Source organism: Pygocentrus nattereri, chromosome 2, assembly GCF_015220715.1.
Source record: "Pygocentrus nattereri isolate fPygNat1 chromosome 2, fPygNat1.pri, whole genome shotgun sequence".
Lineage (NCBI taxonomy): Eukaryota > Metazoa > Chordata > Actinopteri > Characiformes > Serrasalmidae > Pygocentrus > Pygocentrus nattereri.
In genome coordinates this window covers 51,071,900-51,196,793 of record NC_051212.1, presented here as the reverse complement: position 1 = coordinate 51,196,793, position 124,894 = coordinate 51,071,900, and the positions used below count along the sequence as shown (strand labels likewise).

General features: G+C 42.8%; 2 protein-coding genes across 4 annotated transcripts; one reads left to right on the top strand and one right to left on the bottom strand.

The window, feature by feature from the left end:
• Positions 1–19,754: 19,754 nt before the first annotated feature.
• On the top strand, positions 19,755–76,013 carry ephb3a (eph receptor B3a). Its single transcript, XM_017714663.2, has 16 exons — positions 19,755–20,096; positions 29,219–29,283; positions 34,228–34,512; positions 36,109–36,496; positions 43,700–43,855; positions 49,424–49,759; positions 51,168–51,292; positions 51,662–51,818; positions 52,212–52,320; positions 56,860–56,912; positions 58,361–58,483; positions 61,257–61,504; positions 63,824–64,039; positions 66,504–66,653; positions 68,750–68,943; positions 74,534–76,013. Exons 1-16 carry the CDS (start codon positions 20,033–20,035, stop codon positions 74,637–74,639), a joined length of 2,775 nt encoding a protein of 924 aa, XP_017570152.1. The 5' UTR covers positions 19,755–20,032; the 3' UTR covers positions 74,640–76,013.
• A 21,137-nt stretch (positions 76,014–97,150) lies between these two features.
• mfsd8l2 (major facilitator superfamily domain containing 8-like 2) lies at positions 97,151–120,816 on the bottom strand. 3 transcript variants are annotated; one of them, XM_017714637.2, is made up of 13 exons: positions 120,656–120,816; positions 120,292–120,434; positions 114,292–114,477; positions 113,094–113,156; positions 112,827–112,946; positions 111,797–111,876; positions 110,884–111,160; positions 109,068–109,141; positions 107,120–107,333; positions 101,883–102,005; positions 101,629–101,759; positions 100,311–100,428; positions 97,151–97,546 (listed from the first exon to the last, which is right to left on the bottom strand). In XM_017714637.2, the coding sequence occupies exons 2-12, from the start codon at positions 120,365–120,367 to the stop codon at positions 100,348–100,350; spliced, it is 1,425 nt and encodes a 474-aa protein (XP_017570126.1). In that variant the 5' UTR covers positions 120,368–120,434; positions 120,656–120,816; the 3' UTR covers positions 97,151–97,546; positions 100,311–100,347. The 3 variants fall into 3 exon arrangements, with proteins under 3 accessions (XP_017570126.1, XP_017570127.1, XP_037401856.1); XM_017714638.2 differs by lacking the exons at positions 120,292–120,434; positions 120,656–120,816 and having other exon boundaries at positions 114,274–114,410; XM_037545959.1 differs by lacking the exons at positions 120,292–120,434; positions 120,656–120,816 and having other exon boundaries at positions 114,278–114,379.
• Positions 120,817–124,894: the final 4,078 nt, after the last annotated feature.

Here is a 124,894-nt window from a genome sequence, read left to right as displayed (position 1 = left end):
GCAGTCTGGGTTAAAACACTTCATAACTAAGGCATGAGTGCAAAACTGCTAGAGGCTGCATGTATACAAATATGTTGGTTGTTGTGATGTCACAAAAACAATCATTCACAAAGAGCTTGAGTTCCACATATGGATTGCATGGACTGAGGGGTGAATGGTAAGTTATGCTCTGCATAAAACTCATTTATTTAATGAAAGCAAGGACGATTCAGGCTTCCGCAGTATGGGCCCTTTAAGCTCCAGGTTATGATGCACAAATGAGTTCATCCATCCATCCATCCATCCTCCACCGCTTATCCGAATCCGTGTCGCGGGGGCAGCAGCCTAAGCAAAGAGGCCCAGGCTTCCCTCTCCTCCGCCACGTCCTCCAGCTCTTCCGGAGGGATGCCGAGGCATACACATCCCAAGACAGTCGAGAGATATAATCCCTCCAACGTGTCCTGGGTCTTCCCCAGGGTCTCCTCCCCATCAGACATGTCTGGAATACCTCCCTAGGGAGGCGTCCAGAGGCCATCCTCACCAGATGCCCGAACCACCTCAGCTGGCTTCTCTCAACGTGGAGGAGCAGTGGCTCTACTCCCAGCCTCTCCCGAATCGCCGAGCTTCTCACCCCATCTCTAAGGGAGAGCCCGATGACCCTGCGGAGAAAGCTCATTTCAGGCGCTTGTATCCGTGATCTCGTTCTTGCGGTCACTACCCAAAGCTCGTGAGAGTCGGAACGTACTGCAGAAACCGCACCAATCCGCCTGTCAACCTCTCGCTCCATCCTTCCTTCACTCATGAACAAAATCCCAAGATATTTAAACTCCGCCACTTGGGGCAAGAATTCACTCCCTACCTGGACAGAGCATTCCACCCTTTTCTGACTGAGGACCATAGTCTCAGATTTAGAGGGGCTGATTTTCATCCCAGCCGGATGAAATCTCAGATACAAGAGTTCATATTCTATTAAAAGTAATATGCAATACGGTCACAGGATCATTTCAGCTTCTACGTTTAAAACTCACTGCAAACTTCACATACACTAACTGATCTGTCCTAAAGTGGTTTTGCCAGATTCTGGTTGGAGCTCATGGCCACTAGATGTCTACGTTGTACAGGGATTTGCCAGCACTGCCAGTCCACCAGTTGTGGGCAATTAAGTTATGGTGTATTTATGGTGATTGGCCTTATTATAGGTCTGTAGGTTTCACTGATCCATAGAAAATTACCTGTAGAGGTCAAAATCTGTGGATGGGTGCAGCGATGTAGGCCACAGCCTACTTACTCAGGCCAGAGCATAGTATACATTATGAGTGGTTCCTAATACGCAGCCTAGTTTAAAGGGCCCATATCAGGGAAAAACTTCCTCACTCTTTTCAAATAGAATAGTTTGACGTAGTGTGTAATTTTTGTTCACATTCCAGTCTGTTTGTTCCATGTATGGAAACTAAATTGCAAAAACAACTGATTTTTAATTCTGTGTTTTTGTGATGTCACAAAAACCACCACATTTCTATGTATCCATCTATTCAGCCTACACCCTTTGACACTGAATTCAGAACTGTTTCTTCTTTCCGGACTGCTTTTTGAATGAGCCAGAATCAGCCTGCGTGGTGGTTGTGATGTCACAACCATGACCACGTTTACATCTACTTACTATCTTAGCCACCCATTCAGGAGTGTTGTTACCGCTGAAAATCCATGGCTGTGGTTATCGCAGTGGATGATTAAATGTTGTGCTGTTGGGAAGCAAATGTGGCTGATTTGGTGCCACTGTCTCTGAGAATAGCCAATCAGAACAGAGGTAATTTACATGGATCAGTCTTAAAGGGCCTGTGTCCTCCATTTTTCTTGTATTTCATTTGTTCACCTGAGGGCCCCTTATGATGATTGTGTGGATTTATGTACCAAAAATGGTTGTTATTCATTTTCATGTGTCCATTTTCTAATTGGTCTTTATCCTAATAGAAGTAAACAACCTGTTTTTGTTTCTTCGCCTTTAAGAAGGATATATGTAGGAGCTCTGTTCTGATTGGCTACTGTGTATTGTGCCTCATTTAGGAAGCAGTAAGTGCTGAAACACTCCCTATAACCTGGCAGAATAGGCGGTAAATGCAAATGCTTTGGTTTTTGTGACATCACAAACACAACAAATGGAAAATGGGCTGTTTTCGCAGCTCGGTTTATGGAATAGGGAGTGAGTCGTATGTCTTTAAATCTTTAACGGTGTTTACACAGTCGATTAAATGACTTTATTTCAGAAAAAGTGAGGGCAGTTTGTTTTTCCGTGATATGGGTCCTTTAAATGCAAAAGAAAAACGGCCTGAGATCGGGAAACAGTCGTGAGAAAATGAGCCATGACTGTTTTTGGTAAATAAAACCACACAAAAGTCCCACGTCGTCTTCAGGGGGAAGAGTCAGAGAATTCCTAACCAAGCAGGACGCTGGCGGAGAGAAAGCATCTGCTCAGAGCAGCTGTGGACGTGAAAGCACCAGACAGCCAGGCCGAGCGGTCACTGCTACAGGGGTGCCCAAATATGGCCGTTAGAGCAGCCTTTACGTGGGAGGAATCTTTCATCTAGTCACATAATTTTCCCATCGCAGGCGGCTGAAAATTGCCTCCAGGCTTGAGCCTTCTCCTGCTGACCCTCCGATGTTGTCTGATTGCCCCCTAACACACCTTGATGTGCCTCGGATGAGGAGGAACGACTTTTACGACGCACTTACACGCATCCGGGCGCTACTGCTTTCGCATTCTCTGCAGAGTGCGGAGGAGGGCAGGTCGTCCATTTGGGTTGCGGCCATTGTGGGCATTAGTAGTAGGGCTAATGGAGAGAGGTGTTGCCAAACAGGCAAATCTGTGACACGTAATTCATTAAAGCTAATACACAAGCCTCGGAGAAGGCGGCCCGCTAATTCACTCCAGCTTCCAGAGACGCCCGGCTGGAGGTGTCGCTCTTTGGACGGGTGGAGGTTGAACCCATGTAAAGGATATAGTTAACCTTGTATGTGCTGACACTGCCTGCGGAGCAAACCTGTGAGATTTAGCCAAGCTTCCATCTCTCAGTTGGAGAATTGCTGTAACGTTACCATCACCAAAATCAGGGTTTCAGCCCCTGGGCCACGATGCACCCTCTGGTGGTCCTCAGGCCTATAGATGAGAGCACTGGTCTTGAGAGGACCGGTGATGGCATTAAGGGGAATCTTTTAGCCACTGTGGGTCAAATCACAGCCCAGATGAGATTAGATAAGGGACCGTCATCGTCTTTTACCGCTCGTCCTTCTGGGCCGCAGTGGGGTGCTGGAGCCTATCCCAGCTGTCACTGGGCGGAAGGCAGGAAGGGTACACCCTGGACAGGTCGCCAGGCCATCACACGGTAGACACACATACACATCATCTTCAAGGTAATTCAGTTGGTACTTTGTCATTCAAATAAATGAAAAATAATTGGCTTAGTAAGAAGAAAGATCGATAAAAAGACCTGTAAAAATGCAGCAAAGCAGCCAGTCTTGTTTTTTGCCTCGCCGACATTTCACTCGTCCACTCGTGAGAAACAAGTGTAAAATGGGTTGCAGACACATTTCACTTAATTTGCCATAATCATTCTTGATTTATGGTACTAGGTGAACCTGCGTCAACCTAATCTGATAGTTTATGTCCTCTGTTACACGTCACATATTGCTCTGCTGAAAATTTCCAACTATAGCAGCCCAAATTTCAGTAATGCATTCAAACAGAAAAGCATGCAGGCACGTTTGACAAATGATAATAGATCACAGGGACAAAGAGGTCACTGCTGTGTTCTCCTCAATCAGTATCCAGTTAATGAATGTACAGAATGCAGAGCTGAATCAAGGCAGGTTGCTTGGTCAATGTTGTTTTTATTATTAATATCGTTTTTCAACTGTACTATTATTATTATTATTATTCCCCATGGGCCTTTATGCTTTCTTGCGATAAATAGGTAGGCCTTGAGGTGGAAAAGGTTGAGAACCCCTGACCTAAATAACTTCGATAACTTCACCAAACTCACTAGCACACTAGAAAGCGCTGATGCTGGTTGGGCTGTTTGATTCTAGAAATTTGAGAGCCGACTTCCATGGGATGTGACTCGAAGGAGTGGATTCCAAGTGTCAGTTCCACACAACAATTTCTATTCCAAAACATGAAGATACAGAGAAGGACATCTGGCAAATAACGTGAATGCAAACGACACTAGTAAGAAATATGGTTCTTCAAGAGATCTTTAGAGAAGGAATAGGTCTTATATAAGGCAATGGACACTCAAAGAACCCTTTGCATGATTAAAGGGTTTTTTGCATAGGTTCTTCAGATTGATGGAGAACATGCTAAAGATGGTTCTATATAGCACCGAAAAGGGTTCTTCTATTGTTACAATGTCAAGCTTGTTTCGGTACGATATGGAAACATGTGGTGGACCACATCTGTGGTTTGTTCTGGCCCAATACACGGCTGGGTCTTCGGCCCAGATCTGGCCCACGCACTGTAAAGTGAGTAGAACTAAAGGATATGGCCCAATTTGACTCCAATCTGGCCCAACTACATTGTTGGTCCACGTTGGTGAAGTAACAGATCTGGCTGTCGGCGCTTTCCTCTGAGCGCGTTCGGCTGTCACATGACGTTGCGTGAGCGGCAGTTCGAAAAGAACCGGTGGCAGGTTTCACAGGACTCGGAGGAAGCCTGTGCTGCCTTCACCCTCCTAGCATTGGTAGTATTGTGTGATTGGGGGAGTCCGAAGTAGCGGGTGGACCTGGAAACGACTAAATTGGGCAGAAAATCGGGTAAAAAAACCAAAATAAAACTGGCAAATACTCAGTAGGTTGCTACTCAAAATTTTGTACAGTGTCAATTTTCTTCATTGTCGACTTTGAACATTTACAGTTTTACCTGTGAGAAGTTGAACCTGTGATCTACGTCAATATTTGACGGTGTCAGGTATTTTCACCACAAGTTGACCCTCGCCCCTGTAGCGGTGTGGCTAAACATGTTTTATTTAGCTAGACGGCTAATTCAGCTAGCTGACATGGACCCTCAATGAACTCCTTTACGTACTTCATTCTGAATTGTGACCATTACAAACCATTTGTAGTCTGACAGCTGCTTTATCAGTCATTTATCCAACAGTGCTGTACAACAAATTCAGTAGCAACGGAAGCAGACAGTGGAGTTAACTTTCATAAACATGGTTTTCTTATTATTCACACTGACCGTCGTTCAAGGCGAAGGGAGATCTTTTAGCCACTGTGGGTTAAAGCACAAGCCAGTCAGTTGAGCGTTAGATGAGGGGCAGTTGTCCTCTTCACTTGGTAAATTGTTTTCTGCTCAGTGAGTGATGTGGAAACATGCTGGCTTGTCTTATCTTTCGGCTATCGTAGTTCGCCTAGACACATGACTCCTCAGTCACGTCTGTGGCACAGTAAAGCACTTGTGTAGTATATAAGCCGAGTAAATGGGGGCAGTCGTGGGCTGGAGCTTAGGGAACTGTCCCTGTGACCAGAAGGTCGCTGGTTCAATCCTTAGCACCAACAGTCCATGACTGGGGTGTCCTTGAGCAAGACACCTAACCCCCAATTGCTTGCTGGGTGCTGTGGATAGGGCTGCCCACTGCTCTGGGCAAGTGTGTATGTGTCTTCACTAGTGTGTGTATGTTGTGTTTCACTTCATGGATGGGTCAAATGCAGAGGTGGGATTAAAAAAGTATCACTTAACTTAAAAGAAATTACAGAGACGGCTATTTCTAGCTATAAGTGATATAAACCGTTGTTTAGGTTCCCTAAGCCAGCAGGGGGCCCCGGATACACTGCAAGAAATGGTATCATGTCAAGTGAAATGATCTTAAATCCAGTCAAAATGTCTAATATTTCCAATTTTGAGATGATCAACCAATATAGTGAGATAATTTTAGTAAAATACTGTCTAGAAATTAGATAAATAATCTTACATTAAGCTCACGATAATCTCATATAAAATGTATTAAATGCTATTAATTACTAATAATTGCTGATGGAAAGGTTGCTAGGCTAAACGCTAAGATTAACTTGTACCGTGGAAAAAAATATACTAAGTAGTATACTAAGAAATTCATTTACCCTGTGCCGTGCATCTAACGTTAAACTGCTAGCTCTAGCATTAGCTCACCTATTGATTTATTGATTGATATAGATTTCTCTTCCATTTTGAATGACAGAGTCAGTTTATTTTTTACCAAATAAAATCAGGTCTGCTTCGCTTGTGCCATTGACCAGCCCTGTTGGAAAGCTGCCTGACAGTCCCGAATGTAAACAGTACCTATATATATATATATATATATATAAATAGTTTGGTTCCATGTTCACTGGCTACATCACCTCTACACTGATGAGCTTCAACCTTTTATGCGGGATTATCTGTGTATATACTTGTATACATACCTATATATGTATATATCGCGCATGCGAGTTTAAACTTTTGACAGCGTCAACTATTTTCGCCTCACCCGGGACCCCCTCGGCCTTGGGAAACACGCACTCCACTTTCCGAGGGAAGCTCGGATTTCAAGCCTGAGCCAGATGTGGGTCATGGCAAAGTCGGCCAAGCGCCTCTGAATGAACGGCAGCCAGGATGCATGGGAAAAAAAGCCCTTGAAAAAGTCCCCAAACAAATTACACCTAAACAACTGGGGGGAAATTGGAGGAGTCACTGGGCCCCTGTCATTGCTGCCGATCAGGTTTCATATTCACACATGGAAGTCATGACGGCAATTGCACGGTGTGTTTTCGTGCGCGGGGGGCTCCCGATATCACATGTCCAGTGGATGTTCCCCGTTTGAGTCCGCGCTGTGATGAAGCCCATTTTTGCTTCCCATGATGCTTTGTGCTGACTCTCTCAGCCTCTGCTTTTCATTTACTCTGCTTTCTGAACTGGTTTCTCCCCAGGGAGCGCAAGGCCAAGTGGTGCCAGACCCAGCACGGCATTTGATTTACAGCTTTGACTGAACGGGAAAGTCCTTCGTGATAACTGCCTCGGTGCCTTGGACACAGTCAGTCTGGGAAAAGGCGGCGTGTAAAACCTCAGGCAGAGCAAAAGCTGAGACGCTAGAAGAAGTCATGAAAGCCGGCAGTTGTCGGAAAATCTAATTTACACAAACGTAGTCGATCGGCTGAGACATGTTTGGTGCCTGAGGCTTCTTTAGATTTGTGCTGGAGCTTTGAGGCTAATGTAGCTAACAAGTAATGGAAGCGATAGACTGGCATGTGATGTTTCGGACACTGTTATCTGTAAAAACAGACACTAATACAAACAAATTCAGGCTTTAAGTAGTGCTGGGTGATTCTGATTAAATTCCCAACATCACAGCGTATTCCCAACACGTCACAGTATCTGGTTACAGTTAGGCCTGCATTAATAAAGTTCAGGAAGCTGCCTGGGTGTGTAAAGTTGCAAGCCAGCCTGTTTTGTTTTCATTAGACTGTTTTATTCTGTTTTTTTCTTCATCTCACTTTTTTGTTTTTACTCCAAAGGGAACCTTACATGGTATTGTAAATGTCAACAGGACACAAGACACATTTCCATAAAGGAAACTTACAGCTTTTCAATTCCAAAAACAATCTGAAAGCACCCCACAAATGACGTTCCCTATATGTCTGTGTCTATCAGTTTGTAGACATCTGCTCATCCATTCTATCTTCTGAAATCATAGAGTGTTTGTCCCCATTTGCTGTAGGTACAGCCTCTTTTGAGAAGCTTTACACTAGATGTTGGAACATCACTGTGAAGATTTGATTGCATTGAGCCACAGGAGCATTAGTGAGGTGTGCGACTGATGTTGGATGATTGGATATGGTTTAGATATATGTCACTCCAACTCTACCAAAATTCAACTCTACCAAAGAAATTTGATGGCGCTCCATCATTCCAGTAAACACAGTTCCTCAGCTAGAGGGGTATGAATCTGCCCAGCATTGGCCTCTAGTTGATGCTTTGTATTGGGGCTGGTGGCCAGGGATTGGTAATCCAAATGTTAAGAAGAGCCACTTTGTTCCTTCAACAAAAATCTAATAATCTTGGGAGACACAACATTTTATGTCCATTTTATTGAAGTAACATTTTACCGTCTTCGCTGTAAATGTGTCTCAGTGTGTGCTGATGTCCTAGTATAGGCTAAAAATATAATATAAACGAAACTTACTTTGCTCTTACTTACTTTAAGCATCAGCTCAGCCATAGCTGCTTTTCTCACATCTCCAGCAGGAAACGTTTCCTCAAAAGTGTAATAGTTTTTTGCGAAATGTCTCTCAAGGTTTGACTTTTAACAGGGCTGAAGTCGCTTCTCATTCACCAGCTTCTTATTTGAATTGTTCCGTTCCACTTTAAATGAAACCAGAAGCGCTAGAATGTAACTGTGGCACCATTTAAGGTGGAACAGGAGAATTTGAACAAGAAACATCAGCTTTACGAATATTTAGTGTTTGACAGTTTCTGATTCCAGATTAAACGGATCAAAAAAACAGATGGAGTGATCATAAAAGTCTTTTCATCTCCAAAATATCAATGTTCGTCTTACATCTTACATCTGGGGTAGTGGTTGGTGTAGTGTTGTGGGTAACATCTCTACCTTCCACACTGTAGACTGGGGTTCAATCCTCACCTGGGTAAACACCCTACACTGTACCAATAAGAGTCCTTGGGCAAGACTCCTAACACCACCTTCGCCTACCTGTGTAAAACCATCAAATTGTAAGTCACTCTGGATAAAAGCATCAGCCAAATACCATAAATGTAAATCTTTCTTTTTGCTGTTTCATTAGCTACTAGCTAGGCAAGACTGTTGTCTGCATTGCTATGGTGACTAGTAGTCTGTGTGCCAACCTTCAGAGTGCCCTGTTCTTTGTTCTGGCTTGCATTTGGACAACAAGAAGTAGTCAGTCTAGGGTCTGTGCACCAAAACTTCAACCTCAAAAACAAACTGCCGCACCAAACAAGTCTTGGCGGATGGACTACAGCTGTGATTGAGGGAAATTCTTTTGCCAAACTATCGTTTTAACACTAACAGTGGCAGAACGGATCCAAACAAATTGACCAGTTGCTACTCTTGGAATTGCTTTGTCTACAGGCTGTAGTGCATTCTATGAATGAGCTCTAGGAGCAAAGTGATGTTTATTTTTGAAACGCCCTGCTCTGGCTCTTTTGTTATTCCCGCAATCTGAAAAGAAAAGTAATTGCTTTTGAGGAGGAATTATTAGCTCTGACAGTTATTGGTTGGCTGACGTATGATTCTCTTACTTCGCTAATTAAAGCAGGGAAAATCCTTACGTTTTGTAGCGCATGGAAACAAATGATATCGATAATGGAGGATCATGCCAGCTGAAATACAATAAAGGCCCTATATATAAATACACATGATCTCAATAAGCATGAGAATGTTCATCAGTCACAACAGAGACCCAGCTGGGTTTATTTGTTTCTTATGCGCTGCAGCACAGTAAAGGAACGTATAGATATAACATCGAGGACACAAAGAAAACATGAAAAATAGACGTATTACAGATGCATATTGCATTCAAAGCACAGGTTTCTGCTGTACGGCTTTGTGGTGGGCCAGCAAAAGCACACCTGATGATCATCAAGGCTGAAATGAGATGAATCAGGTGTATATTTTGCAGGGATGCATGGAAATTGGGTCGTGTTGGTGGGGGATACTCGAGGACCGGAGCTGAAAATCACTTTTTTAGAGTAAAAAAAAAGCTGGAGGTAAGCAGAAATTTGCCCTCAACACCAGAAAACACTGAAAACGACAAAATACAGCGAAACGTGAGAACCGTGACAGTAAGCATGACCTCTGCTAAAGCCTCCATCTGGTGGAAATGTAATGACACTTCTTTTTAGGCTTTGATATATCCTCTTTAAATGCAACTGAAGTCAATTTACAAGAACAGGGATATTAATAGGAAACTGCACTATGGGGATATTAACCAGAAACTACTAGGCGACCACTGCAGTCCATATCGCTCCCTGGGTTAAAAGCACACCAAGTAATGAATCTTTTTTAATGGCTTGCGTATTAGCGGGTAATTATGTGTCACTTGAGTGGCCACATGACTTCCCAACTAGAAGTAATTTCCATTTGAACCCAACCAAGGAAAAGAAGATATCTAAGGAAGGAATACAGTCAGGAACGCTAACACTGCTAACAGTGAATGAACTGAATAGTGGGTATCTATGAGATCTATGAGAGTGAGGCCAAGGTAACTGATGGTTAGAGGACAGCAGGACACATCGTCCTCTTGGTAAAACTATTTCGAAGCATATAAAGAAATGTAGTGATGTTATAGCTGCAGTTTGGGGGGGAGGAACATGTCTGAAACCCCTCCTTATTCCAGTCTAATGCCCTATAAATTCACATCCTGCCTTCCAGTCCCATGACGAAAGGTTCGCAATCTCCACCGCCGCCCCATCAGTCCTAAAACAGCTATCGGGGGGTATGGCCTTCAAGATACAGGCAGAAGCTGCCCAGAACTCCAGCCCGAGTTCTGAGAGTCAATCGGCCTTCACTCATACTACCACCACCATGCTGAAGGCACGGTCTGAACTCACAAACTCACATTGAGATCTAGTCAGGCTAAAGTACAGCCTCCATACAGGGGGGTTAGATTTAACTAAACTAACTAAACCTCTCAAAGGATGAATACATACATTGACCAGACACTTAAACCTTGTTTCTACACTTATCGTCCACTTTATCAGCTCCACTGACCATATAGGAGCACTTTGTAGTTCTACAGTTGGAGACCATAGTCCATTTTTTTCTCTGCATACTTTGTTACCCTGTTCTTCAATGCTCAGGACCACCACAGAGGAGGTATTATTCTGGTTCAAGCGTCATAGAATTCTATTGAAATATTTGCGTTTTGCCTCATTTTATAAGACTTTCTAGTGCCTGCTAATACTAGTTAGCTGACAAGCTAATACTAGCTAATACTAGTAAGTTGGAACACTTGCACTCACACATCTTTCAGCCTGGGTTGTTCATGGTAGGTCCTGGTTTCAGGCTGTTTGTATAAAAATATTATTCTTGCACAAATACTTTAGCAAAATCCCAAAATCCCTACATTGTTAGCCATGGTAGCATATTTGGAGCTGCTCCTTTAATAAGCCTGTGAAGCAGTGCTAGACTTCTTGTGTAGCTGTGCAACCATCTAAGCCCCCACAATTCTAGTACATTCCGTTCATTTCCATCAGCGCTCCTTCACATTGTGTCAAAACAAAATGCAGTTTTAAGACAGAAGACAGATTTCAGTCCAATTCCATTTCCACCGCCTGGATTTTTTAAAGCAGCATTCCGCATTCCGATGGAAACCCTAACCAGAAATGAAATATTGATCACAAAACAACAAATCAGACCAAAACCGAGCAGAACTCTTACACAGAGCCCACCACACTGTGGATTAATGAAAAACACAGCGAGTGTAAAAGAAAAAAAAAAAGTGTTAAAATACAATCCAAACATAATTTCCTCCCCACCGGGGCCCTCTTAATCAATGCTACGGCCAAGCGCGCGGAGAGGGAGAGTGCTTTCCAAATGGAAAATGAATTCTGAGTCAGCCCACTGGAGATTAAAAGGGTGGAGAGGATGAATAATGGTGGGAGACCATGGAGGGAAAAGCAGCGAGGAAAAAAAAATTGTGGCGACTCATCAATATTCCCAACAGAGAACGTCTCGCGTGAAATACTGCAGCTGAAACAAGCCGCTAATGGAAATGTTTTCCGTTCATTTTGGTTCCCTCTCGATTGTGGGTACACGTCTCCAGAGGGTTAATGTTGGGGAGGCACCGTCCGTCTGCCAGCGAAAGGCCTTGGCGTAGATTATAACTTTATGTAAATGAGCATAAAGTGGTCAAAACACAATATTAGCTCAGAGTGCTTGCAGTGCCGGGCCCAAATGATAGAAAACTGAATTTTGTCTTTCCTCATTTTTCATAAAAGACTTTCAAAAGTTACAAAACTGTTCCTACAGTCTATATGTGAGAGCTCAATTTGATTCACCACTGTGAACATAGTTCCATCAGAGAACTCGTAGAGAGGAGACTCACCACTCTGTAGTGTCTTCTGGGTTTCTCAGACACTAGAGGGCGCTCCCGAGCGAGTCCAAAATGAATGGGTTGATATGGAGCACTTGAGCGAAATCATAGTTCATAACTGCGTGAACATTGCGTGAAGGAAACATATAGGTCACTTTTTTTTCCTTTTTTGGTGAAATACATCCTTCTACTTTTTTAAAATTAAAGGAAAGATCTGGGCGAGTGATTAGAACCTCTTTTGGTTGTTTAACTCCATTTACTTCCGTTCATTCAGGGCTCTGTCATTTTGCTGTCCTGTTTTTGATATAACAAGGGAAATAGGAAGAGGCCAGGCTCCTCATGTGACTATCCATTCAGCCAACAGCAGTTTAGCTGTTCACGTCGAAGCGATAGGGAGTGTTGTTTACTGCAGACAGTCTGTAGCAGAGAACCAGACATCCACCCCCTAAAAGCTCCCTCACAGACCCTTTTTACATGAAATGATTATGAATTTGCTGTTTCATATCTTAGACATTGTCTTATGAGAGATATGAGAGAAATTTGGTGTATAAATATGTTTCATTCATTCTTGCTGGATGATGGGTGTTAAGAAGCAAAATAAAATAAAATAAATCACTATTTTACCTTCATCAGTTTTCCATATAAAAACTCAGAAGACACGTTTAGGTTCACTGGTTGTTCTGGATAGTAAATAAACTGGCTACATTTGTGAAATTCCCTGTTCCTGGCTGTTAGGAAGCAGATGGAATTGGATGTTTTTCTAACATTGCAGAGGAAATTTACATACATCAGCCTTAAAAGCACTGTCACCAAAATTGAACAGAAGGTTTTCATTCAAGGGATAAAGAGAGACTAAAAGGCTTATGATAAAATGAATTGCATTATGTGTAATATATGTACATTCTACTGCGCTGTTATCCACATTAAGTGGCGTTCGGTGAAAAAAAGTCACGGAAAAAATATAGAACACTAGGAATTCCATCAATTTTTTAAAACATCTTCAGTCTAATTTAATGGTTAAGATGTAAACAAAGTCATTCAGAGTGGTTTGGTGTGAAATTCTCTGCTCTAGAGGAACTTACAGTCAGAACTGTTCACAGTGGTGGTGATAGGAACCAGACGTCCACCTCTAAAAACTCCCAGAAGGAGAAGCGGCTTAGAAGATAGTCCCCACTTATTTTTTTCAAATATACCACTGTTTTACCGTCATCAATATTACACATATAAACTTTCACACCAAACCCAGTCTTAATGACCGTTTACATCTCAATGATTTAATTATGCAGAAACTTTGAAAAAGTGGTGGAATTCCCCTTCAAGTCTGTTTGTCTTGTTCCTTGTAAATAAAGGTTGGAGTTTCCTCTCAGAGCAAGCAAAACAGTGCTGGGATATTTCGATATTCTGTATAATGGCCAAAGCGTGTCAAAGTGGCACGGCCTGCTGACTCCTAGAACAACAAACGGATCAATGGTAAACGATGGAGCGGATATCCATGGAGCGCAGCCATGGATAGCCTCGTCAAACGGCGTGTCGAAAATGACACTGACCTTCTGGAACTGTGAACACTGCTCTGCACTTTTTCCGAGGGCAGTCAATGCTCCTGTGACCTGTGGGCCGCCAGCCGCAGCGTTAAAGCCGAGAGCCGTTTTCATCGCCTCGCTGCTCCGCTCCACATATGGGCCGGGTGGTTCACATATTTCAACCATGTCTTGAAGGCTGGCCACATGGGGGGAATACTTTATCCACTGCTGTCAGCTTACTGTATTGAGCCAGAGCCCGGCCCTGAAGCACACTCTCTTTCTCTCATCCCTCTCTTCCTCTTCTCTATTCCCTGGCCAGACTCTGCCAGTGGCTAAGTGTCCACACACTACTAAACAAGGTCCTGTCGAGATGTGCTGCTGGGAACAGATGTGCAAGATTTTGTTCTAGAGTTGGGTACTTTTGTGCATTTGTGTGGGCGAATCAGTGCAATGCAGTAAAACTCATATTAGAGTATATAAAGAGCTTATATTATTAGCATAGCATTAGCCTCAGTAGCATTGGTAGCATCAGGAGATATTTCTGAGGAGACTGGATATAAACCAGACATGGTGCAGAAAAAGGGAGAACGTCAAAAGCGAAAAAAGCTTGAGCTACAAAAAGGAGTAAAGGACATAGGGAAAATGAGACTCCTAGCAACCACCTGGAAGACCTGGTAGGCCGCCAACACTGTCCACATTAGACAAACAGCACTGAAAGCTTTGATCTCTGAGAGAGACATACATGACAGTTTTACAACCTCTCTGCATCTCTTAATATGACTGTTTTAGTCACTGCACCATTAAGACTCAGATATGCAAATGAGCTTTCTTCTGATTGGCTGCCTTGTCTTGTGCCTCATGCAGAAACCAGTCCTTAGAACTTTAGCGTTAGTGGGTGCAGCTAAACTGCTGTATGCTGAATAGGCGGACGTATGTAAATGCTCTGGTTTTTGTGACATCACAACTAATTCAAGACTGTTTTGCAGCGGATTCCATATATGCACCGTATGGAGTGGACAGTGAATGGGATTTTTTCAGTTTAGCAGTGGAAGCACATGGAAGTCTTTTATTTTGGAAAAAAAAAATCTAGGAAAATGTCCTGTAAATGAAATAAATGAAGGATGGGCTCTGAGGTTTGTTGTGAACCTTGCTGGGGAACTGTTATAACAGCCTGTAGCCCATAGGTCCTTCTTTGCAATTTAATTGTATGCTTTTGTGACATCACAGAAACTAATTCAAATCAGTCTGCTTTGCAGCTTAGTTTCCATATGGGCTATTTTGGAAGTTTAGGAGTGGAAGTACATGGAAGTCTTTTATTTTGAAAAAAAAGGAAAGTTTTCCATAAAACAGGCCCTTTAATGTCTTTTGGCTAGAAATGAAATAAACGAAGGACGGCCTCTGAGTTTTGACATCAACCTTGCTGTAAAAATATAACAAGTCTATAGCCCATAGTTTATTCAGCGCAGTGTCTTAGATGTATGCCTTTTGTGACATCACAGAAGAAATTAATTCAAAATAGACTTTTTGTTTCCAGCTTAGTTTCCGTATACGGACTGTATGGAGTGGACAGTGAAGTGAATGGGCTATGGAAGGTTAGCAGTGGAAGCACGTGGAAGTCTTTTATTTTGAAAAAAAGGGGGGGAAATTTTCATGATATGGGCCCTTTAATGGCCATTCTGGCTGGAAATTAAATAAACAAAGGATGGCCTCTGAGCTTTGATGTCAATCTTGCTGTAGAAATGTTATAACAATAGCCTGTAGCTCACAGGTTCTTCAGTGCAATTTAACAAGCGCATGTTTGCTGTGGCGAGCAGGATTTGAGGATGTTTACTGTGATAAAGATTATAGTCGATGTGTGACTGAAAGACCAAAATCAATACAGCATTGAACTGAAAGGAGCTCCTATATCTGCCTTATGCTTACCACACCAGCTCAAAGCCTGGAATGTCTGCGTCCTACGTACTAACAGTATTAACTGTAGCGCGTTGAAACAAGTTTAACTGTGAATCTTCTGTTTGTGAAGCTGCTACATGATGTATCCATGGCTATGACACGCTACACAGGTACACACAGCATGTTTCAGCATGTTTGGTGTTGTATTACCGCCGTAGGCCGCTATTCGTCTGGTGGGTCTCATTGTATGCGTTGGACACTCTTTGTGTGATGCGTCTTCTGCATATAGTAGCATGTAATTTGCTGCATTGTCAGTTGCTATTCACAAGATGTTTACTTCTTAGCACCTCGGAGACCAGCGGGATGAGACTTTTGCTGCATGTGTACATCTGTACTGTACAAAGACAAACTGAAGTCTGTTTTTTCATACTTTGCAAATTCAAGCAAGACATTTTGAGATGACAATAACACATTGAGTTACATTTCATCTGAGAATCCTTGTGTGCATCCAGGGTTGGGATGTGAAGGAATGCAAGTATTGGGAATATGTACATTCACCGGCCACTTTATTAGGTACACCTTGCTAGTGAAAGGTTGGACCCCCTTTTTCCTTCAGAACTGCCTTAATTCTTCATACTTTCAAGAAGATGTTGTAAACGTTCCTCAGAGATTTTGGTTGGTTATTCGAGTTCCTGTTGCCTTTCTATCATCTGGAACCAGTCTGCCCATTCTCCTCTGACCTCTCACATCAACAAGGCATTTTCGTCCACATAGCTGACCGCTCACTGGATATTTCCTCTTTTTCGGCCCGTTCTCTGTAAACCCTAGAGATGGTTGTGTGTGAAAATCCCAGTAGATCAGCAGTTTCTGAAATACTCAGACCAGCCCGTCTGGCACCAACAACCACGCCACGTTCAAAGTCCCTTAAATCCCCTTTCTTCCCCGTTCTGATGCTCGGTCTGCACTTCAGCAAGTCGTCTTGACCACCTCTACATGCCTAATTGCATTGAGCTGCAGCCGTGTGATTGGCTGATTAGCTATTTGTGTTAACAAGCAACTGAACAGGTCTACCTAATAAAGTGGCCGGTGAGTGTATTTTCAACATCAATATTTGTTTATTAACAATTTTAAAATCAATATGTGTACAAGACAGACATCTAATTTCCTGCTAAAGCCTGATAAATCAATGTGATCAGTTATTAATCTCAGTGTTACTGAGCTCTGCTAAAGTCTGAGTAGACTGATAAATCAATGTGATCAGTTATTAATCTCAGTGTTACTGAGCTCTGCTAAAGCCTGAGTAGACTGATAAATCAATGTGATCGGTAATTAATCTCAGTGTTACTGAGCTCTGCTAAAGTCTGAGTAGACTGATAAATCAATGTGATCAGTTATTAATCTCAGCGTTACTGAGCTCTGCTAAAGCCTGAGTAGACTGATAAATCAATGTGATCAGTTATTAATCTCAGCGTTACTGAGCTCTGCTAAAGCCTGAGTAGACTGATAAATCAATGTGATCGGTTATTAATCTCAGTGTTACTGAGCTCTGCTAAAGCCTGAGTAGACTGATAAATCAATGTGATGATCAGTTATTAATCTCAGCGTTACTGAGCTCTGCTAAAGCCTGAGTAGACTGATAAATCAATGTGATCAGTTATTAATCTCAGTGTTACTGAGCTCTGCTAAAGCCTGAGTAAACTGATAAATCAATGTGATCAGTTATTAATCTCAGTGTTACTGAGCTCTGCTAAAGTCTGAGTAGACTGATAAATCAATGTGATCAGTTATTAATCTCAGTGTTACTGAGCTCTGCTAAAGCCTGAGTAGACTGATAAATCAATGTGATCGGTTATTAATCTCAGTGTTACTGAGCTCTGCTAAAGCCTGAGTAGACTGATAAATCAATGTGATCAGTTATTAATCTCAGCGTTACTGAGCTCTGCTAAAGTCTGAGTAGACTGATAAATCAATGTGATCAGTTATTAATCTCAGCGTTACTGAGCTCTGCTAAAGCCTGAGTAGACTGATAAATCAATGTGATCAGTTATTAATCTCAGTGTTACTGAGCTCTGCTAAAGTCTGAGTAGACTGATAAATCAATGTGATCGGTTATTAATCTCAGTGTTACTGAGCTCTGCTAAAGCCTGAATAGACTGATAAATCAATGTGATCAGTTATTAATCTCAGTGTTACTGAGCTCTGCTAAAGCCTGAGTAGACTGATAAATCAATGTGATCGGTTATTAATCTCAGTGTTACTGAGCTCTGCTAAAGCCTGAGTAGACTGATAAATCAATGTGATCAGTTATTAATCTCAGGGCTACTGAGCTCTGCTAAAGTCTGAGTAGACTGATAAATCAATGTGATCGGTTATTAATCTCAGTGTTACTGAGCTCTGCTAAAGCCTGAGTAGACTGATAAATCAATGTGATCAGTTATTAATCTCAGTGTTACTGAGCTCTGCTAAAGCCTGAGTAGACTGATAAATCAATGTGATCAGTTATTAATCTCAGTGTAATCTCTCTTCATTCTTCATCTCGATGCCTATTAAAAGGCAAAACCATCCTAATGGTTCTACGAATCTTTTTTTCAGCAGAGTGGACAGTAAATAAACTGAGTCCTGGTTCTTGTCCTCTCCACTGTAAAGGAATCTGAGTTGGTCAGTTTCTCAGGAGCAGAACGTTCCACATCAAATCACTCTGAATGACTTTGTCGACATCGCAACAATCAAATTATGCCGAAATTCCCCTTTCAGACAGTTCTTGATGGTTGAGGTGAGTGGGATTATGATTTTCTAGCTGAAACCTCTTTTCTCATCCAGTCTTAGACATCCTGTGGTAAAATCACAGTACTTAAAGGGGAATTTCACCCATTTTTCCAAATTTCTAAATAATCCAGTCTTTGAGATGTAAGCAAGCATTCAGAGTGGGTTTGGTGTGAAATGGTTCGTCGTAGTGACTCTGATGTCTTGACAGCAGTGGTGATAGGAGGCAGGGGTCGCCATGACTACAACATAGATCTAGCCATTTTATTGACCATCTAAAACCCGCAGTGACTCCACACGAGTCTTCAGAGCTTTTTACGTTGACGGTAAAATCGTCATAAATCTGAAAACAGTACATTTTCTTTGGGGACTAAAATGAATAGACTCAAACACATCTGAAGTCAAAACTACTGTAAAACAGAGTCTCAGGTGTGAGGCAGTGAAGTCATAACCATTTCATCTAATGACTCCCTGTGAGGGAGCTTTTAGAGGTGGACGTCTGGTTCTCATCACCACCGCTGTGAACAGTTCTGACTCGGCAAGTGTCTCTAGAACGGAAACCTTCCACGCCAAACCGCTCTGAGCGATTATGCACATCTGAGCCAGTGAAATGTGTGGAGTTTTTGAAAAGTTGGTGGAGTTCCCCTTTAAGTAGGCCCAATAGTAAGTAAAAATGACCTCCTCCAGAGACACGGCCAGTCCTTCACAGCGTACAAACAGAAAACAGCCTGAAGGGGGAGCTGTGGGACAAAGCTTGCAGTGCAGAGCCCACTGCCACCCCCTCCCCCCTGCTTCACTCCGTGGCCGAGTTTTTATTATGCCTACAGTGGAGAAAAATAAATAGGAGGATAATCAGAAGTGAAAAAAATGGAAAGAGGTCTTTTGATCAGGCCATTAAAGATGAATCTTGTGTGCTGTGTGCATTTTCTACCGCAGGGGGATGCAGAGGAGGAGGAGGAGGAAAAGGAGGAGGAGGGTGGGAAATATTTCATACAGCAGGATTTCTCTCTTTAGGATTAGGATAAGGCCAGAAAATTAGGCCTGTCCAATAGAAACAGTCCCACGCCTCTAATCCTATTGGACGGGTCTGAACTTCTCGGGCCAACTTCGTGCAATCCCACCCCGGAGGGTGGGGAGGGGGGTGATCGGGGGTCGGGGGTGGGGGGTTGTTGTTGATTGCCCCCTGGTTTCACCCCCTTTTCGCCGCTTCTCGCAATTCTCCTCTGTCTATGTGCGGTCGCAGGGAAGCAACAGCTGCTTGAGCGGCGAAGCTTATTCATTCCTTTTCACGCCCGTCTTCGCGAATGTCCCGCCCATCACGCGATATGATTGGCTGGTAGCGTCCTAACTAGTGCGCTGCGATTGGACACGGAGCGCTGCGCTCACGGGCTAAGCGGGGCCCGCGCTACGATTGGCTAGCCGTTCGTCCTGTCAGCCAATCCTAGTGCTTGTGGGGCGGGGCTTGCGCGAATGCGGGTGGAGGGAAAAAAATGACTCTTTGTATTACGCGAGGATTTCATACAGCAGTCCAGCAGCGACAACATGACTGGCTGACGGCGGCGGCGGCGGCGGCTGCGGTGGACGGACACTTTCTCCGCGGCGCGAACTCCCGGATCGTGGGAATGGAAAGGCAATGTAGTGGAGATGGATGCGAGTTAATAAAAGCTGAGATTTAACTGTTTCTTGTTTTTTTCCGCTGAGCCGCCAGTCCGTAGTGAAAGTGCTGGATCCAGCAAAGTGAGCTTGTTGGCTGAGATTTCGCCCAAACTGCTCTTCATGTTGCAAAGCCGAGGCTCATGACGATGGATTATTTGCTGTTTTTATACAGCCTCCTGGTCCCTGTGGTCTCTGCAGTGGAAGGTAGGGCTTTGTGCAGCTCTATTTCTGTTGTATTCACTGTTCTGTGGGTAGGTTTCCCAGCCTGGATCCCTTTTCTACAGAAAAAAAGAGCCACAATTTGGAGTCCAGGACTTTACACACAGCACATTAGGGCTGTTTTCAGCTGGATAATATGCTTGCATGTCCAGATACACGCTGAAGTGCTTAGAAACTTGGATCCAGCTCGTACAGTCACTCCTCTCATTGTGTTGGAATGTGTTGTTTTTTGCCACAGCAGGCGAAGAACCCACAAAATGACACCCTGAAGGTGATAAATGTGACTTTTTACCACCATAATAGACCTGTTAGGGTGCTCATCACTCCAGGGGTTTGCTTAATTATCCGATACGATGGAAATATCCCTGTTTTACCTCTGGGAATGTCAATGCCGAGCTCCGGTTTGGATTAAAAAAAAAAAAACTGGTGGCCTGCTGTGAAATATGAACTTAAAAACGATGGTTCTTTAGGTTCTTTAGAACCATGGCTTCTTTCCGTGCTTGTATGTTCTCTGCACGGTGGAACGGTTCTTCAGATTGATGGAGAATGTGGTTCGGCTTCCTTATAGAACCTTTTTGGAAGTGGTTCTGTGTAGCACCAAGCAATCACCATGCAAAGAACATTATGCATTTTGGAGATAATGGTGCTAAATAGAGCCATTGCTTTTTCTAAAGAACCTCTGAAGAGCCTTCTTTTATGAGTGTGTGCCTATGTAGCGCCAAAGAAGGTTCTGCTGTTGTTACGATGTCAAGCCTGTAACAATAGAAGAACCCTTTCCGGTGATCCAGAAAGGTTCTAAGTAGCATCGTTCTCCATCAATTTGAAGAGCCATCCAAGCATGGAAAAGGTTCTATGTAGAACTCCTTCACTAAAGAACCCATGAAGAGTGTATTTTTTGTCCAGTGTGGCAGATTTGCAGCCCTGGACGCTGGTCCGTCCAGTGTTGGTGCTGTTACATTGGCGTCGCACCTCCTCACCTGCCTGCCCCCTCCGAATCAGTGAAACGCAGATGGTCAGTCCAGCACGTCCATGTATGTTCAGTGGTAACCCTGCAGGTATTATCATACATGTTGAGTGTGTGACCAGTGGGTCGGGCATGACGGCTGCCGCAAGCCAGTTCTCAAGAACTTGGCCACCCATGCCATGTTGAATTTCAAAGCAGGGATTGTGACACACAGTTAGCCCCCTCGAGCCTTTCATGTCAGCCCGAGTGTGACGGTCACCGCGTCCACTGCAGGTGTTAATTGGCCATGTCTGTTCAGCTGACCGTCAGCCTGACGGAAAGAGAGGAGCAGGGGGTCAGTGTCGAAGAGACGACACCTTTTATGTTGAGAAACAAGGTCTCACCTGCAAGAAAGACAACAAGCTGCTAAAAGACGCCGGCCGCTGACCCCTGCCATGACCTTTGGTGGAGGTGTCGGGGCTGGATGACAGTAAAGTTCACGCTGGAGTGAGAGCCGGCACCTCGACTTCCTCTGCTAGGGCTGAGGCTTTTATGGTAGAGACTGTATTACTTAAGTACTGCCCAGAGGTGTCCAGTGTGACGATACTGTATCGATATCGCTGTGCATTTTCATACCTCGATACACTGTATGCCTTTATGATCATATCATCCAAACTTAAACATCCCTAATTAGGCCCGTTTAAGTGCAGTGCAGTATGTCAAACGGTGATGAAAATACTGTGAAAATGTCTATAAAATTGGCAAAAGCCCATTCATTTACATACTACAGCATCAGTGAGCCAATAAGCATGCTTTTCTCCAAACTCTAGGCTCCTGATTGGCTGTCTAAATTGCATTTTATGTGTGTTATCAATGTCTCGATTACTTGACCTGTAACTTTTCCCATGTCCAGCACCTCTAAGCCACGCCCACTTTCTGTTATACTATCAGAAATTGTATCGTTCAGGAATCGGTATCAAAATCAGAAGTATGGGCGTTGGTATCGGAACATTCTGAGCGATATCCAGCCCGAGTCACATCCCTTTAATCCTTTAGACATTCTTATTATTCATTATTAATCTTTTCTAATCTAATCTCAAAGGCTTAGTATCAACAAAACAGCACCACGATATGCCTTGCAGTACATTAACATGCATTGCTGGCATGGATTATTCTTTAATATGACATTGTTTACTTTTGTTGGATTACATATAGAGCGAGTCAGAATAATACCTTTAATCCCCTTTGGGATTAGTGTTGCTGTGTGACATCACATGAGATTATATATGATACTGTATAAGTCCATTATGCATATTTCATTTCCATCCACCCAGTTCATTGCCTTGTGTGGATCTGAAGGACCATCCCCACAATCCCCGCTTGAAATGCGTTTACGGTTTGACCACTGATTGCATGAAAATCCTGGACCCACAGGAACACTCGTCTGGAGCTGTGATTGGTCAGGCCCCTGTAGTACAGTAAACAGCATCGTGATTGGTTAGAGGGCTCGTTGGAATGTTGCAGCCTTCCATGACATCAGCATCACGAAGGCCCGTATCGCAATAGCAGTTATCAAACATTATATGGTGCACCCCTGGTAATTATTCAGTATTCTGTAAATCCTGTGAGGCTAATACGCAAGGTACGGCCGTGTGCAAAAGTTTTGGCACCCTCGGACGAATTCCGTGTTTTGTTGATTTTTTTGCACAGTTACTGTTTGTTTGCTAAATTTAACACGCTGGGGAAAATAAAACACAGGCTGCCCAAAAGTCCTGGAAGAATTTATAGTTTGTATATTTTTTACTGGTATGTTAAACTCGGCGAATAGAACAGTAGTTGAGTGTGTTAAGTGTTACCTTACTTTCACTGGACATGTCATTGCTGCCGATTAACTGTGATAAAAATCGTGATTAATGAATGAAGTGCCTTTTTTTGTTTATGGTATGCAACAAGCACAAGTCTGAGGTGGCCAAAATGGCCAATTAGATAGCTTGCTTCCTAGTGGGGCCGGGCAGTATGACAATACGTATCGTTATCGTGAGCATATTGTGGATAATATCACTACTTAAACGCTTCGCAACTACTCAGTTGATTTAATTGGTTCTGTTTAATTGAACTTAGAGCAGCTCAGTGTGTCAAACGTTGAGTACAAATCATTGCATTCATAGTGTTTTTAAACATGGCACTACGTTTTTTGTTTCAACTTATTAGATGTTAGAAAAAAATAAATATTGTGACTAGATCTGCAACAATTAATCGATTAGTTGTCAACTATTAAATTAATCGGCAACTTCTTTGGTAACCAATTACTTAAAATACGGTGTGAGTGTTTAAGTTAAGTGGCCCTTATTAGTCCCACAACGGGGAAATTTCACCTCAGCATTTAACCCATCCGTGAAGGGAGAGACCGGTGAGCACACACACAGCAGGGGGCAGTATGCACACTTGCCCAGAACGGTGGGCAGCCCTATCCACAGCGCCCGGGGAGCAGTTGGGGGGTTAGGTGTCTTGCTCAAGGACACCTCAGTCATGTGCTGTCAGCTCTGGGGATCAAACCGGCAACCTTCCGGGCACAGGGCCGGTTCCCTAACCTCCAGCCTGCAACTGCCCCAATTTCTTTTCAAGAAAAAGCATAATAATTCTGATCGACATTTTTGACCATTTTCTGACATTTTATAGACCGAACAACTAATTGATTAATCGAGAAATAAATCAACAGATTTATCGACAATGGAAATAATCATTAGTTGCAGCCCTAATCGTGACGTATCGTATATTATAAAAGGTATCGTTCTTATTGCAGTATTGCTGTATCGCCCACCTCTACAACCAAGCTACATTTAATTAGTGACACTGAGGAAGCGATACATTATTACTGGACACACACAGAATCACACGTAGAGTCAAGCAAAATGTATAATTTTTTTCTTGAGAGTGAAAAAGAGAAGCACCTATAATACACAAATAAAGGAACATTATTCATGCTGCCCTACATCAAGTTTGAATTAAGTCTATTTTTCTATTCATAACATCCAAGATGTGTCTTCACAGGTGTCAAGCGGTTTATCCATATATATATATATATATATATTTATTTATTTTTTTATTATTTTTTTTTTTAATCAATTTTGGAGGTTGAGATATGGAAATCTAGTCTTATATAGTTTGACCCATAGACTTTGGCCAGTAAACATCATTCATTCTGCCATGTACGGATTAGTTTTACAGTTTTTTTTATCTTTCTTGTTTTATGAAAGCTGGTTTTGTGCGCATTTGCTCATGTTTCTCAAGGCTTCTCAGACCACAGTACATATGTTTATACTATTTTATACCCCTGAACATTGTTATGAACACTAAATTCCTTGTACAGGTGTGTTGGGAGCTTGATTTGAGTAAAACCGTGGAGCATCTGGTGGGCTCTGAGGACCGTGTTGAGAACTACCACGTTAGAAGATGCTTAACTTTGGTGCTTGGGCCCCTAAAAAGAGAAGTAAAGGAGGTGCCTCTTTCCTTTGTCTTGCTTGGCAGTGATGAATTCTCCCGTTTCTCAGTGTCGTGTTTAGAATGAACACATGCATATGCAGCTTTATCCTGCAGCCTAGCCGCGGCTCGCTCATCTCCATTCGGCCTGACGCTCGCCTTGGCTCACGCTGGCTCAATTCCTCATCAGTTCCAGTGTCGGTGTCAGAGCTCAATCGATGCTGGACGCGCTCGCGTGAGTCAGAGGGCCGGCCTCTCACGCAGGCTTCCTAACAGAGCACATTAGTTATACATCCGCTGGAGGTCAAGTGGCCGCAGCCCGCCTGAAGAAAAAACAGTGTGAAAACCGCACCCTCGGTCCCTCGAGTCAACTCGGCCCATCTGTCAGACGCTTCTGAGTGGAGGGGACGTCTGAAAATGAGCCGTGTGGTTCTGTTTAGAGTGGATATGGCAAAAATACAGCACTGTGCACAAGTCAGAGACCACCCTGCATTTATTTAACGTCCAGTTAAGTGTGTCCACCCTTCCATTCTTTGGAAAGAAATCTGCTGGGATGTTTCTCCACACCGCAAGTTCAGGCTTTGAAGCTGGTCGATGATTTTCTGAAGTAATCAAACACATTCAGTGGTGTTGAGGCCTGGACTCTGGGGTGGTCAGTCCACCGGTTGTTCCTGAACAGCTACACATCCTTTCAGACCCATAGCGCTGAGTCGTCTTCTCACAGTGGAAGGATGGACAGAAACACCTGTGGATGTTTTCAGATCTGAAGCAGCTTGATTTTCTCCTCTCTCAGAGATGATGCTGTTTATCTGATGGGTGCAGTTTCAGTGTCTGTCAGGTCTTCCAGGTGGTTGTTAGGAGCCACATTTTCTCTGCAGCTCTTAGTCATTTTTTGAACTCCAGTTCCGGAAACTCCTTTTGACTTTCTTCTTCCTGCAACTTTTATCTTTTATCTAATCACCTCAGAAGTCTCCCCTGAAAAATAGCATGTACTTAATGGCTGTTCTGATATTAAATAAACAAAGAATGCTCTCTGGCTTTTGCACAGTATTGTTTATCATTAGGATAATTCAGGGTATTTTCACGACACACCATATGTGTATTCATTTATCTGAGGTTTAATAATTCAGAATAGAGGAAAACGACCATCATAGAAATAATAGAGAAAAAGTCATAAACATTGCTGTTCCTGCTTTTCCCTTTACCATATCTTATACTGATGGTTAAACCTCATTCTCTGCTGTTATCGTTTGCTGACCGGTGTGGACCACAGGAGGACTGGTTCCCCTTTTGAGTCTTGATTCCTCTCAAGGTTTCTTCCTCTTGCTCTTAGGGAGTTGCCACTGGCGACGCTCATAGGGGCTTGGATTTCTTTCCTTTAAAGCTGCTTTATGACAATGTCTGTTGTAAAAAGCGGTACATAAATTAACTTTGACTTGACTTGACCAGTAATAGTAGCACCACTAAAAAATTGCAGTGGCATTCTTTTTATACCAGTGTTTGACTTTCTGCACAGCGTATAGGTATCAGTGGGTATCAGCATCACTCCACTATCGTTAGATAGGTGTGCTCTCACTGGACAAGTCAATTATGGTAGTTGCTTTGGCAGTTTGTGTAGCTGGTGTTGGTCTTTAACAGTATGTAGCAGTGATTTAATAGTAGACTTACCTTCATGCAACAACATTACAGTGTGCAGAAGATTTATTATTGGCACAGATATAGATATGCATAAGTATATAGGTATCAACGGGTATCGGTATCGTTTGAAAAGCCAGATCGATGAAGTTTCAGTATCAGTATCAGCCCAGAGCAAGAGCTAACAAAGGTCCAGTTGGTCAAGTTTTTTAGCCCCTATCTGCTGTCCTAACAGGGGCCAGTTCACCAGCAGGATGGATATTGGCTAAGATACATTGAACCCATGATCAAACTAACCCCCCCCCAAATTCTGACATCACATTAACCAGGCCACTGTTGGCCCTCTGTGGGTGAACTGTTGTGACCTGAGGTTGGGCTGCTAGTGAGCAACGAGGGGTAAAAGAGGAGGGGCGAGAACTCCCTGCCGTAAAAGAACAGTTCACACCCGCCCAAAAAGGCGGCCACTCCAAGATAAAACCCACCACAGCTTTCTTCTAAACCACCACCACAAAAAAAGTCTTTATATGAAAATGAAGGCGAGGAAAATCCAAGCTCCTTTGCAAAAAAGGGTCAAGATCCATAAAGGCGTATTATGACGCAGCTCGGCATAATTTATCGCGATAATGATGAAACATCACCCGCTCACCCACCCCTAGCTTTTGGCCGGGTGATGCTTTTTCTAGGTTACAGTCGGCCTAATTACACTCTCTTTATCTGCTTGTTAGAAAGGCTCCTACACTCACTCATGCATTAATAACCTCATATATGAATAATAAATGCTGTTACATTGTTTAGCTTGCTTCTGTTAGCATGAGCTTAGCTTCTTGTGCGTCTTCTCCATCAGTGCTACATGGGACCGGCAGGAAAAACGCGTAGGAAGCGGGCCGATCGAGGACCCGTCCGCGACCAGCGGCGGAGGCAAAAAGGCCGGGAAGCAGCCGTCGCACCGTGCTCTCCGGCGCCGGGGTGAAATCGCGCAGTGCCTGGAGAAAAGTGCGAGCACAGTCATAAGGAATTGATCAAAGCATCAAAGCAACTTCCCTCTAATTATATGAATATTTCACATAGCGAGATGCTCTTAAAGTCACCCACCGCCTCGCTCCCTCTCTGTAATTTACACAGCAATAGATGGGAGCTGTATGATGCGCATAAACAATGTCGGTGGGCGCTGGCGCGAGTGGGTGCGCGACTGCGGCTGCCTCTACTGTATGTTTTTCCCGGGTGCTAATCGGCCAAGTTGACGTCCTGCTCTGAATATTTCATGGCCGCGCTCGCGGATGTGCGCGTCACATTAATTTGAAGTCGCGAGCGCTCGGCCTCGTCGAACAGCAACTCGACAAAGTGAATAAAACATTAGCATGCAAGCTGCCCTCGTGCTGTGCTAGCACTCGTCGTTTTGCTCCGTTGATTGGGGCAAATGTAGAGGACAGTAAACGCCTGGGGGTGCCAAGAAAGGCTAAAATATGGCTTGTTTACCCCTAAAGGAGCGAAACAAGGCCTCGCTCCATGGGCCGCCGCTGAGGAAGACGGGTAAATCCGCTTCCGAAGTCGGTGTCATTCCGTAATCTGTGTAATGACTGCACTAGCAACTCTGAATCTAAGCTGGTTTGCTTTATGGGGGAAAAAGGGGATTTTTGAACATTTCTGCTGTGCTACGCAAAACGTTTCCAAAGCCAATACACGTTTCCTCTGAATGGCGAATGAATTCCAAGTTAAAGTGTTGGAATATGAACATCGCTACTTGCTATGAACTCAATTGACATGAAATATGGTGGTTAAGTTGCTTTGGAAGTTTTGGGCTACAGTTTGTGTAGCTGGTGTTCGCATTGACGTGTATTTAGCAGTGATTTAACAGTAGACTCACTTTCATACGATGGCATTTCAGAGTTAGCTTGCTGTTAGCACGGATTGAGCAGCACTCATGTTTCACACAGCTAAAGTCATGATTTAAAACACAAAAGATCGTCTGTGTTGATTAAGTTGTTACATATTTTATGTATTATGGTTGTGACCAAGATCCTCTAAACCTTCATGCTCTATAATTACCTCAGTTTAGCCTTCTTGCTAAGCTAACGTTAGCCTCGAATGCTAATGAGGATATATATATATATATATATATATATATATATGTGTATATATTAGTATATATTACAGCTTCATACACCAAAACACTGGTTTACCTGCTCAAATATGACTGTTTATTTCCTAAATTTACCCCAGTGAGCCAGAATTGCTGGTGGTTTAGCCTTCTTGCTGTGCTAATGTTAGCCTTGAGTGTTAATGGGGATATTGAAGTAGCCTAAGCTAATGGTTTCATGCACAGAAACACAGGTGTATCTGCTCAAACATGAGTCTTTGTTCTCTAATATTGCCTGTGGTGGTTTAGCCTTCTCACTAAATTACCTTTAGCCTCAGCTTTAAACAAGGATATAGTTAAAGGCAGCTTACGCTAACAGTGCCGCACTCAAAAAACACGGATATATTTGCTCAGATTTGAGTCTTAATTTTCCGAACGTGTGTCAGTGAACCGCCGTAACCTGTGTGGTTGCGTTTAAAGCTGTTTAGGCCTCCTTGATAAGCTCAGTAGTTTTTAAACGCTAGCATTAAGCTGCGCAGACGCTATTTGACTCGGGTGGGACGTGAGGGCTGAGGTAATGGATAGCTCAGGTACTCGTGCTGCCATGAAGGAGGAACAGCTTCTGGTGGTTTAGCGTTTAGAGCAAATTCAGGCTGCTTCTAATGGCTGTCAGCCGCACTTGGGGCTCGGGTGGGCGCTAGCCCCGTGATGCCTCTCATTAGCATATGTTAGGATACTGGACTTTCCTAAAGACTATAGAAATGTCCAGCTTAGACCTGGAGTTGCTAATATGGTCAGGACAGTGACTACAGGCTGACGACACAGGTCTGTGAAGGCGCCTGCAATGTGGCACATGCTGATTAGCACTGGGCTCAGGCTTTGGGTGGGTTTTCCTTAAAAACAATGATGTTTCCTCATGTTTGGCCGTGAAAATGTCGTTTTGAGGCTTCACTGATTGTCTTTGTCTTGCAGAGACACTTATGGACAGCAAGTGGGCCACAACCGAGCTGGCCTGGACCACCTATCCAGAAAGCGGGGTGAGTAGGCCTTTGTGTGTCTGTGCCGTACTGTGTCTACACCCACATTTGCGCTCATGCCTTCCTCCCGAAAAAAAAAAAAAAAAAAAAACAAGACAAATGAAAACAGCCGGTTCTGATGAACGGTTTTCTCCTTGAGGCAGCTTCCATTTCTGAAAACGTTTCTTTCCTCCCTTCCGTATCCACTTTATTTTACCTGTATGGCCGGCGCGGAAATTAACCACCGCAAATTTTGACCTTAAGCTTGACAGACCACCCTTCCCACCCCCTCAGCAGCAGCGGCGGCGGCAGCAGCCCTGCTCCTGTAGTAACGATTCGTCTTTGGAATGTACAAGCGGAGTCAGTCAATGGAAACGATGGGGTTGCCATGGCAACAATCTTAAGCAGGCCTGCTCCTCTCTGCCGGCTGGTGCTCGATGTCTGGCATCTCGAAAGCCATACATCATCATAAGTAATGTGCTCCGGCGCAACCCGAGATAAACACATGCTTCCCGCCGTGCCGCGCCGCTTCTTAATTGTGTCGTGCGAAGTTCTTCGACCCAAATGTCACCTTGGAAAACGCATCGTATTTACCCAAACAGCTGACAGAGGAATGCCTTCAGGCAGCGCAAGGTCTGGTCCAAGCCTTGGGTACAAGTTGTAGCTCTTACAATAGTTTTAACCTTTAAAAGTCAAGATTGCATATTTACATAATAATTACATAGTAAGGACATAATAATTACATTAAGGTGCATTTTATGTTCAATAATAACAGATTTGAATGTGTATTTTTCACTTTTTCTGGGTTTTTTTTGTGTCAAACAATGGCAAACACATAACAGAAAGATGTTTTTTCTCTCTTTATTTCTCAAAGCAAATATGGGATCGATTGAAACTTTTGCTGTCTGCTAGTTTTAAAGAGCTTTGGATGAGAAAGAAAAACTTACTACAAGTGGAAAATGTTTAGTTATGGTACTTAATGTTGGAAGGCAGTCGAGTATTATTGAAATTTTGCTGAATTACATTTCCAAGAGAAAAAACATACTTTTTACCTTATTTTTTTACCGTATTTATAACTTCGTAGTACTCATTACAAAACTCCAAAGCCAGGAGATGATCTTCCTCTTCCCTGTTGCCATTGAGTTGAATGCCTGTCTGTTTGAGTTTACTGTATTTTTCTGATGCATATCATTTTAAAACGAAACATCTGGCAACTGTGCTAATTTGTCTTTTGGAAACTCAGAAATTTCGGGTTTTGTTTTTGTTCTGGAATGATACTTCCTTGTATTCCTATCTGGAACTTCAGAGTACTCCAACGTACTCAAAAATCCAGGTTTATTCACTTTCTCTTTCTTATTGTCAGCGCATTGAATTCCTGTGCATTTCAGTTTATCTTTGTTTATTTCAAATCTCCATCCAAACATCACTGTTGATGAAACATCCAAAAGCTGTCCTAATTTGTCACGTGGAAACATCGGAATTTCGGCCCATGAAACGTTTTGCCTGAAAATGGTCAGAAGTTTTTCATTTTTGGGCTGAAAGAGGGATAAAGGCCAAACAAAACAAGAGTGAAGCATCAAAATCGAACGCTTAGCCAATCAGTGAAGCGATAATGAAAATAAAGCGCGGTGACTTGTTATTCAGGACGCTTCCTTCGCTCTGCTGCACTGATCAGACCCATTCGAACAGTTTGAGCCGCAGTAGATCAACAGTGAATCAGCCGCTTGTAACTGTTTCGCGCTTTCTGTGAAGAAGACATTCACGATCTCGGTCAATGCCGAGTATCAAGAGAGGATAGAATGGCCAAGAACGTCTCCGCTACAGGGTTTAATACCCCTTAAAAACACGACTTCCTGCTCGATAGGCTGAACACAGCAAAGCAACAGCAGCTAAGCGTCACTACCAACATGTTAATGCCATGTAGTTTCATGAACTTAGGGAAAAAATTACAAACGACGGAACTAAAATGAAATGCCTACTCGGACGCGTTATTATATTATAACACAGAAAGCGTTTTAATGTAATTAATATGTACTTACTACTTACGTACTATGTAATTACTATGTAATTATTATGTATCTATGCAAATTCGCCTTTATTTATTTAACCTCAATATTTCCACAAAAAATAATGGAACTGTTGCCAAACTTTGACAACAGAGATACGCTTACACTCAAATAGTGGCCTCCACTTTTACTTAAGCAAGACTTTGACAGTCATCCTTTCACTATGCATAGTATAATTAGTACACTAGATTAAATATGATTTCTTTACACTTTTTCCACCTCTGCATACTGTCATTATCACTCGCAGTAACTGCGGCTTCTAAGGCTCGAGGATGAGGAGGTCCAGAGCCTGCGAGGGAGGGGGCGTCTAATCCTTACTGGTTAGAGACAACATGAAGTGCCTGATTGAAGAGGGAAGATTAAAGAAGTTCTACATGAAGTGAAGGAAATGCTTGATAGAGCCAGGATGATTAGTGTATCACGATTTGCCGAATGACCTACATTCGGAGCCCTTATCTTCCTCGGCTCATACGTGAAATAACTCTCAAGTCTGCATTGATGATCCGGAGATCGACAACTTTCAGAGCACCTTTGAGCTCAGTCAGGTCTACTGGCAGGTTAATTCAGCTGGGCTCTTCCTAAAGAGGCAGTCAAAAGTTTGGACACGCCTTTTTTATGTTTTTTTTTTTTTTTTGATGTTGTTGTTGTTGTTGACATAAAATCAATAAAATAACACATCCGTCAAGAATATCCATCTTCTGCCAAACAGGGCTGCCCTGATTGGCTTAAATGCATTAACAAGGATAGGCATTCCATTAATTGCCTTTCAGTGAGGCACACATAGTAATTAGGAGGGCATAATGACTGTCGCTCAGCAAGTTTTGAATGATGACTAGCTGTTGGACAGCCAGTTTCAAACGTTCAAGCCTTCGCTTTTAGATCTAAATGCCTTCAAGATTAGGAAAAACATACGTCGTCCAAACTTCTGACTGCTAACATTTTTTGATAACAACATTTAAGAGCATTAAATCAGCAGATGGAATCATTTCAGGCTTATAAATGATGATATATCATCATGGGGCAGTCGTGGGCTGGAGGTTAGGGATCTGGCCCTGTGACCGGAAGGTTGCCGGTTCAATCCCCAGCGCCGACAGTCCATGACTGAGGTGTCCTTGAGCAAGACACCTAACCCCCAATTGCTCCCCGGGCGCCGTGGATAGGGCTGCCCACCGCTCCGGGCAAGTGTGCTCACTGCCCCCTAGTGTGTGTGTGGTGTTTCACTTGCATGGATGGGTTAAATGCGGAGATGGAATTTCCCCGGTTGTGGGATCAAAACAGTATCACTTAAACTTAAACTTATATAACAGTTGACAGAGGAATGGCTTCAGGCAGTGCCAGGTCTGGTCCAAGCCTTGGGTACAAGTTGTAGCTCTTACAGTACTTTTAACCTCTAAAAGTCGGGTTTGCCTATTCACATAATACTTACATAGTAATTACATTGTAAGTACATAGTAAGTACATATTAATTACATTAAACACACTGTGTTCGATAATAACAGGTCAGAGTCAGAACGTTTGTTTTGGTGCCAAACAATGACAAAGGAGGTTTTTTTTTCTGCCAAACAAGAATATCCTCTTTTATTTACTAAAACAAATATGGCATTGATAGAAACTTTTCTCAGAACATGAACTTGTCTGCTCATTTTAATGAGCTCTGAGTGAGAAACAATTGGAAAAAAGCTAAAGGTGGAAAATACTTAGTTATGTTACTTAATTTTGGAAGATAGTCCAGTATTATTGAATTTTTGCTGATTTTCAATTTTCTAACAGAAAAAAACATTTTGCCTTTTATTGATAACATCAAAGTTCTCGTTACAAAACTCAAAGGCCAGGAGATGATTCTCTTCCTCTTCCCTGTTTGCAGTGAGTCGAATTCCTTTGAATTTATTGTGTATGTTTAATTTCAAACCTCCGACCAAATACATATGATTTTAAAAGGAAACATCTGGCAACCGTGCTAATTTGTCTTTTGGATGTGCTGAAATTTCAGCCTATGAAACATTTGGGCTGAAAATGGTCAAACGTTTTTCGACATTTTAGCCAAAAGGGAAATAAAAGCCAAAAAAACCAAACGAGTGAACAGATCTAGAGTCAAGCATCAAAATCTAACGCTTAACAAAGGCCTTCAAGATTAGGAGAATGTAACGCTGGAGAAGCACAGAAAGACGCTCGCGGATCTTAAAAACGAAAGTTGGCTTAATGAGAGAACACTTGGGAGAAAGGACAGAGTCAGGGCAAATCCAAAATCAGAATCCAAAGGCAAAAGGTCAACAGAAAATACAAAAACACAAGCAGCCAGAGCAAAAGGGCAAATCCAAAAGAGTAATAGTGGAAAAACAGGCAATGGGTTCCGTCCACTGGTCATGAAATCAGAAGAGAACCGCTCAGTAAACCAGTAGAGTGGCAACACCTCACAATGAGGAGAACAAACCAGGATCCTTTTAAAGTCTGAAGCAAACGAACCCAGGTGTGTTGTATTAGTAATCGGGTGACTGGGAACGGGGCAGAGGCCTGTGACTGGCAGAAGGGGTGATGTCATGATGATAGGAATTCTGGGAAATGGAGTCCTGGAGCGTTTTAGGCAAGGGAGGAGAACCCGGAAGCGTGACAGAAAACATACGTCGTCCAAACTTTTGACTGCTAACGTTTCAAATTCAGGAACATTACATGAGCAGATGGAATCATTTCTGCTTATAAATGATGATATTGATATTTTTTGTCCCAAATGTTATGAGCTGGGTTTCCTGAAAGCATCTTAGCACAAAGATGGTTCTTAAACGGTCAAGCGAGCATCGCTCAGAACACTCTCTCTCTTCCAGTTAAGATGGTCTGAACGCTGAGTTGCTTTCGGGGGACGTGATTAGTGTTTTTTCTGACTGGAGCTCGTTTTCCCCCGCAGTGGGAGGAGGTCAGCGGCTACGACGACTCCATGAACCCCATCCGGACGTACCAGGTGTGCAACGTCCTGGAGCCCAACCAGAACAACTGGCTGCGGACGGACTTCATCCCGCGCCGGGGCGTCCTGCGCGTTTACGTGGAGCTCAAGTTTTCGGTGCGGGACTGTGCCAGCATCCCAAACATCCCTGGATCCTGCAAGGAAACCTTTAACCTCTTCTACTACGAGTCGGATGGAGACATGGCCACGGCATCGAGCCCGCCGTGGAGGGAGAACCCTTACGTCAAGGTTAGATGGGGCGCGTTTGGTGGGCTGGTTTTCAGGAGACAGAGGAGGCAGGACCATCCTCCCTTTTAAAGATCCTGAACAATCACATTATTTCTGCTCTTCCTATAAGAGACCACAGTCCTGAAGTTTGCATAGATCTAATGTTGTTCTGCAGAGTTTGCATTGGTTTAGCCATGCTAACAAAAACTCTGTAGTTTTATTAGGTTTAATTAGTTTTATTAGTTTTATTTAGTTCAAATAATCACTAAAAATAACGGAATTATTGCTCAACAACTCACAAAAAAGATGCCCCAGTGTGACTAATATGAAAAAACCTGAACCAGATCTCAAATAGGAACTAAGCCCATGGTATAGCCAACCCTGCATCACAAGACCTATGCAAATTACAGGACTGCGCTCTCGTATTGGAAGTGCAGAGGCGTATTATTTTGAAAAGGCGTGATTGGTCAGGATCTTTGAAATGGAGAATGGGATTTGTTTTCGTTCTAAAATGATGCCACACTGTGGAGACCTTCACTTCTCCACGTTCTAATCTTAATCTGTCCAGTTTTAAATTACTGTAAAATGGTGTGGGATGTGTTTCGATGAGTTTCGTCCATTATTATTATTATTATTATTAGCGTCTGATTTTTACAAGACCCTTTTGACTTGGCCTCAACATTTCCCGAGACGCCATCGTAAGCGCCACTCCATGACTTTCTCAGGTCAAGAGAAGGGCAAGAGATTGAGTGAGCATAACCGTCAATTTCAGCAGCAAAACTTGCCCAGAAATCATTGCAGCCCAACATGATTTCCTTTTCAAACCTGAACATAACAGTGAACCCAGCTGAGGACATCTGCTCCTTGCTATAGGCACCTCCACTTCGGCCATGAGTGGTTACTTGATTTAAGAAGGTTGTGAGTCGAAGTGGACAATGGTTTGTTAAAATGGATTGAAGCAGGACATCAGACTAGACCCGTTCCTCTAGCCTTACACAAAGAACTGTAGGACCAATTGTGTATGTTTTTGTGCTATGACATAAATATAAGATTATGAAAGCTGAACACTTGTTGACAATAAACGCAGCTCAAGTAATTGCAATCAAGTCATTTTCTTATTATAAGAAATCTCTCACAGGCCTATTGTACCTATAGAAATTCTTGCAGTACTACTGTAGATATGGGCTGAAATATTAATTGTTTTTAGTATTGATATCACAATTTAAAAGAAGTGCAAATTTCAAATCACTGGAGCGACTATTTTAATTTTAGCAACAACATTGTCTTCGGTTTTAAACTGATAGCAAGGTGCTTGTGATCTGCCTTATGATGAGACAGACCAATCAAAAGCAACCAAACGCCCAAGTGATGTGACATCACAACCATGGCTAACTGGCAGTCGGGCATAGTACGTCCAGTGTTACAGCTTCATGTCGGAAAAAGTAGATATTCTGGTCTGATAACAGGCCTGGGCCTTAACTCTTAGGAAATAGTTGCAATTTAAATTGCAGTTGCAGTAGTCAGAACAATCGCAATTCGCTATTCTCCCCAAACTGACCAACTTCACATCTTTTTCGCAAGGCGTTTTGAATGTCTAATGTTCTCCTTCCGCTGTAGGTGGACACCATCGCCCCTGATGAAAGTTTCTCCCTGCTGGAGTCAGGGATCGTGAACACCAAAGTCCGGAGCTTCGGCCCACTCTCCAAAGCTGGCTTCTACCTGGCCTTCCAGGACCTGGGCGCCTGCATGTCCCTCATATCGGCCCGGGTCTTCTTCAAGAAGTGCTCCACCACCATCGCCAGCTTCGCCGTGTTCCCCGAGACGGCCACAGGCGCCGAGGCCACTTCGCTGGTCATCGCGGCGGGCGCCTGCGTCCCCAACGCCGTGGAGGTGTCCGTCCCCCTCAAGCTTTACTGCAACGGAGACGGCGAGTGGATGGTTCCCGTGGGATCCTGCACCTGCATGCCGGGCTTCGAGCCGGCCAAGAAAGACACCCAATGTCAGGGTAAGCGGCGGGGTATTATCCGACTTAAGCGGCTTTTCCACCGCAGCCTTTTGAGCGCTTTTCTGGCAGATGTCACAAATTGAAAAGAGGAGATGCCAAGGGCGTACGCCGCCTGGCAAAAGTTTGGAGACACCTAGCTTCTCAAAAAGTTTTTTAATACGAGTGAGAAAATTGTCTTTGAGACGGGGCTGCCTTGGAAATAATGCCCAGCTCCTGGCGTTTTATCCCTTTGTTGTGATGTCAGCATGGCATTAAACCACTACTGAGCCAAAAGTTTCAAAGTCGTTGCTGTCAGAACAAAATCATGGGTCTCCAAAATGGTAGATTTACAGGAAAGGAAGAACATTCTTAACTTTTAATGGACGTAAATGTACAAATAGCTTTTTCCAAGTAGTGGTTTAACTAATAGTGGACTATTTCTGTTGGTCCCGATATCATAAAATTTAGGGTATTTCAAGTGCAAAAAAGTAAAAAAATGTCAAAAATTTAGATACAGTGTTTCTACAACAGTGGTAATATATTTCTTTAACACTAGTTTAGTGCGTTTATTATCTTTCTGTGGTTTTACACACCAAAAACGCTCATCGTTCATTTTTACATGACCATTTTTCAATCTGTCTTAATCCCTTAAAATGAAACTGTTTTTGTTACTGTGCCTTTAAGACCGATATGTGTAAATGAGCTCTGTTCTGATTGGCTGCCCAGCATTGTGCCTTGTTCAAAAAGTAGTCTGGACCTTATACATTCCTCAAACATTCCTCACACATTTTCAGCCACCGTGCTTAAATGATGTGGAAAAAAATGGAGATAAATGATTTCCTTTGGGCGGTGACGATATATCATAACAGGTGGGCGATACGGTAAAAATATCGTGTCACGATACTTCAAGACTTTTTCATGATACACAATATGCATCACAATACAAAATTTTTCTGAGATTTAATGAGTTGGAAACAGACAAAATAGAACCTGTAGCGGCATTTGCTGCAAAAGTCAAGGTACGTTTAGTGTAGTGTTTAGTGCTCTGTATTTAAAATGAAATGGTCACTAAAACATAAATAAAGCATAATACAATCATAAATAGAAAACAGATTACACTCAAAAAATATTTAAGCCCCAAAATTAAAACTCATGTATTTTAATTTCGTCAATTTTCCATGCAGTTTAAATACAGAAATCCAATGTAAAAAATGGTATTATAATTTGTCTTTCTCCATCATGTTCAATAAACCTGATTGAACTAAATAAGGTTTAAATTAGAAGTGCTTGTAGGATTTATGCAGTTCTTTTACACAACATGTATGTATTTATAAAGAGTTAATAGGAGCTTCTATATTCACAGCACAATTACTAATACAGTGTAAATGTATTAAAAGGCAAAACATGTTAAATTCACAAACATTTACTGTCGTCCAAACTGTATTAACAGTATTTGAGACTCTTCTAAACTTTTAAGTCTAATTAACTGCTAATTAATGCAGATGTTTATGTGCACAACTTTCCTACTGAGGTGCAGCTATAGGTCACCTATAGTTACAAAAACCATGAACTGATTTGCATGTTAATGGAATACAACTTTATATACCGGTTCACAATAAATCCCTCCCATTGTTTGTTTAATCTAACTTTTGTATCCGTTACCATGACAGCAGACCTAGCAAGGATGCTAGCTAGCTAGCTCGTGGGTGTTTGTCTGGAATATCTCTCAAAATAAGCCAAATGAAACATTAATATCTGGTCAAAAACATTAAAAACACAAGTTAATGAGTGTCACTGTTTCACTACAGTCGTATTGAATAACGAAGGATGGCGGAGATAGTAGAGATGAAAAGAGCCACCATGTCCACCACGCCAGCTGAGGCAGTTTCCTGGCCGATGATGCGTTTCCTGTTACTGTTGCACATCAGCTCGGCCTCCTAATGAGATTTAGCGGAAAAGTCGAACTGATCTTCTACAGTTCAGTTAAATCAGGTTTGGATTTATCAAAATCGGGTGGCTTCTAATGAAGAGAAATAGGTGAAGTGTGTTTTTATGTTTTTTAAAATAAGTTTTATGTCAAATATTTTCTTAATGTTTATGATGGTCATTGAGTGGAATGGTTTTTCATAGGAGGGGCCTATTTTTAGCCACCCTGCCCGCTGCTGATTTGCAGGTATATTAATTAAAGAGTTACTTGAGAAAAATAAAGGCAAACTTTTGAACTTTTGGACATTTTTTTGGCTCTAAGTTGTTGATTCCCGAAGTCAGACAGAGGCCTTTAACTCTCTCTTCTCTCTCACTGTCAGCTTCCTCATGGTTTGAACAGATTAGACCTGAGCAAAGCTAATTGGGCGGTGACTTTGTTAGTTATGAGTCCCCAGAAACTCAAGACAGAGGGTTGCGGTACGAATTAGCGCTTCGCTGTGAACAAGAAGAACAGGAGGATTTCTAGAAGCTCTTTGTGTTGGGAAGAATGTGAGGGATTCATCCAAGCCGTCTGCTCCGAGCTGGAGCTGATTTTTTATTTTATTTATTTTTTTCTGAAGAAGAAGAAGGAGAGAGAGAGAGAGAGAGAGAGAAGAAGGAGCAGATCAGAAATGGGCGGAGGGCTGCGGTTAGCATCGGAGAACAAAGCTAGCAGGCCGAGAGCTGCTCCTGACAGATCTGATAGGGTCCTAACAGAGCGATAGAGCGGAGACGGATGGTGCTGCAGAAAAGAGGAGGGGGAGAGAGACGAGAGAGGGAGGGAGGGAGAGAGAGAGAGAGAGATCCACAGATAGATGGGGCACGCAGAGGGACAAACAAACAAAGGAAGACGAAGAGAGGGTCGAGGAGGGAGGGGACGGAGGACTGTGTGACAAAAAAAGATAAGTTGCAGTCAAAAGTTTGGGCGCATGCGAGTGAACGCATTCGCCTCCGAGTCTAAAATGTGTCTTTATCTAAAGGCTTATGCTGAAAGGCTTGAGATACAGCACTGTGCAAAAGTCAGGGACCACCTTCCCAGGTATTTATGCAACAATCAGAATGGCCGGTAAGCACGAGTTATTCCTTTTTCAGCGTCAGGAAAAAAGCAGGGAACAGAAAATGACCCAAAACTTTGTTTAATATCAAATCCATCACTATTTAAAGGGGAATTTGACCTGATTTTCCAATATGTCTACATAATTAAACGGCTGAGATGTAAACCGTGTCTGTCAGAGTGTTTTGGAATGAAATGCTTCATTCTAAGGAAACTTGCTGAGTCAGAATTGTTCACAGTGGTGGTGATAGGAACCAGACGTCTGCGGAGTTAAAAGCCTGCAAAAGCTGCATCACTTATTGTATGAAATGGTTATGATGGTGATAATTAGGCCTGATACATTGTTTGAAAATAGCTTTGAAAGAAAAATTGGCCTAAAAATGGATTTTTAGTGATCTATTGATGTCGGAAGGATACGTGCATGGCGCTGTGAGGCAAAGTAGTCCCCAAAGTGTTGTATTTTTTTCAGATTTATGACTATTTTACCATGATCAGCACAACATATATAAGCCCAGAAGACACATGTAGGTTCACTGGTCATTTTTGATAGTAAATATAATGGCTGTGTTTGTGTTGGAGACATCATGACCTCTGGTTCCTATCACCACCACTGTAAAGAGATCTGAGTCTGTAAGTTTACATCTCAACAACTGAATTATTTAGAAAGTATAAAAAATTGGTGCAATTGTTCTTTTAATTTGGCCACTCGTTACTTTTGTGCCCCCTACTTTACCTACTTTCCCTTTAATTCTCAATCTTAAAACCAATGAGTTACCGAAAAAAAGAAATAAACAAAAAACAAAGAAGGACCGATAAGTCTACGAAGTAATTGGGATTACTTGAATTTGTGAAAAGCAGATAATGCGACCAACTTCTAAGACTGAACTTTGGATGGTGTAAAAAAAATTCCCATTTTTAGAAAAGAATGGAAGCTGTAAGAATACTGTATTAAATGCAAAAATGTGATGCTAATATATATATATATATATATATATATATATATGTGTGTGTGTGTGTGTGTGTGTATAATAGTATATTTCCTGCAGAGAAGGCAGTGATTTCACAGCTTAAACTTAATGCTAGGTGTTTGCTAAGTTGTTGCTAGTTGTTGCTAAAATGAATGGGAGCCTATGCGAGGAACGAGGGCTGAAAAACCAACATATAGAGGTCAGTATGGCTGTGGATTACAGCTTGGGGACTTGCCCTGAGTGACTACATGTACTTTGGTGGCTGTGGGGAATAAGAAAGATTAGGGCTTTGTCGGGAGTGAAAATGAATGGGACTCTTTTGGAGGAAAAAGGGAAGAAAAGCCGACACATAGAGGAGTGCGGGTCAGTGTAGCTGTGGATTACAGCTTAGGGACCTGCCCTGAAGGAGTACATGCAGTTTGGCTGTTAGGCAAAGAAAATAATTGGGCTTGTGTGGGGGGCAAAAATGACTAGGAGTCTTAAGGGGGAAATGAGGAATGAGAAAATACAGACAAACAGATGAGTGTGGGTGAGAACATTGGAGTTGCCCTGAGATAATATATGCAAAACAGAGTGTTTTGGTCCAGCAAAAGTACAGTAGATGGACGAGGGATTTTTTACTCCATTCATTCCTATGGGGGAAAAAAATCATAATTTAACGAAGATTTTACGGAAACTGTACATCGGATCACAATGCTGTATACAAACAGACGATTCTTGATCAGACCGAACATTCTGGAGTTGGAACGGTGTCGATATCTTAAAAAATTGGGGACCGATGTCTCAATCAAACAGAGGAATGTGGTTCCTCTTAAGTGCGTACGAGCCAATCAGGTGCTTTGTTGCTGGGGTGGGTTTAAATTACACTATTTGGCCAATATTTTGTATTGGATCAGCCATTAAAACCACCTCCCTGTTTCTACAATCATTGCCCATTTTACCTGTATGTATATTTATATATAGTTCATGCCTTCATTACTATTATAGATGCGAAAATTGCGTGTCCAAAATGTTGATTGACACTTCAGCCTCCGGCGATTAAGACTCAACCTGCGGATGTAAAGGAAGTTTCCTCAGCGCTGCTGCTGCCGTAGAGCTGGAGCTTTATTTGTTTCCATATGGCCGCTCAAGGTTAAGAGCGCGCCTTAAAGAACTGATAAACGACTCCCTGCGGGGGCCGCCACTTGGCCATGGGACGAGGAGTTTGGGGGGAGTCTAATTTCCTTTATCACCTCTCAGGCTGTAATCCGCTAGCTGACGGACAGCACAAACACACACACACACACACACACACACACACACATACCAGGGACGCAGACGGGCCTGTTAGCGTTTATATCTCTCTCTCTGTGTGTCTCTCAGTCTCTCTCTCACTAGTCTCGTTCACCCCCTCTCCATCTGAATGCGGAACGGCACGCGTGTTAAGGGGCCACTCGCTCGGATTTTCCACTTTCTTATTATCCTCACACCCTCTCTTTCGGAAGGGAAGTAATATATATCATGCGAGGAATACTGAAGCTGCCTGGCCTGTACCTGAGGTGTAATGCAGCTTCTGCAATATGGACAGCAGTAATGCCAGCAGTGGCCATTTCCAGCTATTTCCACAGATATATGATTTAGGCAGGGAGGAGGAAGGGTGTGGGGAACCGCCGCCGTCCACTGTGCGAATTGAAAGGAGAAATAGCACAACAGCCTGCGCAGTTTAGCCATGTTTAGCCAACATCCCCAGCTGGCATGTTACACACCTCACTACAAGCTTGTAGCTCCACCTTGCTAGCGCAGCTAACACGTGCTGTTTTTTGATTTCTGTGGTAATTTTTTTTCTGACTGTTCGTTTTGGATTCAGTAGCATGATTTACAGAATCTAGAAATGTGCCTTTGCCTAGAAATGACAGCAGCACGCTAGTTAGCTATGAACCGTAGCATCTTGAAATCTGAATTTTGTCAGTAAATTTCTCCGTTTCTTTAGATAACGGATAATATAGATATCAGGCAGTGTCAGAAAGCTCATAAGCAAGCCTGTTTAAGATCCCGTGGCGTGGTTTTATGTTGGGACTGTTGATTTAGACATTTAGGCAGTGCTAATTTGTGGCTATTAGCATTTTCCTCAGCTAGCCTTGTATTCAGCTATACTTTAATAGCTTATAGCTCTGTTTTGCTAGCACACTGTCAGAGACTCCGTGTGTCAGATGCTGTTTTTACTTCTGTGACGATTTCTTTAAAGTCTATTCGGATTCATTAACACAATCCAGAAATGTGCCTTTGCTTCTTCTCCAAAAAGGGGCACTTTTGTCCATCTTGATAGAGATGGTACAGTGCCAGAAACCACATAAGCAAGTCTATTTAAGATGAACGGTGCAGTGTCTGATGATTTAGGACAAAATATTCACAGGGAAGTCCGTTCACTTGCCACACAGTTGCTTCCAGACTTCTCTCTCTTTGTATGAGGAGAGACCAAAATACTCCAATTACTGTTTCAGAAACATTTAAAGTCTCTGACAAAATCTGAAACAAGCCTCATGGACGGTTTGCAGTGTTTGGCTCAATGGCGCAGAAAAACATGTTTTTTCAGGTTCTTCTGGCTCCTGCGCTTGCTGCACACCACCTCTACGACGAGGGGAGCTTCCCTGCTCATGCCGTAAACAGCTGAAGGCTGGGAGTTTCCCTGTAAACAGACGCCATGTGGATTGTTATGAGCTTTCCCATTCATATGGGAAAACTGGCATAATTGGCGACAATAAGCTAGCCCAGCTAACCTGTTCTACACTTAGTCAGCAGTTTGTTGGCTTGCACAAATAAAGGTACCATGCAGTTACAGGATTCATTCAGTCATGTTCCCTGACTAAAGGTACTGAGATGCACCCCTGAGGGTCCCGCCACAGTGACAAAAAGGGTGCTGCCCCAGAGACAGTGGGGTGTCTTTTTTTTCTGAGAGTGTAGCTCCACTAATGACGACTGTTCGGTCATCAACCGAACAAAAAATGGTTTGATGCAAGTGCATATTGATTTAGGCGCAATGCTAATGCTAATAAAAGTTTGGATTATTAGCTACATGAGCCTCAAAGCCCCGGTGCTAAACTATAGAAGCAAACTTCAGACACCAAACATCTGGGTCTTGACATCTGGGTTAAGGGAAAAGTTTTGCTTTACTTATATGAAATATAGCTTTTTGTTTTTTTTATAAACTGCTGCTCTTGAGATGAAATGATCAAGCTTTTTCTTGTACCTCCTTTCCAGCTTGTACACCAGGGTCCTTCAAGTCCAAGCAGGGCGAGGGCTACTGCATGCCGTGCCCTCCTCACAGCCTCGCCACCTCCAGGGCGGCCAGCGTGTGTCCATGCAAGAGAGGCTACTACCGCGCCGACAGCGACTCTCCGGACTCTGCCTGCACCAGTAAGTGCCTCCATGTCTCGATTAACGCTGTAGAAGTGAAAATAAGAACGAATCCTTGACAGAGAGAACACCTCAGCACATTTTTTGCAGTTTATTTGCTGAATTTCACATATTGGGGGGAAAAAATTAAACGTAGCCTGTGCAAATATTTATAATGTCAAAGAATAAATGTGTTAACTTGGTTTAACTAAGAAAATTTTTAAAAAAAAACTTTTTTTAATTAAAAAAGTTCATTTTGGCATAAAATTCATACAAAGGTGTGAACGTCACCATTCGAGAGGGCAGTGATCTGATACCAGGTACTGAGGTATGAGATATTGAGCTGACGTCAGCAGAAAATGCTGGATTGGATATCAGAAGGCAAGGTCAGTTTATTTATTTAGCACATTTCATAAAGGCAGTTCCGTGTGCTTTATATACATAAAAGCAAAAAGAGCACTGAGTGAAAAACATTTTAAAAATTAGAGTAAAAATAGGGTGAATCTGATCCACACTGGTAACAAATCTGTAGATTTTAAAGAAGAAATATCAGATTGGTATCGGTATCAGAAAAGGAAAAAGTGGTATCGTGCCATCTGTACTACTTGTCTTATGTAAGCATTTTCCAAGCAGGTGTGTCCAGACTTTTGACTGGTCTTGTCACTTTATTAAAGCGCTTTGTAGAGCCGTGCAGGTGTTCAAGGCCTTCTGTGTGTTTCCGTCTCGTTTAATATGCTTAATTTGCTCGATGGCACGGAATAAAGAAGAGATAAAGGTCAGCTTCATTGCATCTATCAAAGAAGGTCCCAGAAGTGCATGTAGAGGAAGGTTCATCACAAGCACTTAGCCTGTGGGATGCCCATGTGAGTGTGTGTGCGTTGTGTGTATGTGTGCAGGTCCAATCACAGGATTTGTCATGGATTTTTAAAGCAGTTTAGCAAAAAATAGATAAAAAAATACAATTTCAAAGATCAGATTTCCCACTAGCCTGAGGGAGAAGCGGCTTAGAAAAAGTGTGTGTGTGTGTGTGTGTGTGTGTGTGTGTGTGTGTGTGTGTGTGTGTGTGTGTGTGTGTGTGAGATCAGATTTACAAATTTCCCATCACCCTAAATGCAGTAATAATGGACACTGTTATGTCACATAGTGAAAAATGAAAAGATTTCTCATTAATTTTGCGCATTTTTATAGATAACATTGTATCACACAGTGTCAGAAACACTGCCACTGATAAGAGATCCACCACCCAAATAACATCTGGTCAGCAGTCCAATGGTAGGAAACTGGCCAATGATAAAGGGGTCAAGGGGGTCTGATAAACTGTGCAATAACAGATGGGCTTTTCCAACCTGCCTAGATTTAATGACCTACAACTATGTAGTTCAGCTCACTAGGATTTTATGTTTTCAATCAGACGAAATATGTATATATAAAATGTATATATAATTATGTATATATAATTTTTATGTACAAAAATGCACAATAATACATTACAAAGCTAAAAGCATTAAAACCTGTATGTACTTTTGCCCATTTTTATGTCAGAAACCATGTAAACAAGTCTATGGGGGGGGTGCTGGAGCCTATCCCAGCGGTCATCGGGCAGAGGGCAGGATACACCCTGGACAGGTCGCCAGTCCATCGCAGGGCAGACAGACGGTCACTCACACACTCACAACTAGGGGCAATTTAGCACGTCCAATTGGCCTGACTGCATGTCTTTGGACTGTGGGAGGAGTACAACATTTGATGCTTATATAAACACATTATCTTCTCCATGAGGTCTTTTCTCCTCAGTGAAAGATGTGCCAACATATTTTGTCAGAGAAATATCGTTTCCCTGTTTCTGGCTCTACCTAACATCAGCTAGAGTAGGTTAATTAGCATAGTCCTTAGCTAATTGTCCTCACATGCTCACACTAAGACACTGTTCCATAGTAGGACAGTGTAGCTTAATATAGATACATATAGCTATAGGAGTTTGAAACGGCACCTCATGTATGTCCATGACATGAGTGAGCACGAACAGCCAATGAGTTGCTCCGCTCGCCAATCAATCATCACGCTTTAGCAGTAAAGCCCGCCTCCTGCTGCCCAAACCCCGTTTGCTGTAGAAAAAGGGAAATATATAGGTGAGTTTTCCTTGCTTTTTTAGTGAAATCCATCCTTCTCCTTTCTAAAATTAAAGAAACGTTCTGGGCGAGTGATTAGAAACTGTTTTAACTTTTTCGTTTTTAGCCGTTGAGCTCCATTCACTCTCATTCATAGAGGACTCACTCGCAAGCGCCCTCTGCTGTTTAGCAGTCCTGGTTTTGATATAACGGTGGAAATAGGAAGTGGCTCCTCATAAACCGGCGCTGATATATCCTCACTGTAGTTAACGAAAAGGCCATGCAATAGCTGCGCTATCTCTGCTTCCCCAGCAATGTCCTTAACAACGTGTCTTTATACGCCGAGTGTGAATATGACAGCACTGTCCCAGTTTATAATCCTGTTAAAACAGAAAATCATTGAATTGTTAGCCTAGAAATACATCCTCAGTGTTTCTAGACCCAGCTAGCATCAGCTAAAATAGGTTAGTTAGCATAGCTCCTAGCAAATTGTCCTCACGCGTGCACACTAAGGCACTGTTCCATATTATAACATAATATACATGCATATATGTGAATTTGAGAGAACTGTGGCGTTTTACAGTCCTGTTGAAACAGAAAATCAGCCTAGAAATACACCCTCACTGTTTAGACCCAGCTGGCATCAGCTGAAGTAGGTCAGTTAGCCTAGTTAGCAAAAAGACCATGCAAGAACTGCACTATTCCTGCTTTCTCAACAATGTTCTCAACAATGCCTCCTTGTGTGCTCACGCTGAGTGTTTCACAGTAGCAAAATGTAACATAAATACATATTTGAATATAATATGTGCAAATATAACAGTACCATCCCGTTTTACAGTGCTGTCAAAACAAAAAACGGCTGAATTGATAGCTTGTCTATTTTCTCTCTCTCTCAATGTCTGATATCTGTCTTTAAATACTGACTCCTGAAAAGGTTAAGTTCTCAAATGCTTGCACATCACTAGTTTGAGGCAAGCGTGTGACGATTTAGCCATGCGGTTTATCATTTAACCCAACTCCAGCACCAGTGCCACGAAGCTAATGTCGCTAACAAGTAGAGGAAGAGGTTGGTTAGTGTAGTGGGTAACACCTCTGCCTTCTACGCTGTAGACTAGGGTTCAGTCCCCCACCTGGGTCAGCCCCCTACACTATACCAATAAGAGTCCTTGGGCAAGACTCCAAACACCACCTTCGCCTACTTGTGTAAAAAAAAAAAAAGATCAAATGGTAAGTCGCTCTGGATAAGAGCGTGAGCCAAATGCCGTAAATGTAAAACGTAAACTTCATACACCAAACATTCTTCAACATCACATTTGGGGATGGTGTGGATTGGGTACAGTTGGTGTTTTTTCCACCACACTGTTCGCATGAACTCACGCGCGCATATGCAGTAATCTGTGTAAATATGAACTAGATTAATTACAGTGTTCGCCCCTCAGAGCCGGCATGTTCTGAATGTATTTCACAGAGAGTGCCGTGTGCGAAATATCATCAGCCGGGAAAAAAAAAAAAAAACAAGATTTATTTTCTTTTCAGCAATCAAGCCCAAAGCTTTGAATTCACCAGGGGCTTGTTTTGTTCTTTCTAACTGCTGCCTCTGCTTTTAATTACTTTGCATTATAACTCAGTGAGCGAGATCCATTGGTCTGAAATCCGACCTGACAAACGAGGGCCATATCCCGTGCTCCCGCGCGAACGCCCAATCAGGCGCTTTTGGAGCGAATATGCGCGGGTGATTAGCTAATTGAATCAATGAGGGCCGCCGAAATGAGTCGGAATAAACACCCACTTTTTATCCGCCCCTTCGGGGGATTAGGTTTGATCCTGAGCAGTTTAGCACTTGGCAGTCTGAGCATTCATACGCCGCTCGCTCTGTTTGTCGAGAGTGTGTCTGCTTTAAAGTAGACTGCAAGGATTTGTGTGCCGCATCAGGAGGGCTGAAAACTCTACCATTGAGACCTACAGTGGAATTTTCATTTGAGGCTCCGATTGATACAGACCAGATGCTGTTATCCAATGAATGTCGCACAAGGTTCTGAGTTCAAAGCTGGTGTAATGGCGTAGTTACAGCTTATAATGGGCTACTTAGTACCGCACAGTATGTTACATTATATGGTACTGATGTTGCATATTGTAATTATGTGGTGTTATGTGTTGTAATGACTAACCAATGCATTAGAAACCACCTTGCCTTGTACGAAGACCGTAGCCCAGTCAGGAGAGGTCCTGCGGTCAGAAAATGACCTGCAATTAATTAGGTAGAAGGTCCATGACAACAGTCTGTAATTGTGCACCTACAGAGTGGGCATATAAAGTGGAAAGTGAGTGCAAGTACAAATAAAATCCGCCTACCCAGACCAGCTTTTCTTGGTAGCTGGTTTCAGCTGGACTTTGTTTCTCTTTGTTGGTCGTTAGCTAGATTCTTGCTTGTCTAAAATGACATCCAGCTCGACTACCACCACCTTTGCAATACCACTGCTGTGCTGAGACTTGTCCACCACAAAAATAATACCTAGTCAACAGCGGTGCTGTGGTCAGAAACCGACCAGTAATGAATGAGTGTAAAGGGGGTGCTGACAAACTGTGCAGTAACAGTTGAGCTACAGCATTGTTAACTCCAACCCTCCTCCTGGAGATCTGCTTTCCTGCAGAGCTTAGTTCCAATATGCTGCTTCCCCCACTTTCCCCACACTATTGCATCTGATCAAGCCATTCAAAGACTTCTTAGCTGGAGCTGGTGTGGCAGATTGTGATTGAAACTAGACTCTGCAAGAAGGATCCAGGGTTGGTGACCACTGGGCTTCAACCTTCAACCTATTGTGAAATGGTAGCAAATGAATCAGTTTTTATCAAAATGTGTAAAAACGACATTTCGAGTGAGTTTTTAACTCCAAATGCTGTTTATTGTGTGTGTGAAAGGTAGTAATTGAGGTGACATTAGCATGGAGATGAATTCTGTTTACATAGTTTCGATTAGCAATATAAGCTAACAAAGTTATGTCCAGTAAGGACTGGAAATTCATCGTGATGTAGTGACTCAACTTGGCAAAAGTTTTGGGCATAGCTAAGTCAATTGTATACCTATGGAGTTGATGCATATCGCCGTTGTTGTAACAAAACCTTGCGTCTCCAAAATGATCATTTTTCAGGAGAAGGAAAAACCTACTTTACTTTTAATGTAAGTCAATGGAGACAGACTTTTTTCCATGTCATTTTGGGCCGTTTTCTTTGGTCCATTCATTATGAAATTTACATACAGTGTAAAGGGCAACAGGCATTTTTCAAATTCTGTCTGAAATTGAAAAGCGACAAAAATGGACATACGAAGTTTTGTTCCGACAGGTAACTCAAGTGGCCATACAAGGTAGCTGTTTCTAATAAAGTGGACAGTCAGCACAGTTGACGGTGATATTATGTAATACAATCATATGGTGTAATAATGTGTTGTTGAGAGTTTAACCCTCTCTCTGACTCTCTGCAGCCGTTCCTTCAGCTCCGTTAAACGTCATCTCCAGCGTGAACGAAACCTCCGTGTCTCTGGAGTGGGCGGAGCCGAGAGACTCTGGTGGCCGGGCTGATGTGGTCTACAACGTGGTGTGTAAGAAGTGCCAGCACAGTGGCGGATTCTGCGTGCGTTGCGACGATAACGTGGACGTCTCGCCGAGGCGGCTGGGCCTGGCCGAGAGGCAGGCGGCCGTCAGGAACCTGCAAGCGCACACACGCTACAGCTTCGAGATCCAGGCCGTCAACGGGGTCTCCGCCAAAAGCCCCTCAGCACCCCACTACGCCACTGTCAACATCACTACCAATCAAGCAGGTGAGATTTGGCTGCAATCGTTCTCTCTCCGTGTAATGAATGTACCTGTAGAAGAAGGGCTGGGATATTTTGAAGGGCTGGGATATAGGTGATTTTGAAAAGGCATTAAGTCGGGACGAGTTACATATTCAGCGTATCTACGATGGTTTTCACCAGTTTCAGCAGCTACAGTCTCATTTTCGTGTAAAAAAGATGTGCATGTGTCTCGGCCATTCACTTTAATGGAACCACCCTTTAAACAGGCGCTTGTGTCTTTGAGGTGCTGCCATTACTACGCAACAAATCCGTTTCTCCTTCCTCTGCATTATCTTCATGTCTTCTCATTGGACTTGATGTGAAGGATACAGTGTGTTAAATCTGTAAAAGCTGATTCAGTGCAACTTCGCAAAGACGAAACACCAACAATGATTGTCCACAAAAGATACTTCTTGATTCAGATAACAAAATTGAAAGAATAAAATCTGTATCATGGCCGATATCGGCAGTTATTCAGAAAACGATGGGTGGCCCCAAACAGAACTTAACCCCTTTGTTTTAATACACACTTCTATAACCTAAGAATAGCTCAGCCAGTTTGCATTGCATCGTTTTTATATCGAAATCAAAATTTAAAAGAGTGCAATTTTTAAAATCACTTTTTTATTAACAATGTCTTATGTGGGTAACATCAACTTAATATCAGAGCTTGCAAACTGCCTGTTGAGGAGCTGGACCAATCAAAAGCAACCAAACAACGATATGCTTTGACATCACAACCACAGCTAACTGACAGTCTGGCATGTTCAAGTCTCAAGCCAGAAAAAGTGGATGTTCTGGTCTTCTAGGCCAAAATGACTGACCTGGACCATCTTTAAAAAATAATTGCAATTTAAATTGCCATCGCAGTATCATTCAGGAAAATTGCAATTAGGTATTTTTCCCCAAATCGTTCAGCCCTGCCCTGTAGCTACTGAATAATAAGCCTTAGTATGTAATAAACCTCAGATTTGAAGGTGTTAATGAACAAAATGGCAATGTTTGCCCCATAATTCCAGCTACAGTCAATCCTTCGGGACATGTTTGGTGTCAGAAGTTTGCTTCTTTAATTTTGCACTGGCGGATTAACAAAGCCAGTGTAGCTCACAAGAACTGGAAGCTTATGTGCACCAATTAGCATTGTGTAGACTGTATGCCTAAATGATAACATACTTGCCTTAAACAGCATTGGGTTGTTAAATAATCTTTAATAGATGTGCTTATGTGAATTCTGACGTTGTATAAGCTGCAAAATAGCTGCTACTACTGTAAACAAGCAAACGTAAGACAAATATCTCTTGTTTAATAGACTGTAATAGGGGTAGCTGTGTAAATTTAATTTCAGTTGAAACACTGGTACCTTAATCAACCCGTTTCTCTCTTGACCCTGTAGCCCCGTCAGCCGTACCCACGGTGCACCTGATGCGGGCCACAGCCAGCACCTTGAGCCTGTCCTGGCTGCCCCCGGAGCAGCCCAACGGGGTGATCCTGGATTATGAGATCAAGTACCAGGAGCGGGTAAGAAACGGCATGATTCAAAACTTGAAATCCAGCCGAAGAGGCCTTGAACCAGGGCCAGGTGACATCACAGCGGTCTGCCAGAATGGGTTTAAGCTGGCCCCGGCTTCCCTTCAAGCCCAGGACAATGGGGGAACAGATGGCCCTCGGTCACAAGTGAACGCTTAACGCTGAAAGTGGCGGATAATTCCACTGGAGGGTTTCGCTCGGAGTCATGGTCTTTAGTCCAAACCCTTTTTTCACCAGAGTGTTTTCACACGGATGGTTTGGCCCGTTAGTTTGAATTAGATCGTTTCACCGCCACTTCAGGCATTTGCTTATTTTGAAAAAGAACATATCGAATCTGCTTCCACTGTGTTTGTGTTACAGGGAGAGTCCTTCTCGCACACGGTCACCGCTCAGTCCAGCTCAGCTAGGGTGGAGGGTTTGAAGGCGGGGAAAGTGTACACGGTCCAGGTCCGAGCCCGCACAGTGGCCGGCTACGGCACTTACAGTAACCCAGTGGACTTCAGCACAAGCCTGCATGGTACGCCTGCCTTTCGTTAAATCAGATGTACCCCAAAGTAATCCTTCAGTCATCCTTCAGTTTGATGTTTGAAGTTTGCTTTTTTAGTTTTGCACTTGAGCTGTGAGGCTAATGTAGCTAACAATGGACAAAAAGGGACAAAAGTAAGTCTATTTGAAATTACTTGGCTACTCACACAGTTTGAGGCAAGTGGGTGGTGGCTTAATGCTAATAATTGGGGTATAAGTTCCCATTGCTTGTCAGCTACTAGCCTACTAAAACTAAAGGAGCCAACATCAGATACCAAACGTATCTCAGTTTATCAACTACATTTTGGGGAAATCTGTGAAAATGTGATTATTTAGTACAATACTGACCTATTAGCAGACTGACGTGTGAACTTCGCTATTACAGATGATCCAGAGCGGTCAGTGCAGGACCAGCTGCCCCTCATCATCGGCTCGGCCTTGGCTGGCTTCGTGGTCATCATTGCTATGGTGGTCATAGCTGTGGTCTGCCTCAGGTGAGAGCAACACATCAAGTCGTGTCCATTATGCAAATGCTTGTGCCTTAAATTGTGAAATAGTAAGTAGAAGAGGAGAAATTAAGATTTGATTTAGCCGTTCTTAATATTCTTCACCATGTCTTTGTCATCGACATCAGAACATTTGGATAAAGCAAGCGCAGATTCCAACGAGGAGTGGGAAATATGACGATATGTCATTGTTAATCATGATCATTTACATGACAATACGCTGTCTGGAGCACATTGTGGATGTAGTCAGTGCTTAAAGAGCACTAGCCAAATGTCTGCTTCGTTAAAAAGAGAGCATAAGTGGTTGGTATATGAGAAAAGAATGGGTTTGTATACATATCACGGTTCTCTCTTGGATCGATTCCCAAAATGTCATCATCAGATTTTTATATAGGCTCTGCATTTACGTCTACTGTAAAATAAACTCAGAGGCTTTATGAGGTAGGATTCTTTGGCACAGCCCAGTTTGGAGGAGGAAAGAGAAGCAGTGCCTGCCTAATCCGTGCATGTTTGAAGTCACATATTTCATGTATATGAGATAAAAAACAAAGAAAACATGAGAAAATGGATAAAGGACCACCAAATGTCTCACAAGCACAGTACTGTGCGAAGGTTTTAGGCATCTAAGCAAATTTTTGAACAGTTGACCTCAGCAGTGAGTTCATCACAATATACATCAGAATAAAGTCGTATTCATAATTCAAATAAACATCAAAACAATAAAAAGGAACAAGAATTTCTCGGGTCCATATTTTTCCTAGATACCTTCACAGCCGCCACAGAGACTTGTTAATATCATCAATTACATCATGAGTTCAATTTACTGAGCACTGATTGGTCAAACCAGGAGCTGCTTTTTAACTACATATAATACTGGGCTTCCTCGAGGAGAGGCTTGGAGATGGTTAAACACACTAACATCCACAAAATCACAGTTTATTTTATATATATATATATATATATATATATATATATATATATATATATATATAAATCATTATTAATTAATATTCTATATGTTTTGTTTATTCACATATCTCAGCAAATGAACACAAACTACACAAATAAATACATTTTGAAAATGTGTCTTGGGTGCCCAAGACTTTCGCACAGTGCTGTATTAATGGTCATGAGCACTTTCTATAGCAAAAAAAGAGCAACCAATAACAAATACAGAGCAAAAATGTTGGCTGAATGTCCAGCTTCAGGCTAAAAGTGCTATTACAAGTATTTGAATTAGCCTGGTTAAGTCAAGGCACGGCAGCGTAGCTTGGTACTAGCATAGCACTGCTGTATTTGCCATATGACCCACTCATAATTCAAGCCTGTTGATTCAGAATGTAAATTGAATGCAAGTGAAGTGAGTTACGTAGCTAATTAATCACGCAGGCACATTTAAAATGTAGCAAAACCACAGCAATGCTAGATGCTAAGTAGCACAAGAAAGCCAACAGACTTAGCCGCTCGCTAGCAGAGAGCGCAGACCCTCACTGTGTCCACGCTGGGCCATCTTCCCTGTCAGGCCGAAGCCCCCCCCCCCCCCCCCCCCCCCCCCCTTCACCTCTTTTCTTCTTTTTCATTCATGCATTCTGTTTCGCTGTCCTGTGTGTGTGTGTGTGTGTGTGAGAGGCGTCATTCTTCTCCGCCGCCCATTTAAATTGGAGATGAGATGCTAATTAGCAGCAGGCGTCATTGTCAGCTTGGGTCAGGAGACAAAGGCAGGGGGGATCCCATAGACAGTGCATTCCAAAAGGCCCCCTCCGCTCCCCGTCCCCTTCCAAAACCCTCTACTTGTGCGAAGTTAGCAAAACAAAAGGAGCCTAATGAGATGACTCGGCCTTTAAAAGGCGCCATTCAACATCAGTCGCTACATGACACTAGCATCAACACAGAGCGGATTCAACACGTATATTCCATCTGCCCCGTCTTCTCCGAGCGTTTGACCCGGGATGCGTGGGCATTCTGTCCCTTTTTGTGGTATGTAACCCATGTTGAGCTCACTTGAACCGTGTAACATTGCGACTGTGGGCTGAAAACGGAAGCCAGAGCCTTAATGCTAATTGTCTGATGTTCTGTACACGTCAACCATGCAGAGCTGCATCAGCCCATCAGATACAGGGTGAAAGACTGAATACATTTACACTGACCTTCTCTTGCTTTTATGCAACTAGTTGCAAGCTCTGAGTTGTCTGCAATATAATGTCCGAGCAACTTGATGCGTTTGGTTTCTCTGCTAGTTAACCAAATTAGCAGTTGTTAGATTTTGATGTAGGTATTGCTCTCGCTATAAAGTGTAACGCTGGGGAGCCATGATGAGACGGACGAAGAGAAGCGAGATTTATTAGGGGCAAATCCAGAATCAGGGTCAAAACGGTCCAGGGTCAGAGAGATGGATAGATGGAGGGACAGACATGACAAAAATGAACACTGGATAAACAAACAACGGAGGCCAGAAGAACAAACACCAAACAGTACCATACAAAGACCAAATAAAGACCAGCAAACTAACAGGGGAAAACACAGGGCTTAAATACAAGGAAACAACGAGGGTTAACAAGACACAGGTGGATAACAGGTGAGAACAATCAAGGGCGGAGTCAAGAAACAAGGGGGCAGGACAGGGAAGAATCAAAACAAAGAAAGCACATGGACAAGACCAAAGCAAAACAAAAGCACATGGAGGACTGGGAGGGGCCAATCGTGACAAAGTCATCTGCAACATGTTGTTTATGTATTTGCAGCATTTATATCGTTTCAGAGGTTATTACCGTTCTTTTTCCCATATCTGTATATCCCTCATTTGTTTATCTAAGTGTTCTTTGCTTAATATTTCAGTTTTTTGTGAATTGTTTATATGTAGAAAGTGAATGATTATTTAGCCATTATGGTAATAACCTACCTTGATAATCTCACTCATCCTTGCAACTGTCGCTGAGTTTCAGATGAGTTGCAGGGTGCCTCACATTCTCAAGTGCAACTTAGTTTCATGTAGGTTTCATGCAAATAAAGTTGCATGAACGTTTCACCAAGCCTTACCCTGCCTTTACACCGTCAGAGTCAAGGCGGCCAGAGGTCATTTATTTTCAATGAGAGCTGGCGATTTCCGGCAAGAGGAGGCGATGTGAATGTCAGCGGCGCAACAAAGTCAATCAAAGAGTTTGACTTTATGTGAATAAGCGAAGCGACGTGGCGATTACCAATAGGAATTGATCATTGAGTAGCATAGTACATGCATAGACAGTAATCACAGAGAACAAATACCGTTTTCCTCACATACTGATAGACACGGATTTTTAGTGGGAACACATCTGATTTGTGCTTCGTGTCAGTAATACCGTGGCAATCAATGGTCAGGTGGACCTCAGAAACGCACACAGGCGAAGAGCGATCAGCGTTTTGGGCGACAAGAGGCGAAAAGTCTCAAGCTTAGGAACCTGCGTTGGCAAACAACCACCCAGTCTGATTGGTTGAGAAGTGCTCTACTCATGCTGTGTGATAATTTTCACAATTACTGTCTTTCTGCTCAGCACCGGTTGCTAAGTAGGACTTCCTTTGTGCTGCCGCCAATCAGAAGTTTCCACTTTCCACATACAAAACTGGAAAATGAATACTTTACATTCCTTCTGTAAGATATTTGGCCAGATTTTGAAGTCTGACAGCAAACCTACATCACATACCAAACCTGTTGTTGGCCCTAGGTGAGCTTCCCAGCTGGCAGCTGTGATAACAGAACAACTAAACAGACCGGAATTAGCCAGAAACTGAACAGGACACAGATGAAATGCTTTACAGACTGACTGGAACCAATCCACGTTCAGATCATCTGACAAATAATGCAACAGTTTAATGGCTCTGTCTGTAAGGATAAAGGGAACTACTTTCTTCGGCGGAAGGATCTGCCTGTATTGAAACACATAAAATATTCAGGGCTTCTTTTGCTTTACTTTTGTCTGTATGTCACAGAACTGTTGTATAAAGCAATAGAAAACTCTATGAACACAATGTTGTGTGTAAGGTAATGTCATGGTGATGATTTACAGTACGCACCCAATCATAGCCATGATATCATTTGCGATAACACATAACCTTGCAATAAGTTCTACTTCTTAAATAACACATATGGAATTACTCCAATCAGAAATACTGGCCTTGTCAAATAGATCTATTTAGACCCCCCCCAAAGCACACCTGATTGGCTCAAACGTAGTAATAAGGACTAATTGGCTTTTATCCAAATCCAAGGATTATGCAATAATAGTGGGTTCAGCCTTTTCCAACTTACAGACTACTTCTTGTAGGAAGCAAATAGTCTGTAAATTAACTTTAGTTTTGGGAGTAAATTTATACATTGGCAGTTGTCATAGAAACAAGTTTTAAGCATTTAGGTATAAGGCTTCAGTTAATTATGTCAGAAAATCTAATATTATGCAATTTTTCATTGAGTAAGGTGTGTCCAAACTTTGGACTGCTACTGTATGCTAGTGGGGAGGCAATAGTGTATGAGAATATGTTTTGGTCTGGTTTTAGGAGGCAGCGCACAGGCTCTGAGCTGGAGTACACCGAGAAACTGCAGCAGTACGGTGAGTGTTCAGAGTAATAACCTATAATTAAGCCTTAATACAATTACATATGTCCCTATGCATGCAGTACTGTGCACAAGTCTGAGAAAATGATATGTTACACTGTTTAAATGGGCAGTAAACCTTTATTTGTGCATAAAAAAAACAATTAGATTTCATGATGTGAATCTCAAAACTCTCCGTTTTTACAGGTACCTAATATTATCTACTTCTTCATTAAATTAAACCAGTTGAGATGCTGATGGAATTTAAGAGATCCGCATCGCTGCTGCCGGAACAAAACCTCATATCTTCATTTTTTTGTTGTTTTCAGTTTTTGACATCATTTGAAAATGCCCATTATCCTTTATATTGCTTATAAATTTCATGAAGAATGGGCCTAAAGACACGGCCCAGAATGACTTGGAAAAACGTCTGGTTCCATTGAGTTACATTAAAAGTAAAGTACGTTTCTTCCTTCTCTTGTAAAGTTCTCATTTCGGAGATACGAGGTTTGGTTCCCACGACAGCGATTGAACTGAATGCAGAGTGAAGACAAGAACCAACCCAGAGTTCTTCTAACAGTATTCTCAAGCCAATATAGTAATGACTTTTACCAGAAAAAAAAGTCTCAATGCTATGGGTCTGAAAGGATGTGTAGCGGTTTAGAAGCTCTTGCTGAGAAAAGAATAAACAAAAAAGAGGAAGAAAATTTGTAATAGATCCCTGAATTTAGATATCTGAGATGCAGAGTGAGGTCTTGTGGGCTGAGGAGTCTAAATTTGAATTGTGAGAAGCAGAAAGTGCAACCAACTTCCAAGACTGAACTTTGGAGGTGTGAAAAAATATCCCTGCAGATTTCTTAAAAAAACTGAAGTCTCATTGAAGGAATGAGAAGCTGTTCTAAAGCAAATATATGTCTTCTGGTTTTTTTTTCCTGCTGCTGAAAAACGAATAACTTAGTACTTAATGGCCGTTTTGACTGAATATAAAATAAATTTAAAAGGTGGTCTCTGACTTTTGCTTAGCATTGTAAATAGGGACTGTTTGAACGGATATATGGATATGAATATACACATTCAAGTTACACAACGAGGCAAAATACCATGTCCTGTTGAAGTACAGAAACACTGTATACATGCGCGATTGCATGTCACAAAATTTTTGTCATTTTTTAGAGATCTGAGCTCATAGCATTGCACCAGCCTAATGAGCCAAATATGCAAATGCAATTTAGAATACAGAAGACATTAATTGGACGAATACAAATCCGTTAATTAACATTCTAGCCTGCATTCAACATACCAGCCATTTTTGTGTATACGCTCTTATGGCGTGTGTGGAGAGCCAGCCGGCTGTTTCAAGTGGGCTTCCCAGTCAGTCCTTTAGCGAATGTCATCAAAGCTTGCTGGCTTACAGAAACCGTCACAGGCAGACGAGACGCGTTAAGCCTTCTCTTCTCCTTGCAGTGTCTCCTGGCGTGAAAGTGTACATCGACCCGTTCACTTACGAAGACCCCAACGAGGCCGTCCATGAATTCGCCCGCGAGATCGACATTTCCTGCGTGAAGATCGAGGAAGTCATCGGAGCAGGTGAGCAAAGCCATTTCACGCTGGAGAGAGCGCTCAGCCAGGCCTAAGCATAAAGAAGCAAACAGCACCACTCTGGCTGTATCTGACCATCTCCGCAGATCAGGTGTCAAAGAGAAACACCAACATCTAATCTAAGTGTATCGTGATAGCTAGTGTTTTAGCTTGAGTGGTGCTAGCAGGGATTAGCGAAGCATCAAATGTCCATCTTGGGCTCTTTACATGTACGAAGCAGCGCCACATTAGGATGGACACTTTAGTTCGGATATCCACATTTTTAACTCTGTAATGCAGGGGTGCGCAACTGCGGTCCTGGTGGTCCAGCACAGTGTGGTGACCTACCTGCTCCAACACACCTGATTACACTCATCTGTTAATTGCCAGGTTAAATGGGTGTGTCTAGCCAGTGAAACCTCCAAACTGTGTTGGACACCGGCCCTGCAGGACCAGAGTTGCTCACCCCTGCTGTAGTGCATACATATTGCTGTTGTCAGAAGAAAACCTTGTATCTCCATTTTTTGACTTTTTTCCGTTTTTCACATAATTTGAAAATACCTGTTAGTCTTTACAATATATATAAATTTTATGATTAATGGACTAAAAGAAACGGCCCAAAATGACTTGTAAAAAAGTCTGGTTCCATTGACTTACATTAAAAGTAAAGTAGGTTTTTTCCTTCTCCTGTAAAGTTACCATTTTGGAGATACAAGGTTTTCTTCCGACAACAGCGATATGTTACATGTGCTATGGATATGACTTTAACCTGTCCATTTTTCCAGAAAAATCTAACAAAATATTTTTTTTTTTGTAATTTTGACTCAAATTGTCGTTTGCAGATCAGTTTGAGTTAGATGTAAGTGCCACTACTGACAAAATATTTGTAGAAATGCTCATTAAATAAAGGTTACGTTAACAAGAATGCATTTTTCATTGAACATGGAAGGTTAATTGTGTGCAACCATGAATGCAGAGTTAGAAATAATACGACGCAAATGTACTGTACAGATTTATTGGAGTACAATCCAAAATCTGTGCAGTAGTTGTGGGTAATATGATACTTTATGGTTATCATAATAAATTGTCACAGTATGCTTTATCCTGTATATATCGTGAATATCGTCAATCCTTATAGGAACGGTTTGGAAAAAAATCTAATTTACAGTTTTCCTCTTACCCCAGATGTAGTCGATCAACAAAGACATATTTAATATCCTTTTTTTGTGCTGGAAATATGAGGCTGATGTTGCTGTGAAACACTAGAAGTCAGTAGTCACCCAAATCTTTTCTGTAAATACATCCCCAAACTTTAAGAGGAAACAGTATCACTTACCATGAACTACATTTACAACCTTGTTTCAAAAAAAGTTAGGTAGCTGTGCAGAATGGAAATAAAAACCAAGTGCAAAGATGTGCAAATCATTTAAACACTATATTTAATTGAAAACAGTACAAAAACAACATAGCAAATATTGAAACTGAGAAATGTTATTGTGTTTTGAAGAAGAATGGCCATGAATTTAATGCCAGCAACACATTTCAAAAAGGTCAGTAGCATGATTGGGTATAAAAACGCATCTCAGAGATGATGAGGGGTTCACAGCTCTGTGAAAGACTGCATGATCGAATAGTGCAACAATTCAAGAGCAACATATCGCAATGTAAAATAACAAAGAATTTGGGGACTTCGTGATATACAGTACACAATATCATTGAAAAATTCAGAGAATATGGATGAATTTACAAATGCAAGTTAAAACTCTACCACGCAAAGAAGAAACCATATATAAACAAGATCCAGAAACGCTGCCACCTTCTCTGGGCCAGAGCTGATTTAAGATGGTCTCAGACAGTTGTTTCCTAAATTGTGTGACCTTAATGAAGACATGGAAGCAGTGTGAGTGATTTGAGAGAAGTTTTAGTGTAATTTCCAGAAAAGATTTTGGTGACTATTGACTTCTAGTGTTTATTAGCAACATTAGCCTCGTAGCTCCAGTTCTAAACTAAAGAAGCAAGATTTGGACACCAAATATGTCTTAGCTGATCAGGTACAGCTTGAGGAAGTGGAGAAGTGTGTACATTTGATTTTTCACCAAATCATTCCTTGAATCGAGAGCATAATTAGATCCGTTTAATTGGATTTAGTGCAGTATGTGAAACACCGAATAAGACTCACCTCTCAGGAATATCTACAGTATATGGCACAATCAGGATAAACATCAAAACACATCTAGCTAAGAATGCAAAGTAGACTAACAAAAAAATGACCAAAAGTATGGACAGCTACAGCTGTTAGCTTGTACTTGTACTAACTGACCGCATGCTGCTTGCCTTCTTCATCTTTCTCTCTTTCTTTTACGCTTGTGCTTGTTCAATCCTCCCTTCTGCCTCCTTCTCATTCCTTCACTCACTTTTTCTTTTCATTTTTCCTTTGCATAACACATTTGGGACCCACTTCAGGGCCCAACCCCAAATCTCCTGCTATCCTCAAACTCTTGTCCCCTCCCTCCCCATCATCAGCCCCCAGACTCCTCTCTTGTCGTTTCTCCCCATCCGTCCCCTGCCTGTACAACCCCTGACCGCTCCCCTGTTCCATTCCTTTCCTCTCTTTTTGCACCCTCTTTCGCAAAACAACACGAATCTTCGTCAGTTTTTTGGCCCTCGGCTCAAATCGGTATTCCTCCCCCACCCCAAAACCCCCGTCCCTCACTCTCCTCCTCCACTGCCCTCCTCCCTTCTCTCCGTCCTCCTGCCCCCGTCCCCCCTCCCAAACCCTTAGGAGAATTCGGGGAGGTGTGTCGCGGTCGCCTGAAGCAGCCTGGCAGGAAGGAAGTGACCGTGGCCATCAAGACGCTGAAAGCGGGCTACACAGAGCGGCAAAGGCGGGATTTCCTGGCCGAGGCCAGCATCATGGGCCAGTTTGACCACCCTAACGTCATTCACCTGGAAGGAGTGCTGACCAGGAGCTGCCCAGTTCTGATCGTCACTGAGTTCATGGAGAACGGCGCTTTGGATTCCTTCCTCAGGGTGAGTTCACCCAAGAGTGAGCGCAGGCCTTGTAAACACAACCCTCAAATGTAGCTGATCGTATAGTTTTGTATGTACTACAATACCACGATCATTTCAATAATCGTTTTCTTTCACGTATTGCTTTACTAGTCCCTTTGGACAGTCGTTCTAATCTTTGATTAATTAATATACATTTACAAAAGAAAGACACTCAATTATAGGCTGTAGAAAAAGAACATCGTCGTACTAATTAACTACAAACCTTCATATTTTAAGTAACCTTTGGAAATATTACAACATGTTTTCAGCCTGGAGTTCAGTGGAGAGTAAACTGGACGAGCTGGTCCAGAAGAAGGATGCCAGCATGCCAGTTTGGCAATATTTTGGCTTCCAACCAAACAAACATGGAAGACCACTGGATGTTATGCAGAATATAGAGCCATATGCAAAAACTTGAACACCCCTGATCAAATCACATGTCGTGTTGATGTTATAAGGGAAAATAAGTTAATACATTCTCTGTAGGGAACATATAAATATGGCATTTTTGTGCATAATAAATACAGGGAGATTCACTCGAAAGAGGCCTTGAATATTCTGCTGTAACTCCCGTTAGGATGAAGCAGTCTGAGCCCAAAAATGATGCTACATACCCACAATATGCTACATGATTGCATTCCATGCGATCCATGTTCCTGAACTTATTGGCAAGCATTAGAGAGGGTAAACGTCACGACAGCTCTCCAGCGCCTACCGCATCCCTGCGACGCAGGGGCATCCCAGCTTGTTTGAAGCTCTGTATACTGATGACCTCATCGCATGTTGTTGCATTCACATTGCTTCATCCTAGAGAGAGTTATTACAGAGTATTCGGGGCCTCTTTCAAGTGAATTTCCCTGTATAAACTGAGCAAAACTTCCACATAGGCAACGTTTTATGTTTTATTTTTTCAAACATTTTAAAAGTCAGCAAATAAACAGGAATTGTTAGATAATTAACAAAATGTGTCCGTTGACCAGGGGTTAGCTGTAAGGAACATAAAACATTTTGTCCGTACTTTTGAGGTGTGTTGATTTGGATATGTGGTTTGCATTATGCTGTGCTTATGATGTATAAGCTGCCTGTTCTTGTTAGCTACATTAGTCTTGTAGCTCCAGTGCAAAACTAAAGAAGCAAATTTCAGACACCGATCTTCATTTTTTTGCCAAAGTATTCCTTAAAAGCATCTCATTTTCCAGCCTTAACGTGAAATTTCAGTGGTAACAGTGCCCTAATAAAAGGGTCATGCGCTGTGCCCTCTGCACACTATGACTAGATGTTCCTCACCATTTAAGGCCCTTGTTGTGACTAAGGCAGTTCCAGTTGGCATTTTTGTGTGTTGACGGTAGAACTTGCTGACCCACCCCCCGAGCGTAAGCCACGGCATTTGGGACTTTTCAAAAAACCTCATTTCACCTCACCTTGAGGTTCTCTTCAGCCTCTGGCTTCTCCGCAGACAGCGGTCATCACGGAAATAGACTCAGCAGAACCCGGGATCACCCCTGCGTTCTTAAATGAAACGTACCTTCTGTAACCCTACAGTCAGCTGGGCTTCTTTCTGTGAGACCAGGACTAAAGAGAGCACGGCATCCCTTGCACAAGGCACATGAGTCAACCTTCAGCTTTCTCTCTCTCTCTCTCCCTCCCTCGAGTCACCTCCTGATGGAACGGCCTGTGCCGTCGCTAGCTCAGGACACACAATACAGGGATCTACATGTGCCCACCAACACAAGCGTTGGTGTGAATCATCGGTAGGACAGGAGAAAAACAACCTTGACAACCTTGTAGCGGATTCGTTATATCTTGCAACTGTGACACGTGCGAGCAGGTAATGATCTGATGATGTTCCTCCTGCTCCGAGGCTTAGTATGAGTCATATGGAATTGGGAGAGAAGACGGGATTGAGAATCAAGCCTCGGAGGCCTCTCCTTTGCTATCGTTTAGGACTTAGCACGGTAGAGTGCACTTCTTCCGCCGAGACTTGCTGTTGTTTTCGCCTCGGAAACAAAGAGCTTTTGAGCGGCAAGGTTTCTACGCCTCACCGATAAAAAGGGATGTGGTTATATTATGCATGCAAGGATTAACAGGCAGAAGGAATTCTGCCCAGGAGCTTAGCTACCGCAGAGATGAACAAGTTTGCACATCATAATATTGCTATTCCGTCATCTTGAAGTAGATTACACAATGCCACGAGGGCAGTCGAACAGAACCGTCAGGCAGATTAATCTGATTTAAGCCCAAGACTAACATTGTCATGTATCTGTGAATGTCGCTCAAGCTTTGTCTTTCCTGTTCCAGCTGAATGACGGCAGGTTCACGGTAACCCAGCTCGTTGGCATGCTGAGAGGCGTCGCAGCCGGCATGAAGTACCTCTCGGACATGAACTACGTCCACCGCGACCTGGCTGCCCGTAACGTGCTGGTAAACAGCAACCTGGTCTGCAAGGTGTCCGACTTTGGCCTGTCCCGCTTTTTAGACGACAACTCGTCCGACCCCACCTACACCAGCTCTCTGGTGAGTCGTCCCTGAGTAAATCTGCTCTTTAGCAGTCATGTACAGTCATTTGTGCAAATTTGAGCCTCCCTGATCAAATTTATCATTTACTTCAAAAGGTAATTGTTGTGCTAATTATAAAAGGTGCCATGACCTCACACAAGTCTTTGTGCAAAGCCATAGAAGAACCACTTTTGGTTCCCTAAAAGTTTTTCAGTAGGTTGTTCTTTGAAGAAGCCCTTTTTTTGGAAGAGTCATTGTTTTTTGTTTTTGTGTGTTAATGAGACACATTTTTTTCTTAAATGCATTAAAATTGCATTAAATTCAATGGAGGGTGGTTGGAGGTGGAGGGCAAGGTTAATTACAATTTTCCCTTCCTGCTGGTGGGCAGTGATGTGATCAAAACTCACAAGACCATTTAGAGGAGGACCAGAAGTCCTTACTTTTTGATGGACGTTCAGAGAAAAACAAGAATTCTGCTTTTCAAATGACATGATGTAGTGACAAGATGACCAGAGGCATGAAAAAAGTCTTAAAAGACATGATGTAAAGGTTCTAGCTCAGGGCTCGGCCACCCAAATGGTAGGTTTTGACCTTTCAACAAAAATTAAACCATCTTGGGAGCCACAACATTTACTGTCCATTTTACTATCTTGGCTTTTAATTTGTGGCATTTATTGTTAAACTATGTTGACTGTAAAGGAGGATTATTTTATTTTCACCTAAAAATCTAACTGGAGCTACAACAGGGCAGTAAATAGCCACATGTTGCCAACTCCTGTTCAACGAAGAACCTTTAGGGCCCATATCATTAGAACATTTGATCTCTGTTTTAAATAAGGTTGTTTAAGGAACCAAAATCGGTTCTTCTATGACATTAAAGAACCCTTTGTGGCACCTTTTGTTTTTTCAAGAAATACAAAGCTAGAATATTGATATATCCACAGTCCTGCTATGACTATTTGTACTTTTAACAGTGAGGAAAATGGCACTTCATGCATGATATTAATGTGTAATATCCATATTCTGACCTACTGCTGCTACTACAGCTAATAAATGGGTTTCATATGTAACACTACTGCTGTAGGACTAACATATCCAGGGAGCAAAGGTGCCAGAACATTGAGAAATATCTCTGCTTTTCTAAATGGAAGAATCATTGTTAGACTTTGGGTGAACATCGTTTTAAAACGTGAATGAAACTTAAAACGGGCCAACTAATTTGTAATTTTCCATTAGTGGAGAGCTGTTACAGGTAGAGAAACCATTAAGCCTCGTTTTCACCCTGAGCCATCTTTCACAGTCGTTATTTACTAATACAATGAGCAGACCTACAGTTTCACACAGAGTTTTGTTCTTTATGGGTCAGATTCCGACAGAATTTTGTTCTTTATGGGTCAGATTCCGACAGAATTTTGTTGTTTATGGGTCAGTTTCACACAGAATTTTGTTCTTTATGGGTCAGTTTCCGACAGAATTTTGTTGTTTATGGGTCAGTTTCACACAGAATTTTGTTGTTTATGGGTCAGTTTCCGACAGAGTTTTGTTGTTTATGGGTCAGTTTCCGACAGAATTTTGTTGTTTATGGGTCAGTTTCACACAGAATTTTGTTGTTTATGGGTCAGTTTCCGACAGAGTTTTGTTGTTTATGGGTCAGTTTCCGACAGAATTTTGTTGTTTATGGGTCAGTTTCCGACAGAATTTTGTTCTTTATGGGTCAGATTCCGACAGAATTTTGTTGTTTATGGGTCAGTTTCCGACAGAATTTTGTTCTTTATGGGTCAGATTCCGACAGAATTTTGTTGTTTATGGGTCAGTTTCCGACAGAATTTTGTTGTTTATGGGTCAGATTCCGACAGAATTTTGTTGTTTATGGGTCAGTTTCCGACAGAATTTTGTTGTTTATGGGTCAGTTTCCGACAGAATTTTGTTGTTTATGGGTCAGTTTCCGACAGAATTTTGTACTCAGGTCAGTTTCAGTCAGAATTTTGTTGGACTCGGGTCAGTTTCACACAGAATTGTGTTGTTTATGGGTCAGTTTTGGAGTTTTTTGTACTCAGGTCAGTTTCAGGTAGAATGTTAAGACAGAAGTTTTGTTATATTCGGACCCATTTTAGACAGAACTGTACTGCTGTATTCGGGTTCAGTCCAACATTTCAGGCATGATTAAAGCTGTAATAGACGTAGCTGGTTCAGACCGAGGGTGCAGGGAGCTTCTGCCACTTTGCTGCTGCTTGTGTCTTCAGCTGAAATCAATGAACACAGTGAGAAAACCCTGGGGAGGGAAGCCCATGAGAAAGACTCAGTCTCTGCTCTAATTAGGCATCTGCGGACTGCTGGTTGGTTTGAAGTTGGTGCCTGAGTCAAATGGCTTGTGTGGTGTGTGGGTGTGCGTCTCTCTCACTCTCTCTCTCTCTCTCTCTTTCTCTCTCCCTCTCTTTCTCTCTCCCTCTCTTTCTCTCTCCCTGTCTTTCTCTTCACACAGGGTGGAAAAATCCCAATCCGCTGGACTGCCCCCGAAGCTATCGCCTTCCGTAAGTTCACCTCAGCCAGCGATGTGTGGAGTTACGGCATCGTTATGTGGGAGGTGATGTCGTTCGGAGAGCGGCCCTACTGGGATATGAGCAACCAAGATGTAAGCAAGCACTGTAGCGCTTCCACTTCTTTGTGCCCATATTAGCTCAGTTTCCACAAATCTACAGTGCAAGCGAGAGTGTTATCACTCTCTTTATATCACTCTAAAGTTTGCACAAACGCATCTACATCTTCGGATCGCACGTCAGTGTCACAAAGCTCTGTCTCTCTCTCCCTCTCTCTCTCTCTCCCTCTCTCTCTCTCTCTCTCTCTCTCTCTCTCACTCTCTCTCTCTCTCTGTCTCTCTCTCTGTCTCACTCGCTCTGTCTCTCTCTCTCTCTCTCTGTGTCACTCGCTCTCTCTCTGTCTCTCTCTCTCTTTCACTCTCTTTCTGTCTCTCTGTCTCTCTCTCTCTTTCTCTCTCTCTCTCTCGTATCACCCGAAAATGCTAACGTGGCTAACAGCAAGAGGAAATCTCTCGGGGACCAGTCAGCATGATCTCATTTACATAACGCTAACTGGCCTCCACCAGCAACGTTGGCATTTCTGGGCAAAGCGTTCCTGTGCAGCTTGCTGTGCGCTGTAGTTACTAGTGTTGGCGTGATAAAACCAGATGACAGGGTACACAGCATTGATGGCAAACATTATAACACCCTTTCTCATGTTTTGATGTTGATGTTATTGTATTGCTTGTCACTGGGCATATTACATGTACTTACAGTCCATTAAAATCAGTGAGTAAATAAAAATTCTTGGCTGAACCCAAAATTCAGGACACACAAGTTTGACATGAAATAAAAACAGCTGACGTTTGGGAGTGATGATGTGCGAAGAGAAGGGCAAATCCATACCGGGGTCAAAACAGTCCAGGTTCATAGAGCCAACACGGATGGAATGGGGAACAGACATAACTAAATCAAGCACAGTTGGGAAACACCACAGAGGCCGGAAAAACAGAACACTACAGGATCAAACAAAGACCATAATAAAACACACCACACGAGAATGCAATACACTTCAAACAAAGATCAATAAATAACTAGGGAAAAGCACAGGGCTTAAATACAGAGACAACGAGGGGGTTAATAAGACACAGGTGGTGAACACAGGTGGATACAATCAAGGGCAGGGTCTGAAAACAAGGGGGCAGGACTGGGAAGAAACAAAACAAAAGCACATGACAGGACTAAAAGGTAAACAAAAACACATGGATGACTGGGAGGGGCCAATTGTGATGATTACAGTATGTCAACTACAATATTACAATAAAATAACATGCCAGCAGGGAGTTTCTGCTTCTATTGTTTGGCTGTATTCTGCATACTGAGTTTTCAGTTGGTTTCAGGCCTGAAAAAAACCTGGAGATGTTCCTGGAAGTTGTACATCCTCTTAGTAATCGACTCGAACAGATATTATAAATATCATGTGTCATGTCCCTCATAGAAATCATAAAATAGCTGCACATGGCTGAAATTTTCACTGTTGATGTGATGCTGCTCAAGTTGTTTGAACGCATCTGCACTGACAGGCGCAGGAACATAGCAGAGGGGACAAATCACTGTTTCTCATTGTTTTCATGACTATGAAACGTGTTGGCACAGCCTTAGGCTCCTGTGCTTTGTTGTAGGCCTATCGTTTTTAGCCAAAAAAGTTTGGTGGATGAAATTGCAGTGCATCTGTAATGAAAATACATCTGGAGAACTGGATTAATTCTTAACCTGGAAATGATGCAAGCTGAAATCAAGCTGTTACTGGTTGCCTTTGTACACCACAGAGAAAAATGTTTTTCAAAAATGTGTTGGTTTTATGGCTACATGTATCAAAACACACTCAGAGAGGGTTTGTAAGCTAGCTGAGCGTTTTCTCTCCATAAAATTTGAAGAGAAAATTAAAATCCCAGGCTTATTATATACTAAGGCTAATTATTCAGTAACTACATTGACTTCGTTGCAAACCAGTTGAGTTGTTCGGTTATAGAGGTGTGTAATAAAACTCTGGGCCTGCTGGTGGTCCCTGGTCATTTAAGGGGTTAGTTACAGTTACTCATGTATTCAAACCCATTGTCATGATCCTAAAATTATGTTTTCATACCCCCACTAATGGTTACAGTCTTAAAGGGCAGCTCTGACTCCTCATGCCTGTGTGTTCTTGCTGTAGGTGATGAACGCAGTGGAGCAGGACTACAGGCTGCCCCCACCGATGGACTGCCCAGCCGTGCTCCACCAGCTGATGCTGGAGTGCTGGGTGAAGGAGCGCAACGCCCGGCCGCGCTTCGCACAGATCGTCAGCACGCTGGACAAACTCCTGCGCAACGCCGCCAGCCTCAAAGTGCTGACCTCTGCACACTCAGGGTGAGCCACGATCGGGTTGCTTCTGCACCTGTATCCTTTTTCTTTTCCTGACCACAAAGCTGAGTGAAGCGAGTGACCGCATGCTTCATGACTAAGGCTTTATGTAACATAGTCCCATATTTAGGCTTTATATTTGAAGGCCAACGTGTTCTTTACACTATTTTCCTGCAAAGGAATGCTAGCATCACATCAGTGTGGGCAGAAGTGGAGAAACAATTAGGGTGCAGAGAAAGATTTGCTGAATTTCACGAAACACAGCACTGTGCGAAAGTCTCAGGCGCCCAAGACACATTTTCAAAATCAATTTATTTGTGTAGTTTGTGTTTATTTGCTGAGAAAAGTGTTCATATGTGAATAAATAAAATTTATAGAATATTAATAATGATTTATATATATATATATATATATATATATATATATATATATATATGTAAATATATATATATATATATATATATATATAAATAAATAGTGATTTTCTGGATGTTAGTGTGTTTGTTTAACTATTTCCAAGCCTCTCCTCGAGGAAGCCCAGTATTATATGTAGTTAAAAAGCAGCTCCTGGTTTGACCAATCAGTGCTCAGAAAATTGAGCTCATGATGTAATTGATGTCTCTGTGGCGGCTGTGAAGGTGTCCATCAAAAATATGGACCCAAGAAATTCTTGTTACTTTTTACTGTTTTTATGTTTATTTGAGTTATGAATATGACAAACTTTCGCACAGTACTGTATATCCCAAAATCTTGGCAGTGCAGTACTGTAAGGTACACATACACTATACTGCTTAATGGCTAAAAACTAGTTTGATATCTCTGTCGTCAGAATCTCCAAACCTCGTATCTCCATTTTTACCGTTTTTCAGTTTTTGATATAATTTGAAAATACCTGTTACCCTTTACATTATTTATACACTTTATGATGGATGGACCAAGAGAAATGGCCCAAAATGACTTATGTTGAAAAAATTCAACATAAAAAATAAAGTTTTTTTCCTTTCTCCTGTAAAGTTACCGTTCTCGAGAAGAGATTTTCTTCTGATAACAGTGATATGTTGCTTGTTGTTATGCAGTACTCTGTAGCTCAGCATTGTATCCCTCTGCCTCATAATTTTGACAGAATTAAGGATCGTTTTTATGTTTTCGTTTATCAATGTTCTGTCACTACAGTACCCAGCATTATTCAAATACATCATACAGCCATTAGGAATCCCTGTGGTGTCATCCAATAACGACTGCAAGCCTAGCTACTGATCTATAGGCTAATAAACACAATCAATCTCACATTAGTGTAACTCCTACCTCAGTCGTCAAGCAGGGTCGCAAAACAGCCATTCTGTCTGTATTTATCACAGAGTCGAGGTTTTTACCCTTCCAGTCCGAGGAAAAAGCAAAAGATGTCTAAATAGCCAATTTCCATGCTAACTTTAACATTTACCGTATTGTCTTCCTCATCTGATGAGTCATTTCTGTCATTTGAGTAGTGATTCTGTCCATTGTAATGATGATTTAAGGATGGTTACTACAGCTGCCATAAGATATTAGGCTTCCAAGTGGTAACGTTAACTTCCACATTCACCAGCTAACAAAGAATTCCAAACAAAATTCCAGAACAAAATTCCAAACAGCCCCCAGAAATCCACCCCAAAAGCAACTGTAGACTTTCCACCATCAAGATGCATCATCAGAAGGGGGTTTTGCAGTCTTTCAACTTAAAAATACACCATATGGTCAAAAGTATTGAGACACCTACACCTTTACACACAAGCTTTAGTGACATCTCATTCTAAATCCATAGGCATTAAAATGGACTTGGTCCCCGCTTTGTAGTTATAACAGCTTCCACTCTTCTGCTAGGTTTCTACAAGATTTTGTAGTGAGTCTGTGGGAATTTGTGTCCGTTCAGTCAAAAGAGCATATTTGTGAGGTCAGACGCTGATGTTGGCCGAGATGGTCGGATTCCCAGTGTCCGTTCTAGTTCATCCCAAAAGTATTCTGGCTCTGTGAGGGCCAGTCGAGTTCTTCCACACCAAACACACCCAGTCAGGCCTTTATGGACATTCCTTTGTGCACTGGGGCTCAATCATGCTGGAACAGAAAAGGTGCTCCCCCAAACTGTTCCCACAAAGCTGGAAGCAGAGAATTATCCAGAATGCCTCGGCCTGCTGAAGCATTAAGAGTTCCCTTCACTGGAACTAAGGGTTCTAGGCCAATCCCTGAAAAACAACCCCATATCATTATCCCCCCTCCACCAAACTTTACAGTTGCCACAATGCAGTCAGGCAGGTAACGTTCTCCTGGCATTCGCCAAACCCAGCCTCGTCCATCAGACTGACCGATACAGAAGCTTTTCACTCCACAGAATACGTTTCCACTGCTACAGAGATCAGTGGTGGTGTGCTTTACATCACTCAATAACTCAATTAGATGCATCCCGATACTTTTGTCTATATAGTGTACCTCCCTAGAGACCACTGTAGGATGACAGTAAGCATGTTTACAAAGGTTATAACTATGGTTTTTTCATTTTGACCAGAGTAACTTTTCAAGGCTTTTGTAAACAGCCTTTATAACAACAGCGCTGCTGATATGCTCATAGACAGCGCTAAGAACTGCACAATAAAACCACAACGACTACAAGAACAGGCAACTCAAGTGCATCATTTGGCAAGGAGTTACTCTGCAACTTGACAGAGCAAATGGTGGGGCTTTTATCCATCATTGTCAGTATGTACAGTACATACTTCTTTGTGCAGTCGGGTGGGTCCAGGAACAATGCTTTCTCTTCCTCTGCCTTTACCAAATTAAGACAATAGTAAACTCGTCTTCACTACAATGGCTGTCAGTCATTTTTTCCAGAGATCTGTGATAAAATTATTGTTGTGGGGTGTTTTTTTTCGGATGGTGGACACCCTCGCATCTGTTAAAGAGACACTCTGGTCAGGATGAAGAATGTAACCACTGTAAACAGGCCTACTCACCTCCTTCAGTTACGCAGTGGTGGTCTCCAAAGTGAGTTCTTACAGTTTAAAGCCTAGAAAAACCTCCTTCTGATTCTTCTGATGATGTATATTTGACGGTGGGAGGATCTTTAAAAAAACTGGTGGGTTTTTGGGGCTGTTTTTTGTTTTTTTATTAGCAGGTGATTACAGCAGGAAGCTACCGTTACTGCTTGGAAACTGAATATAACACACTCATAATCATTATCAATGCCAAATAACTGTACTTACTGTCTTTAAGTCATCATTACAAAAGAGAACAAATGACATGATGAAGAGGACAATCACCAGATGATGAGGACAACAAGCTAAAAGCTGGCTACCTAGATATGTTACCTCAATTTGGCTGACAGTGTAAACAACTTATCTCTGGCAGCCGTTTTACGCTGTATAAAGATAGAATCGCTGTTTTCTTTACGATTTTGTACGATAGAGCTAGTAGTTACACTAATGATAGCTCGGTTGCATTTATTAGCCTGTAGATAAGTAGCTAGTTCAGGGATCGGCAGGCCAAATGTTAAGAACATTTTATGTACCATGACATCTACCATCCTGGCTGTAAGTGCGTCTCAGTTTGTGCTAATGTCCTAGTTTAGGCTGAAAATCTAATATAAATGACGACACAGACTCACTTCGCTCTGCTTTAAGCGTGAGCTCAGCTATGGCCGCTTTTCTCGCATCTCTGGCAGGAAACTTCTCTGCAAAAGTGGAATGTTGTTTTGGCTGAAGTTTCTTTCTTGCCAGCTTCTTGTTCGAATTTTCCGGTTCCACCTGAAATGATGCCTGAGGCACCAGAACGTAACTGCTGCACCATTTACATTTACGGCATTTGGCTGACGCTCTTATCCAGAGCGACTTACAATTTGATCATTTTACACAGGTAGGCCAGGGTGGTGTTAGGAGTCTTGCCCAAGGAATCTTATTGGTAGTGTGTAGGATGTTTATCCAGGTGGGGATTGAACCCTAGTCTACAGTATAGAAGGCAGAGGTGTTATCCACTACACCAAACAACCATTTAAGGTGGAACGGAAAAATAAAGAAGCTGGCGAATGAGGACCTGACTTTTTAGTGAGGCCTCGGGACTTTTTAGTGTTTGACAGTTTCTCGTTGCAGATTAAATGTATCAGCTGGAGTGATTATAAACACAAATAAGTCTGTTTGTCTCCAAATTATGAATGTTCGTCTTAAATCTCTCTCTTTGCTGTTTCGTTAGTTACTAGCTGGGCGAGACTGTTGTCTGTGTTGCTATGGGGACCAGCCGTCTATGCGCCAACCTACAGGGTTAAAGGGTGAATCAGCAGCTCTACATTAACTCCAGCGTTTAAGACCATTTACTGTTAAACTGTGTTGAATGATCAGCAGAGCTTTATTTAACTGTAAAGGAGGATTATTTTATTATTACCTACAAATCTAATTCAGCTGTGGAGCCACATCAGGGCAGTAAAAGAGCCACATGTTGCCGCCCACTGAGCTAGTTAGATTGGTTGACAGTGCAGAGATTACCAAAGGTGGTATGAAGTGTTTGAATAATGCCTGCTGGGTATTGTAGTGAAAAAACATGACAAAATCGTGAATTCTGTCAAAACGATGAAGCTGAGGGACACGTTTTAAACTAGTTTTAGGCTGGAAAACCACTGTAAATCAAACGTAACCTTGTTTGTGTGTGTGATAAGCTAGCTGGCCTGACTAGCCTTGCTCTCCTCAGTGACGAGCTATGCTAATTCACATTTACAGCTGAGTGCCTCTTGGCTGAGCTGTTGTATCTTCTCACAATAAGCAATTTTCACTGCATGAATCTTTCAGCGCCCGGCCCAAAAGAAAAAAAAGCACGCATGATCCGTGACAGTGTCGAGTTTGGCTGCGAAGCAGAAACGCGCTCGCTAACCTCTGCGTAACCTCTTGTTTGTAAATGGGGACGACAGCGGGCCTGAGGCGTCGGGTTCACACACCACAGAGGCTTTTTTTTTATCTTTTTTCCACCGGGCAGTGGAAGTGGCGGTGGTGCTAGTGGGTGTCTGGTCACAGCAAGGGTGATGGAGGGAGCCTAATAAGGGAGACGGAGGAGAAGCTAAGAGAGAGCAACGGCTTTAATTAGCTCACTAATGAGCTTTTTAATGTGCCGTCTGAAAAGGGCTGCCGAGCGCAAGGCAGCACATGCATGGAAAAGTGTGTGTGTGTGTGTGTGTGTGTGTGTGTGTGTGTGTGTGTGTGTGTGTGCGCGCCTGTACGTGGGCGTGAGGGAGACGCTCTCGCATGGAGGTGCATGCTGATGGCCTGTCTATGATTCATTTATGCTAGCATTTGTATGCAAGAGCCGTCCTTGGCTATGCCGTTGACGTGCCATGATCCGATCTCCAGAGCCTGCAGCTGCATATGTGTGCTATGTGTATGTGTGTATGCGGGTACCATTCACGGTGGAGAGCGCTCGCGCCTGTGGCTCCTTTCAAGTGTAAATTGACTGAAATACCTTTTTCGGCTCTCATAATTTCTTCGCTTAGCTGTTTTTATGACTTCTAAATGGCAAAGTCGTCGAGCAGTGGCTTACGCTGAATCTGTCCTCTTTCCCCGTTCCCCTTCTCTGTCTCGCTGTCTAGGGATCTGTACCGTGTTGGCGGGACCCTACCTGGACACCAGAGGAAGAGTTTAGGTGGGGTGCAGGACATGAGGCAGATGAGCCAAACCCTTCCCATCCGCGTTTGACCGACTACGAAAACCGCCTGCCGAAGGCTAAAAGAGAGAGGATCAGTAACACCACAGGAAACTGCTGCAGCGAGTTCTTGGACAGCCATTGGAAACTTGTGCAGGTCATTTTTTTTGGATTATATATGTCCAACTCCATCTGAGGAACCTTCAGAGAACGGTTGGACCAATCAAACGTGTATAAAATGCTAACAAGAGAACACATGGAGTAAAAAAGCAGAACGTTTTTGGTTTTTTTTTGGTTTTTTGGGGGTTTTTTTGTTTTTTTTAAAGCCTCAGGCGGGCTTTTTTTTTTTGGTTCTCACGGCTTTTCGTGTTTACACTGGACGTTCATTATGCAGATCCAATCCATGACGATTATGTTTCTATGACTCAGGTTCAGTTTGCATGTGTGCATGTGTTGAGGAAAGCCTCTTCTCATCCTTTGAAGGAGAGTCTGGCCCAAAAGAAAAGCGCTAACAGTAAAGCTAGCATGGCTAAGAACAGGTGAGGAATAGCTGGGACGCAATTAGCGTTGTCTCATTCATATGCTCACAGGTTCCTTCTGGCTTTTTAGGTTTTTGTTCACTATTAGCCACAGCATTCCTGGGCAGAAGCGCTCTTTTAATGAAATTCTTCCCTTTCTCAGCCGGCCTCGCCGGGTGAAGACGCAGGCCGAAAAAATTATAAGCTAACCAAGTGATATTTAAAAAAAGAGAGAGAGAGAGACGTGAATTAATGTCAGCCTGAAATAGAAATGAAAGGCTCTGACGTTAGCTTGAGGACATTTTCGACTATGCCTTTTGCTTTGCTTTTTTCTTCCTTCTTAACTTGACTCTTCTGATCTTTTCTTCATATTGAAGAAAGGAATAGCGGAGAAGAGAGGAGAAGCGCGGAAAGGATGTTTTTCCAAAGGTGGGCGGGATAGCCGCGAAGCGAAAAAGCAGACGCTTGAGGGGCTGGAGCCGTCTCCGTCCCCTTTGCGGAGCGAATTTCAAGGGACTGAACCACAGGACCCTTCTGAATCTGAAGTTGATTCCCAAATGTTTTGTTTACCTCTGTTGTATTTTGTCTTCCATGTGACAGTATTAAGGACATCTCCTCATGGACGACGTTTGACTGTGATCTTTTGGAATTACTGTTAACTGTGATCGCGGAGGACTTTATAGAGTGGGTGTGGGTGCGGATGTATGTGCGGGTGCCCGTGTGTGTGCGTCAGAGGTGCAGCTTCATATGCATGCTAGATTCAGAGCTATGTGATCAACCGTATCTGTGAAGAGAGACAACGCGCTGACTGTTGAAGGCTGTTGTTTAATGAATATCCCTATTATTTCACAGTAATTCACTCTGTTACAAATATGCATAATTGTGTAAATAAATACAGCTCACAAAAGACTAAGACCTGCTTAATTCTCTTAGAACAAACAGTCATTTAAAACCCACCCCACACACAACACTTCACTCATTTGTGGTTAAAGTTGTCCAGCCACTTGATTTCAAACAACTACCTCATACTGGCCTCATACTTTGTGACCTCTACCTAACCACCTTACAGGTCCACTATATAGATGTAGCTTCGGTACAATCTGTATCATTTTTCAGCCCCCATCTGCCCAATCATTACTGGACTGGTCACTTTCTAACCGGAGCACCACTGTTGTCCAGATATTATTTGAATGGTGGCTGACAGGGCTGAGTTTGGGTATTGCGCAAAAGTTCTATATATCAATAACAACAAATACCAGTCTATAAACTGAGCTCTGAAAGTGGATGTGGCTTGACCACATAAACCTGACCCTTATTAGTCCCACAATGGGGAAGTTTCACCTCTGCATTTAACCCGTCCCTGCAGTAAAACACCACATACACACTAAGTACACTCGCCCACAGCTGTGGGCAGCGCTATCCACAGCGCCCTGGGGAGCAGTTGGGGGTTAGGTGTCTTGCTCAATTGCACCTCAGTCACATACTGTCGGCTCAGGGGATCAACCGCCGACCTTCCGGTCACTAGGCTGGTTCCCTAACCTCCAGCCCACAACTGCCCTCAGATGTAAGATATGGCATGTGTACGTTCTCGTTGGTGACAGTGAGATAATTTGATCAAGTTCAGCGCGTAGAGCCGGAGCTTTCTGTGTGCTACCACATTTTCTATCACTGTGTACAAGATGTATGAGGCTTCCTTTTTTGTTGAATGCATAAAAATGTACAGAATTATTGATTTGTTTGATTAGAGGACTGATAAAATGTGACTGATGTGTGACTTCCAATCCTATTCATGTGCTTGCTTGTTTGGAAAAGTAGTTAAATAAATATGTCTAAATTTACGGCCTTAGATCACATTAAATGCAACAAGAGCTAGAAATTTGATTTTCCAATAGAAAACAGTACACAGATTGGTAGACATATTCCCTTTTTTTCGCATCAGCCTTGAAGGGTTAAACCAGAAACAAGCTTGAGCTGCTGGAATTTACTGACCGCAAGAGATTGCACAATAGGCTACATTTTGGAACAGGCTTATGGGTGTAACAACTAAGATACTGTATAACATATTTGACAATACTCTGTAGTATTGATATGGTCAGTATCATTGCAACGTTGAGAGTGGCCCACCACCCAAAAATGTCCAGTCCTAGAGAGGCTCTGTGGACAGAAACTGGTCGCTGATAAAGGGCTAGAGGATGGCTAGCACAAGCTGTTCATCAAAAGATGAGGTACAGTCTCTAAGTGACTATTTGCTTTGCATTCCGTAGTTCATGATCTTCTGAAATCTCTAATGGCCTTGAATGTTGAATCTGTATGCGCGGACTTCAGCAGCAGTTTGTCAGCTTGATCAGAAGGATCTCTATCTCCAGTGCATCTGGCTGATTTCCCCAGTCGGATGTCCCTAAGCGCCCAGGCCCCCCGTTCCCCCCACGCTGCACAAAGGCACGTTTGATCTTTCCAATTACGGCGGCCGCTCCGCGAGCAGCTTGGCAGCAGAATCGGGCATGCGTCGGCCTCTTTTAACTGGCATAGCAATTTACCCAGAGGTTGCCGGGCCTGCTATCGCTGCCTTTCTCGCTGCCTCATCAGTAGAAAGAGAGAAAGGGTGAGAGATACAGAGTGAGAGGGAGAGAGAGCAAGGGAAAAAAGTGAAGGGAGGGAGAGAGAGAGTGCCTGGGCCAAATGTGCTGTAATAATCACAAAGCGAGACTCCTCATTAAAGACTGCAGGGCATAGCGAGCGAATGTGTGTGTTGGCAATTGTGTGTGAGAAAAGAAAATGTGTGCGAGTCTGACAACAGAAAGACGGGTAGGGCTGAAGATTCCTCTGACACATTATAACCAGCATTCACAGGCTGGCTGTGCAAGTCTTCGCTGTCGAGGCGGCGCTTTCCGGCTGCCTGCTCGCTAACTTGCGATTCCAATTAGGTGCTGCGGACGACGCTGCAGATGTCCTGCAATGCATCTTTTCAGACAAAAGGAAAGTGCTGAGAATGAGCATGGAAAGCGGTGAATCATTAATTTGACGTCCACGCAGCTCTGTTCCAGCCGCAGACTACGCCTCCAGATCGCATTGCTTTCTTTACTGGCTAACTGTGACCTGCTGTTCCATCTGGATGAGACAGCGAGGACGATCCGAGTCGCTGCAGCCTTGCTGATCTCCACCTACTCGTGTGGAGGAGAGGCCCAGTTTCCGTCCCGTTGCCTCTCCTGAGGCTACTGCTTCTTCTCCTGCAGGGCCAGAGAGGCTAGCAGTAGTCTAGAGGAGTTAGCACTTAAGGGTGACTGTTGCCTCCGGCTAACTGTTATAGCTCGCCAACTTTGAGAAAGATGGCTGTGAAAAAACGGCACCAAGGTATCAAGCAGATGTCAGCATAAACCAGTGGCTTGTGCTGTCAAGGGGACATATGGACAAGGTTCCAAGCTCGTCTGTGAACAAAGTCCATTTCCTTGTAAGTGCAACAACTCCACTTCAACATCACCAATACTTTGCCAGTCATGAAACACGGAACCTATCTGCAATCTAACCAGTGGGTCTAGACATCTCTGCCTCCACATTCCAGTTTGTCATTACTCCAGCTTAAGCCGTCCTTCTAAAGCTGCAGAATTGAAACCGCCGACCTCCTGGATCGGCCTTTAAAGACATGTTTAATGGCTGATTTATATTTATGGGCCACTTAAACACCCAGTGAAGCTCAGCTGCCATTCGCTTCCCCCGCCTGAATGACTGAGTGACTTTCCTCTAGTCAAACGCCGACCTCCTCCCAAACCATATCTGGAGGTCCAGCGGAGGCCACAGCATGACTTTCTTAGTCTGCGCTGCCGTCGCCCACTCTGAACAGGGACAGCACAAAAAGGAGATTTAAAGTCCCTCTCTCTGTTTGCTGAGAGGATTGAGGGAGTTCGGGACCCCCTGCCAGAGTTCCTGCCAACAAAGCCAGGCAGTAAATCAGCGGAGGGAGGTGGAGAAACTACAGGGGGAAAAAGACCCAGCAGGCACCTCATACATTATCCTTTGACATCAACATACAGTAGAAACAGTGGACAGTGGGTTGGGCACAGCAGGTTGCTTTGAGCAGCCTAATGTGCCCACCAGTGGACCACCATGTGATACCCAATCAAGTCTACACTAAACGGCCTTTGGGTGGAAATTGCCGTAAAATCCCTTGAAGATCCCCACTGTATCCCCTCTCTTCTCCCTATCCGCCCCCGTCTTCTTCTCTACCCTTCCCCCACCCTCCTCCTTGTTTTCCTTGCCCTCCTCCCCCGTCTCCATGTACCTGATTTCCTCCGTCCGGGTGATCCAAGCTCCACAACTGACATCTGCCACCGCTTGCCTGAGTAATCACATAGCCGAGATTACCTCACCATGAAGTCATGCAAACCATACCCTCTACTTTTTCCCTCTTCAGCTCAGGGCATGAGCGAAAATAGGACCAGGTTTAGTTTGTTTTCCTTTTCTTATTACTATCTGCCGTTCGAGCACAGTCTCGTTACATGGCAACAACAGGGTCATATGTTAGTGCTCATAAATGACCCACCAATTCCTTGCCTATGCCCTAATGGCAACATCATATACTCACACTCACACTTGATCTTGGGGTGGACACTGGGCTGGGAGGGGGAGAAGTGGGGTCAATTTCAAATCGAGGAGAAATTCCACTAAAATGCAATCAAGGGCAGGCCGCTCTATTTTTTGTCTTTCTTTCTCAGGGTCTCTCTATGCGGACGCAGGGACACATTAGAATAAATCGATGGCGTGAATTAGTTGAGCCCGACCCCCGGCCCGCCGCTCGCCGTTTTCTTGAAGATGGTCCAAAAAGCAATTAAGAAGCATAAGAGAGGGATGCGGTGATTGATCGCTCGCTGAGGGCCGCGTCGCACAATGCCCCTGTCCTTGCCGAGCAGTTGCTATAGCAACAGGAGGAAGGAGATGGACTCGAGGAGGGAAAGAGAGAGATCAGTTTTGGAGCAGACTGACCGTACCGCTCCCCCGCCGACTCTGGGCGCTGGTTACAGCTTTCTAGCATTCTCAAGATCCTAATGAGATTTCAGTCTGGACCTTCTTCACCAATTACAACGTGCAAAATATATTACAGGTTCTTTGGCTTGTAGAGAGCTGAACTGCTGCGTCACGTCTGTCATGTTCAAATCGGACCAGTTTATGAGAAGACGCTATGGATCTTTATGTGGTAATGAAGAAAACAGGCATGTTTCAAGATGCAAACAGCTTTTTTGGGAAGGGATGTACAGTACCAGTCAAAAGTTTGGACGCATGTTTTTCATAACTCAAACATTTTGATCCAAATGCATAACCGTTTGAAATCTTTCCAAGACAGGTCATGCTGATGCACAGATTTAGCTTCAAAATAAAAATAATATATGTATAATATTATCATTATAATGATATAATTATCTCGTGATGATTACCAGAACCTCTTTAGAAGTTAATCTGTGGAACACCTGTTTTTATTAATGTTATGAGCATGTGTGCCCTAAGTTATGCCTGGTAGTGTATATTCAAATAAATGGAGCAGGTGAACCTGTAGTCACAGCTACTTTAGATTTTCATATTGAAGCGAACATGGCACCTGTCACAGCCTTCTCACTTGATTAAAGTCAGCGAATGTCACAGTGATACGTGGCATCTGAAATAAGACAGTGATAGGCGGTTTAACCTTTACAACATTTTTGGAGGCCATTACCCTTTAAAGGTGTAGAAAATATTTTCTCATGTTCCATTCTTAATCAGAAACGTAGCTGGACACATGGCCTGGCTAAGGAATGGACCTATTGCCCAAGCAACTGTGGGCGTAAGTGTATAATCCCCAGTGAATTATATTGTTGGTTGGCATCTAAAACTCCATTTACTAACTTGTTCTGACATCTTTTTATGCGACAACCTCCAACAACCTGCTGTTCAGTCCACTACCTCCCACGACTTGACTTAAAGAATAAATGGAAGGCGTTTGTACAAGTCAGTTCAATTCTATCTGCTACAGACTGAGTTTCTGACCACAGGACTGCTGTTGATCAGATATTTTTTGGGTGGAGGACAAGTCTGGATATCTTTAGCACTGCTCTGGATCACACACCCTCCCGACAATAGGGCACATGCATGGTGGTGTGGTCCGCCACTCAAAAACATCCAGCCAAGACCAGTTCTGTGGTCAGAAACTGCTGCAACATCATGCAACTAGTCTCCACAGCTACAGTGTCATCTCAAAGTGCCATAACTCGTCATGATCAAAACTGACAGATTTTATCAATCAGGCCAAACATGCGGCGGCCTGACTGATGGTGTTTTTGTTTACTTATTGGTGTGTTTGCTGTTTGGACATAAGTGGAACGTTCCATTGGGGAAGGCCACCCAAATAGCAGCTGGGCCTCGAACCCTCCGGAGGCCGCCAGCACAGCCTTCAAAGCAGCCCAGCAGATGTGCCGTGAGATTAGTCAGACACTGGAGGAAGCGGGCCTGCCTGGCTGGGGTTGAACGCACTTTTCCAGACGAGCACCATGTGCAAGTTTGCGACAAATAAACCGAAGACTCCTCTTGGCCTCCAGGCCCATCCGCATGGGGGGACACCTGATTGCTACAGGATTTATCTACTCGATGTATGTGTTTGTGTGAGCGAGAGAGAACAAGGGAGAGAAAAAGAAATGTCCAACTTCGCCGGAGGTATCGGCACACGACTCAAGCCGCTGCCACTAGAGGATGAAATTACGATCTGAGAAACAGATGGCAGATGGCCTACCGTCGCCTTAATTTAGAGCGATAGTAAGCAAATTTACAATAATTTCCCCTTCCCCCAAATATCGTCAATCAGCCAAGTTTCTGAAGTCTCAAAAACATCAATAAGTCTTTTTGAGATTATATGGTTTGATGCAAGACTATGATGTTTTAGTCATGCAGTAGTCTATATGATGCTAATTATAGGCTTCTATTCCTGGGTTAGCTACATTAGCCTCTGCCCTCTGCTATGCATTTTCCCTCTTGTGCTCTCTCTCTCTCTCTCTCTCTCTCTCTCTCTCTCTCTGGCCTTTGTACAGCAGAGCATAGCTAACAATATTTCTAAGGTTGACTTTTCACAGTGAAACATTCATGCAACTTTAATTACTTGAAACCTATTTGAAACTAAATTGCACTCGAGTTGCACAACGCAAAGCGCCTTGCAATTCATTTGAAACTCAGCTGCAACAGTTGCAAGCTCCTCAACTTAGAACGCATCACATGATCATGTAAAACAACATACTTTCAGCCACTGATTTCACAGGATTACTGGATAAGAGAATAAAACGGAAGATTATTTTAGGGGTTGGTTGAAAAACAGCCCGTTCCCACCTGAACCCCAACTTTATGCAAGCTTGGTCATTTTTCATTTTGTCAGTTTCTTGAGCCATGATAACAAACATGAGTTTCTCTGGGCTAACATTCCTGTAACCAGCTACATTATCTAGCTGGCTAATGCTAACATCTGTTTAAATGACTGGTTGTGCCGCTATTTCGCTACTTTTGTTGTTTGCCTGCTGTTATCATGATCTACGTATCTAGATTCATTTTCTCCTCTCTTGATGAACCCTAATGTTACACTGAGATGCATTTGGGATCCAGGAGGTGACATTACAGAAGATGGAGATGCACTCCTTGATGAACTTCTACAGACATCAAGCAAGCAAAACCTGTAATGTAATGTAATTAAACATTCATTTTCAAATGTAGACATAGATATAGAAAAAATAATAGCAAAGACGGCTGTAAAAAAACGTATGATGATGATAATGCTGCAAATATGTATGTCGCACATTGCAGATGAGTTTATATCAAGAACCATATGGTCCATTCAAAAATATGAGTCTGCTTTGCTAACTAGTGGAGTAACTGAATGTGTTGCATGCATTCTTGAGTTGCTTCATGCAGTGGTCAGTTTGCTTGGATATTATGTTGCAGGCAACTAACAGCATGCAACTAGTTGCATGAAAGCTTGACCAGCCTAACAGTCCTGTTCCAGTTTGTCAGGATAACGTTTCTGTTGATCTCAAGCTCTTAGTGGCAAAGCAAAGCAAAGCAGTCTTTACGACTGTCCATCTGGTTTTGCAAGCAGGTTTGGGTCAGGTTCAGGGTTTAAATTTAGCCAGACCTAGTCGGGCCGGGTCGTGGGTACAGGTCAGGTTCGGCCTACAATTTCAATCGTGTGCAGACCTCTAATTTGGGGTAAGGGGAAATCTTTGTAAATCGGATTTTCTGCAGAAATATCGATTTAAATAAATCAGAGTGGCACAAAAAGGCAAATCGCCAAGCACTTTCAGGAAGCCTTCAAACATCTATAACGTACCACTCTAACCGAGATTTTCCAAATCACCGACCCTTGAGGGTAACCCCTGAATTCCTCCATGGTGCTTGCATGTTTCTGAAGAAAGTGAGCGTGAGAGACAGAAGAGAGCAACCCTCCTCATTTCAGTTAGGCAAAACAGATGTTGAAAGTGACATTGCAGCCGCCCCCAAATTGGACTGATTATATCGTTTGCGCTGACATGGTGGTAGACAGAATTATCCTGCGCTCCTCCAGTGACACCCTCATCAAAGCTCTGGCACTGAGGGCCCTCTTTAATCAGATTTGCTGGAGTGAAAACTCTCCGCCGCACAAAGGCACCATTGATACTCGGCTGATGTCAACAAAGGAAGAGTCCTGACAAGGGAGGCGGAGTGGAAGAGGAGAATGATGGAGAGGGAGAGAGGGAGAGAAGAAAGAATGGGGGGGTGGGAGGAGGGTGAACGCCGCTCTTTTAAACGTTATCATTTGTATTGCATGGGGCCAATCAGCAGGACTGCTGTCAATTACTGGCTGGACAGCGCAAATTAGCAAATGAACAGTGGATTTGAGGATCTGACGTATGAGTGAACCACATTGTTGAATATTTGAGGAGAGAAGTTTGTTTCTTAACCCTTTTTTCAAACTTTTCATCAAGTGACCCATATTTTAAAACGATTTTTTGAGACCCCTCCCAACCCACAACCACCCCCCGCTGTCATTTATACATTACAGTTTCTTAATTAGGCGGGTCGTACAATGAATAATTAATTATATTTCAGAAAATGGTCTTTTGAAGTTCTTGCCATTTCACTGATAGTGTCCATGCTAGCAGCTTCATGTGGCTGGTTAACTCCAGAAATGGTTACTCTGGTACTGTATTGATAAAAAGTATACCAGTTGGTCTGCTTACTTGATTAGCTGTTTGCTGTCCATCTGTTTCTCTGCATACTTTGTTCCCCTGTCTTTCAATGGTCAGGACCCCCACAGAGCAGGTACTATTTGGGTGGTGGATCATTCTCAGCACTGCAGTAACACTGACGAGGTGGTGGTGTGTTATTGTGTGTTGTGCTGGTGTGAGTGGAGCAGACAGCAGTGATGCTGGAGTTTTTAAACACCTCAGTGTCGCTGCTGGACTGAGAATAGTCCACCAACCAAAAATATCCAGACAACAGCGTCCTGTGGGCAGCGTCCTGAAGGACTAGAAGATGACCAACACAAACTGTGCAGCAGCAGATGAGCTGTCGTCTCTGACTTTACATCTACAAGGTGGACCGACAAGGTAGGAGTGTCGAATAGAGTGGACAGTGAGTGGACACAGTGTTTAAAAACTTGTGACATCCAGTCTAGAGTGAGTTGACGACTTAACCTGAAGAGGGCAGCAATTCACTGAAGGTGTGGAGCAGATAGCGAAAGAAAAAGGACAATTATGGCTGAACATTCATTAAAAAAGAAGTCAAATCTGGGAGCATTTTATAGCAGCCTATGACATTAATCTATATATTTATTATTATATCACTTATTTTTAGCTGTTGCTTATTATATACTGTAGCTGAAAATGATGCCATTCATATTTTTTCTGGGGTTGTAATTTTACTAATTTATCTACAGCTCTTCACATTTACAGGCCATTAAGCTGATTCTTTGATTTTTGTTCATGTATGTAATCGAATATCAGCATATTTGATATTTGCAGCCCTACTTAATACATTAGGCCCTCGGTCATACATTCTATCAACTCACACCAGGTTGAGTGGTCAACAGCATGAAAGCCACAATTCTTTTTAAGGAAAGCCAGAGATTCATTTGGATGGTGCTTTAAAACCTTTTATACATGGGAGGTTTTGTGTAGGGCTATTAAACAAACCCTGACGGCTCGTCGCTGCTCTACATGGCACTACTCACTGGCCGAGACGGAACTAAACTAAACAAAAGTGTCCACGCTGGACCCAAACAGCGTGTCCTGCATTAGTGTGCTGCGTCCAGATCAGATCAGTTATACAGTACAGCTTAATCCAATCGGGGGACGACTCAATTCAGTGTTTATGTTCGGCCTGTTGTCTCTGTCATGGTATTATGCGCACTGGCAGTGGACTCACAAGACGGCCATTCACTGAGCGATTACACGAGACTTTGGAAATTAAGTTAGCGTTTCAGGGGACAGCAGATTCGATTAGGGACGTAGCTCCAGTCAGCGTTGACCCGCACTCGGCCCGGGGATTTGTTTGGGGGAAATGGCTTTAGCTGTACTGTAACCAGTGTCAGGTGATTTGTAAACTCCGGAGAAATCCTTCTGCTGCTGAAAAAAGCCACCTGATTGATGAGGTTTGTCCACTACAGGCAAATTCAGACTGGCAGGCTGGCCTAGTGCGTAAGCTAATAAAGAAATATGATGCTTTAACGAAATCTGAGATGTCGTGGCCAACTTATTTATTTCATTTATTTATTTGGCCAAAGTCTGCAGAGAGACACATTAATATGATTTATCAAATATTCATCACAGACGATTTCCGCCACAACAGGCCCACATGGGACAGAGCTAGCACTCTTTCCAATAAAAAAAAACAGTGCTGGTGTTTCCACTAGATACGGCAAGAATTTACTTTAGAGAACAAAAAGGTATCTTCTGGGTGCGCTCATGTCCCTGTGGTCTCAACCCGTAAGAAATTAATTTGCACAGGCGCCAACTTGAAAGCCCTTACTTAATAAAGAAGAGGAAGGCGAAGGAAGATGAGAGACGGCCTCAGTCTTCGCAGCCTGGAAGACAAACGGGACTGCTGTATCGTGGCCTTGCACAATGTGCCCGAAGACGACAAAGCTCAGGCTGTGGGTGCTGAAGGGGACAGCTGGAGGGCCGCCGTGCTCTTCGGAGAATGAGACGTGGCAACACACAATGGCAAATTGGAGCGAGGACCCCCAGCTGTGCTATTGTGGCACCCGCTGAGCTCCAAATGGAAGAGGTGCCTGAGAAAATGGCAAAACACCCAACACAAACACAAATGGGCACATGCTCTTCACAGAATGAGGATCAAGAGGAGATAGACTGTTGCCCAGTGGTCTGTGCAATGTTTCTACAACAGGCACAACCTCACCCTCGTCCTTGTCAGGCAGCCAAAAGACTCGTATACTGTTGATAAAGCCAACTTGCTGCTCTTTGTTTGATCATTCTAAGCATTTTTGTGTTGTTTTCACATGCCACAGTTTTTGCAAGGAAACGCTTTCCGGATTTTAAAGCTTATACAGGAATTGTCAGCTTGTGAGGCTGAATGCACGTACAGTTTTTGTACACCATTTATGTTCATAGGAAATGAATGTTGGAATGATGAGAACATTCAAATTTAGCTGCAACAAATGATATCGCAAAGGACATCTCTCTCAATGACTCATAGACATGCATACATAGAAAATCATGTACGCAGTAGATCTCACCAACCACCTGGGATACCAAAGCTATGGCCTAGAAACATCTCACCCACATCTCAACCACCTGGGTTACCAAAGCTATGGCTTAGCAACATCTCACCAATCACCTGGGATACCAAAGCTATGGCCTAGCAACATCTCACCAATCACCTGGGAAACCGAAGATATGGCCTAAAAACATCTCACCAACCACCTGGGACACCAAAGCTATGGCCTAGAAACATCTCAGCAATCACATGGGATACCAAAGCTATGACTTAGCAACATCTCACCAACCACTTGGGATAATAAGTAAGTAATAAGTAATAATAAGTGCTACTTTTTTGATCCCACAACCGGGGAAATGCCACCTCCGCATTTAACCCATCCGTGAAGTGAAACACCACATACACACTAGTGAACACACACACTAGGGGGCAGTGAGCACACTTGCCCGGAGCGGTGGGCAGCCCTATCCACGGCGCCTGGGGAGCAGGTGGGGGTTAGGTGTCTTGGTCAAGGACATCTCAGTCATGGACTGTCGGCAGTGGCGATTGAACCTGCAACCTTCCGGTCACAGGGCCAGATCCCTAACCTCCAGCCCACGACTGCCCCCAAAAAATGACTGGATACCAAAACCATGGCCTAGCAACACCTCAGCAATCACCTGGAATACCATAGCCATGGCCAAGCAACACCTTGGTAACTACCTGGAATACTATAACAATTTCTTATTAAAACATTTCCAATGGTGAAATAAATGGAGGCTCAAAATGTTTTTAATGCAACCAGCAGATGTCGCAGGTCTGCGCTTTTCCCATTGAACAACAGCTAGCTAATGCTAAGCCTGCTTCAGTTTCAAGGCTCTAGGCTAAATTAACTAGCTTGACTAGCTAATGCTAAAGCTTCATAAGGCTTTTTGTAGTTTTAGAATATCATTTGCTTTTATTTTATATGTAATGTCACTGTTACGACAAACCTTTTTTTTCCTTTTTTACATGATCTGAACATGCCAGCTGGACTCCCCTGCCAGAAAAAAATAGCATAGACTAGCATAATCAGCACATGTTGTATTTTGGGTGCTGGTATTCTGGTCCACCAGCATGGCCATGACCCAAATGGACCCATAAAAATTCTCCAAAATTACTTTGAAAAGATCTTCACTTTTCCATTTTCCTTTGAAAGTTAAACCTGTTTTTTCCTTTCTTGTGTTTCCAATTTGGAGATTTTGTTCCGTATAATTTTTATAAAATACACTGATTTTGGACCCGACCCCACAGGCATGGTTAGCATGATTGGCATGTGCCCGCATTCCCATATTTGCAGTTCACTGGTGTAAACAAACACAAACTCAGACGAGACGGTCGGCGCAGAGCACAACACGTGCACCTTTGTCTCAGTGCTATGCTTTTAGACCTGGCCTCCACAACAAATCTCAGCAGCTGAAGTCCAGCACCACCACTGCTAGGACTGCTTGAGAACCGCCATTAGCAGCAAATGTTATCCCGTCCCTGCTAAGTGGAACCGCACACTTTGTAATTGGATGAAAGGAATCTTGGATTGAATCTTCTTTTTTGTGTCCCCAAACAAGGAGAGGCAGGCTAAAGCTTGGCCCCCTTGGGCCAAAGCGTGGTGGCTAGCTAACTACTAGCCGTGTCGTGGTGGCAGGGTACACAGACTGGCCATTGTGTGGCTATAGAGATGGGATTTGCATGCATGTTAGACAGGATTACTCACGGCGGAGACTGCTGATGGGAACCTGAACCCCTGCAGGCTGCTATCACTCAGTGTCTTAGCGCCCGTTCTTGAAAGGAAAATCTCCACCAAGTTTGCCGATTCGCTCCATTTTTCAGCATTTTCGCTTGATGTGTTGAGCTGGGCCTACAGTTGACGTGATTCCTTGGGTCTGACAGCACAGCTCACTTTCAAGATTAACTTCCTTGTTTCCTATATAGGCCAAAATTCTCTGATTTCCACAGCATGAACCTGAAGACATATGGTTCCAATAAACCCAATACGAAGAGACCAAAAAGATCAAAACCTGTCGTAACAAAACGCCCATTTTTTATTTTATTTCAACATTTTTTTTATTATTTGTGTTGTTATTTGAAAACACTGGCTTGTCTTCATGTGAAACGTGAACACTTCCCAATGAATGGACCAATGGATGTAGTCCAAATGTACTAAAGTGTAATAAATTTAATGGGGAATTCCACTGATTCTTCAAAATGTCTGCATAATTCAATCATTATGATCTAAACAAAGTCATTCAGAGTGGTGGACGGGAGAGGCTCCGTTCTAGAGAAACTTACTGAGTCAGAATTGTTTACAATGGGGGTGATAGGAACCAGACGTCTGAAGAGTTTAAATGGCTCTAAAAGCTCCCTACAGAATGGTTGCCCAATCCCTGAGGCACGGTTTTATGATAGTTTTGAGGGGGAAAACAAGATCTACCACTTTTTCAGCATTATAAAAACCTATAAAACCACCTGGCTTCGCTGGAGGTTTTTGGACAGTATGTAAAATAACTCAAACGTTGCGACTCCTGCTTCCCATCACCACTAGACAGAAATCTGAGTCAACACGTTCCTCTACAGCGGACCGTTTCACGTCAAAACACTCCAAATGACTGTTTTAAGCAAAAGTTTCCATATCGGTCAGATTTGTGAAAGAAATAGCTGGTCATTTTGTTTCTCTAACAAGGACCGAAGGACTCTTGAGTCCAGATGTAAACCAGGTTCAGAGTCCCAGGAGAGTTTGGGAAGCTTGGGTGGTATATTTTGTTTTGCTTGGCCTGAATGAAACTCTTTGAGCCCTCTACCATCCCGTCACCTCCCCCTTCCCTCTCAGTCTCAGAGTTTGCTTCCCAGCTTGGAATGTCGTGTCTGTCTCTTTTTGTCCTGACAGGATGGGGTTAATCCACTAATCTCCTGAAAGCGATATCCATATCAAACCCATTTTAATCCCCGCGCCACGGATTCACACACAGAGACAGAAGCGACTTCAAACCACCTCCAAACTACAAACCTGCGATGCTTAAACGTCCAAATGCAAGTCAGTAGCAGCAGAAATCGGCTTCGGTAGAGGCGGCCCATTCACTAGACACTGCTGTGAGAAAGGCAGCGTGCTGCCTTACACACTGGCTGCTTGTGCTCACACCTCAGTCAGCGTGACACTTAGACCTGCTGTATTAAATATGAATGGGTTTTTAATAATATATTGACGCTCTGTTGAGAAATATTTCAAGCTGTGGCAGAGCCTGCATGGGGCGAGTGTGATTAACCGCAGTGTCAGCTTAGCCATTTACTAAATATAACACATAGGGATTCCTAATTTCAGCACACGCTTTAAGACACTATCAGTCTGTATCTGTCGAGCTGTCTGCACAGGCAGGGTTTAACATGTCTCAAGACTAATTCAGCAGCTTAAATGTACAATCTAAATGATGGCTCAACTTTAAGGTAGCACCTTTAAACTACACTCACCGGCCACTTTATTAGGTACCCGTTCAATTGCTTGTTCAATAGCTAATCAGCCAATCACACGGCTGCAACTCAATGCATTTAGGCGTGTAGAGGTGGTCAAGACGACTTGCTGAAGTGCAGACCGAGCATCAGAACGGGGAAGAAATGGGATTTAAGGGACTTTGAACGTGGCGTGGTTGTTGGTGCCAGGCGGGCTGGTCTGAGTGTTTCAGAAACTGCTGATCTGCTGGGATTTTCACGCACAACCATCTCTAGGGTTCACAGAGAACGGTCCGAAAAAGAGGAAATATCCAGTGAGCGGTCAAAATGCCTTGTTGATGTGAGAGGTCAGAGGAGAATGGGCAGACTGGTTCCAGATGATAGAAAGACAACAGGAACTCAAATAACCAACCAGAATCTCTGAGGAACGTTTCCAACACCTTGTTGAAAGTCTGCCACGAAGAATTAAAGCAGTTCTGAAGGCAAAAGAGGGTCCAACATTCTGTCCAGAACCATTTGTTCTCTTTCGTAAGTAAGATTATCGTACACAGAGCAGAAGCCCCCCTCCTTTGGGCAGTTCCGGTGGTCCGTGAGTGTCAGCTTAGCATTTCATGACTGTTAGACAACTTATTTGGGTCCACCCTGTTTGCTTGTACGCAACAGGGCAGGACGTGTTTGTATAAAAGAAGGAGTGCCCTTCTTTCTTTGTGCAGAAGACTTAATAAACTCTTTGATTGATTAAGAGAGTCGTTCTGTCTTCTTGCACCGAGCGCGCTCACTGCACTGAGGCTTTCCACGGGACAGGTGATCCACTCTCTGGTTCCTCTTCATGAACGGACCAAAAACGGCCGGTCCTTTCAAACCTTTTACCAGCAGGGTACCTAATAAAGAGGCCGGTGGGTGTATAAGACGCTGCAGGAGACTGTGACGCCCAACTGCCTTAAAACATTTCCATGCAGGAGTCAATATGTGTTTTTTGCTTCAGTTTATGTGATAAAAGTATGGTTTTAGTATCTTGATGGTATATTAGCATGTTAATGAGTATGGTTGGTTGGTATTACAGCTCCTGAATGCTGATTGGTTGGCATGACAGCTACTGAGTGCTGATTGATTAGCATTGCTGCTGAGTACGGTTGGTTGGCATTACTGCTACTGAGTGCTGACTGGTTAGCATTACTGCTACTGACTATGGCTGGTTGGTATTAAAGGTACTGAGTGCTGATTGGTTGGCATTATGGCTTCTTTTTGCTGAAGCTCATAATTTGAGTGAAGCTATTCACTCACTGACATCATGAGGTGTGTGAAATCCCTGCTATAAACACTATTCACACCTCCCCACAAAGGCAGCCATGTCAAGATAACAGACGCTTTGTGGATTGAAAAAACTGCACAACTGCCCTGATACTGTTTTTTGTAAACTGTACACATTTTCATCAAAGTATTTTCCATTATAGTTGAAGAAAATTGCACAGCTCCACTGAGGAATCCCCGAAACCAGCTGCACCCTGAGGTGTTCCACTACAGCAAGGTCACAAACTCCTGCGATTTTAAGGTAATCTTTAAACTATAAAACAGAAGCTGCAAACGTGTTCGTTCAACATCAAAGACAGAGTCATTGTTTTAACCAATAAGTTTTTGCTTCAGTTTGTGTCATAAAACTATAAAAAATATCATTCAACTCAATATTAGATCAATTAACGGGAGTGTTTTCAATACCTTGATCTGACATTAGCATGCTAGCTCTGTTACCTCAGTTTTCAGTACACTGACAGAAGATTAGCATGCTAGCTCTGTTACCTCAGTTTTCAGTACACTGACAGAAGATTAGCATGCTAGCTCTGTTACCTCAGTTTTCAGTACACTGACAGTAGATTAGCATGCTAGCTCTGTTACCTCAGTTTTCAGTACACTGACAGTAGATTAGCATGCTAGCTCTGTTACCTCAGTTTTCAGTACACTGACAGTAGATTAGCATGCTAGTTCTGCTACCTCAGTTTTCAGTACATTTACAGTAGATTAGCATGCTAATCCTACCACCTCAAGCTACTTAGCACGCTAATAAACTAGCTATCGCTAAGTTGTTTTTGTTGCAGAGAAGTTAGGTAATGTTAGCATGTCTGCAGCACAGCGATTAGCACAACCCCTGCTCTAAAAAGTATTTACATCTCTCCAAAAAGACCATGTCATGAAAAAATGGACAGCTGTGGCTTTCCTGATAGACAAAATGTGAACAACAGCCGTAATATTGTTTTTTAACACTACAGCAAGGTCCAAGCTACGTACAGCTAATGCTAATTAGCAGAAACTAAGATTAAGAGACCCTTATTAGTCCCACAACGGGGGAAATTTAACATCCGCATTTAACCCATCCATGAAGGCACACACCACACTAGTGAGCACACACACTAGGGGGCAGTAAGCACACTTGCCCAGAGTGGTGGGTAGCCCTATCCGCAGCACTCGGGGAGCAGTTGGGGGTTAGGTGTCTTGCTCAAGGACACCTCAGTCATGTTCAATCAGCTCTGGGGATCGAAACGGCAACCTTCCAGTCACAGGGCCAGTTCCCTGACGTCCAGCCCACGACTGCCCCTATAATTACATCTTTCCAAAAAGACGGCCATGTGAAGACAAAATGGACAACTGCAGCTTTTAGTGTAATTGTAGTGTAATTGCCCCTATTAGTGTAATCAGATGCTTCAGGGCAGGAAATTAAGTGTTGCATTGTGATGTGTCAGTCATTAAAACTCAAAGGCCCATACTTGGCCTGGTAACTGTCATACTATAGATTGAAGTACTACACAAATGCATAAGCACTTAAGTAGCTCACTTATGAGTATGAAGTTGAACAGTGTAACAGTGATTGAACTGCAAGGAAAGTGGCTGTGAACCTCAACCATCACTTTCCGCCTGACTTCTCTCTCTGTCCTCCTCTCCTGCCTTTGTAGCCTTTCTTCATCTTAGATACACATATCAACAGGCGCAGATCAAGCAGAATCTAGCCATTCATAATTTACGACTCCTGTGGATCTGAGAGTTGGTGCTGCTGCTTCGAGGCAACGTCAGCCTGCTCTGCTCAGTGCACGTCCACTCTTGGAGCTTTCTTTATTCTCGTTCAAAGGGAATGGCCCTCCTGGCCGGCCCGGCCGTGTTGTCATAAGGACTTATCTTGTGTCATAAGCTCAGGCCCCGGTGGCGTGGACGCCCGCTTCCACAATATGGCAGAGCACATTATCAGGACTAATAGATTACCTGTCAAGTGCAATGAAGACAAATGGAGGCAGCTGCATCCTTTCAAGGTTGATTTTGTGCTGTTTTAAGCCAGTACTGGGTGCTGGTTAGGAACTGAGTGAGGGTATTTTTCCTCATATGTGAGCAGCAGGTAATGCAGTTTGGGTTCTCTTGAGAGGCAGGCCTTGATTTTTCCCACTCGAATGCCGAGTGAATGTGAGAAACGGAGCGAGGGAGTACGGGGAGAGACTCTGCCCTTCACGATGACGCAGTAATTAGCGATCGATCTCTTGTTGACCTCATATGATTCGCTTATCAATGTGTAATAACTTCCATGTGAACCCTTAATGCAATCAAGAAAGCTACGGTGCGAGAAGAAACCCCGTCTGCACCGAGGCACAAACAAGCGATGCTAAGCCCAATACACCCCAGCAATAATGGTGCAAACAGGAGGATTTTCATCAAAAGTTATACAAGTTTCATAGTCTCGGCTCCTTGGGGGCTTCGCAACTGCCAGTCAGCCTCAAACTCATTTACGTCCCAGGATTTCCATTTTATTTTCCATTGACCGTTTACTTTCTGCCACGGCTTGAGACAAAGAGAAAGGAGGAAGCCGTGGAGAAGGCTTGCATGTGTTCAGTGGCCACCAATATTCTACTTTATGCTTTTTTGTGTGTGTTTCTGTCTTTCAATTTTACAAATTTACAGCAGGGATGGGGACTCGAGTAACATCGGACTGGCCTGTAAAGGTGCAGTGTGTAAGGTTTAGTGAGAACTATTAGCAGAAATGGAATATAGTCTACAAAGCCACATGTTTTTAATTGGTGAATGATCACCTGTAACTATGAATTGTTGTGTTTCTTTAGCTTAGAATGAGCCCTTCATATCTACTTAGGCCGCTATGTTGCGCTGCCATGTTTCTACGATGTTAGGAATCTTGCCCAAGGACTCTTATGGGTATAGTGTAGGGCGCTTGTCCTTGGGCAAGATTCCTAACACTATGCCTACCTGTGTAAAATCAACAAATTGTAAGTCGTTCTGGATAAGAGCGCCTGCCAAATGCTGTAAATGTAGTCTAACATGGCAAGAAAAGCTGATTGACCAACAACATGACCAGACTAAACTGCTACAGACTCAATGTGTGGTCATATTCAGATGTGTTAGTAGTTGTGACATCACAAGCATGCTCCTTAACAATTCACATGCAACTACTTAGGGTTGTGACATCACAACCATGATGAATTCAAAGCTGCCTTTTTTTTGCAGCATACCTTCCATATTTGGAATGTATGGAGTGAGGAGTGAATGGCTCATCTTGTGACTTCAACAGTCAAACTCTTCCATTTAAAAAAAAAACACTTGCATTGTGAAACTCTTGTATCTAAGCAGCAGCCCAAAACAGAGAGAAAATTAAAGAAAGCAAATTGAGAACGGGAAGCTGGAAACTGTTTCACCAGTTTCTCCACAAGAATGAGAAATGAAACCACTCATGAGGAAGTTCTCTGATAAAAAACTGCACCTGCTGTGATGAATATTTTCCAGAAACTTTGCCACCATAGCAATGACGCTAATCAAAGCAAATCTAAGTACCATTCTTTCTGACAACCCAGCACTTTGGTCAGACAAGGTGACTGACCAACACTGATGTGACCAGGCTAAACAGCTATAGACTCAGCGCGTGGTTGTGACATCACATCCGACCCAGCCGGAAAAGTTCACCCGAAAAGGGACTGATGAAGAAGATGCATCTGTAATAATAACGTTTTCGAGAGACGTTGCTGCCGTAGCGATGACACCAACTAAAGCTAATCTAACATTACCTCTGATGTCCCAGCAACTCGGTCAGAAAGTTTGACTGACCAACACTGATGTGACCGGGCTGAGCTCCTATGGACGAAAGGGTAAACGTGTTCATGGTTGTGACATCATAACCATGGTGAATTTGAAAAGGCCTGTTTTCATAGCTTGTTTTCCATGTGTAGACTGTATGGACCGAGGAGCGAATGGCTCGTTTTGAGACATTAAACAGTTGAAAAAAAAAAGCATGAAACTCTTGTATCTCCGCAAAAACGGACAAAAAAGGAAAGGAAATCCAAAAAGAGGAGCTGGCACCCAGTTCACCAGCTTCTTCATGTAGGTATGCATGTAGATGTGTTCATGGTTGTGACATCACATGGTCCAGTTCGCCAGCTTCTTCATGTAGGTATGCATGTAGATGTGTTCATGGTTGTGACATCACATGGTCCAGTTCGCCAGCTTCTTCATGTAGGTATGCATGTAGATGTGTTCATGGTTGTGACATCACATGGTCCAGTTCGCCAGCTTCTTCATGTAGGTATGTAAATGTGTTCATGGTTGTGACATCACAACCACGGTGAATACAAAACAGCCTACTGCTTTCCCTATATGGAAAATATAAACCAACACTCTTTTATTTAAAAAATAGCAAGGAAAATCTGGTTTCCTGTGACATTTATCTTGAACCACGCCACATGCAACAGCACGCTGACCATGTCCTGAACCAAGACGTGCCAAGCTTATCTCCAGGCCACATCCGTGCCCATCACTCTGCCCTCAAATCGGCCCAATTCCCCCCTCCGGTTGCCTCGCACGGTTGTTTTATTATTTTTTTATTTGATGTTCAATATACTTGCCTGACACGTTTAATCCCAAGCCGCTTATGACGTCTGACACACATTTGTCAAATAGGATTTGAGCAGCGTTACGCTTCGCGATACTGCCCGTGGCCGCGACCTGCTGATTCTAAATGACATTTCACAGCTGAGGTGAGTAAAAGCTGCATCTCTCTCTCAAATCGGCCGGACTCAAAAGCCAACCCGACGGCGAGCCATTATTCTCGCACGTGCTGCGGCCTGCCTCCATTAATTTAGAAAAAGAGGCCGTTTTTGTTTTCCCCTCAATTACTCAAAGCTGCACTAATACAAAAAAACAAGCCTCTTTTCTATGGAGGACTCCCTGTTGGGCCTTTCCCACACCCTCTGAGCAGCCCCGCCAGGAGGGATCGTAAATATGTTCGCTCTAATGCGCAATCAGGAGTAGAGGGGATAACGTTAGTGCGCCGTCACTCAACATCACAGTAATACGTCTGGCAGAATTATGAAGGTGTAGTGATAAATAATGTCACTAAGGCCTTTTAAAAACCGAGGGGATTAATGTGCGCAGCTGTCTGGCAGGGCGCGTGTGGTCTGCAGATGTGAACACGCGCTCGAGATTGGGATTATAATCCCGAGTGAGGGATTGAGAGATAATCTGGATTAAGGTGTGAGGGGTTAAATGCTAATTCGCTTGGCTTTCTGCCCCACGAAGACAGCCGCGATTCACTGTGGCGTCAACACGGCTAGTGCTGACAGATGGGCGTAAATACTGGAATCGATGTTTCAGATGTAAGAGCAGGCGACGATAGGCCGCATAATAGCGCCATTGACATTCAGCTCCCTCGGCGCTTAATCTGTGCATAAACGTGCTTCTCAAGGCCAAAGACTCCATCTCGTTATTAAAAGTAAATAATGGCTGACATCACAGTTGATGAGATGAAAATGACTGCATAGTTCTGTTTATGTTTTAGAGAACCTAATTTCCTTTTTCGTTTCTCTATCACTATTTTCCCCCTTCACAAACACAGCACACAGGGCTTGGAGGTTTAATAGTGTGATTACAACGGAGGGCCTTCAGTGTGGAGAAACAGCACCCCCATGTGGACAATCAATGAAGTAGACATTAAAACAACACTAACATGAGAGAGGCTTTAAACACAGTTCATGTGTGTCATGTCGTCAGTAAAAACATATTCAATATGACCAGTATTGGTGCAGCACAATGAGGTGAGTCCAGCAGAAAATGATTACGAGGGATGAGGCGCTGCCAGCGATGTGTGTGGGTTGGTGTGTGTGTCCGTCCCTCTCGCTGTTCGAGGTCTGCTACCTCTGGCATGAGCTCGTAACACCCCACCGTTTCAGCATCTGCTCCACCACGCGCCACACACACTCCACACGCGGCCAGACGGACCACCGAGTGCTCCCGACCTGAATGGAAATACAAAATCATGGATATATTAATTTGGCGCTGGACATTGTGGAGAGAGCTGGGTGCTAACCATGTAGCATTACAGTAGAAGCTGCTGGGCCTCCACACAATGAGTCTTCAGTGCAGTCATCATTAGTTCAATTCAAGGCTAAGGCAACGTCCATCTACCGTTTCTTCTGAAATCAAGAATTTATTCCTCCTTTGCTGAAGTAACAGCAGCCTCTACTCTTCGGCTAAGGCTTTACACTAGATGTTGCTGTGAGGATTTGACTGTATTCGGCCACAAGAGCATTAGTGAGGTCAGGCACCGATTTTGGGTGGCCAATTCTGGATCATCAACGCATGGCAAAGATATTGGAGCTCTATCATTCCTGAGAAAGTGGTTCTGCTGTTCCACAGCCCAATACTTTATACCCTTCCAGCCAACACTTGGCACTGAGCATGGTGACCTAAAGCTGTGGGTGCTCCAAATCCAAACACCTGTACCAGCAATAGGTGCACCTTCAAGTGCTTTAATTCACTAAGTAGAAGTGGTGTCTCGATACTTTCAGACATACAATGTATTAATTCAAATGAAAACTGACAAAGCTAACAAAGCCAATAAAGCAAATAGCTAAAAGTTCAAACTAATAAAACTAGTATTAGGTACATGTTCAGTTGCTTGTTAACACAAATAGCAAATCAGCCAATCACACGGCTGGAGCTCACTGCATTTAGGCATGTAGAGGTGGTCAAGACAACTTGCTGAAGTGCAGACCGAGCATCAGAACGGGGAAGAAAGGGGATTTAAGGGGCTTTGAACGTGGCGTGGTTGTTGGTGCCAGACGGGCTGGTCTGAGTATTTCAGAAACTGCTGATCTGCTGGGATTTTCACACACAACCATCTCTAGGGTTTACAGAGAATGGTCCAAAAAAGAGGAAATATCCAGTGAGCGGTCAGTTGTGTGGATGAAAATGCCTTGTTGATGTGAGAGGTCAGAGGAGAATGGGCAGACTGGTTCCAGATGATAGAAAGACAACAGCAACTCAAATAACCAACCAGAATCTCTGAGGAACGTTTCCAACACCTTGTTTAAAGTATGTCATGAAGAATTGAGGCAGTTCTGAAGGTAAAAAGGGGGTCCAGCCTTTTACTACCAACTGAATTGCTGTACCGCTGAACATTTGCTGCAAACTGCATATCCTTTCGCCCTAAACAGTAAAACGTCCACACCACTGACTATTTGAGCACAAATAGGAGATCATACGGCTTGAAATTTACTCCACGAAAGGCAGACAATCTAAAGCCTTTCAGGAAAACTGAGAAAAACATGTTTTCACCTCAGCTAACCTCGCTAGGCTAGTCAGTTCCTAACCAGCTTGTGAAAAGTCAGTAAGCGCCACAAATTCATTAAATGATGTTGAGAGCTTTATTCTATGAAATCTATACAAGCAGACTGTAAAATGAACCTGAGCTTGTTGTTCATGAGCAATTTTCTGCTTTCTCTGTGGTTTAACTGCATTCTGTACTAGCTGTTTTCTAGCGCTGGGCTTCTTATCTGCTCTGCTAGCTTTAGCTAGCTGCCATCGCCTTTCTGTTTCCTTAACTGGGCTAAACAGATTAGAAATGAATCCAAAGCTAAACTGCTTATTAACAGTACTAATTTACTGTATGAAACTTTCCAAAAAGCTATAGATTTTGATGCATTCCTGCTAAAAACTTGCTAAAAGCAGTTAGCATTGCAGGGAGCTAAGGATTTTTAGCGTAACCATTTTTGGTCATGCTCGTGCAAATTATAAAACAAGTTAATCCATACTTATACTCTACATATACAGTGCAAAACATGGCATATAAACATGTTCATTGATTTAGATGTTTATTTTAGTTCATCTTTTACTTTACATTTCTTAAAAAAGATATACTGAGCTGTATTAGCTCTACAGTCAGTATGTATGAATACAGGATGTTACTGTATTTTAATTACAGCTTATTATTGTGGGTATAGTATAGTATAGTATAGTATAGTATAGTATAGTAGTATAGTCTTGTGGTTCAGATGAGTAAGGAGCTACAGTATTCAGCTAATACTGTACTGTTAATATGGTGCAGTAAATTACTGTGGAAGTAATGCAACTAGTAGCCAGTAATTTACCATAAATTTACCGGTAATTTTAAAAAATTTATTATTTGCATCCTGAAAGAGTGAATTTGTAGGAACGCTGATATCCTGCCTTGAATTGTGTGCATTTTATTGCATTTGTAACCATATCAATACAATTATATATGTATTTGATATATTTCTCTGTAAAGCTAATCCAGGTGGAATTTTTCTGTCTTTAATAAACGTTTATGGATCGACATCACCAGACATGCACATGAAGAACATCGGACATTAGCACTGACCCACAAGTGATTTGTGGTGCGCACCTACTAATGTAGTGTCCAGGGCAGTGGTCTCCAACCCTGGTCCTGGTCCTGGAGGGCTACATTCCTGCAGAGCCTAGCTCCAATTACAACTTGCCACACCTTCTCCAGCTAATCAACCTCTTTCCAAGTCCCAGATTGGCTGGATCAGGAGAATTAGAGTTAAGTAAAGGGCAGGCAGCTTATTGGATACAGGTTGGAACTAAACACGGCAGGAAGATGGTTCTCCAAAACCAGGGTTGGAGACCACTGGTCCAGACACACTGATTTCTGATGCTCTACAGCTTTAATGGGAAAATGATCAGTGAACAGTGCAGCTCACAATCCACACAGATCCAGCAGGCCGTTCTCCACCTCACCTGCGCCGTGCAGTATGTGAGCATGTGCCGCCGTCCTTTACCCTCCGCTGTCCGAGCTGTCCGCATGCTGGACCACAGGAGGCTCCACCAGCTTCTCGTAGGAGAGCACCATCATGATCTGACAATCAATAAAACATCCAGTGTTATATCCAATTTATCTATTAGTAAATATGTGGGGTGCTGTGCGTTCTCTGGCCACTTTATCGGAAACGTCTCACCCTGGTGCACAGGTAGAGATTGTAGCCCATCTGTTGATGCACAGTTTGTGATAGCCATCCTCTAGCCCTTTGTCAGCAGTCAGTTTCTGACCACAGAGCAGGTTTTGGCTGAATATTTTTGGATGGTGGACCACTCTCAACACAGCAGTGACACTGACATGGTCCAAAATAATATCTGGTCAGCAGTGGTACTACTGATGTATTAATGATTAATGAGGGGGAGGTGGGCTGTCATATTAAAGGACACATATGGAAATTTTTACTTCGAGATTCCATTCAGTTCTCAGTCTATAGTCCATATACGGAAACTAAGCTGAAAAAACACACACACACAAATTCTTTGGTTTTGTGATGTCACAAAAACTAACCAGTTTACATATATTCATCTGTTCAGCCTGAAGCAGTTTATGAACCTGCATGGACTGCTTTCAGAATTTACAGTAAATCAGAACACAGCTCATTTACATATTGCTGTTGTTGGAGCAAAACCTTGTATCTCCATTTTTGACATTTTTCAGTTTTTGACATAATGTGAAAATACCTCTTGACCTTTACACTGTGTGTAACTTTCATGGTGAATGGACTAAGAGAAAGGGCCAGAAATTACTTGGAAAAACGTCTGGTTCCATTGACTTACATTAAAAGTAAAGTAGGTTTTTTCCTTCTCCTGTAAAGTTACCATTTTGGAGATTTGCAGTATTCTTCCGACAACAGCGATGAAGTTTTAGGTTCATATGATCTTATTTCATGTATATCTTTTAGTCTCTTTTGTCTTTTAATTCTCTGTGAAGCATTTTGAGATGCATTTATGTATGAAAAGTGTGATACAAATAAAGATTATTACACATCAAGTTGCAAAGACACTGACATTTTTTTGGTAGACCAGTTTTGGAAACTCGTCTTTTCACTGCTCCCTTATGCAAGTGGATTACATCTAATATTTAATCTCCACAGAAATATAAATGAATAACTTGTTATTAATGACTGAAATAAATGATGGGTGGTCTCTGACTTCTGCAAAGCAACATGCATCAGTATGATAATAATAATAATAATAATAATAATAATAATAATTCCTAATCTGGAGTGGAGTCACTGACCATAATCAGAATAAGGAGCAACAGCATCATTCCCAACATCACGTACAGGTTCCCCGTCAGACCACCTGCCCACAGGGGGCCCAGGATAGTGGCCAAGCCTCCCACTGAGCGCCGCACGCCTTGACTAAAACCTGCACACACACACACATAATAAGGCAAAAGTGGAAATCAGTGTCGTGTAAAAACACACAACGCTGTTATGTTATTCTTTCTCAATTCAATTCCATTCAATTCATTTTCTCTTACACACTTACCTTGGGTTTTCTCAGCGGTCACTTTGGAGAAGAGGGACACCTGAGACACGGCGACGAAGGGAAGCCCCAGCAGCTGCAGAAACACTCCGATAATGAACTCGGTCAGCTCCACCGCAAAGCCACCTGATCACCACATATGCATATGCAAATCAGACACATCTGCCCTGCAGCACAACACCAAACCAGCTTTTAATCAACTCAAATATCAACCGGCAACCCTGAAATTACACAGTGTCCACAAACACAATACAGCAACGTAAACGGTAATTTCATCTGTGGACGTGTTTACAGAACCAGGAACACCTGCTCATAGACGAGGTCTTGATTTCTACTGTTTTCCACATTTCAGAATAACAGTCAAGACATCAGAACTATGTAATAACACATATGGAATTACTTCAATCACAAAGGCTGGCTTTCTACCAAATAGAGCTAATTAGAGCCAACAACATGTCTGATTGGCTCAAACATTAAAGCGGGTTCTAGTTTTAGGAAATTTCTGCATAATTCAGTCATTGATATGTAAGCAAAGTTATTCAGAGTGTTTTAATGTGAAACGATTCATTGTAGAGAAACATATGAGTCCCCATGTCTCCAACAATAATATAGTAATAAATCTTTGAAAATGTGTTTTTGGGGACTGTTTTGCCACACAGAGCTCTGCATGTACCTCTGCACCATGAATAACTTTGAAAATATGCATTTGGGCCAAAACCTTCTCAAAACTAATGCTAAACAATGCTGCCATTTCGTGGCGACGCTGCTCACTTATTTCCAGTACTGTGGTCTGTGTTTTCTCACGTGCAGACTGAGAAATCCGAAAGAAATCAGAGTAAGAGTCAATCAGGGTTAACATGCACTGAGAAATCCGAAAGAAATCAGAGTAAGAGTCAATCAGGGTTCACATGCACTGAGAAATCCGAAAGAAATCAGAGTAAGAGTCAATCAGGGTTCACATGCACTGAGAAATCTGAGTAAGAGTCAGTCAGGGTTCACATGCACTGAGAAATCCGAAAGAAATCAGAGTAAGAGTCAATCAGGGTTCACATGCACTGAGAAATCAGAGTAAGAGTCAGTCAGGGTTCACATGCACTGAGAAATCCGAAAGAAATCAGAGTAAGAGTCAATCAGGGTTCACATGCACTGAGAAATCCGAAAGAAATCAGAGTAAGAGTCAATCAGGGTTCACATGCACTGAGAAATCTGAAAGAAATCAGAGTAAGAGTCAATCAGGGTTCACATGCACTAAGAAATCTGAAAGAAATCAGAGTAAGAGTCAATCAGGGTTCACATGCACTGAGAAATCAGAGTAAGAGTCAATCAGGGTTCACATGCACTGAGAAATCAGAGTAAGAGTCAATCAGGGTTCACATGCACTGAGAAATCCGATTACTGAGCTACAATCCAGCCTCTTTATGAGATTTCTTAATCAGATTTCTAGACCTTATTCTGATTTCTGATCTAAGAAATCAGGGTGTCCTGTTTACATGACAATTTGAATAATCAGATAACTGCAGAAATCCGATTGACAATGATTTAAGCGTCAAGCAGCCTATTCACAACCATCTTGTGTAATAATCTTTCGGAAACGCACATTTTTTTCTGGTTCCCATCACCACCACTGTAAAAAACTTGTTGTTTCTCTAGAACACAGCATAAAGCCACTCTGAGTCCGAGTCCTAGCAAGGATTCGGACTCGACCTCCCAGAATCCTCTGGGAGATCAGCTGACTCCTGATGTCTTCTCTCGCACCTAGTACTCTTATGTCTCACCTGTGTATTTGATCATGGGATCTTCCTAGTTTAGCTTATAAGCCCGGGCTTTAGCCATAGAAAGTTGCGAGGTATTGTTTCCAACACGGTGAATGACTGGCCCTTTTATCTGTTGTGTATTTCTGTGAATGACCTGTACTTTTCGTTTCTCTGATTCTGCCTTTTACTCTGCCCTCTGAGTTGTTTGCCCTGGATGTCTGATTACCGTTTGACATTTTGCTTGTTTTTGACTACGCCTTCAGCCTACTCCCTTCTGGATCATCGCAAGAGTGGTATGCTTATTTGTTTACATCTGTTATGCCTTCTGGATTTGAACCCTGCCTGTTTTTCGTCTACAAACTTGGACTCGGATTTCACTAGTAAAGCCTCCCTTTTGTTCTTTAACTGTGTCTGAATCCTGTTGAAACATTACACTCTGCATGACTTTGTTTACATTGTTACTGAACAACTGAATTTTGCAGAAACCTTGTATAATCAGAGAATTCTCCTTTACATAACAGTTAAATAAATACACATTCAAATACATGGTCAACAAATCATCAAACAAACAGATGAAGTAACTTAATATCGGATAGTTCTTCTTTTTGGAGTTCTTTCAATGTTGAAGTTTTGTGTATAAATTTGCAGACAACCCTTTACAGAAAGAAGAGTCCATATTTTTCTACTCAGCATTGACGGCTTCAGACAGCTGAAAAACATAGCCCAGCTAGTTTGTATTTAACACAACACCAAATAGTCTCTATAGTGTTTAAATCAGGCCAAAACCATTATGTTTTAGGTCCATTTTTTCCCAGGTGCGTACACTAAATACAACCTGAAGCTGAAAGTAACACCGTCAAGATAATCATCCGAGTTAATTGGTCAGTGAATTCACAATTACAGCATCTGTACATAAACCTTGAGGACTAACAAAATAAACTGTGACCAGACATATATTCCATCAAGCTTGTGTCCAGACGTTTGATCACCACTGTGGCCGCTGCATTTCTCTTTCGCAGCATCCTTATCTGCGTATCTACGTGTAAGCACGAATCCGCAGCAGCACATCTGACAGGAACTCATTTCACAGAGATGGAGGCGCGTTGGCCTCTGCCGCCAAACAGGGCTGGCATATTGCGTCTGTCCGCGCGCAGGTGTGCGTGCCAGTCTTTCTGGACAGCTGCCCAAAGCCTCGCTTTCACTCTCTCACTTTCACACACTCCACCCCACCACGCTCACCAGGCGTATGCAGGGGGTCCAAGCACCTGCCCTTTACCTGAAAACTCCCTAAAATGCTTGTATCAATATAATTATTTTCTTTTTGGCAACTATGTATTGTAATGATGATATAAGTACAGTGATACTGGATCTGGGTTGGGTATGTCAGCTCATAAAAACATAAAATAGAAATGGATTAGAGACTAGGCATATGCACTTCAGTCAAACGTGGTGTTTGAATATGTAAGGCATTACTGAAAAAATGTTAGAATGCTATCCTCCCTTCCAAAAAAAAATCAAAAAGAAAATCATAGGATGCTACAGGTTACCGCCCACCACAGGCAGGTACGCTGCTCAGCATATTACTACTGCTGTACTATAATAAATCATGAATTATACGGACTCAAGTCCAAATAAGTTGGGATAGTACACAAAACACTAATAAAAACAGGAAGCAGTGATTAGTTCAGTTTGTTTGACCTGCATTATTAAAGTGAAAACACAAAAACGCAATGTTAGATATTTTATCTTTTGAACTTCTTTTTGTAAATATGTGCTCATTTCAAACTTTATGCAACACACGCCACAAAAGTTGGTATAGGAGCACATTTACCCCTGTATTACATCACCTTTCCTTTAAACAAAACTTAATAATCGTTAGGCGACTGAAGACTAAGCGAATTTTTTCGTCATTCAGCTGTGCAACCGTACATGGCCTTCATTGTTGTGTTTAGCCCATGATTTCAGTGAGAGACAGATGTGGACTGCAGACAGGCCAGTCTAGCTCCCGCACTCTCTGATTATGCAGACATGCTGTTGTAATGTATGCGGAATGTGGGCTGGTACATTCATGCTGAATGCTGAAATGAGCATAGACATCCCTGAAAAAGACGTTGTCTAAAAGGCAACACAGGATGCTCAAAATGTGCTCAGTGTTGATGTTGCCTTCACAGATGTAAAAGTTACCCATACCAAGACAGACACTGACTTTGATCTGACACTGGTAACAATTTGGGTGGTCCTTTACTTCTCCGGCCTGGAAAAAAATTTCGTTATTTCCATAAACAATCAGAAAGATTATAAGACCACAGAACTTGTTTGCACAGCACATCAGTCCATTTCAGACGAATTCTACCCAGAGAAGTTCGCAGCATTTCTGGATGCTGTTGACTTATGACTTCCACTGTGTATAGTGCAGCCTCAATTTGCATTTGTGCATGCAGCAACAAACAGTGTTAATTGATCATGATTTGTTAAAATATTCTCAAGCCCATGTGGTGATACCTATCAGAGAAACATGCCTGTTTGCCAAAAAGGCAGCCATCTGTAGATGTTTAGCATCTATGTTCACCTCAGCTAAAGTTCTAGGCTAGGCACCCTTATTTCACCACTTTTAGGGGGAAAATCAAGTTTATAAGATTTATTTAGCTGATACCAAACACCACAAATTAACTAAATAAGAGCTTTAGAATTTAGGCCAGTGGTCACCAAGCCTACTCCTAAAGATCTACCTTCCTGCAGACTTCAGCTCCACCTGTAATCGACCCCACCTGATCCATCCAATTATTGCCTTCCTAAGTCTCTGATTAGCTAAATAAAGTGTATTAGACTTGGGTTGGAGGTGAAGGACCTACAGGAAGGTAGATCTCCAGGAGGAGGGTTGGTGACCACTGGCCTGAACCTGCGCTTGATGTTTAGCAGCACTTTTCTGAAATGGTTCATGTATACTTCAGCTGCATATTGTGCTCTCCGACCTCGCGGCACAGAGCTTCTCATTCTAGTCTTTCTATGCTTCCTTAATAGGAATAAATAAGAAATTCGGACTAAAGTGTAAGTCGCAGGCTCTTCACTCCCCTCTGGTGGAGCATAGAGTTTAGACATCTCGTGGTTCTTAAAAATGAGAATGTATGCCACTGACTTAAAAGTTTGGGCACCCCGAGTCTAATTAATACACTTGCTCTACTGAGAACACACTTTTGCACATTTAATGCACATATTTTTTCCAATATTTTGAATTAAAAAATAAAAAAAAACTGTGCAGAAAAAGTGCCATGTTTGAGTTATGTGTTAATTTATGTGGATGTGATGCAATATGTAGGGCGGGGGGTATTTACAACATTTAAAAAAAAAGAAAAAAAATACAACAGTTTGGTACACCTTACGCTTTTCACCAAGCCTAAATGCAAATAACACAGTTGTACATTGTGTTTAAAATCTGCCTTTCAAAAACATGATCAGAAACAATGCCATCCCTTCACATGCACTCACCCTGGGGGCTGGCGAGGAAGATGATGCACCAGACGCAGGCTCCGCAGCAGATCAGGAGGCCCACAGCCAGCACGGCTCGGTCCTCCAGCACACGGCTCAGCCAGCGCACCAGGAAGAAGCCCACAATCACCTCCACTCCGCACAGACTGTACATCACACTGTTCCCCAGCTCGCCGAAGCCAAAGTACCTCTGCGTCAGAGGGGTCACCATCGTCTGCAGAGAGAACAGCTATGGTTAAGAAAAGCTGGCGAAGCTACTGGTCAACAGTAATACCAGAGCAGCTTTCTCAGACGTGGATTAAAGTAACAGCTATCTGCTTTAAAAACAAATAGACAAAAGTGCACTGCATAGGTAAAAACAGCAGAAGTAGCCTCCTTAAAGTCTGATTTTGGTTCATACTTTCATAGATAATATTCCAGTCCTATAGTTGCGATTACTTAACAATTCGACACAGTTGAAGGTAAAAGTGTGCAGATTTAGGCACTTACTGGTGCTCATATGTTTCCATGACTTGGCTGCATTAGACTCGGAGCTCCAGCGCTAAAATCTGAGAATCTGATTTCTGAAGTCTAAAAATCTGAAGTCTAGCTTTGGACTAAAGTAACTCATTAACGCAGCTCATATTCCCAGCTATGAATGTAATGACGCACAAACAGAGGAAAACAAGAAAACAAGTGTGTTTGGAAACTCAGCAGGCACGTCTTCTGGCATATTCATGCTTCTGGCGGTGGGCAGATCAACGTGATTGATGTGAAATGTGGCCACTGTCTCTTTAATTTACTGCTTGTTGCCATGGCTACGCTGTAGCTGTCTAAAGCACTGCTGTGATTTTGCCTCTCTAGCAATCTAGAAAGTTAGATTTTTGTACAGTTTGTGTAGCACCACCTTTGTGCTTTTTCTGCTCCACATGCATCTACTTGAATTGTCATGGCACTTCCAAAGAAGGGGAACGTTGGGAGGCATTTCCAAACTATCCACATAAACTATGATGACAGATTCCCAGCTAAAAGCAAACTGGGGAAGAAAAAAGTGGCCCAGACTACATAAACCAACTGACCCCATTCAGTGCAAATCATCTGTATGATTGGTGTGGTTTTTCAGCCGTTTGTTTCAAAGATTCAAAGATCAGCATGACCTGTCCACTGGAAAAGGTATGGGCATCCCTGGTATATGGTACACATTAGTTCTGTGCAGTACGTAGTACAGTAGTATGCCATTTTGACAGCAGGGCTCTGACAATTAAGCAATACTAAAACAGCCAAATAAATGTGGTTGGTTAGTGTAGTGGTTAACACCTCTGGATTCTACACTGTAGACTGGGTTTCAATCCCCACCTGGGCAAACACCCTACACTATACCAATAAGAGTCCTTGGGCAAGACTCCTAACACCGCCTTGGCCTACCTATGTAAAAATGATCAAATTGTAAGTCGCTCTGGATAAGAGCGTCAGCCAAATGCTGTAAATGAATTGGATTATATATAGAGTACACTGATTTAAATAGAAGGCCATTTCAATTGTCTTCATGATATCAGTGCTGAGAGCTGAGTGTTGATTCCCAACCTGGCAGTACGACATACGGTCTCAGAAACCCTGTATGTAAGTCTATTTAACTTCATTTTAAAGGTAGAGGTTCAAATCTGGATCCGCCAGCAGCAAAAAAAGTCTGCACCCAAACGTCAGGACGAATTTACCCACCTCAGACGTGAATAAAAGGCCTGTGGGAAAATGGGTTAATTGGGTAGCGGCGCTGTGAGCGAAGACCCTCCGCTGGTGGTAAAGCATTAGCGGATTAGTGCTGATTATGGCTTCTTCACCTGTGTGAGTGTAATATATGGCATTTGGGCTGTAGCTGGGTGCTGCGGCACTGGGTGATTGACGGGTGAAGGTGGGTGGGCCGGGTTAGCGCTGGGTTAAATGTTGCAAAGTGCTTTCTGACTGCTCTCACCTCAAGTGCCGTCTGATTGAAGAGAGTGATGAACTGAGCGGTGAGGAGAACCACCACCTCCTCCCTCAGGAACTCTGGGGGGAAAAAAAAAAAGGTAGAAATACAGACGGAGGGGAAGAGAGACAGAGAGAGGGATGGGAGGCACTGGGCGCTGATCGATAAAAAATATATCACTATATATCACACGCACACAAACGCACACTGCAGTCAGAGACTGAGCGCAGGGGGGTCAATAAAGACCTTCAGCGGTGTCAGATCATCTCCCTCCACACAACATAGAGAATCAATGAAGAGCAAGCACACATACATTCACAGCCATTCGAAGGAACGGAAGTTTGTTTGAATAATGCAAAACATTTCAATTTAATGTACAGTACTGTGTTACTATCCTTCATGTGTTTGATTTCCTGTCAGTAAAATCCCAGGCTTATTACATACTAAGGCTTATTATTCAGTAACTACAGGTACTTCAATGCAAACTGGCGGAGCTATTCTTAGTTTATAGAAGTGTTTAATAAAACTTTGGGCCGTGTAAGGGGTTAAGTACAAGTTATTCATTTTTAGGAGATTAGCTGTAAGATAATCCACTTGCATAGGAAAGGAGTCAAAGGAAGTCTGAGAAAAACTGGAGTTTCCAAAACAGGAGTCCAAACAGAGAAAATGGGGCTCCTAACAACCACCTGGAAGACCTGGTAGACACCAAAACTGCCCCCATCAGATAAACATCATCAAGACCATGTCCCCATCAGATGAACAGCACTTAAAGCTTCCATCTCTGAGAGAGAGGAAAACATCAAGCTGCTTCAGATCATGAAAACACGTGTTTCTGTCCATCCTTCCACTGTGAGAAGACCACTCAGCGCTGTGGGTCTGAAAGGACGTGCAGCTGTCAAGAAGAACCTCACTGAGAAAAGGAGACGGACACGTCAAACAAAGAAGCTGAACGGTGGACTGACCACCCCAGAGACCACTGAATGAGTTTGATTACTTCAGAAAATGATCAACCAGCTTTTAATACTGAACTTTGGAGGTGTGTCTGCAGAGTCTTTGAGGAACTGAAAGGGAGTCTCCTGAAAAGGATGAGCTGTTGAGGCTTGTGTGCAATTTTTTGTTGAATATTTGTTTTCGGTTTTTCTGGATGCTGAAAAATGCAAAACAACTACTTGACAGCTGTTTTGAAGGAAAATTCAATAGATGAAGGTCTCTGACTTTTGGTACGTATTAAAAAAGCTTCTGTAAACATTCCACTGACCAATCACAAAGCTGCGTCTCTGGCCCCGCCCACACAAAACAGTTTCACAGTCTGAGAAACTTAGCTAACCCAGCATACCCGAAAACTAGCAAACCAGACCTCCTGTCTGTAGCTGCCTGTCACCCATTCACTCGTTTATCCAACACCAGCATCGTTCGTTCATCTGTTCCTTCGTTCACACGTTGCTTCAGCCATCTGGTTGTTTGTTCATCTGTCTGCACATCTGTTTGTCCGCGTCTTTTTCCTGTCCTGTTAGCATCACATAAAAGCTGGATAATGATTTTAGTTCTGTATGAGGGGTGGAGCTAGGAGTGTTGGACAGACAGCTGTCAATCAATCTGCTCATTAGCCATGCCCACACCATGGTCAGACAGCTCTGCTGTCTGTGGGACTAAACGTGGGGCAGTCGTGGGCTGGAGGTTAGGGAACCAGCCTTGTGACCGGAAGGTGGCTGGTTTGATCACCTGGGCCAACAGTACGTGACTGAGGTGTCCTTGAGCAAGACACCTAACCCCCAACTTTATAAAATAAATAAATACATTTTTTGTGTTGAAAGCCACTCACCTCGGCTGGCGCTGAAGTTTTCAAAGGGGTCGTCCGGCTCAGGCGAGGGGGGTCGGGTGGTCTCTGTGTCACCTGATAGTCGGGTCTCGATCTGCTCTGAGTGGACCAAGTTGCGAGTGTCAGCCCCACCATCCTCTGGGTCAATCAGAGGGTCCTCCTCTTGATCTCTGACCTGCTGTAGAGCCATGTGCTCAGGCAGGGTGTCCAGCGGGGGGATGTCATGGTACAGCAGGACCACCACACACTGGAGCAGCAGCCACATCCCACACATAAACAACTGGACCAAACACAGAGGAGCGTGAGAGCCAGACAAGGTTTACCTGCATGTCTGGTGCAGCATACAGTATTTATCACAAGGGATTTTTTTATAGAAAACATTACCAACAATGTTGACTTAACATGTTACAAGCAGGAAAATTTAGCCCAATCACAAAGTTTAAGACAAGCCTGTAGATGAGATCAGGCGGCTCTTTTACTGCCCTGTTGCGGCTCCACGGCTGAATTAGATTTGTAGGTAATGTCCCTGGGTGTGAATGTGAGCGTGTGACTGTTTATGTCTGTCTGTCTGCCCTGTGATGGACTGGCAACCTGTCCAGGGTGTCCTGCCTTCCACCCAATGACCGCTGGAATAGGCTCCAGCACCCCCCGCAACCCCCCGGGGGATAAGCAGCTTAGCTAATGTGTGTGTGTGTGTGTGTGTGTGTGTGTGTGTGTGTGTGTGTGTGTGTGTGTATATAATACATTGTAATGTTGCTATTTATAAATTACTTATTGCTTCTAAATAAACAATAATTATCTTAATAATAACTTTTGAAATTAAGACCATCAACAAATCTTTGTTCTTGCTGAGTTTGTAGTGTTCACAAAGTTGTGTTGTAGGAATTTTTTAAATGTAGGCAAGGTGTAGGCTCACCCCAGGGGAGGTGTACTTATTCACGATAAACGGCCCCAGACTGAAATCACACAACCGCAGGAAAATGTTGAAAGCAGGACCTGGATAAGACAAGACACGATATCAGTAAAGTACTGTAAATTACTGTAAAGCCATTTAACTATACATAGATTATGTTGCAGCATATTAAAATATATTAGGACCTACAAAGTATGGGGTTTCTACTAAAGTGGCCAACAAGTACAAAAAAAAACAATATGGCCAAAAGTATGTGGACACGTGACCATCACACCAATATGAGCTTTTTGGACATCCCATTCCAAAACCACGGTCATTGATATGGAGTTGGCCCCTCCTTTGCAGCTACAACAGCCTCCTCTATTCTGGTTAAGCTTTCTACAAGATTTTGGAGTGTGTCTGTGGTAATATGTGCCTTTTCAGTCAAAAGAGCGTTAATGTGGTCAGGCACTGATGTGAGACAAAAACGTCTGGCTCACGTTCCAATTCATTCCAAAGGAGGTCAGGGTTCTCTGCAGGCCACTGGAGGCCACTCTAAACCAAATTCATCAAACCATGTCGGTATGGACCTTGCTTCGTGCACAGGGACACAGATATGCTGGAACAGGAAAGGGCCCCAAACTGTGAAATTGCGTGGTCTACCACTTTGTCATTGTGCTGTTGCTGCTCCTGGATGCTTCCATTTCACCATAATAGCACTTACGGTTGTCTGGGGCAGATCTAGCAGGACAGAAATTTCTCTTGTGGCAAAGGTGGCATCCTATGACAGTGACACATTTAAAACCACTGACCTCTTCAATACAACTCATTCTACTGCCAGTGTTTGTCTACGGAGACTGCATGGCTGTTTGTTTAATTTTATACACCTGTCAGTAATGAGTTTGGCTAAAATACCAAAACTCAACATTTAGGAGAGGTGTCCACATAACTTTGGCCACATGGTGCATGTATAAAGAGTGTATAAAGAAACAGTATAAAAGAAAAGTAGAACCACAGGGCTCACCCTGCTTTGACTGAATCAACAGGGACCTACCAATCAAAAGTCCAGCCTGGCGACATGCCATCACAGCAGCGAAGATTTGAGCTCGTTCGTCAGGGAGGGTGGTCCGGGTGAGGAAACCGAAGATGGAGGAACCGGCGCCGGCTCCAATACCTGAGGGGGTGATCATGGGACACTACACCATAAGAACTTTTGAACAGGACAGTCGTTTCAGAGTCCACCACATTTGGTCAAATGTAATTGCATCCTGCTTAAATATACTTAAAATCCAGTTTAAAACTGTAATTAAAACATCCTCACCTGCAACAAGTCGGCTGGACAGTAGAAGCCATTTCGAGTAGCCCATGAAATACATGAAGTTGCCTGCAACACAAGCCACAGTGTGTGAGTGCTGATCTGATGTGTGCTACACTATTAAACACTGAAAGGCGAATTTCACCGATTTTTTCTACATTTCTGCGTAATTCAGCCCTTGAAGTGGTTTGATGTGAAATGGTTCACTGTAGAGAAAAGCACTGACTTGGACTTCTTTACAGAGGTGGTGACAGGAACTTGTACACATACAAATGTACAGATATATTACATTTTATATGCAATTCTGAAAGTAATTAAACAGTGATATATGCAGACAATTATGCTTTCTTTGGGGGCTATTTTGCCTCACAACACCCTGTATGTAGCTCTGCTGTGAATAGGATTAAAATGAGTTCGATATCTTAAGCCCATTTCGCACCAGACGCAGTAACTGCGCCGCGTGACGCGTCATGCAATGCCATGCCATGCAATGCCACGTACAATGCGCTCCTATACTAACACAGTAATGCAGGCGTGAAGAGCAAAAATACGCTTTGGGTCTATTTCTGACGCAGCATGCCAGCACTTTCTAAGCAGAAACAGCAAAGAAATGCAACGTTTATGCTATAATGTACAATCAAAGCTAGTAAACAAATCAACAAATCCTGTTTGAACTCTTTGACAGGTTGATGAAAATCCCTTCAGTAGGTTAATGTTGTGAACATACAGTCCTCCACTTCACATGCAGCTGCATCACCTGGTAAGTAAGCCAGCAGCTAGTCAAGATTTTATTGTGATTGATTGTGATTATTGTGATTGATTTTATTCATGTAATCTACATAAAGTTTATATAAGTCATAAACAAACAATACAGACGTTTATATTACATGAAAATGCAACACAAACAGTAACCGCTCTTGCCAGTGTGAAATAACAAGCATCACAGTGTGGTTCCGGATTAACACGCATGCTGTGTGGCATCTGGTGAGACATGGGCTTTAGGCCTCATCAGGGAATTTAGTCACAACTATTTCATGTAAAGCCTTTATGGGATCGAGCTGCTAAAGAGATTAAAAGTCTTTGGATTTTGAAAAATCGGTGGAATTCCCCTTTACCTTAAAAGGAGTGGTCTACATGCTCTTTAGTTCAAATGTTTCTCACACGGTTTTGGACACACTAATATTACCTGCCTGTCAGTCCTCACCTACAATCTCAAAGACATTGGAGAAGAGGATGATGGTCTTTGTAGTCCGTGTCTTATCGGACCAGCGTCCAAACAGCGGCCCCGAGAGCAGCCCGGTGAAGCTGAAAGCTGACAGACCCAAACCGAGGAAATAGGCAGGAGCGTCCAGGATCTGCAGATACTTCCATATGGTGGGCAGGATAACGGCTTACAGACAGAGAGAGAGAGAGAGAGAGAGAGAGAGAGAGAGAGAGAGAGAGAGAGAGAGAGAGAGAGAGAGAGAGAGAGAGAGAGAGAGAGAGAGAGAGAGAGAGAGAGAGAGAGAGAGAGAGAGAGAGAGAGAGAGAGAGAGAGAATAATAGCAATGTAATAATTATTTCACATCTTTTCAATGATGATTTGGCAGCTCTTAAACTCTAAATCCAAAGTTGTTGAATTTGGTTATTTGGCTAAAGGGAAATTCCTCGGAGTTTCTCAGTGGTGGTGTTAAGAACCAGACGTCTGAATATGCTGCCTGATGCCTGAGACGACTGGTTTTAACCTACTATGTATTTTTAATATACATGCAGAGAAATATTGTCCCCAAAATCCACAAAGAAAATGTATTTTTCCAGATTTTACCCCCATCTCACCATTATCATCATTACATACAATGGGGTCCAAAAGTCTTTCTGAGACTTTGTTACGTCCAGAAAAATAAACAACAGAAAGTTTTTGAAAAAAAGGTTTTTTTTTAGTTTCATCCCTTCGATTAAAGCATGTTAAGACAACTCTGTGGTGGATCTGAACTACTCATCAGAGGCTTTTATGTAAATTTGAAGGGTCCATACCAGCTCGAGCGCACACTCTGTCATTAAAGGAGGCATAGTAAACATAAACAAAGCTGTATTGTCCCATAAACTGTAATGTGCACCCTTCATTTGTTTCCAGTCAAAACAGCCTTTACAACAAATGATTTATTTTTTAAAAGTTATTTCTTAGGAGATTAAATATAAGATAACCCACTTGCATAAGGAAGGAGCAAGTCAATGAACGATAGGTTTCCAAACCTGGACTTCAAAAAATGCTTTAAACCTACAGATATAATGGGATTCCTAGCAACCACCTGGAAGACCATGTCCCCATCAGATGAACAGCACCTAAAGCTTCCATCTCTGAGAGAGAGGAGAAAATCAAGCTGCTTCAGATCTGAAAACATCCACAGGTGTTTCTGTCCATCCTTCCACTGTGAGAAGACCACTCAGCGCTGTGGGTCTGAAAGGACGTGTAGCTGATCAAGAAGAACCTCGCTGAGAAAAGAAGACGGACACATCAAACAAAGAAGCTGAACGATGGACTGACCACCCCAGAGTCTTAAAGACTGCACACGTATGTCCGCTCCACAAAGGAGGTGAGGCGTCGGATCTTATCATTATAAACAGATCCCAAAATTATCACGCCGAGCCAAAATTTCAGTCTTTAGTGAACTATCAACGAGTGATTTCTCCATGTAAACATTTTGTATACCTACCAATGGTTTCAGAGAAAAACATACCACACTTGTTTTAAATGCCATTCTAACGGCCATAGACAGAAAGAAACACTGTGCATCCATTTTTATTGATCTTCCCCAAGCTTTTAAAACAGTTGATCATTCACAACTTTTAAAAAGTCAATAAAATATTGGATTTGCCCACAATGCTATTAGATTGGGCTCAGAATGATCTGTCTGACAGACAGCAGGGTTACCCTGGGGAAAACTGAATCAGATCTGCTATGAGTAACTAAAGGTGTACCTCAGGGCTCAATCCTTGGACCACTTTTATATAATTAAATATCTATATTAATGATGTTGCCACATCCATTGTGGACTGCAAAGTGCATCTCTATGCTGATGATGCTATTCTGTACTGTTCAGCCGACTCTATTTCAGTAGCAATTTAAAAATTGCAGTGCACATTTAATCTCTTACAAACTGCCGTTAACAACTAGTTTTAAAAATTCATGTTGTTTTACAGAGCTTCTAACATTGATTTCAGCACTGTGTAAAGCAGCCTGAAGGGCTTCAACACTGAAAGAGTCACTGAATGCAAGTACTCCAGCATATGGCTAGACGAAAAATGTACTTTCAGGTGGCGTATCAATAACCCTGCAGGCAAACGGAGACAAAAACGTGGGTTCCTGCAACCACACAAATGTGTTTTCCGATGCAAATTAGGAAAAGGATTGTGGAAGCAACATTATAATCTACTCTTGATTATGCTGATGTGATTTATAAATATGGGAGGGGGGGGTCGATTCTTAGATGCGTCGCGATGTGGACGTGGATGATTCACAAATATCAAAAATTATGTTGACGTAATGCAAAGGGCGGAACCTGGAAGTGCAGCGCCCGGACAGTCTCTGGCGGCACATAACAAAAACACTACGGGATGAGCGAGAAATCCGACCGGCTCTGCATTAAAAGCCAGGTTAGATCAGGAGTCACAACCCCAAATGTTAAGAAGAGCCATTGTCCTTTCAACAAAAATCAAACCACCTTGGGAGCCGCAACATTTAATGTCCAGTATGTCTCAGTGTATGTTAGTGTCCTAGTATACTTTGCTCTGCTTTAAGCTTTAGTTATAGCTGCTTTCCCCCATCTCCGCCAGGAAACCTTTCCTCAAAAACAGATACATTTATTGTAAAATGTCTCTCATTTCGACTGTTTTCGAGGCTAAAGTCACTTCTCATGATCCATTTTCTTGTTCAAATTTTCCCGTTCGACCTTAAATGAGGTGGCAGAATGTAAATGCAGCACCATTTAAGGTGGACTGGGACAATTGGAAAGAGAAGCGACTTCATCTTCACTACTTTATACTGTTTGACGTTTCTCATTGCAGATTTAACGTTCCAGGAAACCAACTTCGCAGTTTGGAAAGGCGAGTAAGTCCATTCCTCTCAAATCGTCTTAAATCTCTCTCTTTGCCTTTTTGTTAACCACTATCCAGAAGAGACTGCGCTGCTAAGTGGCCTGCAGTCTGCATGCCAGTTCTCAGTCCTTGAGAACCAGGGCTTTTGCGCTATGTTGCACTTTGGAGCCGACATGCAGCATCCAGTCTCGAAGATATTTTACTGGCACAGCGACCCCCCTCAACTCTCTACCACGAGACTAAAATCGAAGTTACAAAATCATGGCATGGTCTGGAGCTGCATGAGTGCTGCAGGCACTGGGGAGCTGCGGTTCATTGAGGGAAACAGGAATTCCAACATGTGACATCCTGAAGCAGAGCGTGATCCCCTCCCTTCGGAACCTGTGCCGCATGGCAGTTTTCCAACATGATAACGAGCCCAAACACACCTCCAAGATGACAACTGCCTTGCAGAAGGTAAAGATGGTGGACTGGCCAAGTACAGCTCCAGACCTAAACCCAACTGAGCACCTGTGGGGCATCATCAAGCGGAAGGAGGAGGAGCGCAAGGTGTCTGACATCCACCAGCTCCGTGATGTCATCATGGACGAGGATTCCAGTAGCAACCTGTGCAGCTCTGGTGAATTTCCATGCCCAAGAGAGTTAAAGCAGTGCTAGATAAATGGTGGTTCACACAAAATATTGACACTCTGAGCACAATTTGGACACGTTCGCTGTGAGGTGTCCTCACTTGTGTTGCCAGCTATTTAGACATTAATGTCTGTGTGTTGTTCTTTTCAGAGGACAGTAAATCTGCACTGCTATACAAGCTGCACACTGACCACTTTAAGCTATATCCAAGTTTCATTTCTGTAGTGTCGTCCCACGAAAAGATAGAATCAAATATTTGCAGAAGTGTGAGGGGCGCACTCACTTTAGTGAGATACTGTATATATTGACTCTCTTACTCTTAAACCCTTAAATTCAGTCTGTCTGTTAATTCTGACTGTCGACCCCTCAACACTCATCACTGCTTACTCTGTGAAAGAGCCGGTCGTGTCTGGCTGTACAATGAGAAACACACTCGCTGGCGATCAGCTGGCCTTGTGCAACTATCCAAAATCAGGAATGAAAATGATGTCACTGTCGTTATTTAGACAAGATTTTGATTACCAGCCTTGAATGCACAAAACACCAGTGACCCATAGAAGTTATGAGATGCCTGATGAACAACATTATTAATAACTTAATGAAGTATAGTGAGCGGAGTGTGACTCACATTCTCAGGCCGTGAGATACTTCCTCTCTGATGAGCCTCGAGCCAAAGAAGCAGTTTAATAGAGCAGAGAATGCTGTGTTATAATGTAAGAGTCCTGATCACAGCAGTGACCAAAATTTAATACACACATCATCTAAACCGCTTATTCTTCTGGGTCGCAGTGGGTGCTGGAGCCTATCCCAGCGGTCATCGGGCAGAAGGCAGGATACACCCTGGACAGGTCACCAGTCCATCGCAGGGTAGACAGACACATTCACACCTAGGGGCAATTTACCACGTCCAATTGGCCTGACCGCATGTCTTTGGACTGAGGGGGGGACCCACACAGACATGGGGAGAAGATGCAAACTCCACAAAGAAAGGACCCTGATCACCCGGCCGGGGAATCGAACCCAGGCCCTACTTGCTGTGAGGCGACAGCGCCACCGTGTCGCCCTAAATAAAACACATTTATGAAATGCAGTATAACGTTAATGATGTCAAAACTAAACATGAATCTGTTTTATTGAAATCCTGAGGTTTTATATTAAAAACGGTTTCTCAAATGTTAAAAACTGGTTTATGAGCGTTGTACGGTGTAAATGTACATACCCACTTTTGGAGCCGTGCCCAATATTTTAAGCATCTTTGTAAGCCCTGCAACCTTTGTGACACGGTTTCCCCGCTCCAAGTGAAGAATGGCCCACCTGCCATTGAAAATGAGGGTGACCCTCTATGTACTCCAAATTTAAATAAAGGCTAAAATCTTTCCATTAATGTCAGTTACACTAAAGTCGTCTGTGATGAGAAAAGTGTGTAAGTTAAATGAAAAAAGGCCGCGAAATCGACACATTTCCACCAGCGGTCATTGACTTCTGGCACCCACTGCATAAACACGTGTGGGTTTTGGACAGTTTACATCTCAGGGATGCAGAACTAAAAAACAGGTGGAGTTCCCCTTTAATAAAGCCTCCTGAATTGATCTGAACTGAGAGAGAGAAACAGAACAAGTGTGAAGGTGAACGAAGGTTTATACACCAACCAGCCATAACATGAATAATCCATGTTTCTACACTCTGCGTCCACTTTATCAGCCCCGCTGACCGTAGAGCTGCACCTTGTAGTTCTACAGTTACAGACTGTAGTCCATCTGTTTCTCTGATACTCTGTTACCCTGTTCTTCAGTGGTCAGGACCCCCATGGACCCTCACAGAGCAGGTACTATTTGGGCGGTGGATCATTCTCAGCACTGCAGTAACACTGACGTGGTGGTAGTGTGTGTTGCGCTGGTCTGAGTGGATCAGACGCAGCAGTGCTGCTGGAGTTTTTAAACACCTCAGTGTCGCTGCTGGACTGGGAATAGTCCAGCCAACAGAGTGAAGGACCAGAGGACGACCAACACAAACTGTGCAGCAGATGAGCTGTCATCTCTGACTTTACATCTACAAGGTGGACCGACGAGGTTGGAGTGTCTAATAGAGCGGACAGTGAGTGGACAAGCCCCAGCAGCACGGCTGTGTCTGATCCACTCGCACCAGCGCAGCAAACCACCACCACGTCAGTGTCACTGCAGTGCTGAGAATGACCCAAATAATACCTGCTCTGTGGGGGTCCTGACTATGAAGAACAGGCCTAACAAAGTATCAGAGGAACAGATGGACTACAGTCTGTAACTGTAGAACTACAAAGTGCAGCTCTACAGTAAGTGGAGCTGATAAAGTGGACAATGAGCGTAGAAACAAGGAGGCGGTCAGCGTGTTGTGGCTTTTCTGTAAATGGTATTAAACATCAGCCACTACTTCCTCTGTTCTGTATCAGTAGTTGGGCCTCACTGAGGGAACAGAGGCCTTACTGAAGCTACTGAAGCCCCAGCCAAAACACCAAAGCGCTTACCATACTCGACCCCACTCAAGAAAAACAGCAGGCCGATAGTGAGAAACGACAGCTCCCTTCTGCGCCGATAATCCATCCGTACGACCTGCTGGACGAGTGTTTTCCAGCTCTCCTCACGTCCTGCGCTCCATATCTGCTCCTTTCTGTGGAGAAATGCGCCCAAATTAGAGACATGGTGTTGCCCATTAGCCGCTGGGGCACGGCGCTGCCAGCAGAGGGCGCTGTCGCAGCTCCATCTTCTACTCCACACACGCTCGACTTTATCTCGGTACAAAAAGCGCTAAACAAAGCTCTCTACACGTTCCCTCCACTTGAATGAAACGTTTACACGAGTTCAAGTTCGAAAAGAAGCCACAAAACTCACTCAGATATTCCTGTCACGACTTCTTCCCTCGAAGGTTCCCCGGCTCTGAAACATTAGCCTGTCCGGCTCGCCGCTCCATGAATTATTCACTGCGCTGACAGGGAGGAGGTGGAACTCCAGGCCCGCACTCGGCGTCGCCAACTCCCCGGTCAGGAAAGCGGCTGCCGGCCGTCCTAAAAGCCGCTACAAGTCGCTGGGTGACGTCATCGTCTCATTTGCATAACGGTCCATTTGCGTGTGTTTGAAGCTGTAGATTAAAGGAATGACATCGTGGATGAGAGAAAAAAAAGTGAGTATGAAACACCCTGAATATGTTAGAACTACAAATGAGCTCGGAATAAAGGAACTTCTTCTGTTGATTGATTTATTTATTTATTTTGCCTTTGATTCTCCAAATAGCCTCATGACTTTAATGCTTTGTCTAGACCCACATTACATAAATCATTTTTACGTAAATTACATGTTAGCATGTAATAATAATAAATGACATTTATATAGCGCCCTTCACAAACCCAAGGTTGCTTTACATAGCATGGGCAAGAAAAAAAAACATATATATATATATATATATATATATATATATATATATATATATATATATATATATATATATATATATATAAATAAATTTATCAAAATATCAAACATCAAATTTAATCAAAAGACTGTTCTGTGTGGTGGAGCTGCTGCACTACGTTCAACCGTCCTTTATCCGGGCTTGGGACCCGCAAAGTGACGTTAAAAGAGACACTTTGGCAGAGGTACCTTTTTGTTTTATTTATTTTTTTAGGGTTTATTATTATTATTATTATTATTATTATTATTATTAATTATTTATTTGTTTATATTTTTAAAAATGTTTGTATATTTACATCCCGCTCTGTAAATAGGGGGCGGGGTCAGCGGCGGCTGTGGGCATGCGCAGTTCATTTGCAGTGTGGCCGTGGAGCGGCGTGGGTCTCCTCTGACTGTGAGGCCGAGCGCTGTGAGTGCTGTGGGACCCGCTGTGGGACCCTCTGCTCGCTGGGGACAGTAACTGAAGAGTCCTCAGAGTCTCCAAAAGTCTCCAATAACACCAGAAAAAGTCGCTTAAAAAAAAAAAAACTGGAGGGTCTGAAAAGTCGCTAAGTTGGCAACACTGCCGTCAAAAACAGGTTTCAACTTAGCTGCACTGGGAAATTCAGTTTCAGCTCTTACATACAGTTAAATGAAAAATTAGAAGGTGTTTTACATTATTTTTCTACACTGAATCTAAGGAAACCATTCAAAATAAACCAATCAATAAAAACAACCCATTTCCATCATAGCTAACCGCTATGAAACTCCTTTTCCGCCCCTGGAAAAAAATATGTAGGTATATACAGGTAGCAAGTCATTATGATGAGAAGGTTTTCCATTGTTATGACTTAATATTTCATAATTACGACATATTTCATAACTTAATATTTCACATATTTCACGACTTAATATTTCATAATTACGACTTGCTATCCCATAATAATGACTTAGCACCCCATAATTATCACTTAATATGTCATAATAATGACTTAGCATCCCATGAACATGACCATATAGCTCATGATAATGATATTCAACCTCAATTATTACATAATAAGCCATAATTTTGTAAGTGCATTGCCAATCAATCAATATCACAGTATAACTGAAAATAAAGACAAACAATGATCTTTCTGGGAGCTTCGGAAACGACCCTGTTGGACAGGTGATCTGTGGAATATTCCGGATAGTCCAGATGGTGACTGTGTAACAGGGTTGAGTGAACACAGAGGAACGCCAATAAAAGGTACATTCATAACTTATAATGTGATGACTCATGAAAAAGGACACAGTATGCGCACATTAATGCAGGAATATCATGATTTTTGAAGTATCATTATTATTATGATTATGTTTTAAGGTAAACTGTAGTTATAGTGGGTTTGGGTGGGCAAAATACTGTGCTCTAGGTTTTAATAGGCCTAAGCTTTGATAATATTTAAGGTAGCTGTTTATCTGAAACATGCAGATGGGTCATTGGGAAGGACTTTACCTCTGATTACAATGTTGTTTATCATTATTTTGCATGCATTCATGTAAATGCTGCCCCAGTCATGGAATCGCCTAGTTACACACTCGTACGTTTCTGAGGGAAACTGTATGGAAAGACTCCTAGCATAGCAATTTGATATTTTATCTAATACACAACTTTTATTTTCAATTGACATTCATTCCTTATAATCCCAGCAAAAAAAATGTCTGCGAGTTATTAAAGTTTCAAAGCTCAGATGCATGAGATACATGAAATGTAACTATGTGGGTCAGTGTCATTAAAATGTGCGTCTAGTGTCCCCAGCGTAGTCGTTTAAAGCCCAAACAAACTTTGTGAAACAATTAGTTTTGCTCTGAATGAACACATTATTACGTATAAATCGCTGCTGTTGGAAAAAACCCAAAATCTCCAATTTTGTCCTTTTTGAGTTTTTGGCATAATTTGAAAAGGCCTGTTACTCTTTACATCCTGTGTAAATTTCCTGATGAATGGACCAAAAGAAATGCCCCAGAATGACTTGGAAGAAATTCTGGTTCCATTGACTTACATTAAAAGTGAAGTAGGTTTTTTCCTTCTCCTGTAAAGTGACCATTTTAGAGATCCAACATTTTGTGCCGATAGTAGCAAAATAGGAATGTAAACCTTTACAATTAAAATGATATTTTATACCGTTTAGTTTGGTGTGGAGATGCTAATTTTGACATGTGTCTGGGGCTGAATGGTTAAGTTGGTTAAATGACACACTTTTTAAAAATGGTCAATGTTTTGTTAAAGCTTTTAAGACACTTGTTAATAATTCAGGCATTTTGATTCTACATTTAGCCACTTTCAAGCTATTGAAAAATTCCAAGCTATTGAAACAAGCCCAAGAAATACTGTCCAGCATGTCATCTTGAGATAACTGCCCCTTTAAGAAAGTGACATCAGCGACATCACAGCCCTCATCTGTAGACACCTGCTGCACGTTCAGCAAGTATATACGTTAATTTCGCTCAATATTCAGTTCAAGCTGAAGATTTCCACCCTGTCCGGGCAAAATATCAAGTTAATCCAAATAACTTTAGGAAATGAACATGTATATTTGAAGCAAACCTGCTGGAAAAACCCATGGAAACAAGTTTAACAGGTGAGCAAAGACTGAGTGTGTTTACACGCACTTCATAATCTGATAATGGAGAAATTCCAGAGCTACAGGAGTCAGACAGTAATCAGATTTCTGCTTTACAACCAGCCAATAAACTCACAGAAGAAGACGTGACGTAAACGTAACGTAAAACTCAAACTTCATGCCGTGGCTTTTTGAAAACATCGTCCCACTTTACCTGAAAATATGAACCTCCATCATCTAGAACATGAAGAATATTTCAATCCTCCGTTTCGCCGAATCAAGCATGTGCTTGGGTTTCAATGTCGCTCTAAAAGTGTCACTTATTTTCAGACTGAGAAATACGAAAGAAATCAGAGTAAGAGTTCACAGCACTGAGAAATCTGATTACTGAGCTAAAATCCAGCCTCTTCATCAGACTTCTTAATCAGACCTCACTGCGATCTAAGCAATCAGAATAGGCAGATGAATATTCAGATAACTGCAGGAATCTGATTATAATTGGATTATTGAGTGCATGTAAACGCTCTCACTGATTCTAAATGCATTTGATGGCTTCCTAATGGGATCTAAAGTTGTTTTAAGTTGTTAGCAAACCATCAAATGCATTTAGAATCAGCCCCAGAACACCTGTTAAAGTCCTTTACGCTGCGATATCAACCCATCAGGAAAACACAAATTACCAATACTGACTATTTGGCCATCATCAGGAACCAGCTGAAACGTTTAATGGCTTCTATGATTGTTTTTCTATGATATTCGTATTCAAAGCCATTAAAAATCAAGTCATTTTTTGGAAAGTTGTGAGGTCGCAAAGGCACAGTGTACTGATAATGACCCATGTTCTAAACCTCTAATAGTGTTTAGGGGGAAAAATTATGATACAAACTGGTATAAACAGTTTTGTTTGACCTTGCGCTAAAAGCCCCGCACCGAACGGTTTGAAAAGCAGGCCTGTCAACAGCTATTTGTACCGTGCTGGACCCATTTAGCCTTGGGAGATATCAAAGCTAAGCAGGTGTAGGCCTACAGCGCTGTCTTTGAACACTTCCACTTTTTTAACATCAACACTTCATGAATAATG

Coding starts and splice junctions, on each gene's coding strand:
- mfsd8l2 (XM_017714637.2), bottom strand. CDS start 120,367: ATGGATTATCGGCGCAGAAGGGAGCTGTCGTTTCTCACTATCGGCCTG. Junction 112,947..113,093: donor GTCCAGCCGACTTGTTGCAG/GTGAGGATGTTT, acceptor TCACCCCCTCAG/GTATTGGAGCCGGCGCCGGT. Junction 100,429..101,628: donor TGCTCCTTATTCTGATTATG/GTCAGTGACTCC, acceptor ATTGATTGTCAG/ATCATGATGGTGCTCTCCTA.
- ephb3a (XM_017714663.2), top strand. CDS start 20,033: ATGACGATGGATTATTTGCTGTTTTTATACAGCCTCCTGGTCCCTGTG. Junction 58,484..61,256: donor CGAGGAAGTCATCGGAGCAG/GTGAGCAAAGCC, acceptor CCAAACCCTTAG/GAGAATTCGGGGAGGTGTGT. Junction 66,654..68,749: donor GGGATATGAGCAACCAAGAT/GTAAGCAAGCAC, acceptor TTCTTGCTGTAG/GTGATGAACGCAGTGGAGCA.